At 45.4% G+C, this 126,573-nt stretch overlaps 1 protein-coding gene, 1 long non-coding RNA gene and 1 other non-coding gene across 5 annotated transcripts; 1 reads left to right on the forward strand and 2 right to left on the reverse strand.

The window, feature by feature from the left end:
• Positions 1-5,270: 5,270 nt before the first annotated feature.
• Positions 5,271-5,365, reverse strand: trnai-uau (transfer RNA isoleucine (anticodon UAU)). Its single transcript has 2 exons — positions 5,328-5,365; positions 5,271-5,306 (listed from the first exon to the last, which is right to left on the reverse strand). It is a non-coding gene; the product is annotated as a tRNA-Ile (tRNA).
• A 28,706-nt stretch (positions 5,366-34,071) lies between these two features.
• Positions 34,072-42,285, forward strand: LOC137313314 (probable G-protein coupled receptor 139). The gene is made up of 4 exons (XM_067979424.1): positions 34,072-34,213; positions 37,266-38,158; positions 41,430-41,511; positions 42,089-42,285. Exons 1-4 carry the CDS (start codon positions 34,072-34,074, stop codon positions 42,283-42,285), a joined length of 1,314 nt encoding a protein of 437 aa, XP_067835525.1.
• A 2,158-nt stretch (positions 42,286-44,443) lies between these two features.
• Positions 44,444-121,630, reverse strand: LOC137313312 (uncharacterized). 3 transcript variants are annotated; one of them, XR_010961024.1, is made up of 7 exons: positions 121,480-121,630; positions 118,063-118,232; positions 101,707-101,872; positions 86,288-86,453; positions 73,965-74,130; positions 63,062-63,227; positions 44,444-45,543 (listed from the first exon to the last, which is right to left on the reverse strand). It is a non-coding gene; the product is annotated as an uncharacterized lncRNA (long non-coding RNA). The 3 variants fall into 3 exon arrangements; XR_010961025.1 differs by lacking the exon at positions 121,480-121,630 and adding an exon at positions 119,113-119,192; XR_010961026.1 differs by lacking the exon at positions 44,444-45,543 and adding an exon at positions 48,218-50,823.
• Positions 121,631-126,573: the final 4,943 nt, after the last annotated feature.

A 126,573-nucleotide genomic window follows, 5' to 3' on the forward strand; every position in this document is an offset into this window, starting at 1 on the left:
CGCGGCGAACTTTGTGGGAAAAATTAGAAAAGAGCCATTTTTCGGCATCGGTCGCGTGATGCGCTGTTTCCCTTGCCCAATGACCCATGTGCAGGCAGGACGCAAGTTTCGGCTGGCCCGATGACTCACCGGCAATCAGCGTTCCATTCCGGGCCTTGCAAGTTGAATGGATGATATTCGCACTTCCCACCACCAGGGGGAGCTCAATCTCTTCAAGGGAGGATGTTTCTTCGAAATCTCTTCAAGGTAGCTAGGACCTGTTATTTGCTGAAAATAACAGTCTACTGTCTGCACGGAGTCTGAACGGAGATCAAACATCGCACACGTAAAACACAGACGCAGGTTCCATCCCTATGTTTGGACACTGATGAGTTATGTTGAAACATTGAATAAATGTTGCACGCAATTGAATCCCTCATCCTCCAATCTGCACGCCAAACCTCAGCAATCTGCCGATCTGAGTTGGTACCAGGCCTGGAGAGTGCATCCACCAATGTTCTCTGCTGATGCTGAGAGACCTTACTGCAAGAGGTGGACAGAAGGAGGGACATCCTATATCCGCAGAGTTTGGGTGAGGTGAGTGGGTGCCGGGCGCAAGAGACGGCATCAATCCAAAAGGCAGCGGGAGGCAGCCGGGGACGAAGTTAATGCCAGGGGAACAGCAACATGGACTTGGATGCAGTGCAGGAAGAATTTCAATGCTTTGAGAATGAGTCGTCAAGGTGAGTTCGGTCAACTCTCAAGTGACGTCTCCTACAACCTGCAACACGCCCGATACCATCCAATCCGCCACATGCGAACAAACTCTTCACATCAGTGCTCAACTCTTTTAACCAGGGACTTCCTCTCACCCTTACACATTACCACTGTTGCAAACCGCACACCCATAACTCGCAGGTCACACACACTGGCAGCTATTAAACCATGAGAGGCACATCACACAGGCACACAATCCGAAGATGGCGCAAAACAGGAGGCCGCAAGTGGAAGTGACATTTAGCCCGACAAGCCTGTTCCACCTTTCAGTGAGATCATGGTTGAGCTGTGACGTCACTCCATATACCCGTCTTTGACACATATCCACAAATAATCTTGGTTCACAGACATCTGTCAATCTCAGATTTAACATTCTCAAGTGAGCTAGCATCAACTGCCGACTGCAGAAGGGCGTTCCAAACGTCCCCCAAACTTTCCGTGTAGACATGATGTGGAGATGCCGGTGATGGACTGGGGTTGACAATTGTAAACAATTTTACAACACCAAGTTATAGTCCAGCAATTTTATTTTAAATTCACAAGCTTTCGGAGATTTTCTCCTTCCTCAGGCAAATGTTTTTTGCCTGAGGAAGGAGAAAATCTCCGAAAGCTTGTGAATTTAAAATAAAATTGCTGGACTATAACTTGGTGTTGTAAAATTGTTTACAATTTCCGTGTAGAAGCCGAGGTTTTGTGGATGCAACACACCTGGAGAAAAGAAAATGTCTCAAGGTGTTTAGCAGATTGAAGCTGAATATGAATTTATCCCAATTCACGCGATGTCATGAATGCAGAATGAAAATGCTCCTGCATTGGGCGGTAATCGAACCCCAACTTCCTGTGGGGCAGGTAAGAATTCGACCAATTTTACACCAAAGCCCAAGCAGCAGTTGGCTTCATGTGTTCACATAGAAATCTGTCTGAGAGAACATACAATCTTACAGGCCAAAAATGAGGCTGTTTGATGACAACATCACTACCCGGTGGCTCAAGTGGCGCAATCGGTTTGCGCGCGGTACTTAGAGAACGACATCAGGCTTAATCAATGCTGAGGTTATGAGCTCGAGCAGTTAAACCTTTTGCATCTGAATAATTCCACCGGAGTTCAAGGTACAGCTGGTTTGTTCCATGAACCATCTCCTTCTTCGTGTTCTTATGTGGGAACAAAAGGTGCTCTGGCCGGCCGTATTGCAACAGCAGCTGTGCGTTTAGTTGTTAATCGGCTGGAGAGTGGGCGATTGGCGACAGCATGAAATGGGAAAGGAGGCGCCACCAGATCTTTAAGTCTAAACAACCGAACACACAATTTTTCTTTTCGTGAAACAGGCATTCTTCTGTTTGAAGTGTCATATAGGAATATGGGGATCGGGCTGGAAATAGATTCGAGGTCTAAAATCAGCCATGGTCTTATTGAATGGCGGAGTAGGCTCGAGGGGCCGTAAGGCCTGCTCCTGCTTCTATTTCTTATCTTCTGATGGAACAGCTGACCCGCTCCTCGTGGCTTGGCTGTTTGTTTTGCAATATCCCGACCCGCCTATCCGCTTGACCCAATTTGTTGCTCCAACTTTCACATTCAACTTGTTTCACTTCCTGGTCATGTGATAAAAATAGCGGCGTGCAGAAGGTTCATAGCCCGCTGGAAGATCAACGGTGGAAGGAATGAAAGAAGCGAGTTTGCGTCGCCATCAATGAAGAAACGCTCACTTTTCCTTTATTTTTCGTTGTTCTCTCTTGGAGTGAACTTTGGGGAAAGTGCAGCGAACTTCGGTGACTGTAAAATCACCACGGGTTCTGGCTGCACAGGCTGAAATTGGCGACATCGGCATCTGAGAAGCTGAAATGGTGAACATTGTTCCCGAGTTTCGGTAAGAGGCAGCACGGATTGATTTGTAGCGCTGAATGTCTCTGCATTCTACCGCCCACGGAGATGATGCTGGAAGTGTCAGCAAGGAGTGGATGGCGGTTATAAGCTATCTAATTTATTCGAACAAAGAAATCAGATCAGCCCAACTAAACTCAGTGTTAACCATCCAATTGACAAGCTGCAGATAACTGCACTAATCCAAACATATCCAGGTAACTATGGAAAAGACTCAGTTTGAAGCAGTATAGACACTAAGCAATCTCTGTCCAAACAAGGGACGGGTGGTGGGAACGGGCAATCAGTGGTCTTTCTAACAGATCATCTACTGTCCAAATGTTTCTGGTAAAAATGGTGATCAGAGAAGATCAAAGTCCTTTTCTGAGAATGCTCACCAAAGGTCAACATATTGACAACACATCGCAGGCATCGGCTCTTCAGTAGTTGTTGCTCCAGTGGACTGGCAGAACTTGACAGCTGTTCTAAGATTGCTCGCATGAAAAGGGACTTTGAACGCTGGACACTCAAATCAATTCTTCACCTAAACGTCTGATGGTCTACCGACTGAGCTATCCAGGCGCGTGGTTATAGCTGTTTCCATCATTCAGATTCATAGAAATAGAATCAGAAATTTACGGCACAGAAGTAGGCTATTTGGCCCATCGTGTCTGTGCCGGCCGAAAAAGAGCTATCCATCCTATTCCCACTTTCCAACTCTTGGTCCGTAACCTTGTAGGTTACGGCACTTCAAGTGCATATCCAAGTGCTGTTTAAATGTGATGAGAGTTTCTGCCTCTACCACCCTTTCAGGCAGTGAGTTCCAAATCCCCACCACCCTCTGGGTGAAAAGAATTATCCTCAACTCCCCTCTAATTCTCCTACCAATTACATAAATCTATGCCCCCTGGTTATTGACTTCTCTGCGAAGGGACTTATGCCCTTCCTATACACTCTATCTCGGCTCCTCATAATTTTATACACCTCAATTAAATCTCCCTTCAGCCTCCTCTGCTCCAAAGAAAACTTGCCACTTTCCCTTGAATCCAATGGACTCTTACTTTTCTTACCAGTCTGCCATGTGGGACATTGTCAAAAGCCTTGCTAAAATCCATGTCGACTACATCAAACGCGCTACCTTCATTGACCCTCATGATTTTATATCATGTTCTTCAGTGCCAAGAAATCCACATAGATCATGTCCACCGGCTACGACCATGTACTGTATAGTTGGTCTGTTTTGTAAACGGATCAGAAGCCACCTAAAGCAGTTTCCTGCCAAATTTTCTTTTCAGCAGAGAACAAGATAAAACTTGTCAGTGACTGCAAGAGTTTCCAATCGGTTTAGTGGGACTCGATGCCAGCTACAGAATGTGAATCTTGAGGATGGCCATTGCCTGCTGTTGGCAGAATTCATATTCTTCAATGAAATTCAACCTGCAGTGGCTCTTCAAAGGAGCTCATCAACCATTGATTATTCTCCAACAGAAAAAGGCTGCTCACAATTAACACCATGGGACACTTTGGGGAGGGCAAGCACTTTACAGTTAAAAAGCTTCATCCGATATGAACATCCCTCTTTAAATTCATTCTTGACTTCTAATTTGTAATGTTTTTACTGTTTGGTCAGCTTTGAGATATGTTTGCATTGGTTTATAGATTTAATGTATCTGATTCAAAAGATACACTTCTGAAAAAAGGATTAAGAATTTCTTACCCAAGAGATATATAATATAGCTACTGGAACTTAATATTTTAGAATTCATTTCTATTATACTTTTAGATAAAGTTAAAAGTTCTCTCTACTAAGATCTGAATATTTTCAATTTAACTATTTTATGTACTCATTTTTAAAAAATTGTTATTGATCTGATAATATCAATTATATATCTGTTTCTTGGCACTGAAGAACATGATATAAAATCAAAATCAAATTTAGTGCAAATTATGATATTTAGTGCACAAAGAAATATGTTAAACCTTATAATAAATGAAGCTGCAAGCACATAATCAACTTGGAATACATACAGCTAAATTCATGGTCGGTCTCTGAATTATCCCTTGTGGCCGTCGACCTCGGGTGAGGATCCGATTTATAAAATTCTCAGTACCGTTTTGAGGAGAATCTGATGTAAGAAACATGGAGAGGAAATTCGTGAGTTTACAATTCTTCTTGTTTGTGCCAAATGTCCTGTCATTCGTTAGCAGCAATTAAAAACAATCACTTTACCCAGTGGCTCAAAAGCCAGACTTGTCCCACACGTGAGCTGGAAAAGGTCTCTCGACCTGTCAGCGGATCAACAACTGAAAGCGGAATAATTCCACCCATTACTCAGTGACTCCGGCAAACACATTTACCTTCCGAATTTTCCTACACGACATTTCAAACCGAAGAATGTCTGTTTCACGAAAAGAAAAATTGTGTGTTCAGTTCATTAGATTTAAAGATCTCGTACCGCCTGCTTTCCCATTTCATGCTGGAGCCAATCGCCCCCTCTCCCGCCTATTAACAAATAAACTCACACCTGCTATTGCAATAATGCTGGCCAGAGGACCCCAAATGCCCACATGAAAACACGAAGAATGAGATGCTTCATGGAACATTCTCGCTGCACCTTGAACTCGGGTGGAAATGTTCAGAAGCAAAAGGTTTAACTGCTCCAGGTGAGGCTCGAACTCACAACCTCGGCATTCCTCAAGCCTAATACTGTTATATAAGTACCGCGCGCTAACCGATTGCGCCACTGGAGCCGCACGTGTTTAAAGCGCCCAACCAACAACCGCATTTGCGGCCGGTGAGACTGTCTGTTCTTCCAGTTTATTTCCAAGTGGACACATGCAGCCAACTGCCGTTCGGCCATTGATATTTTCGTGGTCAAATTCTTGCCTGCCACACAGGAAGCGGGGGTTCGATTACCGCCAAATGCAGGAGCATTTTCATTCTGCTTTCATGACACCGCGTGAATTGGGATAAATTCATATACAGCTTCAATCTGCACAACATCTTGAGATATGTTCTTTTCTCCATTTGTGTTGCGTTGACGAAACCTCGGCATTCGGTCCTCCAGAGCTGAAACAGGTCTCGAATTAAGTCAATCCTGCCTTCTGCATCGCTGAAACGATGTGAGAAACAAATGAGTGAATTTTCAGCAAAAGTCGAGACAGAACACTGCTCGATTGGGATTTGAACCTGGGACGTGTCGCATATATAATCAGCAAAACCGTGAGAATTATTCCCCTCGACATACCAACCGCCACGAATAGGGCCGTGCAGCCAGTGCACAATTCGCAACCACCCACAGCCGACCACCCAGCCTTGCAGACCACTTCTGACCAGCCAATCGCGTTTTCTATTCCGATGTACAGCAATGTTCAAGTTGAGCACTAACTATTTCAAGTCACCAATATCCGGCTCTCTTTACCACATTCGTTTTGAATTTACCACTTGCATTATCAAGTAAAACTTTGCAGAATTTATTGCTCCAAAGCTACATTGTCATCTGTCTCGCCAATCGCAGGTTATACACTGTACCATAAGTATAATAAAAATGCTATTTTTTCACTGTGAGCGCGAAGAGCGATACGTTTGGAGACATTCGCTCCGAATTCATCAGCTGGGTTGAACCTTTGCTTTTCCAACCGTCTCAGTCTTTCTTTCTTTACCCTTCTCTGTTGGTTTTGCAGGTTCGATCAAACTTGGCCGTTCAAGGCAGCCTGAGACGTCCATCAGGGGAAAATACAAAGAGTCAAGAGACTGAGACAGGGAGAGATAGAGAGATTAAAGTACAGGAACAAAGAGTATAAATGTCAACTTGTGTGAATTAGCAGAATTTAAGATGGAGCTGGGAACAATTCCTTCATGTATTTTGAAATCTTGCAAGAGACCATCGGGCGCTCAATCCAAATTGTCCATGTCGCCGAGTATCTCTCCTCGAGTTGGAAAATTGATCATTTAGTTTGAACTCAAGCCGGTGCGAGGCAAGAAAAATGCGATAATCCCGAGGAAAACCCGATTAGATAACAAGTCCCACGGCTTAACCATTCAGCCATTGCTGTACGAGTGTACATTAGAATGCTGCGAATACAAACATTCAACCAGGAACATTCTGTCAATAGTGACACACACTCAGGGACATCATGTAAATAATGCGATCTGGCAAACTGTCAATTCTTTCAGACAGGTGTCCAAAGCGACATATGTAATTTGTTGCCGTTCATGGCATTGGTGGTTAAGCAGGAGAAATCTCGCTTCTTTTGCAAGTTAGTTGCATTCGATTCCCGGCCATTACAGAAACATTTTGCATTGTGCACCCATGAGATTTCCTGAATTCGGATCAATTCACATTCAGATTCAGTCTACACACCATTCTGAGACATTTTTTGTTCTGCCCGTATGTTGTGTCGACAAACCCTTTGCATTCTGTCTTTTGGTTCTCAAACATGCTCTCATTAAAAATCAATTCTGCCATCCTCAACGCTGAAACGATGTGAAAAACAACTGGTGATTATGGACTAAAATAGTGACACGCCTGGTATTTGAACCAAATGCTCCTCTGTCATTGGAGATTCTCGCATTTCAATCTCCATCTGCGGGCTGCATCTGAATAAATCCGTCAGCTTGTGATTCTTTGCGAGAGAGCGGGAGATGTTTAGAAATGTGCTGAAGATTTCCCTACATTCATTAATAGTGCACATTCTAACATACATTTGATAATGGACTTTCACACAGACTTTCAACCCTTTTTATTTATTGATCACATCCTGCTGGAGGGAGGAGCGCATTGGTACATCCGGGTTTATTGGATAGACTGTGCTTGTGCGGGGAGCAAAGGGCCAAATGGCCGAGGGGACCTGTTTGTTCCCCGAGTCTATCACAGCCTCAGACTGACGAAAGGAAGGGGAGTTACTCATAGAATCATAGAATCATAGAAGTTACAACATGGAAACAGGCCCTTCGGCCCAACATGTCCATGTCGCCCAGTTTATACCACTAAGCTAGTCCCAATTGCCTGCACTTGGCCCATATCCCTCGATACCCATCTTCCCCATGTAACTGTCCAAATGCTTTTTAAAAGACAAAATTGTACCCGCCTCTACTACTGCCTCTGGCAGCTCGTTCCAGACACTCACCACCCTTTGAGTGAAAAAAATGCCCCTCTGGATCCTTTTGTATCTCTCCCCTCTCACCTTAAATATGTGCCCCCTCGTTATAGACTCACCTACCTTTGGGAAAATATTTTGACTATCGACCTTATCTATGCCCCTCATTATTTTATAGACTTCTATAAGATCACCCCTTAACCTCCTACTCTCCAGGGAATAAAGTCCCAGTCTGTCTAACCTCTCCCTGTAAGTCAAACCATCAAGTCCCGGTAGCATCCTAGTAAATCTTTTCTGCACTCTTTCTAGTTTAATAATATCCTTTCTATAATAGGGTGACCAGAACTGTACACAGTACTCCAAGTGTGGCCTCACCAATGCCCTGTACAACTTCAACAAGACATCCCAACTCCTGCATTCAATGTTCTGACCAATGAAACCAAGCATGCTGAATGCCTTCTTCACCACCCTATCCACCTGTGACTCCACTTTCAAGGAGCTATGAATCTGTACTCCTAGATCTCTTTGTTCTATAACTCTCCCCAACGCCCTACCATTAACGGAGTAGGTCCTGGCCCGATTCGATCTACCAAAATGCATCACCTCACATTTATCTAAATTAAACTCCATCTGCCATTCATCGGCCCACTGGCCCAATTTATCAAGATCCCGTTGCAATCCTAGATAACCTTCTTCACTGTCCACAATGCCACCAATCTTGGTGTCATCTGCAAACTTACTAACCATGCCTCCTAAATTCTCATCCAAATCATTAATATAAATAACAAATAACAGCGGACCCAGCACCGATCCCTGAGGCACACCGCTGGACACAGGCATCCAGTTTGAAAAACAACCCTCGACAACCACCCTCTGTCTTCTGTCGTCAAGCCAATTTTGTATCCAATTGGCTACCTCACCTTGGATCCCATGAGATTTAACTTTATGTAACAACCTACCATGCGGTACCTTGTCAAATGCTTTGCTGAAGTCCATGTAGACCACGTCTACTGCACAGCCCTCATCTATCTTCTTGGTTACCCCTTCAAAAAACTCAATCAAATTCGTGAGACATGATTTTCCTCTCACAAAACCATGCTGACTGTTCCTAATTAGTCCCTGCCTCTCCAAATGCCTGTAGATTCTGTCCCTCAGAATACCCTCTAACAACTTACCCACTACAGATGTCAGGCTCACTGGTCTGTAGTTCCCAGGCTTTTCCCTGCCGCCCTTCTTAAACAAAGGCACAACATTTGCTACCCTCCAATCTTCAGGCACCTCACCTGTAGCGGTGGATGATTCAAATATCTCTGCTAGGGGACCCGCAATTTCCTCCCTAACCTCCCATAACGTCCTGGGATACATTTCATCAGGTCCCGGAGATTTATCTACCTTGATGCGCGTTAAGACTTCCAGCACCTCCCTCTCTGTAATATGTACACTCCTCAAGACATCACTATTTATTTCCCCAAGTTCCCTAACATCCATGCCTTTCTCAACCGTAAATACCGATGTGAAATATTCATTCAGGATCTCACCCATCTCTTGTGGTTCCGCACATAGATGACCTTGTTGATCCTTCAGAGGCCCTACTCTCTCCCTAGTTACCCTTTTGCCCTTTATGTATTTGTAGAAGCTCTTTGGATTCACCTTTGCCTGATCTGCCAAAGCAATCTCATATCCCCTTTTTGCCCTCCTGATTTCTCTCTTAACTCTACTCCGGCAATCTTTATACTCTTCAAGGGATCCACTTGATCCCAGCTGCCTATGCATGTCATATGCCTCCTTCTTATTTTTGACTAGTGCCTCAATCTCCCGAGTCATCCAAGGTTCCCTACTTCTACCAGCCTTGCCCTTCACTTTATAAGGAATGTGCTTACACTGAACCCTGGTTAACACACTTTTGAAAGCCTCCCACTTACCAGACGTCCCTTTGCCTGCCAACAGACTCTCCCAATCAACTTCTGAAAGTTCCTGTCTAATACCATCAAAATTGGCCTTTCCCCAATTTAGAATTTTAACTTTTGGGCCAGACCTATCCTTCTCCATAGCTATCTTAAAACTAATGGAATTATGATCACTGGTCCCAAAGTGATCCCTCACTAACACTTCTGTCACCTGCCCTTCCTTATTTCCCAAGAGGAGGTCAAGTTTTGCCCCCTCTCTAGTCGGGCCATCCACATACTGAATGAGAAATTCCTCCTGAATACACTCAACAAATTTCTCTCCATCCAAGCCCCTAATGCTATGGCTGTCCCAGTCAATGTTGGGAAAGTTAAAGTCCCCTACTATTACCACCCTATTTTTCTTGCAGCTGTCTGTAATCTCCTTACATATTTGCTCCTCAATTTCCCGTTGACTATTTGGGGGTCTGTAGTACAATCCTATCAAAGTGATCTCTCCCTTCTTATTTTTCAGTTCTACCCATATGGACTCAATGGGCGAACCCTCGGATATATCCCCTCTCACTACTGCCGTGATGTTCTCCCTAATCAAGAACGCAACTCCCCCTCCTCTCTTACCTCCTGCTCTATCTTTCCTATAGCATCTGTACCCTGGAACATTGAGCTGCCAGTCCTGCCCCTCCCTTAGCCATGTTTCAGTAATAGCTATAACATCCCAGTCCCATGTACCCATCCATGCCCTGAGTTCATCTGCCTTGCCCATCAGACTTCTTGCATTGAAATAAATGCAGTTTAATCTCGTCTTCCCTTGGTCTTTGCCCTGCTTTCTCAGACCATCTGTCCGGTCATGTTCTGTACACTCTCCCTTACTGCCTTTTGTTTCTGTCACCACTTTATTTCCCACTGACTTCCTGCATCGGTTCCCATCCCCCTGCCACATTAGTTTAAACCCTCCCCAACAGCACTAGCAAACACTCCCCCTAGGACATTGGTTCCAGTCCTGCCCAGATGCAGACCGTCCAATTTGTACTGGTCCCACCTCCCCCAGAACCGGTTCCAATGGCCCAGGAATTTGAATCCCTCCCTCTTGCACCATCTCTCAAGCCACGTATTCATCTTAGCTATCCTGTCATTCCTACTCTGACTAGCCCGTGGCACTGGTAGCAATCCTGAGATTACTACCTTTGAGGTCCTACTCTTTAGTTTAACTCCTAACTCCCTAAATTCAGCTTGTAGGACCTCATCCTGTTTTTTACCTATATCGTTGGTGCCTATATGCACCACGACAACTGGCTGTTCACCCTCTCCCTCCAGAATGTCCTGATGAAATGGGCGAAGAAGTAGTTATTGAGTAGATTTTGAAGGTAGGAGGGTCAGTTAGCAAGGTCACTTTTCCCCAGTTCTGCCACTTCCTTTGCTGTTTACAAGCCTAAATGACGATTATCTCTTCTCTCCACTTATATTGAATGGCCCGCCGTGAGTTTTTGTAATTTATGTTGTTTGTTTAAAGCTCGGTTTTACGATGAACCGATGGACGTCAAAACCTCCCGTGGATGGAGGACTGGTTGATTTTATGGAAGGGGCAAATCTCACTTGGCAGGAAAAGGGACCTTCAACCGAATGCACAGAAATAACTCCGTTAGTGAACCCTGGTCTACAGAAGCGATCGTAACACGAAACACTTCACCAGCCTGATCACAAGAGCCGACACTGGAGACTACCTTCCTGACTGAAATCTGCGTGTGGGATTTAGGCCTGAATCGGTCCTCTTCAGTGTGAAGCGGCCCGGCAGGCGGCTGGCAGACACAGCTCGGAATTGGACACGATTCACTCCTGCATCAATGGCTGGTTCAGAAACCGCTCTGGCTGCTGCTGCTCCCACACTCAGGGTGCTATTCTCTCTTCTGGATCCGGCTCCAACTCTTCACTGTTGACTGGAGCGCGTCAGAACCGTGTGCAAATCCAGACCCGAGTACATCGACTCGGGGACTGGCGATTAGTTTTATATTGGATCATTGTTTAAGGTATGGACTGTTCAAAATTTGTGTAATAGTAATTAACATAATTATTTCCAGCTCCTCCTGCTCACTGGCGCTCGGTCTTTCACCCTGTGATATACCCTCAGTCTCACTATATACATCCTCTCGAGAGGGTGCACCTGGGCTGGTGATGGAAACGGTGAATCAGGTACAGCAATGGACGCTTCGGAGTTACTAAGCTTACTGTCATATCCTTACTTCTTTAAATGGTGGGAGACCTTATAATTAACAACAACTTACATTTATATAGCGCATTTAACATACTAAAATGTCCCAAGACGCTACACAGGAGCGCAATTAGATAAAATTTCACACAGATCCACAAAAGGAGATATTCGGACAGGTGAACGAAAACTTAGTGAAAAAAGGGCGGTTGTAATCAGCATCATAATGGAGGAGAGAGAGGAGGAGGGGTTTAAGTCGGGTATTCCAGAGATTTGGGCCCAGGTAGCTGAAGCCAAGACCGCCAATGGTGGATCGATTAAAATCAGGAGTGCACAGGAGACCATAATTTGAGGAACGCAGTGATCTCGGAGGGTTGTGAGGCTGGGGGAGGTTACAGCCATAGGGAGAGGCGAGGCAAAGGAGGGATCTGAACATATGGATGAGATTTTTTAAATCGAGGCATTGGCGGAACGGGAGCCAAAGTCGGTGAGCGAGCACAGGGGTGATGGCCAGTTTCAAAGCTGAGCACCGTGTGCAGGATCGGAGGGACAGTGCGACTCGGGATAATTGGCCTGGGGCAGTGAGAACACATCTTGGGCATTAAGATATTCAATATCTGAAAGAGACAGGGAGATGAGATATTTATGTCAGTTATCCTGGCATCTGCAAAATCCATCGTCTCTCAGTGACCAACATCTTTCTTACCCTCTCCTTGCTTTCCTGGTAATGTGTTTTTTTCAGTCGTTTCATTTGCTTCCAACATCTAATTCCCCCGACATTTGGTGGAGCAGAGGATGCTGGAGCAAAATAACAGACAGAAGCAGACGGTGATGGCAGGTGAAACTGGCAGAAAATGTGAGCGTCACTTGCTTCAAATGAGGCCTGAGTGGCCGGCGTTGCCTTGCACCTTTCCGAGGAGATGCGTTGATCAGGTAGGTTTGTTTTGGAAATGGAAACAGTTACACCAGCAGCTTGTGATAGTATTTCCCGTCACTGTCCACTTCATGTTCATGCCTGCCCGCACTTGGTGCTTTCATTCTCTGAAGAAGTCTTTCGTGTTCTTCCAGTAAATTTCATTTTGTACGAGCAGCTTGTCTGGGGCCAAAGTGACCTGAATTTCAAGGGGACAAGTCGGAAAAGCAGCGTTGGTCGGCTTGCTTGCAGGAAAATTGCAGCTGGTTCCCTGGTGGTTAGGATTCGGATGCAGGTCAGGGTGGTTTTCTGGAAGGAGCAAATCAACTAGGCCTAAAAAACACCTCCAGCCCAAGGCAACAAAATTGTTCCGTCTTTGTAAAAGACTGAATGTCAGGACTGAGATTCAAACCCACGTCTCCACGCGAGCTGAACGCAGTGCCCGAGACTTCCGACTCGTGGGTGCAGTGGTACATTCTCTCATTTCCAGATTAAAAGCCAAAGACATTTTTACTCATTCTGGACTTCGTTAAATGTTTCAGGAGGTCTGAGTGACTGGGATACAATCTCCCCACTAATTCCTACCCATGTGCTCGGTGTATGGGGAGCTTTGATCGGGTCATGGTATCTTTTTTCCCCAGGGAGGAGCAGTAATGCGATGTCTGAGGCTGCATTCACTGCTTTCCACCGGCAGCGGGTGAATGGAAAAAGCGGGGCCAGACAGGCGGCCTCAATTTTGCTGCTTGTCGCGGCCTCACTTACTCTGGGAGCTGGGGTGCAGTGAAAAACTGATGGCTTTGTTGCCACGGCTGCAATGCGTTTACGACCTATTGTTATTAATGGTGGCAGCGCTGCAGGATCCTTCAATGATCTCTCACAAATCAACTGAAACCATTCGGAATGTGCAGCTTTGAGAGGGGCTTTCTGCATCGTCAGAGCAGGAAACGTGAGTGAGGGAGAGACACTGCCGTTATCTGTGTGCTGTTTGACCATGTGTAGAACTACAGAGAAAGAAAGAATACACCGGGGATGAGAGATATTGCATTATTTTTATTTTACCCTCAACATGAAATATTGTATTGTTTGTAATTATTCATGTTTAATGAAGAATGTCTTCAAAATGATTCCACCCGACATTGAAACGGGAGCTTTCTTTTTATGAGGCGAAATGTCATAACCGCTACGGAAACTCAGCTCTATGAACTGTTGTAGGAACAACTCAAAGAAGAGAATTGGGTTCTCTCAATGCTTGTAGTGCGGGAAATGCATTCGATTCCCAATCAGGGAATTAATCTTTACGAAACATTTTACCATGTTAATTACGCAAAACACGTTAAAATCTGTAAAAAAAAAAGATGAATAATTGTTCCAATCACCATCAATCAACCGATGACTTTCTGTTTCAGACTGAAGGAAATCCTAACATGGTTATCGAGACAGTCAAAACTTTAATACGTTTTTGTGTTTTGCCTGTGTTGAATTGTCTTCCGTGCTCATTTTACAAACGGCATTTTAGGACTGGGTTAAAAATGTTCCGTGCTTATGACACCAAGAATCTGGCGCAGTCTTTGTTAAATTTCCGACCTCACTAAAACACAACGGTAACTCTTGCCCCACTCTATGATACAACCGCAACTAGTGCCGCCTCATTTAAAGAACCTTAACTAGTGCCCCCCCCACTATTTAACAACCTCAAGTGTGTATATACAAAGTGTGAGTGTGTTTATTTGACTGTGATATTTATGTAATAGCAGCCTCCAATCCCTCCGTGTCTATGGAAAGTTTGATATGGAGATGCCGGTGATGGACTGGGGTTGACAATTGTAAACATTTATACAACACCAAGTTATATTCCAACAAATTTATTTTAAATTAAATTCCACAAGCTTTCGGAGGCTTCCTCCTTCGTCGGGTGGATGGTGGAAATGATATGTTCGAATCCTTCGCATTTGAAAAACATAGAACAATGCCTGGTGAGTACTGCCCGTTGCCATGGCAATCACAGTGAGCAGACAGAAAGGTGTCATCTGAAAGGCAACTGAATATACAAACCACCTCAAAAAGAGAGAGAGAGAGAGAGAGAAGGAAGACAGTCAATGACCCGTTATATTAAAAACAAATAACATTTGTTCGCTGCTGGGGTTACGTGCAGTGTGACATGAACCCAAGATCCCGGTTGAGGCCGTCCTCATGGGTGCGGAACTTGGCTATCAATTTCTGCTCGACGATTTTGCGTTGTCGTGTGTCTTGAAGGCCGCCTTGGAGTATGCTCACCCGAAGGTCGGTGGCTGAATGTCCATGACTGCTGAAGTGTTCCCCGACAGGGAGAGAACCCTCCAGTTTGGCGATTGTTGCGCGGTGTCCGTTCATCCGTTGTCGCAGCGTCTGCATGGTCTCGCCAATGTACCATGCTCTGGGGCATCCTTTCCTGCAACGTATGAGGTAGACAATGTTGGCCGAGTCACAGGTGTATGAACCGTGCACCTGGTGGGTGGTGTCCTCTCGTGTGATGGTCGTATCTGTGTCGATGATCTGGCATGTCTTGCAGAGGTTACCGTGGCAGTGTTGTGTGGTGTCATGGACGCTGTTCTCCTGAAAGCTGGGTAATTTGCTGCGAACAATGGTTTGTTTGAGGTTGGGTGGCTGTTTAAAGGCGAGTAGTGGAGGTGTGGGGATGGCCATAGCGTGGTGTTCGTCATAATTGATGACATGTTGAAGGTTGCGAAGAACATGGCGTAGTTTCTCCGCTCCGGGGAAGTACTCGACGACGAAGTGTACTCTGTTGGTTGCGTCCCGTGTTAGTCTTCTGAGGAGGTCTACGCGATTTTTCGCTGTGGCCCGTCGGAACCGTCGATCGATGAGTCGAGCATCATATCCTGTTCTTACTCGGGCGTCTTTCAGCGTCTGTAGGTGTCCATCGCGTTCCTCCTCGTCTGAGCAGACCCTGTGTATTCACAGGGCCTCTCCATAGGGGATGGCCTCTTTGACGTGGTTAGGGTGGAAGCTGGAAAAGTGCAGCATCGTGAGGTTGTCCGTGGGCTTGTGGTAGAGTGAGGTGCTGAGGTGCCCGTCTTTGATGGAGATTCGTGTGTCCAAGAAAGAAACTGATGCTGAGGAGTAGTCCATGGTGAGCTTGATGGTGGGATGGAACTTGTTGATTTTATCGTGTAGTCTCTTTAGTGATTCCTCACCGTGGGTCCATAGAAAGAAAATGTCGTCGATGTATCTGATGTACAGTGTTGGTTGGAGGTCCTGTGCAGTGAAGAAGTCGTGCTCGAACTTGTGCATGAAAATCTTGGCGTATTGGGGTGCGAATCTGTTCCCCATTGCTGTTCCGTGTGTTTGGGTAAAGAACTGGTTATTGAAGGTGAAGACAGTGTGATCCACGATGAAGCGGATGAGTTGTAGGATGGCGTCTGGAGATTGGCTGTTGTTGGTGTTGTGTATTGATGCTGTCGCAGCGATGCCGTCCTCGTGGGGGATACTGGTGTAGAGTGCCGAGATGTCCATCGTGGTGAGAAGTGTTCCTGGTTCAGCAGGTCCGTGGGTACTGAGTTTTTGTAGAAAGTCTGTAGTGTCGCGACAGAAGCTGGGGGTTCCCTGCACGATGGGTTTCAGGATGCCCTCGATGTATCCAGAAAGGTTCTCACACAGGGTTCCGTTGCCTGATACGATAGGACGTCCGGGTGTGTTGGCTTTGTGCATCTTTGGGAGTCAGTAGAAGTCTCCCACGCGGGGAGTACGTCGGATGAGAGTGCGTAGGATGCTTTGAAGGTCTGGATCGAAGGTCTTGATCAGTTTGTTGAGCTGATGGGTGTGTTCTTTGGTCGGGTCTGTGGATAACCGTCTGCAGTGTTCCTGGTTGTCCAGTTGTCGGTATGCTTCTTTGCAATAGTCCGTTCTGTTCTGTATGACAATGGCTCCTCCTTTGTCCGCTGGTTTGATGACGATGTTGCGGTTGGTCTTGAGAGCTTTGATGGCGTTGCGTTGTGCTCGGGTGACATTCTGGACTGTCATCCGACTGCGGCTGATGAATCTGGCATAGACGCATTTCCTGACAGCTTGAGCATACATGTCAAGCTGAGGGCAGCGACCCTCTGGAGGAGTCCAGTGTGACTCTTTCCTCTTCGGTTGCTGTACCGCGGAGCCCTCTGTCTGCTGTTCCGGATCGTTGATTGTCTCATTGGGTTCGCTGCTGAAATCTTGGGGTTTGTGTTAGAATTCCCGGAGCCTCATTCTCCTGATGAATTCCTCTGTGTCTGCCGCGAGACTAGTGGGGTCCATTTTGGTAGTGGGGTAGAAATTGAGCGCTCGGCTGAGAACTTCAATTTCGTCTGGTTGAAGGGTGTGGTCGGACAAATTGACGATAGACTTCCCTGTGGTTGCAACCGTGGTACCAGGGGAAGCTTGGTCGATGCTGGTGATGATGCTGAGTTTCTCAAGCTTCCTGCTCTTGGTTTTCATGTAGGCAGCGTAGTTCCGTTGCCTCGTCTGTTTGGCGGTATATCGTAGCTGGTCTGCTATGTCCTGAGTACAGTTTGAGAGTATGGACTCCATCTTAGTTTCGAGGTTGCAGCGTCTGCTGTGGAGTTGGTGTACGAGATGGTTGCGGAGTGTGCGAGAGGTACGACGGCAAAGTCTCTCAGCGTAATCCGAGTTGCATGTGGAATTGATTGGGTTCGTGATCTGTCGCCCTTTCGGGATCTTGTCTGCTTTCTTGCAGCTCTGTAAAAACTTGATATCTGTGTCTAAACGCGCGATCTTCTTGGATATCCTTTCCACTGTGAGCCGGCAGCTTGTGGTGTCGATGGAAGCCATGATGTGGAGATGCCGGTGATGGACTGGAGTTGACAATTGTAAACAATTTTACAACACCAATTTACAGTCCAACAAATTTATTTTAAATTCCACAAGCTTTCGGAGGCTTCCTCCTTCCTCAGGTGAGTGGTGTGGAAATGAAATTTTCGAATCCTTCGCATTTGAAAATCACAGAACAATGCCTGGTGATTACTGCCCGTTGCCAAGGCAATCACAGTGTGCATACAGAGAGGTGTCACCTAAAAGGCCACCGAATATACTAACCCCCCCCACAAAAAAAAAAGAGAGAGAGGGAGAAAGAAGACAGTCAATGACCCGTTATATTAAAAACTGTTTCAACCTATAATAATACATATCATAGACCCGGAGCATCTCTCATCTCTACAACAACGTGTAACATAGGCTTGAAACATTTCTAATCTCTAAAAGATTGTACAACATAGACTTGGAGCATCTCTAATCTCCACAACAATGTGTAACATAGGCCTGGAGCTTCTCAAATCGCTAAAACAATGTTTAACATAGGCCTGAAGCATTCCTAATCTCTAAAACAATGTGTAACATAGGTCTGGAGCTTCTCTAATCTCTCCCACAATGTTTAACCTAGCCCTGGAGCTTCTTTAATCTCTACAATAATGTGTAACGTGGGGCTGGTGCATCTATAATCTCTACAATAATGTGTCGCATGGACCTGTAGCATCTCTAATCTCTACAACAATGTGTGACATAGGCCTAAAACATTTGCAATCTGTACAACTTGTAACAACGTCCTGAAACCACTTTAATCATTAAAATAATGTGTAACACAGGTCTGAAACATCTCTATTCTCAACAACAAAGCCCTACAACATAGACAAGTTATAATCCCACGTTATACACTGTTAAAAAGATCACAGATGTTTCAGGCCTATGCTCCAGGTTGTTGCAGAGATTACAGATGTTCCAGACGTATGTTAAATATTTTTGTAGAGGTAAACGATGTTCCAGGCCTGTGTTACTTGTTGTTGCAAAGATTGCATTCTTTTCAAGCTTGTTTTATACATGGTTGCAACGATGACAGATGTTTCATGCCCACGTAGAATCGTATATTCACAGAATGGTTCCAGCTCAGAAGGAGGCCATTGAGCATGTGTCGGCTCTCTGGAAGCACAATCCAGTTAACCCCACTACCCGCCCTTTCCGCGTAGCCCTGCAGATGTTTCCCTTCAAGCACTTGTCCAATACCCTTTGCAAAGCCAAGATTGAATCTGCCTCCACCAACCTTTCAGGCATTGCATTTCAGATCATAACCGCTCGCTAAAAAAAATTCCTCATTTCGCCTTTAGTTCTTTTGCCAAACACCGAAAATCTGTGTCCATTGGTTCTCGACCCTTTCGCCATTGGGAAGAGTTTCTCTATATCCACTCTGCCTAACCCCCTCATGATTTTGTACACCTCGATCAAATCTCCTCTCAATCTTCTGTGCTCTAAGGAGAACAATCCCAGTTTCTTCAGTCTATCCACATAACTGAAGTCCCTCATCCCTGGAACAATTCCAGTAAATCGTTTCCACATCCTCTCTAAGAGGTTCACATCCTTCCTAATGTTCAGTGCCTGGAACGGGACACAATGCACCAGTAGTTGCTGAACCAGTGTTTCATAAAGGTTGGTCATAACCTCCTTGTTTTTGTACTCCATGCCCATATTTATAAAACCGAGGATCCCTTTCGTTTTTTCACCGCCTTCTCAGCCTGACCTGCCACCTTCAACGACCTGTGCACATAATCCCCCAGGTCTCTCCATTGCTGCACCCCATTTACAATTGTAACCTTTCGTTAATATTGCCTCTCCTCTTTCTTCCGACAGTGGTGCAAATTTTTGCAATTGATAGCAATATTTAAGGCCCATGTTACACATTGATTCAAAGATTAGCGATGTTTCAGACCTGCATTACACATTGATTCAAAGATTATAGAGGTTTCAGACCTGCGTTACACATTGATTCAAAGCTTACAGATGTTTCAAACCTATGTTACATATTGATGCAAAGATTACAAATATTTCAGACCTACCTTGCACATTGATTCAAAGATTAGAGAGGTTTAATACCTTTGTTACATATTGCTGCAAAGATTACAGATGATTCAGGCCTATGTTACAGATCGTTGTGGAGATCAAAGATGTTTCCAGCCGAAGTTATACATTGTTGTAGAGATTAGCGATGTTTCAGATTGATGTTACACATTGTTGCAGAGATTAGTGATGTTCCAGCCCTATGTTATGAACTGTTGCCGAGATTAGAGGTGTTTCGGGTCTATTTTATACATTGTTGCAGTATTTATTGGTGTTTCAGGACAATGTTGCACGTTGTTATGGTGATTGCAGATACCACAGGCCAATTCGTACACATTGTTGTCGAGATGACAGGTGTTTCAGGTCCATGTTATACATTATTGCAAAGATTGCCGATAATTCAGGCAAATGTTACAGTTTGTTGTACAGATTGGTGATGTTTCATCCCTAGGTTTTAAATTGTTGCAGAGATGAGCAAAGTTTTAGGCCTATGTTACAATTTGTTTTAGAGATTAGAGATGTTTCAGTCCTATGTTAGACATCGTTGGAGCAACTGCAGATGTTTCCGTCCCTTGTTAAACATTTATGTAGTCCTTACAGATGTTTCACGCCTATGTTGAACATTGTTGTAAAGATTATTGATGCTTCATAGGAACATAGGAACAGGTGTAGGCCATTCAGCCCCTCGTGCATGCTCCGCCATTTGATAAGATCATGACTGATCTGTGATCTAACTCCATATACCTGCCTTTGGCCCATATCCCTGAATACCTTTGGTTGCAAAAAGCTATCTATGCTGCACATTTTCGCAACAATTACAGATTTTTCAGGCTTATGTTACAAATTGTTCCAGGTAAGATATGTTTAAGGGCTATTTTATATATTGTGCAGATATTAGAGAAGTTTCCAGCCAATGTTGTACATTATTGTTGAGATTGGCCTTGTTGCACGGAATAAAGACTTTTCTGGCTTACGCAACACATTGTTATTGAGATTAGAGATGCTTTAGGCCTTTTTTATACATTGATGTGAAGATTAGGGATGTTCCCGGTCTATGTTACACATTTTTGTATTTATTAGAAATGTTTCAGTTCGATGTTACACGTTGTTTTATACATTAGAAATGATTCAGGCCTAAGTTACACATTTTTGTATACATTAGAGATGATTCAGGCCTATGTTACACATTGTTGTATATAATAGAGAGGATTCAGGCCCATTTTACACGTTGTTGTGTACATTAGAGATGATTCAGGCCTAAGTTACACCTTTTTGTATGCATTAGAGGTGATTCAGGCCCATGTTCCACATTGTTGTTTAAATTAGAGCTGATTCAGGCCAAAGTTACACATTTTTATATACATTAGAGATGATTCAGGCCCATTTTACACATTGTTGTTTACATTAGAGCTGCTTCAGGCCTATGTTACACAATGTTGTATACATTCGAGATGATTCAGGCCCAATTTACACATTATTGTTTACAATAGAGATTATTTAGGCGGATATTACACATTGTTTTATATATTAGAGATATTTCAGGCGTATGTTACACATTTTTGGATATTTTATAGATGATTCAGGCCTGTGTTACACATTGTTGTATGCATTATAGATGATTCAGGCCTCTGTTACACATTGTTGTATACATTAGAGATGATTCAGGCCTATGTTGCACATTGTTGTATACATTAGAGATGATTCAGGCCTATGTTACACATTGCTGTGTAATTAGAGATGTTTCAGGCCTATGTTACATATTGTTGTTAAAATAAGTGATTTTTCAGGCTACGTTATCCATTTTTGTTTACATTAGAGATGTTTCAGGCCTGTGTTATAACATTGTTGTATACATTAGAGATGTTTCAGACCTATGTAACCCATTGTTGAATATATTAGTGATAATTCAGGCCGATGTTACACATTGTTGTTTACATTAGAAATGTTTCAGGCCTATGTTACACATTTCTGCTTACATTAGAGATGTTTCAGCCCTACTTTACCGATTGTTGAATATATTAGAACATTTCCAGGCCGATGTTGCACATTGTTGCAGAGGTTAGAGCTGTTTCGTTCCAGTGCCAGCTCTGTGAAAGACCTATCCAATTAGTCCGATTCCCCTGCTCTTTCGCCATAGCCTTGTATTTTTCCCTTGAAGTGTTCCCTTTGTTGATCTTTGTATCTTTCTCATTCGCCAGGATCTGTGCCATTTTTTGTCTTTTTGTATGCCCTTTCCTTATGTCTTATACTTTCCCTTACCTCTTTAGTTGTCCATGGCTGTTTTTTTTTGCCAAGTAGAGTTCTTGCCCCTCAGCGGTATAAACCGATTCTGTATCACGTTAAATGTTTCTTTGAACATTTAACACTGATCATCAGTCGTTTTACCCATTAACAGATTTGCTCAGTTTACTGTGGACAGTCTCTGTCTCATCCCATTGAAGTCGGCCTTGCCCGAGTCTAGAATCTGAGCAGCTGATTCGCTTTTTTCCGTTTCAAACACTGCATTGAACTCGATCATGTTATGATCACTATTGGATAGATGTTCACGCACAGTTAAGCTGTTAACTAAATCTGGTTCATTACTCATTACCAAATCTAGTATGGCTTGCCCCCTTGTTGCCTCTAGGACATACTGCTGTAGAAAACTATCCCGGACACACTCAAGAAATTCACTACGTTTCTGACAGTTGCTAGTCTGCTTTTCCCAATCTATGTGAAGGTTGAAGTCCCCCATTAAGACCACAATGCCTTTCTTACAAGCTTGTCGAATCTCTGCATTTATACAATCTAGCACTTCAGAGCTGCTGCCAGGGCTCCTAAAAACAACTCCCACTCTAGTCTTAGATCCTTTCCTATTTCTCAATTCAACGCATAAGGTCTCTGTTGACTGCTTACCTCTCGTTATATCCTCCTTTATCATTGAAGTGATTTCATCTCTAATCATTAAGGCTACTCCTCCCCCTCTTCAATTTACCCTATCTCTCCTGTAGACCTGATAACCTTGTATAATTAGTTCCCATTCCTGGCCATCAATGCAGCCAAGTCTCAGTAATATCTACAATATCATACCCTCCAATTTGAATTTGAACCTGTAGTTCATTTAATTTATTCCTTATACTCCGTGCATTTGTATATAGAAATCTTAGTTGGGCCACACACCCTCGCCTGACCTTCATCTTTGATGCTGGGTTAATCGCCTTACGCCATCTAGTTTTTATTTTATCTGTCGTGCCGAAAGTACACTTTCTTTCCGCTGCTCTACGCTATTCTCTTTCACTTGTTCTTGAACAACTGTTTGTACTATTTGAATTGTAAATTTCCCCTGGGTCTTCCCCTCTCTTGCTGCTCTCAAATTTATACACTTCTGACTCCCCGCTCAGGTTCCCATCCCCCTGCCACTCTAATTTAATCCTTTCCCAACAGCACTAGCAAACACCCAGGCGGGGACATTGGTCCCGGTCCTGCTCGGGTGTAATCCGTCCAGTTTGTACAGGTCCCACCTTCCCCAGAACCGGTCCCAATGCCCCAGGAATCTAAATCCCTCCTTCCTACACCATCCCTGCAGCCCCGCATTCATCCTGTCTATTCTCCTGTTCCTATACTCACGAGCACGGGGCACTGGTAGTAATCCTGAGATCATTACCTTTGACGTCCTGCTTTTCAATTTATCTCCTAACTCATTAAATTCACCTTGCAGGACCTCATCGCTTTTTTACCTATGTCGTTGGTACAAATATGGAGCATGACTACTGGCTGTTCACCCTCCCCCTCCAGAATGCCCTGCATCCGCTCCGTGACATCCTTGACCCTAGCACCAGGGAGGCAACATACCATTTTGGAATCACGTTTGCGGCAGCAGAATCGCCTATCTGTTCCCCTTACAATTGAATCCCCGATCACTATAGCCCTGCCACTCTTCTTCCTCCCCTCCTGTGCAGCGGAGCTACCCGTGGTGCCCCGAACTTGGCTCTTGCTGCGTTCCCCTGATAAGCCATCTCCCCCAACAGTATCCAAAGCAGAATATCTATTTGAGAGGGAGATGGCCCGAGAGAACTCCTGCTCTACCTGCCTAGTCCTTTTACTCTGCCTGGCGGTCACCCATTTCCTTTCTGCCTGCGTAATCTTTACCTGCGTTGTGACCACCTCACTGAACGTGCTATCCACGATAGTCTCAGCATCGCGGATGCTCCACAGTGAATCCACCCGCAGCTCGAGCTCCGAAATACGGTTAGCCAGTAGTTGCAGCTGGACACACTTCCTGCACACATGGTCGCCAGAGACACTGGTCGTGTCCATGACTTCCCACATAGTGCAGGAGGAGCATATCACGTGTGCGAGCTATCCTGCCATGATTGCCTTAGACTCTCAGACTCTCCTCCCGCCCTAGTTTTCTCCTGTTATACTGTGCTCACCTCTCGGACTCTCCTGCCTCACCTGTGACGTCGCACAGTAGTTTTCTCTTGTTGCAGGTCTGCTGCTGCTTTTATTCCCCAATCTCAGTCTTCAACGCTCAGGTCCACTGCCGCTCTGTGGAAAACGTGAGGAAAAGCAAGGCAAAGCAGCACCTCCTTCCCCCACTTCACCGAACTCCCACACTTACCAAACTCTCAGCCGTTCACTGTGTTGTCCGCATACCGTTCTGTCGCACTGACAGGCCCATGTATTTCTACAGTTTGTGACTCAGATGAGTCAGGCCTGCCCCACCTTCAGGTACCAGTTTAATCCAGCTAACCAATTAATTTCCGACAGCAGCTCTCTCTGCTGAAGCCTGGCAAAAACTTAAAAATGTAAACTTTAAAATTGAACTTAAACCGTTGAAAGCAATATGCACTGGATTTTAAAGAGATTAACCCTTAAACTCCCACACATACCAAACTCTCAGCAGTTCAATATGTTGTCCGCACACCGTCCTGTCGCACTGATAGGCCCCAGTATTTCTACAGTTTGTGACTCAGATGAGTCAGGCCTGCCCCACCTTCAGGTACCAGTTTAACCGAGCTCACCAATTAACTTCCTACAGCAGCTCTCTCTGCTGAAGCCTGAAAGAAAGTAGAAAAATTTAACTTCAAAATTGAACTTAAACAGTTGATAGCAATTGAACTTAAACAGTTGAAAGCATTCTGCACTAGATTTTAACGAGATTTTCCCGAAAACTCCCACACTTACCAAACTCTCAGCAGTTCACTGTGTTTACCGCACACCGTCCTGTCGCACTGATTGACCTGATTGAATTTTTTGAAGAGGTGACTAAAGTAATGGACATGGGAATGTCAATGGATGTTATTTATATGGACTTCCAGAAGGCATTTGATAAGTTCCACGAAAGAGATTGTTTGCTAAGTTAGAAGCCCATGGAATCGAGGGAAAAGTACGGACATGGTGAGGAAATTGGCTGAGCGAAAGGCGACAGAGAGTAGGGATAATGGGAAGGCACTCTCATTAGCAGGATATGACTAGTGGAGTCCAGCAGGGATCTGTCCTGGGGCCTCAATTATTCACAATATTTATTAACGACTTAGATGAAGGCATAGAATGTCTCGTATCTGAGTTTGCAATGACACAAAGATTGGTGGCATTGTAAGCAGTGTAGATGAAAACATAAAATTACAAAGGGATATTGATAGATTAGGTGAATGGGCAAAACTGTGGCAAATGGAATTCAATGTAGACAAATGTGAGGTCATCCACTTTGGATCAAAAAAGGATAGAACAGGGTACTTTCTGAATGGTAAAAAGTTGAAAAATGTGAATATCCAAAGGGACTTAGTGGTTCAGGTTTTTAGATCATTGAAGTGTCATGAACGGGTGCAGAAAATAATCAAGAAGGCGAATGGAATGCTGGCCTTTAAATCTAGAGGACTAGAGTACAAGGAGGCAGAAGTTATGCTGCAGGTATACAATACCCTTGTTAGACCGCACCTGGCGTACGATGAGCAGTTCTTGGCACCGCACCTTCGGAAGGACATATTGGCCTTGGAGGGAGTGCAGCGTAGGTTTACGAGAATGATACCCGGACTTCAAGGGTTAAGTTAAGAGGAGAGATTACACAAATTGGGGTTGTATTCTCCAGAGTTTCGAAGGTTAAGGGGTGATCTGATCGAAGTTTATAAGATATTAAGGGGAACGGATAGGGTGGATAGAGACAAATTATTTCCGCTGGTTGGGGATTCTAGGAGTCGGGGGCACAGTCTAAAAAATAGAGCCAGACCTTTCAAGAGCGAGATTAGAAAAAAATTCTGCACACAAAGTGTGGTAGAAGTTTGGAACTCTCTTCCACAAACGGCAATTGATACTAGTTCAATTGCTGAATTCAAATGTGAGATAGATAGCTTTTTGGAAACCAAAGGTATGAAGGGATATGGGCCAAAGGCAGGTAAATGGAGCTAGATCACAGGTCAACCATGATCTTATCAAATGGCGGAGCAGGCACGAGGGGCTGAATGCCTACTCTTGTTCCGATGTTCCTATGTTCCTAATTAAGCGTCATGCTCGTCATCAGTTCAAGAGATCAGTGAAAGCTTCCTTAGAGTTGCACAAATCTATTTCAATGCAATGTCTGCACATAAACCAATTTATGTTGTTCTAACAAAGCTGTGTCGACGAATAGTTTTCAATGTTAATTTATCTCAACAAGCCCATCTGTTGTATAAATCTCTGTCTGGTACAAGAATTTTAGCCCAGAAACTACATTTGCTCATATAGTGAACAACTAATGAGAAAACACGGTCACAACAGAAATAAGAAGATACCGAGAGGAGTAATGAAAAGCTTGGTCAAAGAGTAGGTTTAAGGAGGATGTAAAAGGAAGAGTGGGAGACTTAGCTGACTGAAGGCATGGCCACCAATGGTGGGACGGAGAGAGTGGAGGTCGGTTAAATGTAACAAGAATAACTTGTAGCGCCTTTAACATTGATAAAGATCACTAGGTGCTTCACAGGAGTATATATCAGACAAAAATAGACCCCCAGCCAATGGAGGAGATATTCGGAGGCGTGTCAAAAGCTTGGAGCATGAGATTGGTTTCTTGCAAGGTCTGAAAGGGGGAGACGGAGATGAAAGGTAGCGGGGCTTAGGGCGGGTATTTTGGAGCGTGGATATGGCTTAAGCCGCGTCTGCCAAAATTAGGGCAAATGAACTGCAGATGCACAAGCGGCCAAAGTTTGAAGAGCAGTGGGAGGGGCTGTAGAGCTGGTGGAGATTATAGAGATTGGGAGGCGTGAGGCTCTTATGTATTTAAGGTCGAAGATAAGCCATGATATTATTGAATACGGAAGCAGGCTCGAGACGATGAAAGGCCTCTTCCTGCTCCTATTTCTTCTGTTCCCATAGACGAAAGAAAAATTAAACTGCAGGCTCAGGAGACAGGAAACCATTGCATCCAATGAGGACTTGGGTGATTGGTGACGGACATTGTGCGGGATAGGACACGGACAGCAGAGTTTTGGATTAGCTTCAGTTTGTGGAGAGGCCGGAGAGGAGATCAAAGACCAAAGACGTCACAAAGGCATGGCTGAGGGTTTTAGTAGCACATGAGCTCGACGGGTGGGATGTTATTACGGATGTAGAAGTAGGCTGTCTTTGGGATGGAGAGGATATGGAGTCAGAAGTTTCGCTTATGGTCGAATAGGACGCTGCAGTTATGAACAGTCAAGATCAGCCTTAGACTAAGGCCAGGCATGGGGTTGGAATCAATGACAACGATGTGGAGGTTGTGGGACCAAAGAGCATGATTCTCCAATTGTAACTGGAGGAAATCGTGGCTCATCTAAAACACGATGTCGGTCTGAAAAACACAAAGACATTGGAAGCGTCCAGAGAAGCCGATGTTTTATAAGCGTACATCTGAAAACCAGTTTGTGACTGCGGACTATGTCACCAAATGGCAGCCTGTAGATGAGGAAAAGAAGGGAGCCATGGATTCAAACTTTTGAAACATCAGAGATAATCCGTGATAGGTTGTGAAGAGGAGCTTCTCCTGGCTGTGATCAGATAGGTGAGTGGAACCAAGCGAGGGTAGTCCCAACAAAGGAGGACAGTGTCCATTCAATAAGGGGGTCAGGGGTAGGTTTGTTGTTGGTGTATGGGGAAATTTACAAGGCTCTGCGCTAAGTGTAGACAGCTCTTTCAAAGAGCCGGCATGAGGGATCGAATGGCCTTCTTCTCTGCTGTGGGCTATATGCTTCTTTGATATCATGTGTGGAGGAGGGGAGGGGGATAGGGAGTGGTGGGCCATGGAGGGATTTAACCCAACAATGAGAATTTTAAATTTAAGGCGATGGGGATCTCGGAACCAATGAAGATAATGTGAGAACAAGCAGGTCCTGGTGCGCGTCGGAAGCTAGAGTTATGGTGTCTACAGGAGGGCATTGGAGGAATGGAGTCTGGAGGGGACAGTGGCATGGATGGGGGTTTCTATGGCAATGGGTAGAAGAAGGAATGGAGGCTGATGAGGGCATCACGTGGCCTTTGTGATGGATGTCAAATCTGGTCATGAGCTCAGCTCGGTATTACACGGGGCCAATTTTCTTGCAGTTGTTAACCAATGAAGCATAAACACGTAAATCTGCACTAAAATAGCGGAGAGAGGGATGCCAATGGGGTACATTCAGTGTCTGTCCCCGAATATCACCCACAGTCATTTCTAGGCTGTAGTCCTCAACCTACCCTTTAATGACCTTGTGTCTGACATTCAAAGTTCATATTTTAACTGGGAAACTGCAGGAACAGGGTGAAACCGGTATTCTTGTGTCCCTGGATTCAGTTTACACTGCAGAGAAATCGGTAACATTTATAAATGAATCGCCAGGAGTGAACATGATCAATAAAATTTCAACGATAGAAAAACTGTAAATGAAGCCGCTCATTATTCTTGGATCAGTCCTGTATGAGTACAGTTTTTAACTTTATTCCTGAGAGAGGTCTGATTGAGATAATATCCTGGACTTTGAGATGTTTGTGTTCGATCCACCACATTATTCTTTTTTCTCCCTGATGAAGCTTAAGGATAAGTGAAACGTCGGAGAAAAAAAGATTCCAGGCCGGAGAACTTACTGAACTAAAGAGTTTTTGGATAGTTTTTGGTGTGCGGATATTACACAGTGTGCTGAGAGTTCGGTACGTGTGGGAGTTGAAGGGTTAATCTCTTTAATTCTAGTGCATATTGCTTCAACTGTTTAAGGTCAATTTAAAAGTTTAAATTTCAAAGTTTCTGTCAGGTGTGGGAGTTGAAGGGTTAATCTCTTTAAATCTAGTGCATATTGCTTCAACTGTTTAAGGTCAATTTAAAAGTTTAAATTTCTAAGTTTCTGTCAGGTGTGGGAGTTGAAGGGTTAATCTCTTTAAATCTAGTGCGTATTGCTTCAACTGTTTAAGGTCAATTTAAAAGTTTAAATTTCTAAGTTTCTGTCAGGTGTGGGAGTTGAAGGGTTAATCTCTTTAAATCTAGTGCATATTGCTTCAACTGTTTAAGGTCAATTTAAAAGTTTAAATTTCTAAGTTTCTGTCAGGCTTCAGCAGAGAGCTGCTGCAGCAAGTTAATTGGTTAGCTAGATTCAATTGGTCCCTGAAGGTGGGGCAGGCCTGACTCATCTGAGTCTCAACTGTAGAAATACAGGGGCCTGTCAGTGCGGACTGCACGGTGTGCGGATATTACACAGTGTGCTGAGAGTTCGGTACGTGTGGGAGTGAGGTGAAGTGGGGGAAGGAGGTGCTGCTTTGCCTTGCTTTTCCTGCAGAGCCGTAGTGGACCTGAGAGCGGTGAGCGGCGGGAGAGAGCGAGACCAGAGCGGAGATATAAACAGCGCGGAGAGAGTGAGACCAGAGCGGAGATATAAACAGCGCGGAGAGAGCGAGACCAGAGCTTACTCTGAGAGCGAGACTCTGAGACCAGCGGCAGTTCGGGGTGACGTCACCAGTCAGAAAGTGACGCGGCACAGGGGAGGCAGCTGATTGGTGAGTAGGTTCAGGTGAGTATTTCTACCATTTTACTGTAAGTAAAGTAATAAGAAAGGGAAGATCTGCAGGTTTTATAGCAGATAGTGTTTTTTTTAGTGAACCTAGGTCCCTAGTATAGTTAACATTTTCTAATTTCAACGTAATTTAAAAGGGGTAACTCAGCGAAGGCAAGTCATGGCAGCAGACCTCGCACCCGTGATATGCTCCTCCTGCAAGATGTGGGAAGTCATGGACACTACCAGTGTCCCTGCCGACCATGTGTGCGGGAAGTGTGTCCACCTGCAGCTACTGACCGATCGTATCTCGGAGCTGGAGCTGCGGGTGGACTCACTGTGGAGCATCCGCGATGCAGAGAAACTCGTGGATTGCACGTTCAGCGAGTTGGTCACACCGCAGGTAAAGGGTATACAGGCAGGAAGTGAATGGGTGACCACCAGGAAGAGTAAGAGATGCAGGCAGGTAGTGCAGGGGTCCCCTGTGTACATCCCCCTCTCAAACAGATATGCCACTTTGGATGCTGTTGGGGGGGATGACTTATCAGGGGAAGGCAGCAGCAGCCAACTTCCTGGCACCACGGGTAGCTCTGCTGCACAGGCTGGGAGGAAAAAGAGTGGCAGAGCTATAGTGATAGGGGACTCAATTGTAAGGGGAATAGACAGGAGTTTCTGCGGCCGCAACCGAGACTCCAGGATGGTGTGTTGCCTCCCTGGTGCAAGGATCAAGGATGTCTCGGAGCGGCTACAGAACATTTTGGAGGGGGAGGGCGAACAGCCAGCTGTCGTGGTGCACATAGGCACCAACGATATAGGTAAAAAAGGGGATGAGGTCCTAAAAGCAGAATATAGGGAGTTAGGAGGTAAATTAAAAAATAGGACCTCAAAGGTAGTAATCTCAGGATTGCTGCCAGTGCCACGTGCTAGTCAGAGTAGAAATAGGAGGATATTTCAAATGAATACGTGGCTAGAGGAATGGTGCAAGGGGGAGGGATTCAAATTCCTGGGACACTGGAAACGGTTCTGGGGGAGGTGGGACCAGTACAAACCGGACGGTCTGCACCTGGGCAGGGCCGGGACCGCTGTCCTAGGAGGAGTGTTTGCTAGTGCTGTTGGGGAGGGTTTAAACTAAAGTGGCAGGGGGTTGGGAACCTGAGCAGGGAGAGAGAGGAAAGCGTAACAGGAAGGGACAGAAGGTATGGAGTAATAGGTAAAGTGTTAAAAAAGGAAAAAGCAGGAACTAAGCGTCACAAAACAGATTTGAAAGTTCTTTATCTGAATGCACGTAGCATTCGTAATAAAATGGACGAGTTAACGGCACAAATAACTACGTATGGGTATGATCTTGTGGCCATTACAGAAACCTGGCTGCAGGATGACAACGACTGGGAATTAAATATGCCAGGGTATTTAACAATCAGGAAGGACAGGCAGGAAGGAAGGGGAGGTGGGGTGGCTATGTTAATAAAGGAAGGAATCACTGTAATACAGAGAAATGATATTGGGACAAAGCATCAAGATAATGAAACAGTTTGGGTGGAGATAAGGAATAATAAGGGAAAAAAAACATTAGTGGGCGTAGTATATAGGCCTCCTAATAGTTGCAACTCTGCTGGAAGAACTATTAATCAGGAGATAGTCGGGGCATGTAATAAGGGAACAGCCATAATTATGGGGGATTTTAATTATCATATTAACTGGACAAATCAAATTGGGCAGAGCAGCCTTGAGGACGAGTTCATTGAGTGCATCAGGGATGGATTTCTTGAGCAGTATGTAACTGATCCTACAAGGGGGCAGGCAACCTTGGACCTGGTCCTGTGTAATGAGTCAGGATTAATTAATAATGTCCTAGTTAAGGATCCCCTTGGAACGAGCGACCACAACATGGTTGAATTCCATATCCAATTAGAGGGTGAGAAGGTTGATTCTCAAACAAGCGTACTGAGCTTGAATAAAGGAGACTATGATGGTATGAGAGGGGAATTGATTAAAGTGGATTGGGAAAATAGATTAAAGGGTAAGACGGTACCTGAGCAGTGGTGTTCATTTAGGGAGTTATTTTACAACTTTCAAAATAAATATATTCCACTGTGGAAAAAAGGGTGTAAAAGAAATGACAGCCACCCGTGGCTAAGTAAAGAAATCAAGGATAGTATCCGACTAAAAACAAGGACATATAAGGTAGCCAAACTTAGTGGGAGGATAGAAGATTGGGAATTCTTCAAAAGACAGCAAAAAGTAACTAAAGGATTGATTAAGAAAGGGAAGTTAGATTATGAAAAGAAATTAGCAAAAAATATAAAAACAGATAGCAAGAGTTTCTATAGTTATATAAAAAGAAAAAGGGTGGCTAAGGCAAACATAGGTCCCTTAGAGGATGAGACCGGGAAATTAATGGTGGGAAACATGGAGATGGCAAAAATGCTGAACAAATATTTTGTTTCAGTCTTTACAGTAGAGGACACTAAGAATATCCCAACACTGGACAAACAGGGGACTCTCGGGGGGGAGGAGCTAAATACGATTAAAATCACTCAAGAGATGGTACTCAGTAAAATAATGGGACTCAAGGCGGATAAATCCCCTGGACCTGATGGCTTCCATCCTAGGGTCTTGAGGGAAGTGGCAGTAGGGATTGTGGATGCTTTGGTGATAGTTTTCCAAAATTCCCTGGACTCAGGAGAGGTCCCGGCAGATTGGAAAACTGCTAATGTAACACCGTTATTTAAAAAGGGTAGTAGGCAGAAGGCTGGAAATTATAGGCCAGTTAGCTTAACATCTGTGGTGGGTAAAATTTTGGAGTCTATTATTAAGGAGACAGTAACGGAACATTTAGATAAGCATAATTTAATAGGACAAAGTTAGCATGGCTTTATGAAGGGGAAGTCATGTCTGACAAATTTGCTTGAGTTCTTCGAGGATATAACGTATAGGGTGGATAAAGGGGAACCAGTGGACGTAGTGTATTTAGACTTCCAGAAGGCATTCGACAAGGTGCCACATAAAAGATTATTACTTAAGATAAAAAATCACGGGATTGGGGGTAATATTCTGGCATGGGTGGAGGATTGGTTATCAAACAGGAAGAAGAGAGTTGGGATAAATGGTTCATTTTCGGACTGGCAACCAGTAACCAGTGGTGTTCCACAGGGGTCGGTGCTGGGTCCCCAACTCTTTACAATCTATATTAACGATTTGGAGGAGGGGACCGAGTGCAACATATCAAAATTTGCAGATGATACAAAGATGGGAGGGAAAGTAGAGAGTGAGGAGGACATAAAAAACCTGCAAGGGGATATAGACAGGCTGGGTGAGTGGGCGGAGATTTGGCAGATGCAATATAATATTGGAAAATGTGAGGTTATGCACTTTGGCAGGAAAAATCAGAGAGCAAGTTATTTTCTTAATGGCGAGAGACTGGAAAGTACTGCAGTACAAAGGGATCTGGGGGTCCTAGTGCAAGAAAATCAAAAAGTTGGTATGCAGGTGCAGCAGGTGATCAAGAAAGCCAACGGAATGTTGGCTTTTATTGCTAGGGGGATAGAATATAAAAACAAGGAGGTATTGCTGCAGTTATATAAGGTATTGGTGAGACCGCACCTGGAATACTGCATACAGTTTTGGTCTCCATACTTAAGAAAATACATACTTGCTCTCGAGGCAGTACAAAGAAGGTTCACTCGGTTAATCCCGGGGATGAGGGGGCGGACATATGAGGAGAGGTTGAGTAGATTGGGACTCTACTCATTGGAGTTCAGAAGAATGAGAGGCGAACTTATTGAAACATATAAGATTGCGAAGGGTCTTGATCGGGTGGATGCGGTAAGGATGTTCCCAAAGATGGGTGAAACTAGAACTAGGGGGCATAATCTTAGAATAAGGGGCTGCTCTTTCAAAACTGAGATGAGGAGAAACTTCTTCACTCAGAGGGTGGTAGGTCTGTGGAATTTGCTGCCCCAGGAAGCTGTGGAAGCTACATCATTAGATAAATTTAAAACAGAAATAGACAGTTTCCTAGAAGTAAAGGCAATTAGGGGTTATGGGGAGCGGGCAGGAAATTGGACATGAAGCTGAGTTCGGATCGGTCAATGCCCTGTGGGTGGCGGAGAGGTCTCAGGGGCTATGTGGCCGGGTCCTGCTCCGACTTCTTGTGTTCTTTAGATTTGTGGTTGGGATCAGATCAGCCATGATCTTATTGAATGGCGGAGCAGGATCGAGGGGCCGATTGGCCTACTCCTGCTCCAATTTCTTATGTTCTTATGTTCTTATGTTCATCGGATTTGGGCGTCGCTGGCGAGGCCGGCATTTATTGCCCATCCCTAATTGCCCTTGAGAAGGTGCTGCTGATCTAATGTGTTTGATCAATTGACTGTAACTAATGGAAATTATCAGGAGTATAACCATGTCACTGGAGACTTATCCGCTGTATAAATCAGGGCTTTTTGGAACGGACCAGCTCAGAGTGCCTACCGGAGCGAAGGTTTCCAGGCCAACATAAGTCACCGCTTCTCGCAGAAATGCATTATCCAGTAATATATCAGGTACAGGACATTTACTATCCTGTTCTTGCAGCCGTTGGTGTTCCAGGTCAGCCGTTGTTGGTGTTAACTCTGCTGCTATATTTGGCAAATTATTTTTTCTCCCTGCATGTTTTACACAGTGGCCTGTTCTGCTCCACTGGCTGAATGATGGAATGTCTCAAGTCTCTGCTCTTTCTATCCTGTAGCAAATGCATTATAGCTGTAATTAAGTTTTTATGTCCAACCCTGGCCTTGCTTGCGGGATTATTCTCTGTACTTACTCTATGTTGAGTAATGGAATGTCCTTAAATTCTAAACGTTCTCAATTGTCAAGTTACATTATATCCGTGATTATATTTTTATATCCAGCCCCGGCATTGTTATTGGATTGTTCTCAGTACTTCATATATTGTCGAATGATGGTATGTCCTTAACACTGATATGTTCGATCATATAACAATTACCTGATATCTTTAAAGACCATTTTTATATCCTTGGATTATCACTGGATTAGTCTATGTCCTGAATGTATTGTTGGATAATGGGATGCCCTTAGCTTCTAACCGTTCGGTCTTGTAGAAGTTACATATATTGTGTATCGAAACCTAATATTGTTACTGGATTATTCTCTGTACTGAATGTACTAGAACCAGGTGTCTTTGTTATGAGCTGATATCAGACCACCAGGAGCTGTTAACCGTTTCATGACGGGTAACTACCCTGTCCTGGAATATTTTTTCATCAATCTGTTTTCGGTGATTGATAATGAGACAGCCCAGGGTCTCAGTGTTAACAAGGAGGCAGCGCAAAGTCCTCCTGCACCTAAAACATGCTTCGGTTTAACTAGCATTTCAATGTATTTAGAATCACTGTTATGTAATATTATTTCATCATGTGTGTATCTGATGCCACTTTAGATGTCTGGCAACTGAACTGAGTTTGCTTCTGATTCTTTCACCTCTCCTTCTCTGCTGCACTGTGGATGAATTTACTGACAGTCATTGTAAAATGCAATGTTTGTAGTTATGTTGTGTCAGTTTGCATTGTTAGAATCAGGAGTCCATTTTTCTGTGGATTATTAGTATCACGTTACCGTTTTGTTAATTGAACAATCGCGCCATCTATCGCTTTTCTTCATAATTGCAGGAGATGGAATCTAAATTATTTTGAGTCCTGTCTGGAAGAGGTGTTCGATTTTGCTTATTCTATGATTTGCAGATGAAGTAAACTGTTAGGTGAAATAAGCAGACGTTCCTGAAAGTATCAGCAGATCAGGCAGCATCTGTCGAGAAAGAGACAGAGTGAACCCTTCGGGTTGATGATCGTTCCTCGGAACGGGAAGTTTAAAATGGAACAGTTTTTAAGCAAGTACAGAGCCCGACAAAGTGGGGAGGAAGGCAGGTGGGGGTTGGGTGGGTTGGGGTGGGGGGGGGAAGAACAAAGGGGAAGATCTGTGATAGGGTGGAAGGTGAGAGTGATTAAATGTCAAAATGATGCAAGATAAGTAGGGTGGCAATGGGACAAATAAATAAATAAATAAAAGATTGGTCTATAGGAACTGTAAATGGCAAAAGCAGAACCATTACCAGCACCTACAGTCGGAGAAAGTGAGAGCAGTGTTTATGATCTGAAGTAATTGAAATCACTGTTGAGTCCGGAAGGTTGTAAAGTAACTAATGGAAAGATGAGCTGCTGTTAATCGAGCTTCCGCTGAGTTTCGTTGGAACAGTGTAAGGGTCCGAGGGCACAGGGGACAGATAGGCAGTGAGATAGAGAATTAAAATGGCAAGCGACCAGAAGGTGACGGTCAGGCAAAGCGGTTACCCAATCTGTGTGTAGTCTCCCCAATGTCGAGGTGCGAAGCCTTGGCAGTGTTGGTGAACAGGTGGAGAGGTGAATGATCTGTAGACACAGTGAACTGTGCCATGGCAGCTTTAGCATTTAAGAAACTGACACAGAGAATAGGATCGGTGGAACACGTGGATGATGAAATGAATGCTGGTGTACGATGATAGGATTTAATCGGGAACGAAAATGCACTTGAGAAAGAGATGAGATTGAATGCTAGAGAGGGTGACTGAGAGAGAAGGCGATAGGCTGTGGTGTGAATAATTCATCAGAATGAACTGCTGAACCTTCCAGTACAATTAATCATGGAAAATGTGACTTGAAGGTATTTTTACGATGTGGTCAGATTGAGTGAATTTTTATTGAGGGATTCGCTGCTCTTTTATATCCCCGTCAGGTCCTCAATCTGTTTTGTGAAATCTCCTTGTTTCCCAACTTAAATCTAAACAAAATTAAACCTTACTTAAATAGTAGAATCAGTAATTTCTCGATCATAATAAATTATTTGAATATTCTATCTTTAAAGCTCGGCTGAATTCAATAAAGAACGAGGCTGGTTTAACTGAAATTTTCAGTTTAATTTTTATTGAATGTACAAAGTAAATTTGATGATGAAATTTAATCCCCTGACATCAATAATCACAGAAAAGAACTGTTGAATTTATGAGTTATATTGTGTTAGTGGGACATATAGATTAGATTTCCTCTAACACTCTGCTCCAGTCTCTTTCCCTGTGAATCCCAGCCTCTCCTCCCACTGCATTGAATCATCTTTCTCCTCATTGATTGCTTCAGTTGATCCGCTTTCTCAAACTATCTGCTCCGGACTCCCCTTCAGCTCCTCATGTCCATTTCCTTATCTCCCTCCCAATGTCACTCACTGGCTCCGTCTCCACCTGATTTTCCCGTTTAGTGCCAGCCCCTGTCGACTCTCTTAACACTGGGCAACAAAACAACAGCATCTCCCCCTGTCCCCTCGCATTCCCGACCCTTCGCTCACTTTCCCCGTTCGTCAGGAGCCCAAATCCGGCTTTAATCCGCTGGATTCGAGCTCGGAAGCGCCCCGTCTCCTTTCCAAACCGGAACTGCGCCCTCACTCAGCCATTCCAATGGATCAGATGTTCATTTTACTCACTTTATCGATCTCATAATTCATTATTGATCATTGTGTTAAAAAAAAACAATTCTCTGCCCGAAAGCGCTGCCCAGGTCTATGAATCACTTTCCATTGTTAGATGCAGCAACAAAGCTGGATGGAAATTTCACCGCAGATCCTCTCAATCTGTTGCTTTGGCTCCAGGTCTGATCAGTAATTTCTCTGCTTCCTTTTCTCTCTCTTGTAGTTACCTTGGTGGCGATTGTGATCCTGTCCCGAGGAAAGTGCGGTCTCTCCAAATGTATCAGTCGCTACCTGGTGGGAATGGCAGTGGCCGATCTCCTGGTCGTTATCACTGATCCGATATTGAGATGGATTGGTCAGATTTATCTCCCATGGTCATTCCTGGACATTACTCCCGTGTGTAGTTTTTTCATCTTCTTGAGTTATGCAACCGCTGTGGTTTCAGTTTGGCTCACAGTCGCTTTCACCTTTGATCGATTTGTGGCCATTTGTTGCGAGGAGCTGAAAACTAAATATTGCACCGAGAAAACAGCGGCTGTGGTTCTGGGAACACTGAGTGTGCTGGGCTGTTTGGAAAGTCTCCCCTGGTACTTTACACTTAAACCTGACTATATGATTGATAATGTTGCCTGGTTTTGTGTGATAACAGGAAGCTTCCGTACATACCCCGCATGGTCCGCATTTGACTTGTTTCACCTCATTTTAACCCCTTGTGTCCCGTTCTGTCTGATTTTGCTGCTCAATGTTCTGACGGTCAGACGTATTTTAGTGGCCATTCGAGCCCGCAGTGGACTCCGGGGCCACAGCAATGGAGAGAATGACAAGGATGCAGAGATGGAGAACCGAAAGAAATCCATCATTGTACTCTTCAGCGTATCGGGCAGTTTTATATTGTTATGGGTAACACAGGTTATAGTTTACATTTTTGCGCGAATTATAAACATTCAGTCTTATAACTCTGCCACTGACCCTGTTTATATCGCAGAACACACAGCAAAGATGCTGCAGCTTTTCAGTTCCTGCACAAACACGTGCATTTATGTCCTGACCCAAAATAAATTCAGAGAGGAGCTGAAGAACGCGGTAAAATACACATTCCATCTAATTGTCAAATTAGTGAGATCATGGAAGGAGCTGATGGGTTTCAAGCATTGGAACCAATTCCGAATTTATAATCCACCCCCGACACTTCTCAGGGGACGAAAAGTGCATTTTATATCAGCAGCACAGAGCCATGACAGAGCCATGACATGATCTTAAATCGGATTCTGATATTATATTTTATTGACAATCTGATTTATTGAGGCGGGGCTTGCTTTACAGACAACACTTGAATGGTTGGTCAAAATGGCCGGACTAAAGATCTCAGCTGGACTTCAACTAAATGGCTGCCGCGCAAAATGGGCAAACCTGGCAATCAAAATAGCTCCCTTAGGCCTGATCAGAATGGGTGCAGTACACATAAATGGAGAGAGAGAGAGAGACAGACAGACAGGCAGAAGAAAAGACAGTTATAGAGAGAGACGGACATACAGACCAAGGGAGAGAGAGGTCGAGATTGATGGTCAGACAGAGGGAGAGAGAGAGAAAGAGACAGCGAGAGAGACACAGGCAGAGGGCGAGAGGGAGAGAGACAGAAAGATAGTTGGAGATAGAGATCAAGACAAAGAGAGACCACGTCAATGAAGTCCCTCCTCCCTTATTCCATTTTAGTAAATATCGTCTGCACCATCTCCAGGGCTTTGACATCCTTCCTGAAGTGTCGTGCCCAGAATTAGACGCAATACTCCAGCTGACACGTCATCACTGATTTACAACGGTTTGGCTTAAATTCCTTGCTTTTATGCATTATGACTCCATTTGTCAAGCCAATGAACCGGTATGCTTTTTGTGACACTTATCAATCTGTCCTGCCAAGTTCAAAGATTTGTGCACTTAAACCCGGAGTCCTTTCTGTTCCTGCATACCATTTAAAATTGTACTATTTAGTTTATGTTGCACCTCCTCACCCTTTCATCCAATCTGCATCACTTCACAATTCCCTGCGTTAAATTTCTCTGCCATGTGCCTGCCCATTACACCAGTCTGTCTATGTCTTGCTGAAATCTGCTACTATACTGTAACTACATTGTGCAGAACTATCCCTGTAAGATATTCAATGCTGCTTCCGGAGAGCGAGTGTTTGTCTGGTGTGTGTGCGTATGTGTGTGTTTGTGTTTGTGTGTTTGTGTGTGAGAGAGAGATAGAATATAGAAAGAGAGGGAGGTGTGGAAAGGATGAGGCACAGTTGCACAGGAAGATAAACATACTAATGAAGGCAAACAGAAATGGAGATTGAGAGAATGGCAGACTCAAACTCAGAAACAGATATAGAGTTAAAGACAGAAAGAGATCAGGGGAGAGAAAGATAGAAAGGAAACGGTAGGAAAGGGAAAATAATAAGACAGTGATTGAGGAGGAGAAAAGATAAAGATAAAGAAGAAAACACATGAGAGGCGATTAGAAAGACATGAAGACGGATAGAGATACAGTCGGAGAAATAAACAGAGATAGTCAAACAAAAGACAGAAAGGAAAATAAAGTAGGAAAGAGACAGGGAGAAGGCAAGAAATGGGCCAAAGGAAAGAAGTGATAAGGACAGGGACAAAAATAAAAATCGGAACTAGGACACGGATGGAGAATACAAGGACAAAAGAAACGTAATGATAAAAAAACACCGACAAAAATGAAGACAGGTTCACATAAAGGGGTGGGAGTGTGTGTGAGGGAGATATATAGAAATAAAGAGGGGCAGAGACATGGTTGGGCAGAGATGGAGATAAATAAATAGAGAGTTATTCGGACAGAAGGGAAAAATAAAGGGAGAAAGAAAGCAGGTAAATATATATATGTAGAAAGAGAGAGAGAGAGAATGCAAACATGGATGGAACGAGAGAGAGAGACACTGATAAAGAATTATAAAGTGATAGCAGCAGGGTGGTTAATAGACAGAAGAAGTCAAACCACATCTATTAAAGACTGAGGGATAGACAGAGTACGAGAGTTTCAGACATAATAAGACGGTAAGAGGAAGAGAAAAAGAGGAATGGAAAACAAGAATAATAGAAAACAGGAGAGAGGAGGAGAAATACAAAGATTAAAGCCGAGATAGAAAGAAATGGAAGAAAATACAGAAACAAATGCAAAGGAAAGAGTGAGAAACAAACAGATTGAAACAAAGACATGTGAAAATGGGAGCGGGAAGAAACAAATAGAGAGAAAGAAACAGTCAAAGTAGATACACAGAGAGAAATAAAGAGTGAGATAGACAGGGGCAAACAAAAAGGGACAGGAGGAAGCGGAGACAGAGGTGAAAGAGTAAATGACAGATGAAGTCAGAGAGAGAGAGACAACGAGCGAGAGGGACAGGGAGGCGGTCGTAAAAAAAAGACATAGGAGGCAGAGAGAGAAGACAGACAGCGTCGTACAGACACAGAGAGAGGCAAATAGCAAAAAAAAAAGCCAAGAGCATAGATAGGAAAAGATAGAGACAAAAACAGCGGCAGAGAATTAGAAATTAAAGTAGAAATAACAAGATAGGAAAACACACAGAAAATAAATGGAGATGAACGATATGCACAGAAAACAGACACAATGAAAGACGGACCAGTATATGAAATACAGGAGGTTCGAGTCAGGAGTGAGAATAAAACATAGAAAGCATTAAATATACAAACAAACTGTGTAATCAGCCTGGAGTGTGAGTGCTGACTCGCAGGACAGCAGCAGATGAAGCCAGTGAGACAATTAATGTTTCCTTTTTTCTGGGTTAAACTCTTTTCGATTTAATTTTGACAGTTCTAAAGATGATGCCTGGAGGCTGCACAATAACGTCACTCAGCCTTGTGTAACTTACCCGGCCCATTATTTATTGCTGGAGTTTCCCAGATGCGCTGTGCAGTAAAAAAAAAAAATCTGTTAAACGAAATCCTGATACTAAATCGGCTTCAGCATGTCTGGAGGAAAGGGTCTCTTAAAAGGTGGACGGGCTTTTAAAAGGATTGTTAATGGCCCATTGTAAAATACACACAGCAAAGGATAACAGCAAGAAGAACAATCCCAGGAGGGTTGGAGGTAGTTTGAACAACTGCCGACTGAACTTGGTTACATTGTGGACCCTCAGAGAAAACAAGTGAAGTGCCAATCAATCGTGACTCTATTAGTACGAACCTATTGTTGACAAATCACCGCCCCAGTGGTTTGACTCTGTGTTAAAAAGGTCTTTAAAAGCTGACCAGAAAGTGAGTGCGGAGAGGCACATATCCACCAAGACTGCCCCGACTTCACCTTTCGCTTCCTGCCCGCACCACCACAGCTGTACTATTCATGACTGTTCGCTACCACACAGCTTGGTGCCTCGATGCAGGTTCACAGATTGTCTGTGAAGCAGATGACCTGGCGACAAGAGAAAGACATGCGACTCTCCAACGGTATCCCTCAAAATACCCAGAATCTTCCCGGCAAGCTTGAGCCAACCATCAGGATATAACTTTCGTCCTGGGATTAATCGAAGATCGACATTTGATTTCCAAACGGTTATGCATTTTGGGAATTCAGAATGTGTCCATTTTATTTTTGTTGAAGCGATTCTCAATCAGGCATAAAACCCATGCAACATGCTGTTAACAGTCGAATGTCAATTTTCCCAATGTATTAATAATAAATTATTGTTTTCTTTGAAAGCCTTTGTTTGTGCCTGAAGCTCTTTCGGGGAAAAAGCCCATTAAATTAAAAATAAAAATAAACCACGTGGAGATAAAAAACCATTGCCCCAAATTAAAGTGCAAAATCACATTGCAGCTTTTTGCTCCTCCCTAGTTTTGGTGGAGAATGCGGTCATCCTAATTTTTCACATCATAATGTTTTTGATTCTTAACTAGAAATCTTAATTTTGATATCCTGAGATATCTTATTTTGTAATTAAGGATCAGGAGATGTAGAATACAATTTTCAGGCATTCTGTGATTTTTAGAAAAGCAATCGAACTGATTTGACTTCAAATGGCAGCTAAGACACTGCTAATTGAAGCTGGAAGTAAAGCTTTAATGTACAGATATGGCGACTTTAAAGAGGAATTTGAGACTTGGAAAGACTCTTCCCACAAATTGACAACAGAAGCGAAACATGGGCCCAACTCCAACGTAGAAAATGTTGAGGTTCCAGTTGAAATTTTGACTAACAAAAAAAAGGCTCTGGTCGAATGAATTGCTAAATGGGTAGCGCTTTGAGATTTTATGAAGCGGTTATTAATATCCCAGACAATAGACCACGAATCGTTACCAGATGAAAAGGAGAAATTGGAAAAGGGAAATTGCTGGTTTAACAGTAGAAGTGTTTTCTCCCCTACCATAGCAACACCTGCTGATCAGAGTAATAATGAATCTTTAACGTTCACTGTATTAAGAGTATTGGGACCTGTCTAGGAGATATAGACAAATCAAGAACATATTAGGTTCCAAATGAAAAGTTATATGAATCCAGGACAAAGGGCGAGAAACATTTGTCCGAGTGCTGCAAGTTGAATAATTAAATACAATAGTTAGAAATACGGTTATACTCTGAATCATTTATGGGGCAAACAGTCCGTATTTCAGAAGCAGAGAATAGTGACTCAGAGGAAAAAAGCGTTTGTTCTTCTGGAAGCTCCAGTGATAGATCTCTGCCCATATCTTCTTCTCGTTTCTGGGATCAGAAAATAAATGAGCGCACAGAATCAGTTGTGGTAATCCATGGGGTTAAGCATAGGAAGAGTGTAAGCACATTAACAGTAATGAATAAAATAATGGCACCAATAAGTGACAAGTCCCAGAGGACCAGGAGGTTGCCATCCCCGGGACTTAAAGGAAGTAGTTGAGAATATTGCAGATGCCTTAAATATAATCTTGCAAAGTTCTCTCGATTCAGGAACCGTTCCTTCAGATTGGAAAATTGTACATTGCACTCCGCTGTTTAAGAAAGGTGAGCGAGGGAAACCTGGGAATGATAGACCAGTTAGCCTAACATCTGTTGTCAGGAAATGACTAGATACTCTAATTAAGGATGGAGCTACTAAATATCTTTAAAATTTCCAGCTGATCCGAGAGAGACAGCAGAGATTTGTAAAGGATATGTCATGCCTGACGAACCTGATTGAATTTTTGAAATTGTGACTAAAGTGTTGAACAGGGGAATGTCGATGGATGGTGTTTATATAGTCTTCGAGAAGGCATTCGATAAGAGACTGTTGGCTAAAGTTAAAGCCCATGGAATTGAGGGCAAATTATTGACCTTGTTAGGGAATTGGCTGAGCGGCAGGAGACAGCGAGTAGGGATAACGGATAGTTTATAAAATTGGCAGGATGTGAGGAGTGGTTTCCCGCGGGGACCTTTGTTGGGACTTCAACTGCTCACTGTATTTATTAACGAATTAGATGATGGGATAGAGAGCCACATATCCAAGTTTGCTGATGACACAAAGCATTGTAAGCAACGTAAATGGAAGTATAAAGTAATAAAGATATTAGTAGATTAAATGAATGGGCAAAACTGTTGCAAATGGGTTTCAATGTACGCAAACGTCAGGTCATCCACTTTGGAACAAAACAGGATAGATCAGAATATTTTATAAATGATAAAAAGCTCGAAACAGTGGAGGTCCAAATATACTTCGGGATCCATGTACATCGATCATTAAAATGTCAGGGTCAGGTACAGAAAATAATCGAATAGGCGAATGAAATGTTGGCCTTTATATCTAGAGGACCAGAATACAAGGGGGTAGAAGTTATACTGCAGCTATACAAAGGCTTGGTTAGACCACACCTGGAGTTCTGTCTTCAGTCCTGGACACTGCACCTTAGGATGGATATATTGACGTTGGAGGAAGTTCAGTGTAGATTTTAAAAATGATAGCTGGACTACAAGGGTTAAATTGCGAGGAGAGATTACACAAACTAGAGTTCTTTCCCTGGAATTTAAAAGATTAAGTGGTGATTTGATCGTAGATTTCAAGACATCATGGGGAACTGATAGGGTATATAGAGAGAACCTATTTCTGATGGTTGTTGAGTCTGGGAATAGGGGACATAGCCTAAAAATAGAGAAAGAACTTTCAGGAGTGAAGTTCAGAAGCATTTCTACTCGCAAAGGGTGATAGAAGTTTGGAACTCTCTTCCACAAACTGCAGTTGATGCGAGCTCTGTTGTTCATTTTAAATCTGAGATTGGTAGATTTTTGTGAACCAAAGGTATTAAGGGATATTGGGCTAAGGGGGCTATTTGGATTTAGGTCACAGATCAGCCACGATCTCATTGAATGGCCATGATGTGGAGATGCCTGTGATGGACTGGGGTTGACAATTGTAAACAATTTTACAACAACAAGTTATAGACCAACAATTTTATTTGAAATTCACAAGCTTTCGGAGGCTTCCTCCTTCCTCAGCTGAATGTTGTGGAAATGAAATCCTCGAACCCTTCGCATTTATAAATCACAGAACAATACCTGGTGATTACAGACAGTCTTTCCAACTGCCCGTTGCCAAGGCAATCACAGTGTGCAGACAGAGAGGTGTTACCTACAAGGCCACCGAATATACAAACAACCAAAAAAAAACAGAGAGAGAAAGGCAGAAACATAGAGACATCTGGAAGGAAGAGAAAGACAGCAAATGTCCCGTCACATTAAAAACAGATAACATTTGTTCGCTGGTGGGGATCCGTGTCGCGTGACATTAACCCAAGATCCCGGTTGAGGCCGTCCTCATGGGTGCGGAACTCAGCTATCAATTTCTGCTCGACGATTTTGAGTTGTCGTGTGTCTCGAAGGCCGCCTTGGAGTATGCTTACCCGAAGGTCGGTTGCTGAATGTCCTTGACTGCTGAAGTGTTCCCCGACTTTGAATGTCGGAAGAGGCTCGAAGGTCCAATTGGCCCACTTCTTTCAATATGTTTCTATTGGCACTTTAACCAACTACACCACGCAGCGAAATGACGCTCTCACAATCTCGTTGAGCTGCAGTCTGTGATTCTCCACCTGTTGTTTATGAATGAATGAATTCGTAAGTTTGTGTTTCTTTTTTCGTGAGCGGGAGAATTTTCGAAATGTTTTGAAGATTTCCCAGTAAATCATTCACACAGACTTCTCCCCAACTTTGTACGAGTGCTAAAGTTTTAAAGGCGACTGTGTTTATTGTGAGGCGGTTCGATTTATCCAGACACACATTTGGTATAAAGGTAACGGTGACCCCGACGTAATTTTAACGTGCAGCCTCCAGATCTGAATGTGCTACCTTATTGCCTCGAGGTCGTTGATGGTCAGTTCGACCTTCCTTGCTATGGAGATATTTGAGGCACCGTTTCATAAATACTAGCTTTGTGATATATAAAGACTTTCAAATCTCCACCAGCTCCTGCAGGGTGTGATCCAGCCTTGGGAAGTAGAATTCTTTCTCAGCGCCCATATCGTGCTCGTTTCAGCCGCCTTCTGTTGTGAATAGGAGTAAAAGAATGCAATGGAAAAAATAACGAGACGAAAGACACACAAATCTCCATGTGGTTTCCAACCCAGGGTATTAAAAGAAATAAACTAGGAAATTATACTCTATTTGTCTACCACCTGTTATGGGGAAGTTAATTGAATCTGTTAGTAGAGACAGAGTGATTGAACATTTGGACGAACATGAACTGATCAGAGAGAGCAAGCATGACTTTTTAAAGGGTATGTCATGTTTAACGAATCTAGTTGAATCGTTTGAGTATGTAACCAACGTGGTAAATAAGGGAGTGTCTGTTGATGTTATTTATATGGCATTCCAGAAGGCATTCGTTAGAGTTCCTCAAAAGAGACTGTTAACAAAAATGAGAGTGCATGTAATTGGAAGGAAACTATTGACAGGGATAGCGAATTGGTTAAGATGTAGATGACATAGAGTAAGGATAATGAGTGTGCTTCAATTGGCAGGATGTGACTAGACGTGGTACCCACAGATTTGAGAGGGGGGCCGCAGCATTTCACTATATTTATAAATAACTTAGATGAAGGAATGGAGAGCTAGACATCCAAGTTTGCTGACGATGCCAAGTCAGGTGGTACAGTAAATAGTGTAGATAGGAGCAGAAATGTGCAAAAGGATATTGGTACATAATTACGTGGAAAAAACTGTTTTGGATGGAGTTCAACATGGAGAAGTATGAGGTCATCCACTTCGGAACTAAGATTGATAGATCGGAATATTATCTAAATGACGAGAAGCTAGGAACTGTGGATGAGCAGAGGGAATTGGGGGTCCGAGTACAGAAATCATTAAAACCTGGTGGACAGGTACAAAAGATAATAAAAAAGACGAATGGAATGTTGGCCTCTTTCTCAAGGGGGTTAAATATAAAGGGGTGTAAGTGATGTTAAAGTTATATAAAACTCTGGATAGACCACATCTCGAGTACTGTGTTCAGTTCTGGACACCGCAAATCACGAAGGACATACTGACCTTCGAAGGGGTGCAGAGCAGTTTCACCAAAATATTACTGGGGCTAATAGGGTTAAATTTTGAGGACAGAATCCACATACGATGCTTGCATTCCCTTAAATATTGTGGTGTTTAAGATGATTAAAGGAGTTGATCGTGTAGATAGAGAGAAAATATTTCCTCTGGTGGGAGAGTCAAGAACAAGGGGGCATAACCTTTAAATTAGAGCCAGGCAGTTCAGGGTTCATGTCAAGAAATAGTTCTTCACACAGAGAGGACTAGAAATCTGAAACACTCTGCCTCAAAAAGCTGTTGAGGCTGGGCCAATTGAAAATTTCACGACTGAGATTGAGAGATTTTTGTTTGGCAAGCGTACGACGGGTGAGGCAACCAAGGTTGTAGATTGAGTTAAGACACAGGCCAGCCATGATCCAATAAAATGATGGAACAGGCTCGAGGGGCTGAATCACCTACTTCTGCTCCTACGTTGCTATAAACATTAGAGTTAGGGTTAGCGTTAGGGTGACCCTAACCCATTCACACACACCCATTCTTCAATATAAACCTCACACTCATTCATACCTATACTTCATTTTTAAACGTCATACTCAAATGTATAGAATCATAGAATCATAGAAGTTACAACATGGAAACAGGCCCTTCGGCCCAACATGTCCATGTCGCCCAGTTTATAACACTAAGCTAGTCCCAATTGCCTGCACTTGGCCCATATCCCTCGATACCCATCTTCCCCATGTAACTGTCCAAATGCTTTTTAAAAGACAAAATTGTACCCGCCTCTACTACTGCCTCTGGCAGCTCGTTCCAGACACTCACCACCCTTTGAGTGAAAAAATTGCCCCTCTGGATCCTTTTGTATCTCTCCCCTCTCACCTTAAATCTGTGCCCCCTCGTTATAGACTCCCCTACTTTTGGGAAAAGATTTTGACTATCGACCTTATCTATGCCCCTCATTATTTTATAGACTTCTATAAGATCACCCCTTAACCTCCTACTCTCCAGGGAATAAAGTCCCAGTCTGTCTAACCTCTCCCTGTAAGTCAAACCATCAAGTCCCGGTAGCATCCTAGTAAATCTTTTCTGCACTCTTTCTAGTTTAATAATATCCTTTCTATAATAGGGTGACCAGAACTGTACACAGTACTCCAAGTGTGGCCTCACCAATGCCCTGTACAACTATTTTATAAAGCAAAAGCGCAGTCATATCCATATACACAGTTTAAAACTTCCGCGGGTCCTGTTTGGAGCTCTCACGAAAGTCTGCACACTGAACGGTTAACTGTTTTCCAGACGCTGTCCGCAATGCTTTGTTTTGGATTTGCTGCCTTCTGCTGACGGCAGGCGATTAATTCGAGCGCGATATCGCCCCTAGCGGCGAAAGCTGCTTCTGACGGATGTCTCCGTCTCCAGGAGCTGGTCGGGATTGGAAAGCTCTTGTGTCACACGAAGTGCCTGAAGAGCCCATAGAATCTTGAAGGTCATCAGTGCGCTGCCTGCAGCCTGAGGTTCAATAATAGCGTGTCTGGCATCAACTTAAAGGCGCTGTGTTCGAAATAGGTTGGGGGTCATACTTTGTTTTTTGGAGGAAACTGAACCGAAATCATTCAAGATGGCAGATTTTCTTTGCTGCATCATAATAAACAATATCTTGCTATAAATTTGTCTCATTAGTTCCCCAGTGTCAGAAGGAGAATACTCTGATTTCCTCATTTATTTCGTATAAGAAACAAACACAAACAGACGTCTTAAATCAGAATCAACTCACAAATTGACACAGATAAACAGAGCGAGAGACACTGGCAGTATCGGTAAACCTGCGGGAAATAGGCAAGAGAAGCGATGAGGATACTCCTCAAACCAACCTTCTCTGCTCTGCGGTAGCTGATCGATCTCAGTGATTTGGCGCCGTGGTTTATCTGGTCAAAGCACTTGTTTAATAAATGGGACATCCTGGGTTCGCTTTATCGCGGGGCCTTTTTTTACCGCAGTGATATTTACTCATTGTGAATTTAAGGAAAAAATATCCGAGGGCGCGATTTGTAACAGTTCGGGACCCAACAAGGTAAGGATTCTGGAATTACTGTGTGCAAGCGCCCCTTCATTGTACAACAGGCATCACATAGAATGCGTCCAGAACACATTTCACCGATACTGCTCTGAAGGGCTGATTTTACAAACTTCTTTCCTTACAACCAGCAACCCATCTCCTACTCAAGGGTGCGAAGCGAAACTGGTTTCAAAGTCGTTTTCGATGTTCAGCTTTTATCCGCAACGTGCAATTGGTAGAAACTCTTTTACAACACATCTTAGTATCAATGAGAATGTCAGTCACAGGACGTTAGGGATGGAACCGCCTCTTACAATAAATACAAAGGATAATCGCTTACAAAGTGAAAAAGCCAATCCAATCTCTCAGTCTCTCTCTCTAGGTCACGTTCTCTATGAGTGGACATAAACCAGCAGAAGATGACAGAACAGTTTAGTTCGTTTCATTTTCCTTCTGGTGAGTACAGTTGAAGAGAATGATCGCTGTGTTCTGCTGGACAAATAACCGGAATGAGCAGTGTATCTGGTTCCGACGGTACCCAGTGAACCATCCACGTGTATATCTGATATTTACACTGATAGCTTCCTCCCGCACTAATTACAGGAAACTTTTGTCTCACGGTTCAACCACACTTCAGAAGTCCAGAAACACAAAGAATGGTAAACGCCTCCTGATGATGTCAAATCGAGATGAAAGAAGTTTGCAGGTTTAGAGAATCATAGAATGATACGTTCTTACAGAACAGAACGAGGCCCTTCATCCAGTCGGGCCCGTGCCGGTTCTTTGAATGAACTGTCCAATTCAATCCCACTTCCCAGCTTTTTCCACATTGTCCTGCAAATTAGTCCTGTTCAAGTACATGTCCAATTGCCTTTTGAAAGGTCCTATCGAGCCTGATAGGCACTTTCAGGTAATGCGTTCCAGATCTTCATAACCCTCCGTGTGAAAAAATCTCTTCATTTCCCCTCTAGTTCGTTGGCCAATTATTTTAAATCTATTACCTCTGGTTACCGACCCACTTGCCAAAGTGAACACTTTCTCCCTACTTGCTCAATCAAAACCCCTCATTATTTTGAATACCTCTATAGGTATCCCAGAACCTTCTCTGCTCTAATGAGAACAATCCTAGCTTCTCCAAACTCTCCACATAACTGAAGTCCCTATTCGCTGGTATCATCCTGGAAAACCTCGACTGTGCCCCCTCAAAGACCTTGACATCCTTCCTAAAGAGTGGTGTCCAGAATTGTACGCAATACTCCAGCTGAGGCCTAACCGGTGTATAATAAATGTTTCGCAAAACTTTATTGCATTCATACTCTATGCCTCCATTAATAAAGCCCAGGATCCCATATGTTTTTTAAAGCCTTCTCAACTTGTCTTGCCACCTTCAAAGATGTGCACACATATACCCCCAGATCTTTCTGTTCCTGCTCGCCCTTTAAAATTGTACGATTTCATTTATATTGCCTCTCCTCATACTTCCAGCAAATGTATCACTGCACTTCTCTGCGTTAAATTACATCTGCCATGGGTCTACGCATTTTACTAGTCTCTCTGTATCCTCCTGAAGACTGTTACTATTCGCCACATTGTTTACCACGTTTCTGAGTTTCGTGTCTGCTGAAAACTTTAAATCATATACTGTTTACCTAAGTTCAGGTCAATAATATACACCAGTCCTAGATCATACTGTGTCACTGTCTGTTTAATCGTGGTGTCCTGTCGTTCCGGATCATTCTGTATATGTTGAAAATGGGTCTGCCGTCAGTGCCGGATCATTCTGTGTCTATGTCTGTTTAAAATGGGTCTGCCGTCAGTGCCGGATCATTCTGTGTCTATATCTGTTTAAATGGGATGTGCACTCAATCCCGCATCATTCTGTGTCGATGTCTCTTTAAAAGGAGTGTGCAGTCAATACCGGATCATTTTGTGTCGATGTCTTTTAAAAAGGTGCGTTCTCAGTCCCAGATCATTTTAAGTTTGTATCCATTTGAAAGGGATGTGCAGTCAGTCCCAAATCATTCTGTGCCTGTTTAACGGTGGAAGAGCGATCAGGCTGGAAAATACTCTAGGGCACAGGGAGCAAGCAGGAGCGAGGCATTAGATACAGGCTTCATGTGGGGAGAATACTGTAGTTGGATTTGATGGGTTAAATGCCCTGATCGTCTACTGGCACATCCTGTCAGCGGAACTCACATTTAAGTTGGGTCCAATTTCACAATCTTGTGATCTGAAAGATAAAGAACTGACAGCTTAGTCCACCTGTCAACTGATCAGCAGTCATACAGGACGGAAGCAACTTTTCCCAGTGTATTTTCAGAGACCGGTCAGTCCCCGTGTGTGTGATGATAAAATGCAGCAAACTCTTTGCCAAAACTGATGAAATCGCTGCTCTCGGTCCTTGGAGTCCTGGTGTTGAATTAGTTCATCACTGCTTGAAGTGGGCTCGGTGGAAGAGAGATCAATTTAAGTGGTATATTAAAGGGCACGAGGAGGGAACAGGAGAGAGGGGGCAGATTTAGAGCTCCTGTGGAAGCAATAGTGGGGGTGGAGTTAACCATTAAATGTCCTGCTTCTGTACCTGGCACAATCTGTCAGATGAGCTCATGTTTCAAACCCTGAAGTGGGGCCAAAAACACAACCTTGTGATCTGAACGATAGAGAACTGCCAACTGAGGCAAGCTGCCAACTGATTCACCGTCACACGGAAGGGAAAGTCCTGTTCCCAGGATATTTTCAGAAAGTCACTCCCCTTTTATGTGATTATAAATACAGCAAACTCTCTAAGTCCAGATACAAAAATTGTGAACTCCAGCCGTCTGATCCTGACTCTGAGGTACTCAGCGGAAGATGGCGAAAGTTCTAATTTTAGTATTTGTATTCCTGGTGCTGACTCAGTCCATCACTGCTCGAAATGTGTTCGGTGGAAGTATTGTAGCTGGCGGATTTTCTTCCTTTGCAAGAAGTAAGTTTCTTTGATCTCTCAACACCAATTTTTGTTTAAACTATTTTATTCTCTGACTGAAGCTCACGGCTTGATTGCTTAAATGAACATTATTGTAATATTGTAAGAATGAATGAAGAATTTAACCTGAACCAGTTCCACAGGAAAATCGTCCGATTGTTTAGTCGGTACCTGAGCGGGGAGTGGGAATGGTGGGTGTTGTGTGAGGATCCAAACAGACCAAGAATTAAAGCACAAATTACTGGCCAGTGCCGAGTTACCGGATCTCAGCCGGAGAATTGACCTGTTTGGGAAAGTCTGTAATTGGCTTCAGTACCCAGGAACTGTGGAGGGGGAAACTCACAGTTCCTGCTCCCGATCAGTGTTACCTGCTGTAAAATGTGAGTGTGCGGACGGGAGCTCCTTCAGTCCCTTTCCCCCACACTCGCTGCTCAGAGCCACAGACAAAGAATAGTTAATTTGAGTGATACTGGAGGCGTCTGAGGAACCGATCCCCAGAGATGAGTCAGATTTTCATAACATGAGGGGAGGGGATTGGATCAAAAGGGTTTCAAAATAGGTTTCTGAATTCTAATAATTCTGCAGCCTTCATAGAGATCAGGATATGAGGACACTAAATAAGTGGAGGAGCCAAGCGGTGAAACTATCAATTTTCAGGAGCCGGGTGTCAGTTTACCTCAGTTGGGAGTTGAGTGAACAAGTTAAGGGTTGATGTCCCACTCCGGTACATACAGCCCAGCACTGGCGGAGTGCAGCACTGTTGGAGGTGTCATCTTTTGAATGAATCGTTAAACGGAGACCTTGTCTACCTGTTCATGGGGCTGGAAACACTTGGTCGCATTATTTGAAGAGCTGGGAGTTCTCCTGGTTTCTTGGACCAACATCACTCTCTCAACTAACATCACCAGAAACTCCCCACACTGTCAAATCTAATTTGCTGTTTGTGAGACTTTGCTGTGAGCAATTTGGTTACAAAACAGTGTCGGTACTTCAGAAATAATCCTTTGTCTGTGAAACTCTTCGGGCCCTTCTGTTAACGGGAAAGTCTCCATATAAATGTTAGATCATTCTTTTCTTTGTCTCTAGTCTCAGAAAGCGCGAACGGTGGTCTCCATTCTGTGGGAAAACTATTGGGCTGCCCTTGAGAACAAAGAGTGAGTCTCTACCGGTCGGGGAGGGGTCAGGGTGAGGTTTAATGAAGTAGAAATGAGCTGAGGTTCATGTGTGGTCCAGAGTCAGTCCCAGTAACACGGACAGACTCAGCTTCATGTTTTCTAATTGTTCTCCCTCCCTCTATGTCCAGAACGGTCAATTAATTAACTCTTCATTTTGGACTTTAGATGCCAAGGACAGATGCAGCCCTCTTGTAGGAATGTGTCGTACAGGATCCTGTCACACAAACGAGGAGACTCTGCCGAAATTCTGCGGCGATGGGTTACAATGTTGTAGACCGAACGAGTGAAAGATCCAGTGATGGATTCTCACCAGCCCGAGCTCTCCAAGTTCTCACTGATTGAAACCTTCGTTCACGGGGAGCAGGCTCTGTTTGATTGTGTAGATCCCACAACCCCTGACCCTGTATTACTGCTGTCTGAATAATGGACTGTACTCAGAAATAAATCTCACTGCATTGATCACAGCTTCATATCCGTGTCTTGTTTCTCTTTTGGATCATTGTGTCCGAGGTGTTCAGGGGTCTTATGAGGCTGCGGGAAGATGTGGGAATTGTAGGTAATGGGAAGAGGAGACCACAGCAGGGAATCTCTGAAAGTGCCTAATTAGACATTCAGAAAGTTACTGAGATAAGACAGGTGTCCCAGAGTGTCAGCACTCTGACCGTTGAAGGTTCAAGATTGGAAGGAGACGCGCATTGCATCAGGCCCATCAGATTGTTTGATCGGACATTGAAGCGGGAGCTTTACTCTGAATCTAAACCGTGCTGTACCTGCCCTGGGAATGTTTGATGGGACAGTGTAGAGGGAGCTTTATTCTGTATCTAATCCGTGCTGTTCCTGCCCTGGGAGTATTTGATGGGGGCAGTGTAAATGGAGCTTTACACTCCTTCTAACCCTTGCTGTACCTGCCCTGGGAGAGTTTGATGTGTCAACGCAGAGGGCGATTGACAAGAGACCCATGTGTCGCTGGCAGTATAACTCGATGCTGCTGGATGAACCTGCTCTGACATCAGTAACTGTCTCAAAATCAATACTTATTGAGCAAAATTTTATGGGTTCAAAATCTGTGATTATAATCCAACAGCGCTCTTGTTATAGAAGAATAAAAAATATAAGAAATATTTAACTGTGTACGGAAGCAGGGACAAAATCTGTTCCACCTTCTGTCTCTCTCTCCCTGCCTCTGCCAAATCCCTCGGTCTCGTTTTATCTCATTCTTACCCTCTTTGACTTATTTTATTTCTCTCTATGCTTTTCTTTCTCTGCCTCTGATTTCTCTGCCTCTGTTTATTTATCACTCGCCCTGTCACTCCCTGCCTCGTTCTCCCTCTTTCATTCACCTTTACGGGGATTCTGTTTTCTTTCTCTCAATCCCTCTCTCTCTACCTCTCGCTTATTTCACTCTGCCTCGTCTCTCTTACACTTCCTGCCTTCCTCTCTTCTCTATCTCACGTTCCCTCTTCTTGCCTCGCACTAATTCCCCCTCACTCCATCTGTATCGTCCCTCTTTCTTCTCTCTGCCTCGTTGTTTCTCGCCACTTCTGTCGATTTCCTGTCTCTCTCTCCTCTTTCTATCTCTGTCTCATTCTCTTCCTTTCCATCTCTGCTGCTGTATCTTCCCTCCCTCCTTTCTATCTCTCTGCCTCATTCTCTCTCTCCTACCCTCTCTTCTCTCTCTCGCTCTCTCTAAGTCTCTCTCTCTCTTATTTCCACCTGACACTGTTTCCTAGCTGCCTTTCACTTACTCACTTTCTCTCTCTGTCCTTGTCTTCTTTCTAAGTTAAGAAGTTGCCTGAGAGGAGGTGAAACGAAGGTTCACAAGGTTAATTCCGGCTCCCTAGATTCATCTTTGTTTGTGGAAATACGCTTGGCAGAATAGCAGGTATTGCTTGCCAGCTATTCAAACATTTCAGATCAAATTAGAAAATGAACAAACAGATTCAGTTAGAGAGACGTACTGTCAAAAATGATGAAAAACAAGGTCCAGAAGATTTACAGAGAGAAGCAAATCAGAGGCATGTATAATTCCTGGATAAAGAAGAGGGTGTATATGTCACTTGAAGATGGAAGGTAATAAAATTAGTTCAGGAATCGAGGTTGGATGAGAAGTGGGGGCAGAGGTGCGGCACAACTTAGAACCAAAAGCAGGCTTCCCTCTCGAGCAATGGCAAAGTCTTCCAGGACCACAGGCCACTGGTGGGCCTTGCACATCCTGAGCAGCTCATTTGCGAACTAGGGGTGCAACAGTAATATCCAAACACAAACAATTTCACACTGATGCAACAGGACTATCCAAACACAAACAATTTCACACTGACCCCAGCCTGTACTCTGAACACATTGAATGAGCTGATCACAGCCTCTGCACCCCTAGTTCGCAAATGAGAGAGAGAAGGTGAGCACAAGAAGAGAAACAGAGACAGAGGGGAAGACAGAGAAAGACATTGGGGAGAGGGAGAGAAACTGACAGAGGGCCAGACAGACAGAGAAACAGAGAGAGAGAGAGAGAAACATGGGAGACAAACAGAGAGAGGGTGAGACGGCGACAAAACGAATGATAAAAACATGACAGAGAGAGAGAGTAGAATGAGAGAGAGAGAGAGTCCGAGAGAGAATAAGGATCAGAGCATCACAGGGAGGGGAAATCACCACATTACCGGAAAGGTGTGATTGCACAAGAGGGGAGGCAGGTGAAATTGACGAGGATATCGCCAGGGCTGGATAATTTTAGCTGTGGGACAGAATTGGTTTTCTTCGGAACAAAGGAGGCTGAGACGAGATTTAATTGAGGTACATGAAATTATGACGGGAGTAGATAGAGTGGATTGTGGTGACTGGATGATTGACAGCTGCAGACTGCAGACTGCAGTCTGTCTCCCTGGGCAAGACAGGGGATTGATTGACAGCTGCAGACTGCAGACTGCAGGCAGTCTCCCTGGGGAAATGTGGGTTGATTGACAGCTGCAGACTGCTTGTGGTTGGTTGCATGCAGGAAGTTCCCTCCAACGGTTTGTTTGATTGGCAGCTGCAGAGGATTTGTTTCCCGGGAACGCCATCAATGCAAAGTAAAATGAAAGCACAACAGCCATCGTTCGGCCATGGTCGATTAGCTCCGTTGTTTAAAGCGTGCTATTGATATTACAAAGATGGCGGGTTCGATACCTGTTAAGGTAGTGAACCTTCTTTTTATTAAGAGCGCAGTTTCTGCTCTTTGTTTTTGAGCGAATTATAAATGCAAAGTTTGGAAGGAAATTCACTCAGAACAGAGCATCGGAGAAGCATTTTCACGTTGGTGCTGTCAGTCCCGGATCATTCTGTCCCTGTTTAAAAGGGGTGTCCTGTCAGCCCGGGATCATTCCGTGCCTGTTTAAAAGGGGTGTGCTGTCAGTCCCAGATCATTCGGTATCTGTTTAAAAGGGATGTGCTGTAAGTCCCGGATCATTCTGAGTCTGTTTAAAAGGGGTGCGCTGTCAGTCCCGGATCAATCTGCCCCAGTTTAAAAGGGGTGTTCTGTCAGTCCCGGGTCATTCTTCGCCTGTTTAAAAAGAGTGTCCTGTCAGTCCTGGGTCGAAGACTCAATTTACTGTTCAGAGCCTAAACCCGTAGACGGCTCGTTCACACTGGAGATCACAACCCACTGAGTGGAACTGGGGCATGAAAAGCTTTCAATTAATGAAACAAATACTTCAAACAGGAAGTATTGACCCTACACAGAAATACGGAGATCAGAGGAGAGAACAAACTGGATGTCTTTTCTCTGGAAATGAGAAGACTGAGGAGTGACGTCCTAGAAGTCTTTAAGTTTAATGAAGGGTTTGATAGGGTAGACGGAGAGAAGATGATTCCACCCGCGGAAGGGAGCAGAACTAGGGGTTATAAATCTAAGATAGTCACTAATAAATCCAATATTAATTCAGGAGACACTCCTTTCCCCAGGGAGTGGAGAGAGTGAGCAACTGGCTACCACAAACGAGTTGAGGCGACGAGCAAAGATGCTTTTAAGGGGAAGCTACATAAATACACGAGGGAAAAGGGAATCGAAGGATATGTTGATTGGGTTCGATGAACAAGGGTGAAAGGAGAATCATGTGTAGCATAAACAACGGCATGGACTCTTTGGGACGAGTGGCTTGTTTCTGTGCTGTACAGTCTATGTCGTGGTAAGAGAAAGAGAGAGAGTAAAGGGAGAAACAGAGAGTAGAGGGAGAGAGAGAGAGAGCACGAGAGAGACAGACAGAGACAGACAGAGAAATAGATTGAGTTTTAGGAACAGAATATCGAGAAAGAGAAGAGGGATAAGTAAATAGAGGCAGAAGGAGATGTTTTGGAAATGCCTGTGGGCTGTTGGCAGCTGAACAACAGCCACTTGTTGCTGCTTCAATGGATTTGTTCCAGGAAGAATGTCGACAATAACAGCAAATTGTATCTTAACATCAATCGGACTGAAAGACTGGAGCAGAGCATCGATGGAAGGGAGAATGAGCGAGAATGGGGGAAGGTATTGATCTCAGGGAAAGGCACAGGCTCCATCCCGGTCTCCGTCAGTAGATATCACCCGGTGTGGGATAGAGACCCACACACAGAGCATGGGAGAGTGCAGAGGGACTTTTAACCTGTATCTCACCTGTGTTGTAACAGCCCTGGGAGTGTTTGATGGGACAGTGTGAAGGGAGCTTTACTCTGTATCTAACCTGTGTTGTACCTGCTCTTGGATTGTTTGATGGAACAGCGTAGAGGGTGCTTTACTCTATATATAACCCCTACTTCACCTGCGCTAGGACTGTTTGATGGGAGAGTGTGGAGGGAGCTTTACTCTGTTTCTAACCCTGTACCTGCCCTGGGAGTGTTTGACGGGACAGTGTAGAGGGAGCTTTACTCTATATCTAACCCCTACTTCACCTGCGCTGGGAGTGTTTGATGTGACAGTGACCCATTTATATCTGACCCATTTTATACCTGTCCTGGGAACAGTTTAAACGAAGGTGGTTGATATTTGCCATGCCTCATATTCCAAAGAAATGGGCAAGAGAAAGAGAGACATACGCAAAACGAGTGAGAAATGGGGTGTGGGAGGGAGAGAGAAAAATAAAGACATAGACAGATAGTTGGGGAGAGTGAACAAGAGAAACAGACAGCGGACAAAGAGAAAGAGAAACAGAGAGGAGAGAGCAAGAGAATGAGAGAAACTGGGGAGACAGAAACAGAGACAGACGGAGAGGGAGAGACGCGGGTAAAGGGGGAGATTGATGAGGGGAAGAGAGAGAGACAGAGAGAGAGACGCAGAGGGGGGGGGTGGGGAGAGAGCGATGGAGTGGGTGACAGAGAGATAGCATAGAGAGGCAGAGAATCAGAAGAGAGAGAGAGACAGAGAGAGAGACAGAATTATAGAGACAGAGAGATGGTGGGGGAGCAAGAATGAAAGACAGAAACAGAGGAACAAACAGACAGACAGAGAGGGCGGAGGGAGGAAGAGAGAAAGGGAGAGACGGGCATAGGTTGGAGAAGAAGAGTGGAGACGGAGAGTGGAGATGGAGAGTTGAGACGGAGAGTGGAGAATGAGAGACAGATTAGAGGGAGAGAGACCGGGAGACAGAAACAGAGAGAGGGAGAATGACGACATTGAGAGTGGCAGAGCGACAGGCAGATTGTAAGGGTAAGCATAATCGAGACAGAGAAATAGGACGGGTGAGGGAGAAGAAAGGGACAGACAGAGGGAGAAACAGACAGACAGAGAGAGAGAAACAGGGGAGGCAGAGAAAAAAGGAAGACAGAGAGTGAGAGACGGGGATGGATCAGAGAGTGTAGATTGAGGGAGACAGAGAGAGAGACAGCGATTAGAGACAGAGATAGAAGTGTAGACGCAGAGAGACTCGGACAGAAAGAGAGAGAGAAAGAGAGTGGAGGGTAAGTACCGGGAAAGAAAGAGAATCAGAGGGAAAGAGTTAGAGGGAGAGAGAAAGAGACAGAGTTAAAGAGTATAGGGAGAGAGACAGAGGGAGGGACAGATAGAGAGAGGATGAGACGGGGATGGTCAGAGGGTGAGAGATAGGGAGAAAGAGAGACAGAGAGATGGGGCTGGGTCAGAGACTGTATTCGCACAGAGTGTAGTCTCACAGAGTAAAGTGGCAGAGGCAACGAGAAAGAGTAAAGGGGAAGCGTGAAATTGAAGGTGAGATATAGAGAAAGGGAGAGAGTTCGTGATTGAGAGAGGTGGAGAGGGAGAGAGTTGGAGAGTAGATGGTGAGAGTGAGGGGAAAGAGTGAAGAACGAAAGATGGAGTCACAGTGGAGAGGCAGAGAGACACCGAGAGGGAATATGAGGATATGCGTGTGGGTGAGGGGGGGCGGGGGTTGTCAGCGAGAGAGGCGGACAGACTGTGAGAGTCTGAATAATACAGACAGAGAGATGGTGGTGGTGAGGGAGAAAGAAAGAGACAGACAGATAAAGAAACAGAGAGAAACAGGGGAGACAGAGAAACGGAAGACAAAGAGTAATGGATGGGGATGTGTCAAAGAGTGAACAGAGAGAGAGAGAGAGAGAGGAAGTGGGAGAGACATGGAGTAGAGGGTGAGAGCGAGTAGAGAGTGAGGAGAGTGCGACAGACAGAGAGAGAGAGAGGCCGAGAGAGAGAGAGGGTCGGGAGAGCGAGTAGAGAGAGAGCACGAGTAGAAAGCGAGAAGAGTGAGACACACAAATGGAGAGAGGGGTAGAGGGAGGGGGACAGGGAAAGTGGGAGAGAGTCCCACCTACGGATCTTCTCCTCATATCAGTCAACACAACAACCGAAACCTTCTCAAAATATCCCTCAAAAAAACTTACCACCTTCTGACCATATCCAGCAACCACACCGACCGAATTTCTCCCCATATCACTCAACCCCACCGACACACATTCACACAATATCCATCAATCCCCACTTAAACACATTCTCCACATTTCACTCAAACTCCACATAATCACTTTCTCCACATATACCCCACAAACGGCTACCAAAGTTCACCTCCATACCTCTCACTACCTCCGACTCACCTTCTACCAAGATCACTCAACCCCACCTAACCACCTTCTCACAATATCTCTCAATCACAACCTACCCACCTTATTAACATTTCCCACAATCACACTTACACAACTCCTCACCATATCCGTCGACCCCACCTACCCACCTTCTCCCCATTTCACTCAATTAGACCTACCCATCTTCATACAAAATCCCTCAATTCCAAACTACCCATCATCCCCCGTATCCCTCAATCGCCACCGACCGATCTTACCAACAAATACCTCAATCCCCACCTACCAACATTATCACCTTATTCCTCAATCCCACCGACACAACTTCCCACCATATCTCTCAATACCACCTAAACACCTCGCATAACCCTCAAACCAGAGCGACACAACTTCTCCCCATAACACTCAACCCTACCTACTCACATTCTCATAAGACCCCTCAATCCCAACCAACACACATTCCCACCATATCCCTCAATCCCAAACTAACCAGCTTCTCCTCATATCCCTCACTCACACCTACCTATCTTCTCCCCATATTCCTCAATCCACACCTACCATCTTCAGACCAGATTCCTCCGACACTCCTATCCACATCCCCAAAGACCACAATCCTCACCCACCCAACCTCTCGCCATATCCCTCAATCGCACATACCCACCTACACACCTTCTCTCCACATGCCTCAACCCCACCTACCCACCTTCTCACAATATCCCACAATCCCCACCACCCACCATCCCATCATTTCACTATTCCCTACTTAAGCACCTTCTACACATATCCCTCAACCCCACCTACTCACATTCTCATCTCATCCGTCAATCCACACCGACCCACCTTCCCCACTTATCCCTCAATCCCCAACTACCGACCTTCACAACAATTCCTTCAATCCCCACCAACCCATATTAGCTCCTTATACCTCAATCCCACTAATCAACTTCTCACCATATCCCTCAATCCACAACCACCCAACTACTCACCATATCCCTCAATCGGGCCGACACACCTACCCATATCCCTCAATTCACAGCTACACACCTTCTCCCAATAACACTCAACCCCACCTACCCACATTCTCAAAACATCTCTCAATCACCACCGAAACTTCTGTGCACCATAACGCTCAATCCCCACCTAACCGCCTTCTCAATAATGTCCCTCACTCATGCTTACCCATCTTCTCCAAATATTCCTCAAGCTACACATATCCATCGACTCACCAAATGACTAAACTCACCTACGCACCTTTTCAACAAATCTCTAAACCCCACCTTCCAAGCTTCGACCCATATCCCTCCTAACCACCTTCACGCAATATCATTCAATCCCCAACTACTCACGTTGTCCCAATCCCTCAAATCCATCTACCCAACTTCTCATCATGTCAGTCAATCCCAACTAACCACATCACAATATACCTCAATCAACACCTCCGCACCTTCGCCTCATATCTCTCAATCCCACCTCCGCAACTTCTCAGCATTGCCCACAATCCCCAGGTAACTACCTTCCCTCAGTATCCCACAAACTCATCGACGCACCATCTCCACAGATCACTCAAACACACCAAACCGCCTTCTCACTCTATCCAGTATTACCACTTACCCACCCTCTCACCATATCCGTCAACACCACCTACCAACATTATCCTCATATCCCTCAATCCCGACCTGTACAACTTCTCCCCGTATCACACAACCCCAACTACCCACATTAAAAAATAACCTCGATCCACAACTACCTCCCACATCCCTCAATCACCTATACACATCTTTCCGCCATATCCCTCAATCCCCACTTAATCATGGGTGACTTTCATCTGCATATATACTGGCCAAACCAAATTAGCAATAATACTGTGGAGCATTATTTCCTGGAGTGTGCACGAGATGGTTTTTCAAACCAATATGTTGAGAAGCCAATTCGGGAACAGGCTATTCTAGATTGGGTATGGTGCATTGAGAAGGGGTTAATTAATTAAATTGTTGTGCGGGGTCCTTTAGAGGAGAGTGACCGTAACATGATACAATTCTTCATTAAGATCGAAAGTGAAGGAGTGCAATCCGAAACTAGGGTACTAAATCGAAGCTATGAGGAGTGAGTTGGCTATGATAGATTTGAGACCTTCATTAAAAGGCATGACGGTGAATAGGCAATGTCTAACATTTGAGGAACGAATGCATGAATTGCAACAGTTATATGTTCCATTCTGGCACAAAAAGACAAAAGGACAAGAGGCCCAACCATGGCTAACAGAAGAAGTTATGGCTAGGATGCGATGCAAAGTGGAATCATAACATTTTGCCAGAAAATGCAGCAAGCCAGAGGATTGGGAACAGTTTAGAACGGAGCAAAAAAGGGTCAAGAGATTGATTAAGAGGGAAAATAGAGAATGAGAGTGAACTTGCAAGGAACATAAAAGCGGACTGTTAAATCTTCGACAAACGGGAATATTGTATTGAGATAGACGATCAGCCATGATCATATTGAATGGTGGAGCAGGCTCGAAGGGCCGAAAGGCTCACTCCTGCTCATCTTTTCTATGTTTCTATGACTCGGTGGACGAGATTTCCACCTTCAGCAGGTGGTGTCAGATCGACCGTCCATTACACACCCTGTCACATTTTCACTTCCATTTACTTCGATACCATTAAAAGTAATTGACAGAATATTATGGGCTGATTGCATGCAATTTCCTAAAGTGCTCTGCCGGGGAGTGACGCTCCACCGCAAGTTCCACTGCCCGGATTGTTTGTCAGCTGAAGGCAGAATTAACCCCCGGTGATGAATGGGGCAGAACAAAACCAGACACGGCCTCGGTTTCGCGCTCTCCACTATTTGTTTGATTAGTTTCCGTGTTCGGTCTTAGACATTTTAACCATTTTAATATTTTTGTTCTTGAAATGTCTCTCATTTACTCCGCAGAAATTTTTGTCATCTCTCAATTCCTCAATATCCTGAAATAGATTCCAGGTCAGTCAACGCATGAAATTTCCTCTAACTCCTGTTTGTCGCCTCCGTTCTATCCTTTTCCCAGCTCCACTAAATCTGTTTCACTTTGTTTTCAGTCCACACTAGAGTTATACCTGAACCGTCACCCTGTCCTTTGTCCAGATACTGACCGATCCGCTGGGTATTTTCACCTCTTTCTTTCATTGTTTCAGATTCACAATAATTGCAGTTTTACCCATTTTTTTCCAGTTTGGTCTGTTTCTCTTCTGTTACATTCTCTGATTCTAAGATCTGATTTCTTGTTGGTTTTGTGATGTTTAAATAATCCAAACTCATCCTGTTCCCCTCCCACTTACCCGATGTTCTTGTCCACTGAAATGCCTCTCGTATGTTGTCAACGAACTGACTCCGTCCACCCCTTCTTCAACTGCCGGTTCTAGTCTGTCCCGGTAGAATTTCGTCAACTGGATCAGTTGGTAACCGTCAGACTTTGTCCAGAACTCAGTGATCGCAGTGTTCGGTCTGTGAACAACAATGGAGAAAAATACACATTATCGACATTCCATCCGGGTGGCTATATTTGCTCTTACACCAAACGGCTGACGCCTCCTGTGAGCCACGTTATCAAATTCCTTCTGAAAACCCATATATGCCGCATGTGTTAGAATACATTGACCTATATAGTCACGTCTCGACAAGGCTGTCTCAAATTTGTCAAATACAATGTCAAATGTCTGCAGTTAATCCGTTCTCACCTTCGCCGGATTTGAAATGCTCAGCAATTACGTGTCTGTTTAAAAGGGATGTGCTTTCTGTCCCTGATCATTCTGTGTCTGTTTAAAAGGGCTGTGCTGTCAGTCCCGGATCATTCTGTGCCTGTTTGAAATGGGTGTGCTGTCAGTCCCGGATCATTCTGTGCCTGATTAAAATGGGTGTGCTGTCAGTCCCAGATCAGAGAATCAAGTTGCTGTGCAGAGCCTGAACCCATAGACGGCTCGATCACACTGGAGATCACAGCCAAATGAGATAAACTGGGGCATAAAAAGCTTTCAATTAATGAAAAAAGTACTTCAAACAGGAAGTATTGACCCAATACAGAAATACGGAGATCAGAGGAGCCCGTAGCTAAGGCAAAGTAGTTATGAACGGAGATTTTAATTTTCACATAGAATGGGACACGTAGGCAATACATTTCTAGAATGCATCTTGGACAGTTCTCTGAAACAATATCATGGAACTGAGAGGTTACACATGTCAGGAAAGAGAGAACAAGCTGAGGCTCTTTTCTCTCAAAAAGAGAAGACTGAGGAGTGACGTGACAGAGGTTTTTAAGATTAATGGTGTGTTTGTTCAGGTGGATCTGGAGAAGATGTTTCCACTTGAAGGGGAGACCAGAACCAAGGGCCATTATTATAAGATAGTCACTGATTAATCGAATTGAATCGAAAAATGAATTCAGTGAAAACGTCTTTACCCAGAGACTGGTGAGAATGTGAAACTCGCTACCACAAAGGGTAGTTGAGAAGAATCGCACAGATGCATTTAAGGGGAATATGGATAAACACATGAGAGAGAAAGAACATATGAACATAAAAAATGGGAGCAGGAGTAGGCCATCCGGTCCCTCGATCCTGGTCCACCATTCAATCAGATCATGCTTGATCTTCTACCTCAACTCCACTTTCCCGCCCGACCCACAAATCGCTTGATTCACCGAGAGCCCAACATTCTATCAATTCCAGCCTTGAATATACTCAACGACTGAGCATCCCCAGACCTCTGGGTGGAGAATTCCAAAGATTCACATCCCTCTGAGTGAATAAATTCCTCCTCATCTCAGTCTTACATGGCCCACACCTTATCTGAAGACAATTTCTTCTTTTTCTGGACTCGACAGCCAGGGGAACAATCTCTCCGGATCTATCCTGTCAAGCCCCCTCAGAATCTTATATTCTATTTTATATGTTTCAAAGAGATGTCAGAGGAATAGATGGACATGTTGATGGTGTTAGATGAAGATGGATAGGCGTGGGGTGTTTTATAGAATAAACACCGGCATGGACCTTGTGGGGTGAATGGCCTGTTTCTGAGCTGTGCAGTCCACATAATTCTGAAACCTTAGCCTATATTCGGCCCGTCATGCCCGCGCTAGCTTTTTGAAAGAACTGCCCAATTTAGTCCTACACCCCAGCGATTTCCCCATCACCCTGCAAATTATTCCTCTTCAATGACATGTCCAATTGCCTTTTGAAAGTGCATATGGAATGTGGTTTCACCGTTCTTTTAGGTATTGCACTCAACCTCATAATAAACCTCGGTGAAAAATGTTTCTTCATTTCACATCGAGATATATTGCCAATTATTTTTTATCTCACAGAGGAGCGGTGGGGAGAGAGAGAGAGAGAGTAGAGGGCGTGAGAAAGACAGAGTAGAAGGAGATAGAGAGGGTACAGACAGAGAGAGTAGGAAAAAGAGGAGAGTAAGTTGAGGAAGAGAGATAGAGAGAGGTTGGAAGGAGACAGAGAGAGTACAGAGAGATCACGAGAGACAGAGATAGAGAGAGAGTAGGGTGAGAAAGAGAGAAACAGAGAGAATAGAAGAAGACAGAGAGGGTAGAAGGGTAGAGAAGAAGAGAGGATGAGACAGAGACAAGCGGAAGATAAGGAGAACACAAAATGAGAAATAGAGTCAAAGGGGACGACAGTGAAAGACCACGGAGAGAGTGACAGAGAACGACAGAGGGACAGAGAGAGGGAGAGAAACAGACAGAAAGAGAAACAGGGAGAGACGGACGGAGAGAGGGAGAGACAGGGACAGAGCGAGTGATAGAGACTGGTCAGAGAGAGAGGGAGTCGAGTGTGAGAGCGAGAGAGAGAGAGAGACAACAAGGATCACAGCATCACAGGGCGTTGGAATCACTGAGAATGGGGGAAGACAGTGATCTCTGGAGAACGCCCAGGCTTCATCCCAGTCTCTGTTGGCAGATCTCACCCGGTGTGCGACTGACACCCACACAGAGAGAATGGGAGAGAGAAGAGGGAGCTTTACTCTGTATCTAAACTCTGTTGTTCCTGCCCTGAGAGTGTTTGATGGGATAGTGTAGAGGGAGCTTAACTCTCCATCTCACGCGTGCGGTACCTGTCTTGGGAGTGTTTAACGGGACACTCTGGTGGGGCTTTCACTCCATATCTAATCCGTGCTGTACCTATCCTGGGTGTGTTTAATGGGACAGTGTCGAGGGGGGGGGGGGGTTTCTCTGTATCTAACCTGTGCTGTACCTGCCCTGGGAGTGTTTGATGGGAGAGTGTGGAGTGGGTTATACTGTGTATCTAACTCGTGTTGTACCTGCCCTGGGAGTGTTTGATGAGACAGTGCAGTGGGGGATTTACTCTGTATCTAAACTGTGCTGAGCCTGCCATGGGAGTGTATGATGGGACAGTGTAGAGGGGATTATACTCTGAATCTAACTCGTGCTGTACCTGCCAGGGTAGTGTTTGATGGGAGAGTGTAAAGGGGGCTGCACTCGGTATCTAACCCGTTCTCTTTCTAACGAGTGAACAGTTCAGACTGAAGTGGTTGATATTCCTCATGCCTCACATTCCGAAGCATTAAACACTGTGACAGTGTTTTATTTTGCTCCGCCCTGTTATTATAAAACTCTCTCTGTTCACCTCAGAAGGTTCTGCCTCTCGCATGGATCCGTGTTCCACCGGCAGATGCCCCACGGGTCAGTGCTGAGTGTGGTTATTGTACCATGGGGTCTATCACTGCCAGTCAACATGATGTTCTCGCGAAAATGGCCCAACCCACCGACGCCAACACTCTCACTGGCGAACGTCTGGTGCAGAAACAGACCATTCACAACCCTCGACGTCTGATTTGAACCTGAGCTGAAACTCGGACCACATATTCTCTCCATCACCAAGTCCGCCTACTTCCATCTATGTATCTCTACCGTCTCCGCTCCCGCCTCTTCTCACCTATTGTTGACACCCTTGTCCGTGCCTTTGTTACCTCGAGACTGGACTATTCCTATGCTCTTCTGGCCAAACTCCCATCTTCCACCCTTCATTAACTTCAGCCCATCCAAAATTCAGCTGCCCGTAACCTAATTCGCACAAATTCCTGTTCAATCATCACCCCCTGTGTTCGCATTGGCTCCCGGTCCGGCAAAGCCTCGATTTTAAAATTCTCATCGTTGTGTTCAAATCCTTCCACGGCCATCTCTGTAACCTCCCCCAAGACTACAACCCCATCCTCCGCCACTGAGGTCTCTCCGTTCCTCCCATTCTGGCCTCTCGCGCATGCCCGAATTCCTGCAGTGCACCATTGGTGGCCGTGCCTTCAGCTGAATGGTCCCTAAACTCTGGAATTTCCTGCCTCTGATTCACTCTCCTCCTTTATGACGCTACTTAAAATGCACCTTCTCACGATATCCCTCAACCCACAACTGCCCACCTTCTCCCCATATCACTAAGCCCCACCTACCCGCCTCCCTCCATATCCCTTAATCCCCAACTGCAAACCTTCTCTCCCAATCGCTAATCCCGACCTACCACAGTCTCAACATATCCTTCAATCCCTACCTACCCACCTTCCCACCTTCCAACCATATCCCTCAATCCCCAACTAGCAAACCTTCTCCCACATCCCTAATTCCAACCTACCCACTTTCGACACATATTCCTTAATCTCACCAATCCATCTTCTCCCCATATTGCTCACTCTCACCTACCAACCTTCTCCTCTTATCCCTCATTCCCACCTACCCACCTTCTCAAGAGTTCAGAATATGCTCCTTTCATTAAGGTCAGTTTGGAGACTGAGAATCACTCCCAGGAGTATTCCAGTTTCTGAATGGGTATAAAGAGCTATTTTGTTCCTGATACTCAAACTTTCCTTCAAACTCTGAATCAACACCCACACTAACCTGGTTGACTTAACTGCCCTCTGAAATATGGCCTCGGTATCAGACAGGCGCACCGAGCCCAGACGGGCCTGCAAAGTCCTTCTGACTAACGACTGTGAACTTGTGCCAAAGTTGGGAGATCTGTCCCACAGACTCGTCAAGCAATAACCTGACATCGTCATTATGAGCCGGGGCTCAGGAGGTAGCGTCTGTCCTCAGAGTCAGAAGGTCGTTCTCTCGGACCCCACACACACCAGAGACTTGAGCATCTTAATCCAGGCCGACAATATCCTGTGCCAGTACTGTGGGAGCGCTGCACGCTCAGAGGGTCAGTACTGAGTTAATGCTGCATTGACAGAGGAGCAGTACTGAGGAAGCGCTGCACGGTCGGAGGGTCAGTATTGAGGGAGTGTTGCACTTTCGGAGGGTCAGTACTGAGAGAGCGCTGCACTGTCGGAGGCTCAGTACTGAGGGAGTGCTGCACTGTCGGATGGTCAGTACTGAGGGAGTGCTGCACTGTCGGAAGGTCACTACTGAGAGAGCGCTGCAGTTTTGGAAGGTCAGTACTGAGGGAGTGCTGAACTGTTTGAAGTGTCGTCATTTAGATGAGATGTTAAACCGAGTGCGCTCATCTCGGTCTGAAATGGCCGACCCCTTATCTGGGGAATGGGGAATGACTATTCCCCATTGTTCCAGATTCGCCAGTCAGTGCATCTATCCTGTCAAGTCCATCAATCCTGTCAAGTCCCTCAGGATACTATATGTTTCTATGAGATGAGAAAGGAATAGGATATGTTGATGGGGTTAGATGAAGAAGGGTGGTGGGAGGCTCGTGTGGAACATAAACCCCGGCATGTATCTATTGTGCCGAATGGCCTGTTTCTCAGCTGTACAGTCTAAGTATTTCTGGAATCTTAGCATACATTGGGCCCATCATGACTGTGCTGGTTCGTTGAAAGAACTCCCCAATTTAGTCCTGCAACCCAGATTTTGCCCCATAACCCTGCAAACTAGTCCTCTTCAATGATATGCCCACTTGCCTTTTGAAAGTTCCTGTGGAATGTGGTTCCACCGCTCTTTCAGGAAATGCATTCCAAATCATAACAAACGTCAGTGAAAAAATGTGTTCAAATTTCCCCGAGGTCTTTTGACAATTATTTTATTATCACAGAGAGGAGAAATAGAGAGTGAGACAATATTGGGCTGAAGAAAGATAGAGAGTGTAGACAGAGACAGAACGAGTATAGTGAGAGGGAGAGCAGGAGAGAGAGAGAGACATAGAGAGAATTAGGTGAGAAAGAGAGAGAGAGAGCAGTGAGGCAGAGGCAGATGACAGGATGAGACAGGGTAAGAGAGAGAGAAGGTGAGCACAAGAAGAGAAACAGAGACAGAGGGGAAGACAGAGAAAGATAAGGGTGATAAGGAGAGAGACCGACACAGGGCCAGAGAGAGAAAATAAAAGTCAGGGAGACATGAAATAAACAGGGGAGACAAACAGAGAGAGTGACATTTAGCTCAGGTGGTTCGAGCGTGATATTAATGCCAGAAAGGGCGCAGGTTTCATCCCTGCAAGGACCACGAACGTTCTTTTTATTGAGGGCGCAGTTTGCTCTCTTTATTTTAGACTTTGAGCGAATTATAAATGCAAAGTTTGGAAGGAAATTCACTGAGAACAGAGCATCGGAGAAGCATTTTCATGTTGGTGCTGTCAGTCCCGTATCATTCTGTGTCTGTTTAAAAGCGGTGTGCTGTCAGTCCCGGATCATTCTGTGTCTGTTTAGAAGCGGTGTGCTGTCAGTCCCGGATCATTCTGTGTCTGTTTAAAAGGGGTGTGCTGTAAGTCCTGGATCTTTCTGTGCCTGTTTAAAATGGGTATGCTCTCAATCCAGGATCATCCTGTGCCTGTTTTAAAGGGGTGTGCTGTCAGTCCCGGATCATTCTGTCTCTGTTTTTAAGTGGTGTGCTGTCAGTCCCGGATCATTCTGTGCCTGTTTTAAAGGGATGTGCTGTCAGTCCAGGATCATCCTGTGTCTGTTTTAAAGGGGTGTGCTGTCTGTCCTGGATCACAGACTCAAGTTACTGTTCATAGCCTGAAACCGCAGACGGCTCGATCACACTGGAGATCACAACCCACTGAGGGGAACTGGGGCATGAAAAGCTTTCAATTAATGAAACAAATACTTCAAACAGGATAAATTGAGCCCCCACAGAAATACGGAGATCAGAGGAGCCTGTAGCTAAGGCAAAGCAGTTATGAACGGAGATTTCAATTATCCCATTGTCTGCGTTATAGTGCACCTCGGACAGTTCACTGAAACAATATCACAGAACGGGGAGGATATAACTATCACGAAAGAGAGAACAAGCTTGAAAAGAAAAGACTGAGGAGTGACCTGATAGAAGTCTTTAAGTTTAATGACAGGTTTGATAGGGTAGACGGAGAGAAGATGATTTCACCCGCGAGTGAGAGCAGACCTCGGGGTTATAAATCGAAGCTGGTCACTGATAAATCCAATATTAATTCAGGAGAATCTCCTTTATACAGGGAGTGGTTAGTGTGAGCGACTCGCTACCACAAGTGAGTTGAGGCGACGAGCAAAGATGCTGTTAAGATGAAGCTAGATAAACACACGAGGGAAAAGGGAATAGAAGGATATGTTGATTGGGTTCGATGAACAAGCGTGAAAGGAGGATCATCTGCAGCATAAGCAAAGGCATGGACTCATCGGGACGAATGGCTTGTTTCTGTGCTGTACAGTGTATGCAGGGGGTAAGAGAAAGAGAGAGAGTAAAGGGAGAAAGAGAGAGTAGAGGGAGAGAGAGAGGGTCTGGAGAGCGAGTAGAGGGAGAGCACGAGTGGAGAGCGAGAAGAGTGAGACACAGAGATGGAGAGAGGGTTAGAGGGAGGGGGACAGGGAAAGTGGGAGGGACTCCCACCTACCGATCTGCTCCTCATATCACTCAACACAACCACCCAAACCTTCTCACAATATCCCTCAACTAAACTTACCACCTTCTCACCATATCCATCAACCCCACCGACCGAATTACTCCCCACATCACTCAACCCCACCTAACCACCATCTCACAATATCTCTCAATCATAACCTACCCGCCTTATTAACATTTCCCACAATCACACTTACCCAACTCCTCACCATATCGGTCGACCGCACCGTCACACCTTCTCCCCATTTCACTCAACTACACCTACCCATCTTCATACAAAATCCCTCAACTCCAAACTACCCATCATCCCCCGTGTCCCTCAATCCCCACCTACCTATCTTACCCCCAAATACCTCAATCCCCACCTACCAACATTATGACCTTATTCCTCAATCCCACGGCCACAATATCCCACCTTATCTCTCAATACCACGTAAACACCTCCCATATCCCTCAAACCAGAGCTACACACCTTCTCCCCATAACACTCAACCCCAGTTACCCACATTCTCATAAGACCCCTCAATCCCGACCAACACACATTCCCACCTTATCCTTCAATCCCAAACTAACCACATTCTCCTCATATCCCTCACTCACACCTACCTATCTTCTCCCCATATTCCTCAATCCACAACTGCCATCTTCAGACCAGATTCCTCCGACACTCCTATCCACATCCCCAAAGACCACAATCCTCACCCATCCAACATCTCGCCATATCCCTCAATCGCACATACCCACCTACACACCTTCTCTCCACATGCCTCAACCCCACCTACCCACCTTCTCACAATATCCCACAATCCCCACTTACCCACCATCCCTTCATTTCACTAAATCCCCACTTAAGCACCTTCTACACATATCCCTCAACCCCACCTACTCACATTCTCATATCATCCGTCAATCCCCACATACCCACCTTCCCCACTTATCCCTCAATCCCCACCTACCGACCTTCACAACAATTCCTTCAATCCCCACCAACCCATATTAGCTCCTTATACCTCAATCCCACCTAATCAACTTCTCACCATATCCCTCAATCCACAACCACCCAACTTCTCACCATATCCCTCAATCGGGCCGACACACCTACCCATATCCCTCAATTCACATCTACACACCTTCTCCCCATAACACTCAAACCCACCTACCCGCATTCTCACAACATCTCTCAATCACCACCTACACTTCTTCGCACCATATCCCTCAATCCCCACATAACCGCTTTCTCTTCATGTCCCTCACTCATACTTTCCCATCTTCTCCAAATATTCCTCAATCTGCACATGTCCATCGACTCACCAAATGCCTAAACACACCTAAGCAGTTTTTCAACAAATCTCTAAACCCCACCTTCCAACCTTCGACCATATCCCTCATAACCACCTTCACGCCATATCATTCAATCCCCAACTACTCACGTTGTCCCAATCCCTCAAACTCATCTACCCAACTTCTCACCATGTCAGTCAATCCCAACGAACCACATCCCCATATACCTCAATCAACACATACGCACCTTAGCCTCCTATCCCTCAATCCCACCTCCGCAAACTTCTCAGCAATGCCCTCAATCCCCACCAAACTACCTTCCCTCCGTATCCCACAAATTCACCGACGCACCATCTCCACAGATCACTCAAACACACCCAACCACCTTCTCACTCTATCCAGTATTACCACTTACCCACCCTCTCACCATATCCGTCAACACCACCTACCCACATTATCTTCATATACCTCAATCACGACCTATACACCTTTTCCCCATATCACTCAACCCCAACTACCCACATTAAAAAAAAATCCTCTATCCACAACTACCTCCCATATCCCTCAATCACCTGTACAAATCTTTCCGCCATATCCCTCAATCCCCACTTAATCATGGTTGACTTTCATCTGCATATATACTGGCCAAACCAAATTAGCAATAATACTGTGGAGCATTATTTCCTGGAGTGTGCAGGAGATGGTTTTTCAAACCAATATGTTGAGCAGCCAATTCGGGAACAGCCTATCCTCGATTGGGTATGGTGCATCGAGAAGCGGTTAATTCATTAAATTGTTGTGCGGGGTCCTTTCGAGGAGAGTGACCGGAACATGATATAATTCTTCATTAAGATAGAAAGTGAAGGAGTGCAATCCGAAACTAGGGTACTAAATCGAAGGTATGAGGAGTGAGTTGGCTGTGATAGATTTGAGAACTTCATTAAAAGGCATGACGGTGAATAGGCAATGTCTCACATTTGAGGAGCGAATGCATGAATTGCAACAGTTTTACGTTCCATTCTGGCACAAAAAGACAAAAGGACAAAAGGCCCAACCATGGCTAACAGAAGAAGTTAAGGCTAGGATGCGATGCAAAGTGGAATCATAACATTTTGCCAGAAAATGCAGCAAGCCAGAGGATTGGGAACAGTTTCGAACGGAGCAAAAAATGGTCAAGAGATTGATTAAGAGGGAAAATAGAGAATGAGAGTGAACTGGCGAGGAACATAAAAGCGGACTGTAAAAACTTCGACAAACGGGAATATTGTATTGAGATAGACGATCAGCCATGATCATATTGAATGGTGGAGCAGGCTCGAAGGGCCGAATGGCTTACTCCTGCTCATCTTTTCTATGTTTCGATGACTCGGAGGCCTAGATTTCCACCTTCAGCAGGTGGTGTCCGATCGACCGTCCATGACACACCCTGTCACATTTTCACTTCCATTTACTTCGATACCATTAAAAGTAATTGGCAGAATATTATGGGCTGATTGCATGCAATTTCCTAAAGTGCTCTCCCGGGGAGTGACGCTCCACCGCAAGTTCCACTGCCCGGGATTGTGAGTCCGCTGAAGGCAGAATTAACCCCCGGTGATGAATGGGGGAGAACAAAACCAGGCACGGCCTCGGTTTCGCGCTCCCCACTGTTTGTTTGATTAGTTTCCGTGTTCGGTCTTAGGCATTTTAACCATTTTAACATTTTGGTTCTTGAAATGTCTCTCATTTACTCCGCAGAAATTTTTGTCATCTCTCAATTCCTCAATATCCTGAAATAGATTCCAGGTCAGTCAACGCATGAAATTTCCTCTAACTCCTGTTTGTCGCCTCCGTTCTATCCTTTTCCCAGTTCCACTAAAACTGTTTCACTTTGTTTTCAGTCCACACTAGAGTTATACCTGAACCGTCACCCTGTCCTTTGTCCAGATACTGACCGATCAGCTGGGTATTTTCACCTCTTCCTTTCATTGTTTGAGATTCACAATAATTGCAGTTTGACCCATTTTTTTCCAGTTTGGTCTTTTTCTCTTCTGTTACCTTCTCTGATTCTAAGATCAGATTTCTTGTTAGTTTTGTGATGTTTAAATAATCCAAACTCATCCTGTTCCCCTCCCACTTACCTGATGTTCTTGTCCACTGAAATGACTCTCGTATGTTTTCAACGATCTGTCTCCGTCCACCCCTTCTTCAACTGCCGGTTCTAGTCTGTCCCGGTAGAATTTCGTCAACTGGATCAGTTGGTAACAGTGAGACTTTGTCCAGAACTCAGTGATCGCAGTGTTCGGTCTGTGAACAACAATGGAGAACAATACACATTATCGACCTTCCATCCGGGTGGCTATATTTGCTCTTACACCAAACGGCTGACGCCTCCTGTGAGCCACGTTATCAAATTCCTTCTGAAAACCCATATATGCCTCATGTGTTACAATACATTGACCGAAATAGTCACGTCTCAACAAGGCTGTATCAAATTTTTCAAATACAATGTCAAATGTCTACAGTTAATCCGTTCTCACCTTCGCCGAATTTGAAATGCTCACTAATTCCGTGTCTGTTTAAAAGGGATGTGCTTTCTGTCCCTGATCATTCTGTGTCTGTTTGAAATGGGTTTGCTGTCAGTCCCGGATCATTCTGTGTCTGTTTAAAAGGGCTGTGCTGTCAGTCTCGGATCACTCTGTGCCTGTTTGAAATGGGTGTGCTGTCAGTCCCGGATCATTCTGTGCCTGATTAAAATGGGTGTGCTGTCAGTCCCAGATCAGAGAATCAAGTTGCTGTGCAGAGCCTGAACCCATAGACGGCTCGATCACACTGGAGATCGCAACCAACTGAGATAAACTGGGGCATAAAACGCTTTCAATTAATGAAAAAAATACTTCAAACAGGAAGTATTGACCCAATACAGAAATACGGAGATCAGAGGAGCCCGTAGCGAAGGCAAAGCAGTTATGAAGGGAGATTTTACTTTTCACACAGACTGGGACACGTTGGCAATACATTTCTAGAATGCATCTTGGACAGTTTTCTGAAACAATATCATGAAACTGAGAGGTTACACATGTCAGGAAAGAGAGAACAAGCTGGGGCTCTTTTCTCTCGAAAAGAGAAGACTGAGGAGTGACGTGATAGAGGTTTTTAAGATTAATGATGTGTTTGTTGGGGTAGATCTGGAGAAGATGTTTCCACTTGAAGGGGAGACCAGAACCAAGGGTCATTATTATAAGATAGTCACTGATTAATCGAATTGAATCGAATAATGAATTCAGTGAAAACGTCTTTACCCAGAGACTGGTGAGAATGTGAAACTCGCTACCACAAAGGGTAGTTGAGAAGAATCGCACAGATGCATTTAAGGGGAATATGGATAAACACATGAGAGAGAAAGAACATATGAACATTATAAATGGGAGAAGGTGCAGGCCATCCGGTCCCTCGATGCTGCTCCACCATTCAATCAGATCATGCTTGATCTTCTACCTCAACTCCACTTTCACGCCCGACCCACAAATCCCTTGATTCCGCGAAGCCCAAAATTCTATCAATTCCAGCCTTGAATATACTCAACGACTGAGCATCCACAAACCTCTGAGTGGAGAATTCCAAAGATTCACATCCCTCTGAGTGAATAAATTCCTCCTCATCTCAGTCTTACATGGCCGACCCCTTATCTGAAGACAATTTCTTCTTGTTCTAGACTCGACAGCCAGGGGAACAATCTCTCCGGATCTATCCTGTCAAACCCCCTCAGAATCTTATATTCTATTTTATATGTTTCAAAGAGATGGCAGCGGAACAGATGGACATGTTGATTGTGTGAGATGAAGATGGATAGGCGTGGGGTGTTTTATAGCATGAGCACCGGCATGGACCTTGTGGTGTGAATGGCCTGTTTCTGAGCAGTGCAGTCCACATAATTCTGGAACCTTAGCCTATATTCGGCCCGTCATGCCCGCGCTAGCTTTTTGAAAGAACTGCCCAATTTAGACCTACACCCCAGCGATTTCCCCATCACCCTGCAAATTATTCCTCTTCAATGACATGTCCAATTGCCTTTTGAAAGTGCATATGGAATGTGGTTTCACCGTTCTTTTAGGTATTGCACTCAATCCCATAACAAACCTCGGTGAAAAAATGTTTCTCCATTTCCCATCGAGATGTATTGCCAATTATTTTTTATCTCACAGAGGAGCGGTGGGGAGAGAGAGAGAGTAGAGGGCGTGAGAAAGACAGAGTAGAAGGAGATACAGAGGGTACAGACAGAGAAAGTAGGAGAAAGAGGAGAGTAAGGTGAGGAAGAGAGATAGAGAGAGATTGGAAGGTGACAGAGAGAGTACAGAGAGAGCACGAGAGACAGAGATAGAGAGAGAGTAGGGTGAGAAAGAGAGAAACATAGAGAATAGAAGAAGACAGAGAGGGTAGAAGGGTAGAGAAGAAGAGAGGATGAGACAGAGACAAGAGGAAGATAAGGAAAACACAAAAAGTGAAAAAGAGTCAAAGGGGACGACAGTGAAAGACCACGGAGAGAGTGACAGAGAACGACAGAGGGACAGAGAGAGGGAGAGAAACAGACAGAAAGAGAAACAGGGAGAGACGGACGGAGAGAGGGAGAGACAGGGACAGAGCGAGTGATTGAGACTGGTCAGAGAGAGAGGGAGTCGAGTGTGAGAGCGAGAGAGAGAGAGAGAGAACAAGGATCACAGCATCACAGGGCGTTGGAATCAGTGAGAATGGGGGAAGGCAGTGATCTCTGGAGAAGGCCCAGGCTTCATCCGAGTCTCTGTTGGCAGATCTCACCCGGTGTGCGACTGACACCCACACACAGAGAATGGGAGAGAGAAGAGGGAGCTTTACTCTGTATCTAAACTCTGTTGTTCCTGCCCTGAGAGTGTTTGAAGGGATAGTGTAGAGCGAGCTTAACTCTCCATCTCACGCGTGCGGTACCTGTCTTGGGAGTGTTTAACGGGACACTCTGGAGCGGCTTTCACTCCATATCTAACCCGTGCTGTACCTGTCCTGCGAGTTTTTGATGGGAAAGTGTCTTGGGGCCTTTACTCTGTATCTAACCTGCGCTGTACCTGCCCTGGGAGTGTTTGATGGGACAGTGTTGAGGGGCTTATACACTGTATCTAACTCGTGTTGTACCTGCCCTGGGAGTGTTTGATGAGACAGTGCAGTGGGGGATTTACTCTGTATCTAAACTGTGCTGAGCCTGCCATGGGAGTGTTTGATGGGACAGTGTAGAGGGGATTATACTCTGTATCTAACTCGTGCTGTACCTGCCCTGGGAGCGTTTGATGGGACAGTGTGGTAGGGGATTTACTATGTATCTAACCTGTGCTGTGCCTGCCAGGGGAGTGTTTGATGGGAGAGTGTAGAGGGGGCTGCACTCTGTATCTAACCCGTGCTCTTTCTAACGTGTGAACAGTTCAGACTGAAGTGGTTGATATTCCTCATGCCTCACATTCCGAAGCAATAAACACTGTGACAGTGTTTTATTTTGCTCCGCCCTGTTATTATAAAACTCTCTCTGTTCACCTCAGAAGGTTCTGCCTCTCGCATGGATCCGTGTTCCACCGGCAGATGCCCCACGGGTCAGTGCTGAGTGTGGTTATTGTACCATGGGGTCTATCACTGCCAGTCAACATCATGTGCTCGCTAAAAGGCCCAACCCACCGACTCCATCCCTCTCCCTGGCGAACGTCTGGTGCAGAAACAGACCATTCACAAACCTCGACGTCTGATTTGAACCTGAGCTGAAACTCGGACCACATATTCTTTCCATCACCAAGTCCGCCTACTTCCATCTTTGTATCTCGACCGTTTCCGCTCCCGCCTCTTCTCACCTATTGCTGACACCCTTGTCCGTGCCTTTGTTATCTCGAGACTGGACTATTCCTATGCTCTTCTGGCCAAACTCCCATCTTCCACCATTCATTAACTTCAGCTCATCCAAAATTCAGCTGCCCGTAACCTAATTCGCACAAATTCCTGTTCAATCATCACCCCCTGTGTTCGCATTGGCTCCCGGTCCGGCAAAGCCTCGATTTTAAAATTCTTATCGTTGTATTCAAATCCTTCCACGGCCATCTCTGTATCCTCCCCCAAGACTACAAACCCATCCTCCCCCACCGAGGTCTCTACGCTCCTCCCATTCTGGCCTGTCGCGCATACCCGAATTCCTGCAGTGCACCATTGGTGGCAGTGCCTTCAGCTGAATGGTCCCTAAACTCTGGAATTTCCTGCCTCTGATTCACTCTCCTCCTTTATGACGCTACTTAAAATGCACCTTCTCACGATATCCCTCAATCCACAACTGCCAACCTTCTCCCCATATCACTAAGCCCCACCTACCCGCCACCCCCCCATATCCCTTAATCCCCAACTGCAAACCTTCACTCCCAATCGCTAATCCCGACCTACCACCGTCTCAACATATCCTTCAATCCCTACCTACCCACCTTCCCACTTTCCCACCATATCCCTCAATCCCCAACTAGCAAACCTTCTCCCCACATCCCTAATTCCAACCGACCCACTTTCGACACATATTCCTTAATCTCACCAATCCATCTTCTCCCCATATTGCTCACTCTCACCTACCAAACTTCTCCTCTTATCCCTCATTCCCACCTACCCACCCTCTCAAGAGTTCAGAATATACTCCTTTCATTAAGGTGAGTTTGGAGATTGAGAATCACTCCTAGGAGTATTCCAGTTTCTGAAGGGGTACAAAGAGCTATTTTGTTCCTGATACTCAAACATTCCTTCAAACTCTGAATCAACTCCCACACTAACCTGGTTGACTTAACTGCCCTCTGAAATATGGCCTCGGTATCAGACAGGCGCACCGAGCCCAGACGGGCCTGCAAAGTCCTTCTCACTAACGACTGTGAACTTGTTCCAAAGTTGGGAGATCTGTCCCACAGACTCGTCAAGCAATAACCTGACATCGTCATTATGAGCCGGGGCTCAGGAGGTAGCGTCTGTCCTCAGAGTCAGAAGGTCGTTCTCTCGGACCCCACACACACCAGAGACTTGAGCATCTTAATCCAGGCCGACAATTTCCTGTGCGAGTACTGTGGGAGCGCTGCACGCTCAGAGGGTCGGTACTGAGTTAATGCTGCATTGTCAGAGGAGCAGTACTGAGGAAGCGCCGCACGGTCGGAGGGTCAGTATTGAGGGAGTGTTGCACTTTCGGAGGGTCAGTACTGAGAGAGCGCTGCACTGTCGGAAGGTCACTACTGAGAGAGCGCTGCAGTTTTGGAAGGTCAGTACTGAGGGAGGGCTGAACTGTTTGAAGTGTCGTCATTTCGATGAGATGTCAAACCGAGTGCGCTCATCTCGGTCTGAAATGGCCGACCCCTTATCTGGGGAATGGGGAATGACTATTCCCCATTGTTCCAGATTCGCCAGTCAGTGCATCTATCCTGACAAGTCCATCAATCCTGTCAAGTCCCCTCAGAATACTATATGTTTCTATGAGATGAGAAAGGAATAGGATATGTTGATGGGGTTAGATGAAGAAGGGTGGTGGGAGGCTCGTGTGGAACATAAACCCCGGCATGTATCTATTGTGCCGAATGGCCTGTTTCTCAGCTGTGCAGTCTAAGTATTTCTGGAATCTTAGCATATATTGGGCCCATCATGACTGTGCTGGTTCTTTGAAAGAACTCCCCAATTTAGTCCTACACCCCAGATTTTGCCCCATAACCCTGCAAACTAGTCCTGTTCAATGATATGCCCACTTGCCTTTTGAAAGTGCCTGTGGAATGTGGTTCCACCGCTCTTTCAGGAAATGCATTCCAAATCATAACAAACGTCAGTGAAAAAATGTGTTCAAATTTCCCCGAGGTCTTTTGACAATTATTTTATTATCACAGAGAGGAGAAATAGAGAGTGAGACAATATTGGGCTGAAGAAAGAGAGAGAGTGTAGACAGAGACAGAACGAGTATCGTGAGAGAGAGAGCAGGAGAGAGAGAGAGACATAGAGAGAATTAGGTGAGAAAGAGAGAGAGAGAGCAGTGAGGCAGAGGCAGAGGAGAGGATGAGACAGGGTAAGAGAGAGAGAAGGTGAGCACAAGAAGAGAAACAGAGACAGAGGGGAAGACAGAGAAAGATAAGGGTGATAAGGAGAGAGACCGACACAGGGCCAGAGAGAGAAAATAAAAGTCAGGGAGACAGCAAAAAAACAGGGGAGACAAACAGAGAGATTGACATTTAGCTCAGGTGTTTCGAGCGTGATATTAATGCCACAAAGGGCGCAGGTTTCATCCCAGCAAGGACCACGAACGTTCTTTTTATTGAGGGCGCAGTTTGCTCTCTTTATTTTAGACTGTGAGCGAATTATAAATGCAAAGTTTGGAAGGAAATTCACTGAGAACAGAGCATCGGAGAAGCATTTTCATGTTGGTGCTGTCAGTCCCGGATCATTCTGTGTCTGTTTAAAAGCGGTGTGCTGTCAGTCCCGGATCATTCTGTGTCTGTTTAAAAGCGGTGTGCTGTCAGTGCAGGATCATTCTGTGTCTGTTTAAAAGGGGTGTGCTGTAAGTCCTGGATCATTCCGTGCCTGTTTAAAAGGGGTGTGCTGTCAATCCAGGATCATCCTGTGCCTGTTTATAAGGGGTGTGCTGTCAGTCCTGAATCATTCTGTGCCTGTTTTAAAGGGATGTCCTGCCAGTCCAGGATTATCCTGTGTCTGTTTTAAAGGGGTGTGCTGTCTGTCCTGGATCACAGACTCAAGTTACTGTTCAGAGCCTGAAACCGTAGACGGCTCGATCACACTGGAGATCACAACCCACTGAGGGGAACTGGGGCATGAAAAGCTTTCAATTAATGAAACAAATACTTCAAACAGGAAGAATTGAGACCCCACAGAAATACGGAGATCAGAGGAGCCTGCAGCTAAGGCAAAGCAGTTATGAACGGAGATTTCAATTTTCCCATTGTCTGCGTTACAGTGCACCTCGGACAGTTCACTGAAACAATATCACAGAACGGGGAGGATATAACTATCACGAAAGAGAGAACAAGCTTGAAAAGTAAAGACTGAGGAGTGACCTGATAGAAGTCTTTAAGTTTAATGACAGGTTTGATAGGGTAGACGGAGAGAAGATGATTTCACCCGCGAGTGAGAGCAGACCTCGGGGTTATAAATCGAAGCTGGTCACTGATAAATCCAATATTAATTCAGGAGAAACTCCTTTACCCAGGGAGTGGTGAGAGTGAGCAACTCGCTACCACAAGTGAGTTGAGGCGACGAGCAAAAATGCTGTTAAGATTAAGCGAGATAAACACACGAGGGAAAAGGGAATAGAAGGATATGTTGATTGGGTTCGATGAACAAGCGTGAAAGGAGGATCATCTGCAGCATAAGCAAAGGCATGGACTGTTCGGGACGAATGGCTTGTTTCTGTGCTGTACAGTGTATGCAGGGCGTAAGAGAAAGAGAGAGAGTAAAGGGAGAAATAGAGAGTAGAGGGAGAGAGAGAGAACACGAGAGAGACAGGCAGAGACAGACAGAGAAAGAGATAGAGTTAGAGGAACAGTATATCGAGAAAGAGAGGAGCGATAAGTAAATAGAGACAGAAGGAGATGTTTTGGAAATGCCTGTGAGCTGTTGGCAGCTGAACAATAGCCACTTGTTGCTGCTTCAATGGATTTGAGACGGAAAGTGGAGAAGGAGAGACAGATTAGAGGGAGAGAGACCGGGAGACAGAAACAGAGAGAGGGAGAATGACGACTTTGAGAGTGGCAGAGAGACAGGCAGATTGTAAGTGTAAGCATAATCGAGACAGATAAATTGTACGGGTGAGGGAGAAGAAAGGGACAGACAGGGGGAGAAACAGACAGACAGAGAGAGAGAAACAGGGGAGGCAGAGAAACAAGATAGACATAGAGTGAGAGACGGGGATGGATCAGAGAGTGCAGATTGAGGGAGACAGAGAGAGAGGGAGCGATGAGAGACAGAGATAGAAGTGTAGATGCAGATATACTCGGACAGAAAGGGAGAGAGAAAGGGAGTGGAGGGTAAGTGACCGGAAAAGAGAGAGAACCAGAGGGAAAGAGTCAGAGGGAGAGAGAAAGGGACAGATTAGAGAGTATAGGGAGAGAGACAGAGGGAGGGACAGATAGAGAGAGGATGAGACGGGGATGGTCAGAGGGCGAGAGATAGGGAGAAAGAGAGACAGAGAGATGGGGCTGGGTCATAGTTTGTAGTCTCACAGAGTGAAGTCGCACAGAGTAAAGTGGCAGAGGCAAAGAGGAAGAGTAAAGGGGAAGCTTGAAATTGAAGGTGAGATATAGAGAAAGGGAGAGAGTTCGTGATTGAGAGAGGTGGAGAGGAGACGTGGAGAGGGAGAGAGTTGGAGAGTAGGGGGAGAGAGTGAGGGGAAAGAGTGAAGAACGAAAGATGGAGACACAGTGGAGAGGCAGAGAGACACCGAGAGGGAATATGAGGATGTGTGTGGGGGGGGGGGGGATTGACAGAGAGAGAGGCGGACAGACTGTGAGAGTCTGAATAATACAGAGAGAGAGAGATGGTGGTGGTGAGGGAGAAAGAAAGAGACAGACAGACAAAGAAAGAGAGAGAAACAGGGGAGACAGAGAAGCGGAAGACAAAGAGTAATAGATGGGGATGAGACAAGGAGCGTAGAGAGAGAGGCAGAGAGAGAGAGAGAGAGGAAGTGGGAGAGACATGGAGTCGAGCGTGAGAGCGTGCAGAGAGTGAGGAGAGTGTGACAGACAGAGAGAGAGAGGCCGAGAGAGAGAGAGGGAGAGAGAGAGGGTCTGGAGAGCGAGTAGAGGGAGAGCACGAGTAGAGAGCGAGAAGAGTGAGACACAGAGATGGAGAGAGGGGTAGAGGGTGGGGGACAGGGAAAGTGGGAGGGACTCCCACCGACCGATCTGCTCCTCATATCACTCAACTCAACCACCCAAACCTTCTCACAATATCCCTCAACTAAACTTACCACCTTCTCACCAAATCCATCAACCCCACCGACCGAATTACTCCCCATATCACTCAACCCCTCCTACACACATTCACACAATATCCATCAATCCCCACTGAAACACATTCTCCACATATACCCCACAAACGGCTAACCAACTTCTCCTCCTTATCTCTCACTAACTCCTACCCACCTTCTCCCAAGATCACTCAACCCCACGTAACCACCATCTCACAATATCTCTCAATCATAACCTACCCGCCTTATTAACATTTCCCTTCAATCACACTTACCCAACTCCTCACCATATCGGTCGACCGCACCGACACACCTTCTCCCCATTTCACTCAACTACACCTACCCATCTTCATACAAAATCCCTCAACTCCAAACTACCCATTATCCCCCGTGTCCCTCAATCCCCACCTACCTATCTTACCCCCAAATACCTCAATCCCCACCTACCAACATTATGACCTTATTCCTCAATCCCACGGACACAACATCCCACCTTATCTCTCAATACCACGTAAACACCTCCCACATCCCTCAAACCAGAGCTGCACACCTTCTCCCCATAACACTCAACCCCAGCTACCCACATTCTCATAAGACCCCTCAATCCCGACCAACACACATTCCCACCATATCCTTCAATCCCAAACTAACCACCTTCTCCTCATATCCCTCACTCACACCTACCTATCTTCTCCCCATATTCCTCAATCCACACCTGCCATCTTCAGACCAGATTCCTCCGACACTCCTATCCACATCCCCAAAGACCACAATCCTCACCCACCCAACCTCTCGCCATATCCCTCAATCGCACATACCCACCTACACACCTTCTCTCCACATGCCTCAACCCCACCTACCCACCTTCTCACAATATCCCACAATCCCCACTTACCCACCATCCCTTCATTTCACGAAATCCCCACTGAAGCACCTTCTACACAAAACCCTCAACCCCACCTACTCACATTCTCATCTCATCCGTCAATGCCCACATACCCACCTTCCCCACTTATCCCTCAATCCCCACCTACCGACCTTCACAACAATTCCTTCAATCCCCACCAACCCATATTAGCTCCTTATACCTCAATTCCACCTCATCAACTTCTCACCATATCCCTCAATCCACAACCACCCAACTTCTCACCATATCCCTCAATCGGGCCGACACACCTACCCATATCCCTCAATTCACATCTACACACCTTCTCCCCATAACACTCAAACCCACCTACCCGCATTCTCAAAACATCTCTCAATCACCACCTACACTTCTTCGCACCATATCCCTCAATCCCCACCTAACTGCTATCTCTTCATGTCCCTCACTCATACTTACCCATCTTCTCCAAATATTCCTCAATCTGCACATACCCATCGACTCACCAAATGCCTAAACTCACCTACGCAGTTTTTCAACAAATCTCTCAACCCCACCTTCCAACCTTCGACCATATCCCTCATAACCACCTTCACGCCATATCATTCAATCCCCAACTACTCACGTTGTCCAAATCCCTCAAACCCATCTACCCAACTTCTCACCATATCAGTCAATCCCAACGAACCACATCCCCATATATCTCAATCAACACATACGCACCTTAGCCTCCTATCCCTCAATCCCACCTCCGCAAACTTCTCAGCAATGCCCTCAATCCCCACAAAACTACCTTCCCTCCGTATCCCACAAATTCACCGACGCACCATCTCCACAGATCACTCAAACACACCCAACCACCTTCTCACTCTATCCAGTATTACCACTTACCCACCCTCTCACCATATCCGTCAACACCACCTACCCACATTATCTTCATATCCCTCAATCCCGACCTATACACCTTTTCCCCGTATCACTCAACCCCAACTTCCCACATTAAAAAAAAATCCTCTATCCACAACTACCTCCCATATCCCTCAATCACCTGAAGACATCTTTCCGCCATATCCCTCAATCCCCACTTAATCATGGGTGACTTTCATCTGCATATATACTGGCCAAACCAAATTAGCAATAATACTGTGGAGCATTATTACCTGGAGTGTGCAGGAGATGGTTTTTCAAACCAATATGTTGAGCAGCCAATTCGGGAACAGGCGATCCGAGATTGGGCATGGTGCATCGAGAAGCGGTTAATTCATTAAATTGTTCTGCGGGGTCCTTTAGAGGAGAGTGACCGGAACATGATATAATTCTTCATTAAGATAGAAAGTGAAGGAGTGCAATCCGAAACTAGGGTACTAAATCGAAGGTGTGAGGAGTGAGTTGGCTATGATAGATTTGAGACCTTCATTAAAAGGCATGACGGTGGATAGGCAATGTCTAACATTTGAGGAACGAATGCATGAATTGCAACAGTTATACGTTCCATTCTGGCACAAAAAGACAAAAGGACAAAAGGCCCAACCATGGCTAACAGAAGAAGTTAAGGCTAGGATGCGATGCAAAGTGGAATCATAACATTTTGCCAGAAAATGCAGCAAGTCAGAGGATTGGGAACAGTTTGGAACGGAGAAAAAAATGGTCAAGAGATTGATTAAGAGGGAAAATAGAGAATGAGAGTGAACTAGCTAGGAACATAAAAGCGGACTGTAAAAACTTAGAAAAACGGGAATATTGTATTGAGATAGACGATCAGCCATGATCATATTGAATGGTGGAGCAGGCTCGAATGGCCGAATGGCTTACTCCTGCTCATCTTTTCTATGTTTCTATGACTCGGAGGCCTAGATTTCCACCTTCAGCAGGTGGTGTCAGATCGACCGTCCATTACACACCCTGTCACATTTTCATTCCATTTACTTCGATACCATTGAAAGTAATTGACAGAATATTATGGGCTGATTGCATGCAATTTCCTAAAGTGCTCTCCCGGGGAGTTACGCTCCACCGTAGGTTCCACTGCCCGGATTGTGAGTCCGCTGAAGGCAGAATTAACCCCCGGTGATGAATGGGGGAGAACAAAACCAGGCACGGCCTCGGTTTCGCGCTCCCCACTGTTTGTTTGATTAGTTTCCGTGTTCGGTCTTAGACATTTTAACCATTTTAACATTTTTGTCTTGAAATGTCTCTCATTTACTCCGCAGAAATTTTTGTCATCTCTCAATTCCTCAATATCCTGAAATAGATTCCAGGTCAGTGAAAGCATGAAATTCCCTCTAACTCCTGTTTGTCGCCTCCATTCTGTCCTTTTCCCAGTTCCACTAAAACTGTTTCACTTTGTTTTCAGTCCACACTAGAGTTATACCTGAACCGTCAACCTGTCCTTTGTCCAGATACTGACCGATCCTCTGGGTGTTTCACCTCTTCCTTTCATTGTTTCAGATTCACAATAACTGCAGTTTGACCCATTTGTTTCCAGTTTGGTCTGTTTCTCTTCTGTTGCCTTCTCTGATTCTAAGATCTGATATCTTGTTAGTTTTGTGATGTTTAAATAATCCAAACTCATCCTGTCCCCTCCCACTTACCCGATGTTCTTGTCCACTGAAATGCCTCTCGTATGTTGTCAACGAACTGACTCCGTCCACCCCTTCGTCAACTTCCTGTTCTAGTCTGTCCCGGTAGAATTTCTTAAACTGGATCAGTTGGTAACCGTCAGACTTTGTCCAGAACTCAGTGATCGCAGTGTTCGGTCTGTGAACAACAATGGAGAAAAATACACATTATCGACCTTCCATCCGCGCGGCTACATTTGCCCTTAAACGAAACGACTGACGCCTCCTGTGAGCCACGTTATCAAATACCTTCTGAAAAACCATACATGCCGCATGTGTTACAACACATTGACCTATATAGTCACGCCTCAACAAGGCTGTCTCAAATTTGTCAAATACAATGTCAAATGTCTACAGTTAATCCGTTCTCACCTTCTCCGAATTTGAAATGCTCACTAATTACGTGTCTGTTTCAAAGGGATGTGCTTTCATTCCCTGATCATTCTGTGTTTGTTTGAAAGGGGTCTGCTGTCAGTCCCGGATCTTTCTGTGTCTGTTTAAAAGGGCTGTGCTGTCAGTCTCGGATCACTCTGTGCCTGTTTGAAATGGGTGTGCTGTCAGTCCCGGATCATTCTGTGCCTGATTAAAATGGGTGTGCTGTGAGTCCCAGATCAGAGAATCAAGTTGTTGTGCAGAGCCTGAACCCATAGACGTCTCGATCACACTGGAGATCACAACCAACTGAGATGAACTGGGGCATAAAAAGGTTTCAATTAATGAAAAAAATACTTCAAACAGGAAGTATTGACCCTACACAGAAATACGGAGATCAGAGGAGCCTGTAGCTAAGGCAAAGCAGTTATGAAGGGAGATTTTAATTTTCATATAGACTGGGACACGGAGGCAATACATTTCTAGAATGCATCTTGGACAGTTTTCTGAAACAATGTCATGGAACTGAGAGGTTACACATGTCAGGAAAGAGAGAACAAGCTGAGGCTCTTTTCTCTCGAAAAGAGAAGACTGAGGAGTGACGTGATGGAGGTTTTTAAGATTAATGGTGTGTTTGTTAGGGTAGATCTGAAGAAGATGTTTCCACTTGAAGGGGAGACCAGAACCAAGGGCCATTATTATAAGATAGTCACTGATAAATCGAATTGAATCGAATAATGAATTCAGTGAAAACGTCTTTACCCAGAGACTGGTGAGAATGTGAAACTCGCTACCACAAAGCGTAGTTGAGAAGAATCGCACAGATGCATTTAAGGGGAATCTGGATAAACACATGAGAGAGAAAGAACAGAAGAACATAAAAAAATGGGAGCAGGAGGAGGCCATCCGGCCCCTCGATCCGGCTCCAGCATTCAATCAGATCTTGGCTGACCTTCTACCTCAACTCCACATTCCCGCCCGACCCACAGATCCCTTGATTCCCCTAAGCCCAAAAATCTATCAATTCCAGCCTTGAATATGCTCAACGACTGAGCATCCACAGACCTCTGGATGGAGAATTCCAAAGATTCACATCCCTCTGAGTGAATAAATTCCTCCTCATCTCAGTCTTACATGGCCCACTCCTTATCTGAAGACTATTTCCTCTTGTTCTAGACTCGACAGCCAGGGTAAACAATCTCTCCGGATCTATCCTGTCAAGTCCCCTCAGAATCTTATATTCTGTTTTATATGTTTCAATGAGATGGCAGAGGAATAGAAGGACATGTTGATGGTGTTGGAGGAAGATGGATAGGCGTGGGGTGTTTTATAGAATAAGCACCGGCATGGACCTTGTGGTGTGAATGGCCTGTTTCTGAGCTGTGCAGTCCACGGAATTCTGGAACCTTAGCCTACATTCGGCCCGTCATGCCTGTGCTAGCTTTTTGAAAGAACTGCCCAATTTAGTCCTACATCCCAGCGATTTCCTCATCACCCTGCAAATTATTCCTCTTCAATGACATGTCCAATTGCCTTTTGAAAGTGCATATGGAATGTGGTTTCACCGTTCTTTTAGGTATTGCACTCAATCTCATAATAAACCTCGGTGAAAAAATGTTTCTTCATTTCCCATCGAGATATGTTGCCAATTATTTTTTATCTCACAGAGGAGCGGTAGGGAGAGAGAGAGAGAGAGAGAGTAGAGGGCGTGAGAAAGACAGAGGAGAAGGAGACAGAGAGGGTACAGACAGAGAAAGTAGGAGAAAGAGGAGAGTAACTTGAGGAAGAGAGATCGAGCGAGAGTGGAAGGAGACAGAGAGAGTACAGAGAGAGCACGAGAGACAGAGATAGAGAGAGAGGAGAGTAGGGTGAGAAAGAGAGAAACAGAGAGAATAGAAGAAGACAGAGAGGGTAGAGGGGTAGAGAGGAAGAGAGGATGAGACAGAGACAAGAGGAAGATAACGAGAACACAAAAAGAGAAATAGAGTCAAAGGGGAAGACAGTGAATGACCACGGAGAGAGTGAGAGAGAACGACAGAGGGACAGAGAGAGGGAGAGAAACATACAGAAAGAGAAACAGGGTAGAGACGGACGGAGAGAGGGAGAGACAGGGACAGAGCGAGTGATAGAGACTGGTCAGAGAGAGAGAGAGTCGAGTGTGTGTGTGTGTGTGTGAGAGAGAGAGAGAGAGAACAAGGATCACAGCATCACAGGGCGTTGGAATCACTGAGAATGGGGGAAGGCAGTGATCTCTGGAGAAGGCACAGGCTTCATCCCAGTCTCTGTTGGTAGATCTCACCCGGTGTGCGACTGACACCCACACACAGAGAATGGGAGAGAGAAGAGGGAGCTTTACTCTGTATCTAAACTCTGTTGTTCCTGCACTGAGAGTGTTTGATGGGATAGTGTAGAGGGAGCTTAACTCTCCATCTCACGCGTGCGGTACCTGGCTTGGGAGTGTTTAACGGGACACTCTGGAGGGGCTTTCACTCCCTATCTAATCCGTGCTTTACCTGTCCTGCGAGTTTTTGATGGGACAGTGTCTTGGGGCCTTGACTCTGTATGTAACCTTTGCTGCACCTCCACTGGGAGTAGTTGATGGGACACTCTGGAAGGGTTTTCACTCCGTATCTAATCCGTGCTGTACCTGTGCTGGGCGTGTTTAATGGGACAGTGTAGAGAGGGAATTTCTCTGTATCTAAACTGTGCTGTGCCTGCCATGGGAGTGTTTGATGGGTCAGTGCAGAGGGGATTATACTCTGTATCTAACTCGAGCTGTACCTGCCCTGGGAGTGTTTGATGGGACAGTGTAGAGGGGATTATACTCTGTATCTAACTCGAGCTGTACCTGCCCTGGGAGTGTTTGATGGGACAGTGTGGTGGGGGATTTACTCTGTATCTAACCTGTGCTGTGCCTGCCAGGGGAGTGTTTGATGGGAGAATGTAGAGCGGGTTGCACTCTGTATCTAACCCGTGCTCTTTCTAACTTGTGAATAGTTCAGACTGAAGTGGTTGATATTCCTCATGCCTCTCATTCCGAAGAATTAAACACTGTGACAGTGTTTTATTTTGCTCCGCCCTGTTATTATAAAACTCTCTCTGTTCACCTCAGAAGGTTCTGCCTCTCGCATGGATCCGTGTTCCACCGGCAGATGCCCCACGGGTCAGCGCTGAGTGTGGTTATTGTACCATGGGGTGTATCACTGCCAGTCCACATCATGTGCTCATAATGTGGACTGGCAGTGATACACCCAACGACTCCATCCCTCTCCCTGGCGAACGTCTGGTGCAGAAACAGACCATTCACAACCCTCGACTTACGATTTGACCCAGAGCTGAAATTCCGACCACATATTCTATCCATCACCAAGTCCGCCTACTTCCATCTCTGTATCTCGACCGTCTCGCTCACGTCTCTTCTCACCTATTGCTGAAACCCTTGTCCGTGCCTTTGTTACCTCGAGACTGGACTATTCCAATGCTCTTCTGGCCAAACTCCCATCTTCCACCCTTCAGTAACATCAGCTCATCCAAAATTCAGCTGCCCGTATCCAAATTCGCACAAAGTCCTGTTCAATCATCACCCCCTGTGTTCGCATTGGCTCCCGGTCCGGCAACGCCTCGATTTTAAAATTCTCATCGTTGTGTTCAAATCCTTCCACGGCCACCGATCCCCCTATCTCTGTAATCTCCCCCAAGACTACAACCCCATCCTCCCCCACTGAGGTTTCTGCACTCCTCCCATTCTGGCCTCTCGCGCATTCCCGAATTCCTGCACTGCACCATTGGTGGCTGTTACTTCAGCTGCCTGGTCCATAAGCTCTGGAATTTCCTGCCTCTGATTCACTCTCCTCCTTTGTGACGCTACTTAAATGCAGCTTCTCACGATATCCCTCAATCCACAACTGCCAACCTACTCCCCATATCACTAAACCCCACCTACTCGCATTCTCCCCATTACCTTAATCCCCATCTGCGAACCTTCTCTCCCAATCGCTGAACCCGACCTACCCACCGTCTCAACATATCCCTCAATCCCTACCGACCCAGCTTCCCACCTTCCAACCATATCCCTCAATCCCCAACTAGCAACCTTCTCCCTACATTTCCTAATTCCAACCTACCCACTTTCTGCCCATATTCCTTAATCTCACCGATCCATCTTCTCCCCATATTGCTCACTCTCACCTACCAACCTTCTCACCTTATCCCTCATTCCCACCTACACACCTTCTCAAGAGTTCAGAACATACTCCTTTCATTAAGGTGAGTTTGGAGACTGAGAATCACTCCCAGGAGTATTCCAGTTTCTGAAGGGGTATAAAGAGCTAATTTGTTCATGATACTCAAACTTTCATTCAAACTTTGAATCAACTCCCACACTCACCTGGTTGACTTAAATGCGCTCTGAAATATGGCCTCGGTATCAGACAGGCGCACCCAGCCCAGACGGGCCTGCAAAGTACTTCTCACTAACGTCTGTGAACTGGTGCCAAAGTTGGGAGATCTGCCCCACAGACTCGTCAAGCAGTAACCTGACATAATCATTATGAGCCGAGGCTCAGTCGGTAGCATCTCTCCTCAGAGTCAGAAGGTCGTGCGCTCGGACCCCACACACACCAGAGACTTGTGCATCTTAATCCAGGCCGACAATTTCCAGTGCCAGTACTGTGGGAGCGCTGCACGCTCAGAGGGTAAGTACTGAGGGAATGATGCACTGTCAGTGGAGCAGTACTGAAGAAGCGCCGCAAGGTCGGTGGGTCAGCATTGAGGGAGTGTTGCACTTTCGGAGGGTCAGTACTGAGAGCGCGCTGCACTGTCGGAAGGTCACAAGTGAGAGAGCGCTGCAGTTTTGGAAGGTCAGTACTGAGGGAGGGCTGAACTCTTTGAAGTTTCGTCATTTGGATGAGATGTTAAACCGAGTGCGCTCATCTCAGTCTTAAATGGCCGACCCCTTATCTGGGGAATGGGGAATGCCTATTCCCCATTGGACTAGATTCGCCAGTCAGTGGAGTCACCATCTATCCTGTCAAGTCCCTCAGAATACTATATGTTTCTATGAGATGAGAAAGGAATAGGATATGTTGATGGGGTTAGATGAAGAAGGGTAGTGGGAGGCTCGTGTGGAACATAAACCCCGGCATGTATCTATTGTGCCGAATGGCCCGTTTCTCAGCTGTACAGTCTAAGTATTTCTGGAATCTTAGCATACATTGGGCCCGTCTTTCCTGTGCTGGTTCTTTGAAAGAACTGTCCAATTTAGTCCTACACCCCAGATTTTGCCCCATAACCCTGCAAATTAGTCCTCTTCAATGATATGCCCACTTTCCTTTTGAAAGTGTCTATGGAATGTGGTTCCACCGCTCTTTCAGGAAATGCATTCCAAATCATAACAAACCTCAGTGAAAAAAATGTGTCCAAATTTCCCCGAGATCTTTTGCCAATTATGTTATTATCACAGAGGAGAAATAGAGAGAGAGAATATTGGGCTGGAGAAAGAGAGAATGCAGAGAGTGACAGAACGAGTATAGTGAGAGAGAAAGCAGGAGAGAGAGAGAGAGAGAGAGATAGAGAAAATAAGGTGAGAAAGAGAGAGAGAGAGTAGAGAGGCAGAGGCAGAGGACAGCATGAGACAGGGTAAGAGAGAGAGAAGGTGAGCACAAGAAGAGAAACTGAGACAGAGGGGAAGACAGAGAACGATAAGGGGGATAAGGAGAGAGACCGACACTGGGCCAGAGAGATAAAAAAAAAGTCAGAGAGAGTGAAAAAAAACAGGGGAGACAAACAGAGAGAGTGAAAATTAGCTCAGTTGGTTAGATATTAATACAACAAAGGGCGCAGGTTTGATCCATGTAAGGGCCACGAACGTTTTTATATTGAGGCGCAGTATCTTCTCTTTATTTTAGACTGTGAGCGAATTATAAATGCAAAGTTCGGCAGGAAATTCACTCAGAACAGAGCATCGGAGAAGCATTTTCATGTTGGTGCTGTCAGTCCTGGATCATTCCGTGCCTGTTTAAAATGAGTATGCTCTCAATCCAGGATCATCCTGTGTCTGTTTATAAGGGGTGTGCTGTCAGTCCCGGATCATTCTGCGTCTGTTTAAAAGGGATGTGCTGTCAGTCCAGGATCATCCTGTGCCAGTTTTAAAGGGGTGTGCTGTCAGTCCCGGATCATTCTGTGTATGTTTTAAAGGGGTGTGCTGTCAGTCCTGGATCATTCTGTGTATGTTTTAAAGGGGTGTGCTGTCAGTCCTGGATCATTCTGCGTCTGTTTATAAGGGGTGTGCTGTCAGTCCCGGATCATTCTGCGTCTGTTTTAAAGGGGTGTGCTGTCAGTCCTGGATCATTCTGTGTCTGTTTTAAAGGGGTGTTCTGTCTGTCCTGGATCATAGACTCAAGTTACTGTTCAGAGAATGAAATCGTAGACGGCTCGATCATACTGGAGATCACAACCCACTGAGGGGAACTGAGGCATGAAAATCTTTCAATTAATGAAACAAATACTTCAAACAGGAAGAATTGAGCCCCCACAGAAATACGGAGATCAGAGGAGACTGTAGCTAAGGCAAAGCAGTTATGAACGGAGATTTGAATTTTCCCATTGTCTGCGTTATAGTGCATCTCGGACAGTTTACTGAAACAATATCATAGAACGGGGAGCATATAACTATCACGAAAGAGAGAACAAGCTTGAAAAGAAAAGACTGAGGAGTGACCTGATAGAAGTCTTTAAGTGTAATGACAGGTTTGATAGGGCAGACGGAGAGAAGATGAATTCACCAGCGAGTGAGAGCAGACCTCGGGGTTATAAAACGAAGCTAGTCACTGATAAATCCAATATTAATTCAGGAGAAACTCCTTTACCCAGGGAGTGGTGAGAGTGAGAAACTGGCTACCACAAGTGAGCTGAGGCGACGAGCAAAGATGCTGTTAAGATTAAGCTTGATAAACACACGAGGGAAAAGGGAATAGAAGGATATGTTGATTGGGTTCGATGAAGAAGGATGAAAGGAGGATCATCTGCAGCATAAGCAAAGGCATGGACTCTTTGGGACGAATGGCTTGTTTCTGTGCTCTACAGTGTATGTAGGGGGTAAGAGAAAGAGAGAGAGTAAAGGGAGAAAGAGAGAGTAGAGGGAGAGAGAGAGAACACGAGAGAGACAGGCAGAGACAGACAGAGAAAGAGATAGAGTTTGAGGAACAGAATATCGAGAAAGAGAGGAGGGATAAGTAAATAGAGACAGAAGAAGATGTTTTGGAAATGCCTGTGAGCTCTTGGCAGCTGAACAATAGCCACTTGTTGCTGCTTCAATGGATTTGCTCCAAGAAGAATTTCGACAAAAACAGCAATTTGTATCTTAACATCAATCGGACTGAGAGACTGGAACAGACATCGAAGGAATGGAGAATGAGCGAGAATGGGTGAAGCCATTGATCTCTGGGAGAGACCCAGCCTCCATCCCGGTCTCCGTTCGTTGATATCACCCGGTGTGGGATTGGGACCCACACACAGAGCATGGGAGAGTGCATTGGGACTTTTACTCTGTATCTAACCTGTGTTGTAACTGCCCCGGGAGTGTTTGATGGTACAGTGTAAAGGGAGCTTTACTCTGTATCTAACCGTTGTTGGACCTGGCCTGGGACGGTTTGATGGAAAAGTGCAGAGGGAGATTGAATCTGTTACTAACCCCAACTTCACCTGCCCTTGGGGTGCTTGATGTGACATTGCAGATGGAGCTTTACTCTATATCTGACCCATTTTATACCTGTCCTGGGAACACTTTAAACTAAGGTGGTTGGCATTTCCCATGCCTCATTTTCCAAAGCATTAATTCCGTGACAGTGTCTCTGTTGGTGAGCCCTGTTATTACAAAAATCCTTCTGATCACACCGGAAGGTTCTGTCTCTCACTGGTGTTCGGTTACTCGAGCAGTTCCTTCACAGGTCAGTGCTGAGTGTGGCAATTGGATCATGGTGGGGGGCATCATTCCCATGGCCCACTATTTGCAGACACAGAGAAAGTAGATCGTAGTCCAGACACTGAGAATGCAGATCAGAACAGATATTGAAAGAGGGGATCATAGCCCAGACACTGAGAGAGGCGATCACTGTCCAGACAGTGAGAGAGGACATCACAGTCCAGACAGTGAGAGGGGATCACAGTCCAGACAGTGAGAGGCGATCACAGTCCAGAAACTAAGAGAGGCGATCAGAGTCCAGACACTGAGAGAGGTGATCACCGTCCAAATACTGCGAGGGTATTACAGTCCAGACACTGAGAGAGATCAAAGTCCCGACACTGAGAGAGTGGATCACAGTCCAGCCATGAGAGAAGAGATCACAGTACAGACACTGAGAATATCAGGAGCAATTTTTTTTTTAAAAATGCACTCAAGGGTTATAATCTCTGGATTATTACCTGAGCCAGGTGCAAATAGTCGGAGGGATAAGCAGATTTGGGAGGAGAACACATCGATGAAGGAGAGGTTCCATTTCGTGGGACACTGGCACCTGTACTAAGACAGGATGGAACTGTACCGTTGGGAGCGGCACCACCTGACCCGGGCGGGGACCAGGATCCCAGCGCCAAGGATAACTCGGGCGTTAAACGAGTAAATGGGGGTTAGGGCTCAGTTGGAAATAATATAAATAACAATTCTAGAACAAAAGGGAAGAGACTATCGTCAGAAATTATGCTTTAGGCACTGCAGGTAAAGGAAAAATTGAAAGATGAAAAGTAATGAAATCGGGAGGGAGAAACAAGGAAAGTGTGAGAAATAAAATATTACAATATGGGTAGGGTGTGCGGCCCAAATAAGCGTTCATTATAGAAACGCTTGGAGTATAAGCAACAAATTGAATGAAATGCGGGCACAAATTCAACCGACAGGGTACGAAATGATAGCCATTACTGAGGCATGGCTGCACAACAGTCAGGAATGGGAACTGAATATACCAAGTTGTAATATCTATAGGAAGGATAGGAGAACTGGTAGAGGGGGAGGGGTATCCTGAGTGGTTAAGTATGAATTTACTTCATTGATAAGAGAGGATGTAACGAGAGGTAAGCAGGCAGTGGAAACTTTATTGGATGAATTAGGAAATAGAAAATGAATTAAGACCAAAGTGGGTGTTGTGTATGGACCTTCCTGTAGCAGCTGTGAAGCGGGAGAATGTATAAATGCGGAGATTAGACAAGCAGTGTGTTTGCAAAGGGGATAGATTTTAACTTTCTTATAGATTGGGATAAACAGATGAGCTCATGTCAGAAAGGTAACGAATTTCTGGAGTAAGTTCAGGAAAGATTTCTGCAACAATATATCCTAGGACCAACATGGGGGCAGGCCATACTGGAATTATCAATGAGTAATGGGGCAGATTAGTTAATAGCCTAAAGGTGCATGAACATTTATCTGAATTGGAAAACTGCACATGTCACTCCACTGTTTAAGAAAGGTGACAGAAGGAAACCAGGGAATTATGGACCAGTTCGCCAAACATCTGTTTCGAGAAATTACTCGAGTCTCTAATTAAGGATAGTGACTGAACACCTTGAACATTTTCAGCTGATCGAAAGAGCCAGCATGGATTTTGTTTTGAAGAGGTGACTAAAGTAGTGGACAGGGGAATGCCTATGGAGTTTGTTTCAATGGACTTCCAAAAGTAATTCGATAAAATGCCTCAGAAGAGACTGTTAGCTAAAGTTGAAGCTGGTCGAATTGAGGGGAAATGATTGACCTGGATAGGAAATTGGCAGAGCGGCAGGAGACATTGGGACAGAAATCGCTACGAGCGGCGAGGCAACGCTCACTGCAGCTCTTGCGAATTAAATTAACAAAACTACTGACTGTAGGCTCTGTGGCGATCAATTGCTGGAATTCGAACTTCACAAAAATTGTGCACGATCAACCCAGCCTCTGAGCAGCGTGATTTGCTGCGCAGCTGGAAAGGTGTGTGAGGAGAAGACACGACCACAAAATCGGTAAGGACGAGTAGTCCCGCCAACAGAATCAGGCTGCATTGCTGAAACAATCAAGCAGACTTCATTCCTTTCAAGTTAGCATTCTGTGTGGCATTGTAAATTTTAAAAAAATCAAAAAACAAAGAAATAATCGAATTAAATTAAAGAGACAGAAGGGAAAAGTTTTTAAAAATAATATTGTAGTTTTAATTGTTCTTCAATAACCAAAAACTAATAAAATAAAGAGTAACATGAGAGTCCTCGTTTTTAAAAGTTAATCTTCACTTGTTTCGCAGTCATTAAAACTTACCGAGCTGTTAAAACTCAGTTTGGACATTGTATTTACCAGAATGATACCTGGACTTCAAGGGTGAGACAATGAAGTGGGATTACACAAACTAGGTTTGCATTCTCTGGAATTTAGAAGATTAAGGGGAGATTTGTTCGAAGTTTTCAAGACATTAAGGGGAACTGATAGGGTAGATAGAGATAAACTATGTCCGCTGGTTGGGGAGTCCAGCACTCGTGGTCTCAGCCTGAAAATTAGAGCCAGAACTTTCAGGAGTGAAGTTATGAAACACTTCTACACGCAAAGGGTGGGAGATGTTTGGAACTCTCTTCTGCAAACGGAAGTCGATGTTCGCTCAATTGTTAATTTTAAATCTGAGGTTGTTAGATTTTTGTTAACTCTGTTAATATTGTGTTTAAGGCGGGCGAATGACGTTCAGTCAGACATCCGCCATGATGCCAATGAATGGCGTAACAGGTTCGAGGGATCAAATGACCGACTCCTGTTCCGACGTACCTGGTCAATGTCATCACCCACCACAATCTTCAACAGTCGGCGCTGCTGACCAGCAGTGACAGAGCAATGAGAGACAGAGAAAGCGGCAAGAGAAAGAGAGACATTAGCAAAACGGTTGATAAATGGGGAGAGTGAGGGAGAGAGAAAAATGAAGACATCGACATATAGTTCGGAAGAGTGAACGAGAGATACAGACAGGTGACAAAGAGAGATAGAAACAGAGAGCAGAGAGCAAAAGATAGAGAGAAATAGGAGAGCCCGAAAGAGAGACAGACAGAGAGGTAGCGACGAGGATAGAGGGAGAGACGAGGACAGAGGGAGAGATAGCTGAGGGAAAGAGAGAGAGAGACGCAGAGGGAGACGGAGAGAGAGAGAGAGAGACGAATGGCGGGGGGAGAGCGATGGAGAGGGAGACAGAGAGATAGTGATAGAAAGGCAGAGAATCAGCAGAGAGAGAGAGAGACATAGAGAGAGAGACAGAATTATAGAGACAGAGAGATGGTGGGGGAGAAAGAATGAAAGATACAAACAGAGGGAGAAACGGTCAGAGAGAGAGGGCGGAGGGAGGAAGAAAGAGAGGGAGAGACGGAGATGGATCAATGAGTGTAGATGGAGGGAGACAGAGAGAGAGAGAGAGAGTAGAGACAGAGAGAGGACGGTGCTTGTAGAGAGACGGGGAATGAAAGAAAGTGGAGGCTGAGTGACTGGGAAAGAGAGAACCTGAGGGAAAGAGTCAGAGGGATGGGGATGGGATAGAGGGTGCAGTGGCAGAAAGTGTAGTGGCACAGACTGTAGTGCACAGAGTGTAGTGGCACAGAGTGTAGTGGCACAGAGTGTCGTGGCAGAGACAAAGACAACGAGTAAAAGAGAAGGTTGAAATTGAAGGTGAGATATATAGAAAGGGAGAGAGTTAGTGACTGAGAGAGGTGGAGACTAGAGGTGGAGAGGGAGAGAGATGGAGAGTAGAGGCAGAGAGTGGGGGGAGTGTGAATAACGAAAGAGGATGACACAGTGCAGAGGCAGAGAGACACCGAGAGAGACAATGAGGAGGTGGCGGAGTCACAGAGAGACAGGCAGACAGACTGTGAGAATCTGAATAATACAGACATAGAGATAGTGGGGGCGAGGGAGAAAGAAAGAGACAGGCAGATGGAGAAACAGACAGGAAGAGAAAGAAAACGTGGAGACAGAGAAACGGAAGGGAAATAGTGAGAGATGGGGATGAGTCAGAGACAGAGAGAGTGAGTGAGAGAGACAGAGAGAGAGAGAGAGGAATGGGGAGAGACATGGAGTAGAGGGTGAGAGCGAGTACAGAGCGAGGAGAGTGCGACATACAGAGAGAGAGAGGCCGAGAGAGAGAGAGGGAGAGAGGAAGGGGTGAGATAGCGAGCAGAGGGAGAGTATGAGCAGAGAGCGAGGAGGGTGAGACACAGAGAGAGAGTGAGGGGTCTAGGGAGAGGGACAGGGAAAGAGAGAGAGACTCCCACCGACCGATCTTCTCCCCATTTCACTCAACACAACCACCCAAACCTTCTCACAATATCCCTCAACAAAACGTATCACCTTCTCACCATATCCATCAACCCCACCGACCGAATTTCTGCCCACATCACTCAAACCGACCAACACACATTCACACAATATCCATCAATACCCACCAACTCACATTCTGCACATTTCCCTCAAACTCCACCTAATCACCTTCTCCACATATACCTGACACACGGCTACCCAACTTCTCTCCATATCTCGCATTCTTTCCTGCATCCTTCTCCCAAGATCACTGTAAACCACCTAACCAGTTTCTCACAATATCTCTCAATCATAACCTACCCCCTTTATTCATATTTCCCACAATCACACTTAAACATCTCCTCACCATATCCGTCCACCACACCGACCACTTTCTCCCCATATTTCTCAATCCCCACCTACACACCTTCTGCACATATCACTCAACCACACCGAACCACCGTAATACAAAATCTCACAATTCCCAACGACCAATCTTCCCCCCATATCCCTCATTGCCCACCGACCTATCTTACTCCCATATCCCTAAATCCCAACCTACCCACATTCTCTCCTTATTCCTCAATCCCACCTACACACCTTCTCACCCTATCCCTCAAATCCCAGATACCCAAATACTCACCATATCCCTCAGGACAACCTAACCAACTCCCAATAACACTCAAATCACAGCTACACAACTCTCCCCGTAACACTCAACCCCAACTGCCCACATTCTCACAACATCACTCAATCCCCACCAACACACCATCCCAACATATCCCTCAATCCCATCTACACAACTTCTCACCATGTCATTCAATCCCAACTAACCACATTCCGAGATGCCTCAATCAACATCCATGCACCTTAACCCCATAACCCTCAATCCCACCAATCCAACTTCTCAGCAGAGTCCTCAATCCCCACCTAACCACCTTCCTTCCGTATCCCACAAACGCACCATCTCAGCAGATCATTCAAACACACCCAACCACCTTCTCACCATATCCATTAATTACCACTTAACCACCCTCTCACCATATCCGTCAACCGCACCTCCAAACATTCTACCCATATCCCTCAATCCCAACCTGCACATCTTCTCCCCATATCACTGAATCCCACCGACCCGCATTCACAAAAATCCCTCAATCCACAACTACCTCTCTTATCCATGAACCCCCCATTGACGTATTTCCGCCATATCCTTCAATTCCCACTTCATCATGGGTGACTTTAATTTACAGATATACTGGCCAAACCAAATTAGCAATATTACTTTGGAGCATTAAATTATGGAGTGTGTACGAGATGATATTTTAGACCAGTATGTTGACGAGCTAATTTGGGAACAGGCTATCCAAGATTGGGTGTTGTGCATTGAGAAGCGATTAATTAATAACCTTGTAGTGCGGGATGCTTACGGGAAGAGTGACCGTAACATGATAAAATTATTCATTAAGATCGAAAGTGAAGTCGTGCAATCCGAAACTTGGGTACTAAATCTAAACAAAGGAAACTAGGAAGTTATGAGGAGTGAGTTGGCTATGATAGATTGCGAACCTTCATTAAAAGGTATGACGGTGAATAGGCAATGGCTGACATTTAAAGAACGAATGCATGAATTGCAACAGTTATACATTCCAATCTGGCACAAAAAGACAAAAGGAAACGAGGTCCAAACACGGCAAACAAAAGAAATTATGGATAGGATGAAACCCAAAGAGGAGTCATAAAAATTTGCCAGAAAATGTAGCAAGCCTGAGGATTGGGAGCTGTTTAGAATTGAGCAAAAACGAGCCAAGAGATTGATTAAGAGGGAAAAATAGAGTATGAGTGTGAACTTGGAAGGAACATAAAAGCGGGTTGTAAGAACTTCACAAGAGGGAACATGATATTGAGATAGAGGATCAGCTATGATCATATTGAATGGTGGAGCAGGCTCGAAGGGCCGAATGGCCTACTCCTGCTCCGATTATCTATGATTCGGTGACTCGGTTGCCTCGATTTCCACCTTCAGCAGGTGGTGTCAGATCGACCGTCCATGACACACCCTGCCACATTTTCACTTCGATTCCATTGAAAATAATTGACAGAATATTATGGGCTGATTGCCTGCAATTTCCTAAAGTGCTCTCCCGGGGAGTGACGCTCCACCGCAAGTTCCACTGCCGGATTGTGAGTCCGCTGAAGGTCGAATTAACCCCCGGTGATTAATGGGGGAGAACAAAACCCTGCACGGCCTCGGTTTCGCGCTCTCCACAGTTTGTTTGATTCGTTTCCCTGTTCGGGTCTTACACATTTTGACCATTTTAAAATTTTTGTTCTTGAAATGTCTCTCATTTACTCCGCAGATATTTTTGTCATCTCTCAATTTCTTAATATCCTGAAGTAGATTCCAGGTCAGTCAACTCATGAAATTCCATCTAACTCCCGTTTGTCGCCTCCGTTCTGTCCTTTTCCCAGTTCCACTAAAACTGTTTCACTTTGTTTTCAATCCACACTCGAGTTATACCTGAACCGTTACCCTGTCCTTTGTCCAGATACTGACCGATCCGCTGGGTATTTTCACCTCTTCCTTTCATTGTTTCAGATTCACAATAATTGCAGTTTGAACCATTTCTTTCCAGTTTGGTCTGCTTCTCTTCTGTTACCTTCTATGATCCTAAGATCTGATACCCTGTTAATTTTGTGATGTTTAAATAATCCAAACTCATCCTGTTCCCCTCCCACTTACCTGATGTTCTTGTCCACTGAAATGCCTCTCGTATGTTGACAACAAGCTGACTCCGTCCACCCCTTCTTCAACTTCCTGTTCCAATCTGTCCCGGTAGAATTTCGTGAACTGGACCAGTTGGTAACCGTCAGACTTGATCAAGAACTCAGTGATCGCAGTGTTCGGTCTGTGAACAACAATGGAGAAAACTCAACACATGATCGACCTTCCATCCAGGCGGCTGCAATTCCTCTGACACCAAACGGCTGAAGCCTCCTGTGAGCCACGTTATCAAATAACTTCTGAAAACCCATATATGCCGCATGTGTCAAAATCCATTGACCGATATAGTCACGTCTCAACAAAAGCTGAGTCAAATTTGTCAAATACAATGTCAAATGTCTACAGTTAATCCGTTCTAACCTTCCCCGAATCTGAAATGCTAACGAATTACGTGTCTTTTTAAAAGGGGTGTGCTGTCAGTCCCGGATCATTAAGTGTCTGTTTAAAAGGGGTGTACTGTCAGTCCCGGATCATTCTGTGTCTGTTTGAAAGGCGTGTACTGTCAGTCCCGGATCATTCTGTGTCGTTTTTAAAGGGTTGTGCTGTCAGTCCCGGATCATTCTGTGCCGGTTTGAAATGGGTGTGCTGTCAGTCCCGGATCAGAGAATCAAGTTGCTGTTCAGAGCTGAACCCAGAGACGGCTCGATCACACTGGAGATCACAACCAACTGAAACGAACTGGGGCATGAAAAGCTTTCAATTAATGAAAAATTTCTTCAAACAGGAAGTATTGACCCGACACAGAAATACGGAGATCAGAGGAGCATGTTTCCAAGGCAAAGCAGTTATGATGGGAGATTTCAATTTTCACATGGACTGAGACACAAAGGCAATACATTTCTAGAATGCATCCAGGACAGTATTCTGAAACAATACCATAGAACTGAGAGGTTACACATGTCAGGAAAGAGAGAAAAAGCTGGGGCTCTTTTCTCTGGAAAAGAGAAGACTGAGGAGTGACGTGATAGAGGTTTTAAGATCAATGATCTGTTTGATAGGTTAGACCTGGAGAAGATGTTTCCACTTGAAGGGGAGACCAGAACCAAGGGCCATTATTATAAGTTAATCACTAATAAATCGAATTGAATCGAATAATGAATTCAGTAAAAACTTCTTAACCCAGTGACTGGTGAGAATGTAAAACTCGCTTCCGCGAAGTGCAGTTGAGAAGGATCGCAAAGATGCGTTTAAGGGGAATCTGGATAAACAGATGAGAGAGAAAGAACATAAGAACATAAAAAGTGGGAGCAGGTGTACGCCATCCAGCCCCTCGATCCTGCTCCACCATTCAATCAGATCATGCTTGATCTTCAACCTCAACTCCAATTTCCCGCACGATCCCCAAATCCCTTGAATCCCCTGGAGCCCAAAAATCTATCAATTCCAGCCTTGAATATATTCAATGACTCAGAATCCTCTGTCCTCTGGGTAGAGAATTCCAATGATTCACATCCCTCTGAGTGAATAAATTCCTCCTCATCTCAGTCTTACATGGCCGACCCCGAATCTGAAGTCTATTTCCCCTTGTTCTCGACTCGACAGCCAAGGGAAACAATCTCTCCGGATCTATCCTGTCAAGCCCCCTCAGAATCTTATGTTCTATTTTCGATTTTTCAATGAGACGGCAGAGGAACAGATGGACATATTGATGGGGTTAGATGGAGAAGGATAGGCCTGGTGTCGTTGAGAGCTTCAGCACCGGCATGGACCTATTGGGCTGTATGGCCTGTTTCTGAGCTGTGCAGTCCACTCAATTCTGGAATCTTAGCCTACATTCGGCCCGTCATGCCTGTGCTAACTTTTTGAAAGAAGTGCCCAATTTAGTCCTACACCCCAGCGATTTCACCATCACCCTGCAAATTATTCCTCTTCAATGACATGTTCAATTGCCTTTTGAAAGTGCCTATGGAATGTGGTTCCACCGCTCTTTTAGGTATTGCATTCCATATCATATCAAATCACGCTGAAAAAATGTTTCTTCATTTCCCATCGAGATATATTGCCAATTAATTTTATCTCACAGAGGCGCGGGAGAGAGAGAGAGAGAGAGAGAGAGAGAGGATTGCGTGAGAAAGACAGAGTAGAAGGAGACAGAGAGGGTACAGACAGAGAGAGTGGGAGATACAGGAGAGTAAGGTGTGGAAGAGAGATCGAGAGAGAGAGAGTAGAAGGAGACAGAGACAGTACAGACAGAGAGTGTACGAGAGACAGAGATAGAGAGAGGAGAGTGGGATGAGAAAGAGAGAAAAATAGAGAATAGAAGAAGACAGAGAGGGTAGAGGGATAGAGGGGAAGAGAGGATGAGACAGAGACAAGAGGAAGATCAGGAGAACACAAGAAGATAAAAGAGACAATGGGAAAGGCAGAGAACGACCACAGGAGAGTGAGAGAGACCGACAGAGGGACAGAGAGAGGGTGAGAAACAGACAGAGAGTGAAACAGGGGAGAGACGGACGGAGAGTGTGAGAGACAGGGACAGAGCGAGTGACAGAGACTGGTCAGGGAGAGAGAGAGTAGAGAGAGAGAGATCGAGAGAGAGAGAGCAAAAATCAGGATCACAGCATCACAGGCCGTTGGAATCACCGAAAATGGGGGAAGACAATGATCCATGGGGAAGGCCCAGGCTTCATCCCAGTCTCTGTTGGTAGATCTCACCCAGTGTGCGGCTCACACCCACACACAGAGAATGGGAGAGTGTAGAGGGAGCTTTACTCTGTATCCAAACTCTATTATTCATGCCCTGAGAGTGTTTGAAGGGATAGTGTAGATGGAGCGTAACTCTCTGTCGAACTTGTGCTCTACCGGCCCTGGGAGTATTTGACGGGACACTCTGGAGGGGTTTTCACTCCTTATCTAATCCGTTCTGTACCTGTCTTGTGAGTTTTTGATGGGACAGTGTCGAGGGGGAGTTAATCTGTATCTAACCGGTGCTGCACCTATCCTGGAAGTAGTTGACGGGACACTCTGGTGGGGTTTTCACTCTGTATCTAACCCGTGCTGTACCTGCCCTGGGAGTGTTTGATGGGACAGTGTAGAGGGAGTTTTACTCTGTATCTAACTCGTGCTGGACCTGCCCTGGGAGTGTTTGATGGGACATTGTAGTGGGGGTTTTACTCTGTATCTAACCTGTGCTGTACCTGCCAGGGGAGTGTTTGATGGGACAGTGTAGAGGGGCTGTACTCTGTATCTAACCCGTGCTGTTTCCAACGTTTGAACAGTTTAGACTGAGGTGGTTGATATTCATCATGCCTCACATTCCTAAGCATTAAACACCGTGACAGTGTTTTATTTTGCTCCGCCCTGTTATTGTAAAACTCTCTATGATCACCTCAGAATCTTCTGCCTCCCGCATGGATCCGTGTTCCACCGGCAGATGCCCCACAGGTCAGTGCTGTGTCTGGTTATTGTACCATGGGGTTTATCACTGCCAGTCCACGTCATGTCCTCCCGAAACAGGCCGAACCCACCGACTCCATCCCTCTCCCTAATGCTGAAACAGACCATTCACAATCCTTGACGTCCGATTTGACCCTGAGCTGAGATTCCGACCACATATTCTCTCCATCACCAAGTCCGCTGACTTCCATCTCTGTAATTCGCCCGTCTCCGCTCCTGCCTCTTCTCATCTATTGATGAAACCCTTATCCGTGCCTTAGTTACTTCGAGACTGGACTATTCCAATGCTCTTCTGCCAACCTCCATCATCCACCCTTTATTAACTTCAGCTGATCCAAAACTCAGCTGCCCGTATCCTAATTCGCACAAATTGTGGTTCAATCATCACCCCCTGTGTTCGCATTGGCTCACGGTCCGGCAACGCCTCGATTTGAAAATTCACATCGTTGTGTTCAAAACCTTCCACGGCCATCGCTCCCCCCTATCTCTGTAACCTCCAACAAGACTACAACCCCATCGTCCCCCACTGAGGTCTCTGCGCTCCTCCCATTCTGGTACACCGTGCATCCCCGATTTCCTGCACTGCACCATTGGCAGCCGTGTCTTCAGCTGCCTGGTCCCTAAGCTCTGGAATTTCCTTCCTCTGATTCACTCTCCTCCTTTATGACGCTACTTAAAATTCACCTTCTCACGATATCCCTCAATCCACAACTGCCCACCTTCTCCTCACATCACTAAACACCACCTACCTGCCTTCTCCTCATATCCCTTAATCGCCAACTGCAAACCTTATCTCCCAATCGCTAAACCCGACCTACCCACCGTCTCAAAATAACCCTCAATCCCACCTTCCAACCATATCCCTCAATCCCCAACGAGCAACCTTATCCCCATATCACTAATTACAACCTACCCACTTTCTACCCAATTTCCCTAATCTCACCTATCCATCGTCTGCCCATATTCCTCCCTCTCACCTACCAACCTTGTCCCCTTATCCCTCAGTCCCACCTACCCACCTTCTCAAGAGTTCAGAACGTACTCCCCTAATTAAGGTGAGTTTGGAGACTCAGAATCACTCCCAGGAGTATTCCAGTTTCTGAAGGTGTAAAACGAGTTATTTTGTTCCTGATACTCAAACTTTCCCTCAAACTCTGAATCAGCTCCTACATTAACCTGGTTGACGTAACTGCCCTCTGAAATATTGCCTCGGTATCAGACAGGTGCACCGAGCCCAGACGAGCCTGCAAAGTCCTTCTCACTCACGACTGGGAACTGGTGCCAAAGTTGGGAGATCTGTCCAACAGACTCGTCAAGCAATAACCTGACATAGTCATTATGAGCCGAGGCTCAGTGGGCAGCATCTGGCCTCATAGTAAGAAGGCCCTGCGCTCGGGCCCCACACACACCAGAGACTTAAGCATCTTAATCCAGGTCGACAATTTCCTGTGCCAGTACTGTGGGAGCGCCGCACGCTCAGAGGGTCAGTACTGAGGGAATGCTGCACTGTCTGAGGAGCAATACTGAGGAAGCGCCGCACGGTCGGAGAATCAGTAATGAGGGAGTGTTGCACTTTCGGAGGGTCAGTAAAGTGGGAGTGCTGCACTGTCGGAGGGTCAGTACTGAGGGAGTGCTGCACTGTCGGAAGGTCAGTAATGAGGGAGTGTTGCACTGTCGGAAGGTCAGTACTGAGAGAGCGCTGCAGTGTTGGAAGGTCAGTACTGAGGGAGGGCTGTACTCTTTGACCTTTCGTCATTTGGATGAGATGTTAAACCGAGTGCGCTCATCTCAGTCTTCAATGGCCGACCCCTTATCTGGGGAATGGGGAATGAATATTCCCCAATGTTCTAGATTCGCCAGTCAGTGGAGACACCATCTATCCTGTCAAGTCCCCTCAGAATACGATATGTTTCAATGAGATGAGAAAGGAATAGGATATGTTGATGGGGTGAGATGAAGAAGGGTGGTGGGAGGCTCGTGTGGAACATAAACCCCGGCATGTATCTATCGTGCCGAATGGCCTGTTTCTCAGCTGTACAGTCTAAGTTTTTCTGGAAACTTAGCATATATTGGGCCCGTCATGCCTGTGCTCGTTCTTTGAAAGAACTCCCCAATTTAGTCCAACACACCAGATTTTGCCCCATAACCCTGCAAACTAGTCCTCTTCAATGATATGCCCACTTGCCTTCAAAAAGAGCCTGTGGAATGTGGTTCCACCGCTCTTTCAGGAAATGCATTCCAAATCATGATAAACCTCAGTGAAAAAATGTTTTCAAATTCACCCGAGATCTTTGGCCAATTATTTTGTTATCACAGAGAGGAGAGCTGAAGAAAGAATATAGAGCTGAAGAAAGAGGGAGAGTGTATAGAGAGACAGAACGAGTATAGTCAGAGAGAGAGCAGGAGAGAGAGAGAAACATCCGGAGAATCAGGTGAGAAAGAGAGAGAGAGTGAGAGGGGATGAGACGGGGTAAGAGAGAGGGAAGGTGAGCACAAGAAGAGAAGCAGAGACAGAGGGGAAGACAGAGAAAGATAAGGGGGATAAGGAGAGAGACCGAGACAGGGCCAGAGAGAGAAAAAATAAATCAGAGAGAGAAAAAAAAACAGGCGAAGACAAACAGAGAGAGTGACGATGAGCTCAGGTGGTGAGAGCGTGATATTAATGCCACAATGGGCGCAGGTTTGATCCCTGTAAGGACCATGAACGTTCTTTTTATGAAGAGCGCAGTTTCCACTCTTTATTTTAGACTGCGAGCGAATTATAAATGCAAAGTTTGGAAGGAAATTCACTCAGTACAGAGCATCGCAGAAGCATTTTCATGTTGGTGCTGTCAGTCCCGTATCATTCTGTGTCTGTTTAAAAGGGGTGAGCTGTCAGTCCAGGATCATCCTGTGTCTGTTTAAAAGGGGTGTGCTGTCACTCCCGGATCATTCTGCGTCTGTTTTAAAGGGATGTGCTGTCATTCCCGCATCATTATGTGACTGTTTATGAGGGGTGTGCTGTCAGTCCAGGATCATACTGTGTCCGTTTTAAAGGGGTGTGCTGTCAGTGCTGGATCACAGACTCAAGTTACTGTTCAGAGCCTGAAAGCTTCGACGGCTCGATCATACTGGAGATCACAACCGACTGAGCGGAACTGGAGCATGAAAAGCTTTCAATTAATGAAACAAATACTTCAAACAGGAAGAATTGAGCCCCCATAGAAATACTGAGATCAGAGGAGCCTGTCGCTAAGGCAAAGCAGTTATGAACGGATATTTCAATTTTCCCATTGTCTGCGACATAGTGCATTTCGGACAGTTTACTGAAACAATATCATCGAACGGGGAGGATATAACTGTCACGAAACGGAGAACAAGCTTGAAAAGAAAAGACTGAGGAGTGACCTGATAGAAATCTTTAAGTTTAATGACAGGTTAGATTGGGTCGTCGGAGAGAAAATTATTTCACCGGCGAGTGAGAGCAGAACAAGGGGTTACAAATCGAAGCTGGTCACTGATAAATCCAATATTAATTCAGGAGAAACTCCTTTACCCAGGGAGTGGTGAGAGTGAGCAACTCGCTACCACAAGTGAGTTGAGGCGACGAGCAAAGATGCTGCTAAGATTAAGCGAGATAAACACACGGGGGAAAAGGGAATAGAAGGATATGTTGATTGGGTTCGATGAAGAAGGATGAAAGGAGGATCATCTGCAGCATAAGCAACGGCATGGACTCTTTGGGACGAATGGCTTGTTTCAGTGCTCTACAGTGTATGCAGGGTGTAAGAGAAAGAGAGAGAGTAAAGGGAGAAAGAGAGAGTAGAGGGAGGGAGAGAGAACACGAGAGAGACAGGCAGAGACAGACAGAGAAAGAGATGGAGTTTGAGGAACAGTATATGGAGAAAGAGAGGAGGGATAAGTAAATAGAGACAGAAGAAGATGTTTTGGAAATGCCTGTGAGCTGTTGGCAGCTGAACAATAGCCACTTGTTGCTGCTTCAATGGATTTGTTCCAGGAAGAATTTCGACAAAAACAGCAATTTGTATCTTAACATCAATCGGACTGAGAGAGTGGAGCAGACAGAGAAGGAAGGGAGAATGACCGAGAATGGGGGAACGCATTGATCTCTGGGAAAGTCCCAGGCTCCATCCCGGTGTCCGTTCGATGATATCACCCGGTGTGGGATTGAGACCCACACACAGAGCATGGGAGAGTGCAGAGGGACTTTTACTCTGTATCTAACCTGTGTTGTAACTGCCCCTGGAGTGTTTGATGGGACAGTGTAAAGGGAGCTTTACTCTGTTTCTTACCGTTGTTGGACCTGCCCTGGGACGGTTTGATGGAAGAGTGCAGAGGGAGCTTTAATCTGTTACGAACCGCAACTTCACCTCCCCTCGGAGTGATTGATGTGACATTGTAGATGGTGCTTTACTCTATATCTGACCCATTTTATACCTGTCCTGGGAACACTTTAAAATAAGTTGGTTGGTATTTCCCATGCCTCATATTAGAAAGCATTAATTCCGTGACAGTGTCTCTGTTGGTGAGCCCTGTTATTACAAAAATCTTTCTGTTCACACCGGAAGGTTCTGTCTCTCACTGGTATTCTGTTACTCGAGCAGTTCCTTCACAGGTCAGTGCTGTGTGGCAATTGTATCATGGTGGGGGAGGGGGGGCATCATTCCCAGGGCCCACCATCGTGCAGACACGGAGAGAGTAGATCGTTGTCCATTCAATGAGAGATCAAAACACAGTCCAGACTCTGAGAGAGGAGATCAGTCCAGATATTGAGAGAGGAGATCACAGTCCAGACACTGAGAGTGGTGATCACAGTCCAGACACTGAGAGTGGAGATCACAGTCCAGACACTGAGAGAGGAGATCACAGTCCAGACACTGAGAGAGGAGATCACAGCCCAGACACTGAGAGAGGTGATCACAGTCCAGACACTGAGAGAGGAGATCACAGTCCAGACACTGAGAGAGGTGATCACAGTCCAGACACTGAGAAAGGAGATCACAGTCCAGACACTGAGAGAGGATATCACAGTCCAGACACTGAGAGTGGTGATCACAGTCCAGACACTGAGAGTGGTGATCACAGCCCAGACACTGAGAGAGGAGATCAGAGTCTAGACACTGAGAGAGGAGATCACAGCCCGGACACTGAGAAAGCAGATCAGACCAGACAGGGAGAGAGGAGATCACAGTCCAGACAGTGAGAGGGCATCACATTCCAGACACTGAGAGAGGAGATCAGAGTCCAGACAGTGAGAGGTGATCACAGTCCAGACACTGAGAGATGCGATCACAGTCCAGACACTGAGAGAGGCGATCACAGTCCAAATACTGCGAGGGTATTACAGTCCAGACACTGAGAGAGATTTAAGTCCAGACACTGAGAGAGTGGATCACAGTCCAGCCATGAGAGAGGAGATCACAGTTCAGACACTGAGAATATCACGAGCAATTTTTTTTAAAAAATGCACTCAAGGGTTATAATCTCTGGATTATTACCTGAGCCACGTGCAAAGAGTCGGAGGGATAAGCAGATTTGGGAGGAGAACACATGGATGAAGGAGTGGTTCCATTTCGTGGGACACATTCACCTGCCCGAGGACAGGATGGAACTGTACCGTTGGGAGCGGCACCACCTGACCCGGGCGGGGGCCAGGATCCCAGCGCTCAGGTTAAATCGGGCTTTAAACGAGTAAATGGGGGGTAGGGCTCAGTTGGAATGTAATATAAATAACAATTCTAGAACAAAAGGGAAGAGACTATCGTCAGAAATTATGGTTTAGGCACTGCAGGTAAAGGAAAAATTGAAAGATGTAAAGTAATTAAATCGGGAGGGAGAAACAAGGAAATTGTGAGAAATACAATAATACAATATGGGTAGGGTGTGTGGCCCAAATAAGCGTTCATTATAGAAACGCATGGAGTATTAGCAACAAATTGAATGAAATGCGGGCACAAATTCAACCTGCAGGGTACGAAATGGTAGCCATTACTGAGGCATGGCTGCACAACAGTCAGGAATGGGAACTGTCGGAAGGATAGGAGAACTGGTGGAGGGGGAGGAGTATCCTGAGTGATTAAGTATGAATTTACTTCAGTGAGAAGAGAGGATGTAACGAGAGGGAAGCAGGCAGTGGATCTTTATTGGATGAATTAGGAAATAGAAAAGGAATTAAGACCAAAGTGGGAGTTGTGTATGGACCCACCTGTCGCAGCTGTGAAGCGGCAGAATGTATAAATGCGGAGATTAGACAAGCAGTGTGTTTGTCAAGGGGATAGATTTTTACTTTCATGCAGATAGGGATAAACAGACGAGCTCATGTCAGAAAGGTAACGAATTTCTGGAGTAAGTTCAGGAAAGATTTCTGCAACAATATATCCGAGGACCAACAAGGGGGCAGGCCATACTGGAATTATCAATGAGTAATGGGGCAGATTAGTTAATAGCCTAAAGGTGCATGAACGTTTATCTAAATTGGAAAACTGCACATGTCACTCCACTATTTAAGAAAGGTGACAGAAGAAAACCAGGGAATTATGGACCAGTTCTCCAAACATCTGTTTCGAGAAATTACTCGAGTCTCTAATTAAGGATAGTGACTGAACACCTTGAACATTTTCAGCTGATCGAAAGAGCCAGCATGGATTTTGTTTTGAAGAGGTCACTGCAGTAGTGGACAGGGGAATGCCTCTCGAGTTTGTTTCAATGGCATTCGATAAAGTCCCTCAGAAGAGACTGTTCGCTAAAGTTGAAGCTGGTGGAAGTGAGGGGAAATGATTGACCTGGATTGGAAATTGGCAGGAGACATTGGGACAGAAATCGCTACGAGCGGCGAGGCAACGCTCACTGCAGCTGCTGCGAATTAAATTAACAAAACTACTGACTGTAGGCTCTGTGGCGATCAATTGCTGGAATTCGAACTTCACAAAAATTGTGCACGATCAACCCAGCCTCTGAGCAGCGTGATTTGCTGCGCAGCTGGAAAGGTGTGTGAGGAGAAGACACGACCACAAAAATCGGTAAGGACGAGTAGTCCCGCCCACAGAATCAGGCTGCATTGCTGAAACAATCAAGCAGACCTCATTCCTTTGAAGTTAGCATTCTGTGTGGCATTGTAAATTTAAATAAAATCAAAAACCAAAGAAATAATCGAATTAAATTAAAGAGACAGAAGGGAAAAGTTTAAACAATTATTTTGGAGTTTTAATTGTTCTTCAATAACCAAAAACTAATAAAATAAAGAGTAACATGAGAGTCCTCGTTTTTAAAAGTTAATCTTCACTTGTTTCGCAGTCATTAAAACTTACCGAGCTGTTAAAACTCAGTTTGGACATTGTATTTAGTATAATGATACCTGGACTTCAAGGGTGAGACAATGAAGTGAGATTACACAAACTAGGTTTGCATTCTCTGGAATTTAGAAGATTAAGGGGTGATTTGTTCGAAGTTTTCAAGACATTAAGGGGAACTGATAGGGTCGACAGAGAGAAACTATGTCCGCTGGTTGGGGAGTCCAGCAATAGTGGTGTCAGCCTGAAAATTAGAGCCAGAACTTTCAGGAGTGAAGTTATGAAACACTTCTACACGCAAAGGGTGGGAGATGTTTGGATCTCTCTTCTGCAAACGGAAGTTGATGTTCGCTCAATTGTTAATTTTAAATCTGAGGATGTTAGATTTTTGTTAACTCTGTTAATATTGGGTTTCAGGCGGGTGAATGAAGTTCAGTCAGACATTCGCCATGATGCCATTGAATGGCGTAACAGGCTCGAGGGATCAAATGACCGAATCCTGTTCCGACGTTCCTGGTCAATGTCATCAACCACCCCAATCGTCAACAGTCGGCGCTGCTGACCAGCAGTGACAGAGCAAAGAGAGACAGAGAAAGGGGCAAGAGAAAGAGAGACATAAGCAAAACGGTTGATAAATGGGGAGAGGGAGGGAGAGAGAAAAATGAAGATATCGACAGATAGTTCGGGAGAGTGAACGAGAGATACAGACAGGTTACAAAGAGAGATAGAAAGAGAGAGGAGAGAGCAAGAGATAGAGAGAAATAGGAGAGCCCGAAAGAGAGACAGACAGAGAGGTAGCGACGAGGATAGAGGGAGAGACGAGGACAGAGGGAGAGAGAGCTGAGGGAAAGAGAGAGAGAGACGCAGAGGGAGATGGAGAGAGAGAGAGAGACGAATGGCGGGGGGAGAGCGATGGAGAGGGAGACAGAGAGATAGTGATAGAAAGGCAGAGAATCAGCAGAGAGAGAGAGAGACATAGAGAGAGAGACAGAATTATAGAGACAGAGAGATGGTGGGGGAGAAAGAATGAAAGATACAAACAGAGGGAGAAACAGACAGAGAGAGTGGGCGGAGGGAGGAAGAAAGAGAGGGAGAGACGGAGATTGATCAGTGAGTGTCGATGGAGGGAGACAGAGAGAGAGAGAGAGAGTAGCGACAGAGAGAGGACGGTGCTTGTAGAGAGACGGGGAAAGAAAGAGAGAGAGAAAGAAAGTGAAGGGTGAGTGACTGGGAAAGAGAGAACCTGAGGGAAAGAGTCAGAGGGATGTGGACGGGATAGAGGGTGCAGTGGCAGAGAGTGTGGTGGCACAGACTGTAGTGCACAGAGTGTAGTGGCACAGAGTGTCTTGGCAGAGACAAAGAGAACGAGTAAATGGGAAGCTTGAAATTGAAGGTGAGATATATAGAAAGGGAGAGAGTTAGTGACTGAGAGAGGTGGAGACGAGAGGTGGAGAGGGAGAGAGATGGAGAGTAGAGGCAGAGAGTGAGGGGAGAGAGTGAAGAACGAAAGAGGATGACACAGTGCAGAGGCATAGAGACACCGAGAGAGACAATGAGGAGGCGGCGGAGTGACAGAGAGACAGGCAGACAGACTGTGAGAATCTGAATAATACGGACAGAGAGATAGTGGGGGCGAGGGAGAAAGAAAGAGACAGACAGATGGAGAAACAGACAGAAACAGACAGAAAGAGAAAGAAAAAGTGGAGACAGAGAAACGGAAGAGAAATAGTGAGAGATGGGGAAGAGTCAGAGACTGAGAGAGTGAGAGAGAGAGAGAGAGAGAGAGAGAGAGAGAGAGAGATAGAAATGTGGAGAGACATGGAGTGGGTGAGAGGGTGAGAGAGAGAGAGAGAGGAATGGGGAGAGACATGGAGTGGGTGAGAGGGTGAGAGAGAGAGAGAGAGGAATGGGGAGAGACATGGAGTGGGTGAGAGGGTGAGAGAGAGAGAGAGATGAATGGGGAGAGACATGGAGTGGGTGAGAGGGTGAGAGAGAGAGAGAGAGGAATGGGGAGAGACATGGAGTGGGTGAGAGGGTGAGAGAGAGAGAGAGAGGAATGGGGAGAGACATGGAGTGGGTGAGAGGGTGAGAGAGAGAGAGAGGAATGGGGAGAGACATGGAGTGGGTGAGAGGGTGAGAGAGAGAGAGGGAGGAATGTGGAGAGACATGGAGTGGGTGAGAGGGTGAGAGAGAGAGAGAGATGAATGGGGAGAGACATGGAGTGGGTGAGAGGGTGAGAGAGAGAGAGAGAGGAATGGGGAGAGACATGGAATGGGTGAGAGGGTGAGAGGGTGAGAGAGAGAGAGAGAGGAATGTGGAGAGACATGGAGTGGGTGAGAGGGTGAGAGAGAGAGAGAGAGGAATGGGGAGAGACATGGAGTGGGTGAGAGGGTGAGAGAGAGAGAGAGAGGAATGTGGAGAGACATGGAGTGGGTGAGAGGGTGAGAGAGAGAGAGAGAGGAATGGGGAGAGACATGGAGTGGGTGAGAGGGTGAGAGAGAGAGATGAATGGGGAGAGACATGGAGTGGGTGAGAGGGTGAGAGAGAGAGAGATGAATGGGGAGAGACATGGAGTGGGTGAGAGGGTGAGAGAGAGAGAGAGAGGAATGGGGAGAGACATGGAGTGGGTGAGAGGGTGAGAGAGAGAGAGAGGAATGGGGAGAGACATGGAGTGGGTGAGAGGGTGAGAGAGAGAGAGAGAGGAATGGGGAGAGGCATGGAGTGGGTGAGAGGGTGAGAGCGATTACGGAGCGAGGAGAGTGCGACATACAGAGAGAGAGAGAGGCCGAGAGAGAGAGAGGGAGAGAGGAAGGGGTGAGAAAGCGAGCAGAGTGAGAATACGAGCAAAGAGCGAGGAGGGAGAGACACAGAGAGAGAGTGAGGGGTCTAGGGAGAGGGACAGGGAAAGAGAGAGAGACTCCCACCGACCGATCTTCTCCCCATTTCACTCAACACAACCACCCAAACCTTCTCACAATATCCCTCAACAAAACGTATCACCTTCTCACCATATCCATCAACCCCACCTACCGAATTTCTGCCCACATCACTCAACCCCACCAACACACATTCACACAATATCCATCAATACCCACCAACCCACATTCTCCACATTTCCCTCAAACTCCACCTAATCACCTTCTCCACAAATACCTGACACACGGCGACCCAACTTCTCTCCATATCCCGCATTCCTTCCGACCATCCTTCTCCCAAGATCACTCTAACCCACCTAACCTGTTTCTCACAATATCTCTCAATCATAACCTACCCCCTTTATTCATATTTCCCACAATCACACTTAACCATCTCCTCACCATATCCGTCCACCACACCGACCAATTTCTCCCCATATTTCTCAATCCCCACCTACACACCTTCTCCAAATATCACTCAACCACACCGACCCACCGTCATACAAAATCCCACAATTCCCAACTACCAATCTTCCCCCCATAACCCTCATTGCCCACCGACCTATCTTACTCCCATATCCCCCAATCCCAACCTACCCACATTCTCTCCTTATTCCTCAATCCCACCTACACACCTTCTCACCCTATCCCTCAAACCCCAGATACCCAAATTCTCACCATATCCCTCAGTACAACCTAACCAACTCCCAATAACACTCAAATCACAGCTACACAACACTCCCCGTAACACTCAACCCCAACTGCCCACATTCTCACAACATCACTCAATCCCCACCAACACACCATCCCAACATATCCCTCAATCCCATCTACCCAACTTCTCAACATGTCAGTCAATCCCAACTAACCACATTCCGAGATCCCTCAATCAACATCCATGCACCTTAACCCCATATCCCTCAATCCCACCAAACCAACTTCTCAGCATAGTCCTCAATCCCCACCTAACCATCTTCCTTCCGTATCCCACAAACGCACCATCTCAGCAGATCATTGAAACACACCCAACCACCTTCTCACAATATCCATTAATTACCACTTTACCATCCTCTCACCATATTCGTCAACCGCAAATACAAACATTCTACCCATATCCCTCAATCCGCACCGACACACCTACTCCCCATATCACTGAATCCCACCGACACGCATTCACAAAAATCCCTCAATCCACAACTACATCTCTTGTCCCTCAACCCCCTATTGACGTATTTCCGCCATATCCTTCAATTCCCACTTCATCATGGGTGACTTTAATTCACATATATACTGGCCAAACCAAATTAGCAACATTACTTTGGAGCATTAAATTATAGAGTGTGTACGAGATGATATTTTAGACCAGTATGTTGAGGAGCTAATTTGGGACAGGCTATCCAAGATTGGGTGTTGTGCATTGAGAAGTGGTTAATTAATAACCTTGTTGTGCTGGGTGCTTTCGGGAAGAGTGACCGCAACATGATAAAATTATTCATTCAGATACAAAGTGAAGTCGTGCAATCCGAAACTAGGGTACTAAATCTAAACAAAGGAATCTTAGAAGTTATGAGGAGTGAGTTGGCTATGATAGATTGGGAACCTTCATTAAAATGTATGACGGTGGATAGGCAATGGCTGACATTTAAAGAACGAATGCATGAATTGCAACAGTTATACATTCCAATCTGGCACAAAAAAGACAAAAGGAAACGAGGTCCAAACACGGCAAACAAAATAAATTATGGATAGGATGAGACCCAAAGAGGAGTCATATAAATTTGCCAGAAAATGTAGCAAGCCTGAGGATTGGGAGCTGTTCAGAATTGAGCAAAAACGAGCCAAGAGATTAATTAAGAGGGAAAAATAGAGTATGAGTGTGAACTTGCAAGGAACATAAAAGCGGGTTGTCAGAACTTCACAAGAATGGTGGAGCAGGCCTTCTCCTGCTCCGATTATCTATGATTCGATGACTCGGTTGTCCAGATTTCCACCTTCAGCAGGTGGTGTCAGATCGGCCGTCCATTACACACCCTGCCACATTTTCACTTCGATTCAATTGAAAATAATTGACAGAATATTATGGGCTGATTGCCTGCAATTTCCCAAAGTGCTCTCCCGGGGAGTGACGCTCCACCGCAAGTTCCACTGCCCGGATTGTGAGTCCGCTGAAGGTTGAATTCACCCCCAGTGATTCATGGGGGAGAACAAAACCCTGCACGGCCTCGGTTTCGCGCTCTCCACAGTTTGTTTGATTAGTTTCCCTGTTCGGGTCTTACACATTTTGAACATTTTAAAATTTTTGTTCTTGAAATGTCTCTCATTTACTCCGCAGATATTTTTGTCATCTCTCAATTTCTTAATATCCTGAAGTAGATTCCAGGTCAGTCAAATCATGAAATTCCCTCTAACTCCTGTTTGTCGCCTCCGTTCTGTCCTTTTCCCAGTTCCACTAAAACTGTTTCACTTTTTTTCAGTCCACACTAGAGTTAGACCTGAACCGTTACCCTGTCCTTTGTCCAGACACTGACCGATCCGCTGGGTATTTTCACCTCTTCCTTTCATTGTTTCAGATTCACAATAATTGCAGTTTGAACCATTTCTTTCCAGTTTGGTCTGCTTCTCTTCTGTTAACTTCTATGATCCTAAGATCTGATATCCTGTTAGTTTTGTGATGTTTAAATAATCCAAACTCATCCTGTTCCCCTCCCACTTACCCGATGTTCTTGTCCACTGAAATGCCTCTCGTATGTTGACAACAAGCTGACTCCGTCCACCCATTCTTCAACTTCCTGTTCCAGTCTGTCCCGGTTGAATTTCGTTGACTGACTTGATCAGTTGGTAACCGTCAGACTTTGTCAAGAACTCAGTGATCGCGGTGTTCGGTCTGTGAACAACAATGGAGAAAACTAAACACATTATCGACCTTCCATCCAGGCGGCGACAATGCCTCTGACACCAAACGGCTGAAGCCTCCTGTGAGCCACGTTATCAAATAACTTCTGAAAACCCATATATGCCGCATGTGTTAAAATTCATTGACCGATATAGTCACGTCTCAACAAAAGCTGTGTCAAATTTGTCAAATACAAAGTCAAATGTCCACATTTAATCCGTTCTAAACTTCCCCGAATCTGAAATGTTCACTAATTACGTGTCTGTTCAAAAGGGGTGTGCTGTCAGTCCCTGATCATTATGTGTCTGTTTGAAAGGCGTGCACTGTCAGTCCCGGATCATTCTGTGTCGTTTTTAAAGGGTTGTGCTATCAGTCCCAGATCATTAAGTGTCTGTTTAAAAGGGGTGTACTGTCTGTCCCGGATCATTCTGTGTCGTTTTTAAAGGGTTGTGCTATCAGTCCCGGATCATTCTGTGCCGGTTTGAAATGGGTGTGCTGTCAGTCCCGGATCAGAGAATCAATTTGCTGTTCAGAGCTGAACCCAGAGACGGCTCGATCACAATGGAGATCACAACCAACTGAAACGAACTGGGGCATGAAAAGCTTTCACTTAATGAAAAAGTTCTTCAAACAGGAAGTATTGACCCGACACAGAAATAGGGAGATCGGAGGAGCATGTAGCTGAGGCAAAGCAGTTATGATTGGAGATTTCAATTTTCACATAGACTGAGACACAAAGGCAATACATTTCAAGAATGCATCCCTGACATTTTTCTGAAACAATATCATAGAACTGAGAGGTTACACATTTCAGGAAAGAGAGAAAAAGCTGGGGCTCTTTTCTCTGGAAAAGAGAAGACTGAGGACTTACGTGATAGAGTTTTTTAAGATTAATGATCTGTTTGATAGTTTAGACCTGGAGAAGATGTTTCCACTTGAAGGGGAGACCAGAACCAAGGTCCATTATTATAAGTTAGTCACTAATAAATCGAATTGAATCGAATAATGAATTCAGTAAAAACTTCTTAACCCAGTGACTGGTGAGAATGGAAAACTCGCTCCCACGAAGTGCAGTTGAGAAGGATCGCAAAGATGCATTTAAGGGGAATCTGGATAAACAGATGAGAGAGAAAGAACATAAGAACATATAAAGTGGGAGCAGGTGTACGCCATCCAGCGCCTCGATCCTGCTCCACCATTCAATCAGATCATGCTTGATCTTCTACCTCAACTCCAATTTCCCGCCCGATCCCCAAATCCCTTGAATCCCCTAGAGCCCAAAATTCTATCAATTCCAGCCTTGAATATATTCAATGACTCAGAATCCTCTGTCCTCTGGGTCGAGAATTCCAATGATTCACATCCCTCTGAGTGAATAAATTCCTCCTCATCTCAGTCTTACATGGCCGACCCCTTATCTGAAGACTATTTCCCCTTGTCCTCGACTCGACAGTCAAGGGAAACAATCTCTCCGGATCTATCCTGTCAAGTCCCCTCAGAATCTTATGTTCTATTTTCGATTTTTCAATGAGATGGCAGAGGAACAGATGGACATGTTGATGGGGTTAGATGGAGAAGGAGAGGCGTGGGGTCGTTGAGAGCTTCAGCACCGGCATGGACCTATTGGGCTGTGTGGCCTGTTTCTGAGCTGTGCAGTCCACGTAGTTCTGGAATCTTAGCCTACATTCGGCCCGTCATGCCTATGCCAGCTTTTTGAAAGAACTGCCCAATTTCGTCCTACAACCCAGCGATTTCCCCATCACCCTGCAAATTATTCCTCTTCAATGACATGTTCAATTGCCTTTTGAAAGTGCCTATGGAATGTGGTTCCACCGCTCTTTTAGGTATTGCATTCCATATCATATCAAATCACGCTGAAAAAAATGTTTCTTCATTTCCCATCGAGATATATTGCAAATTAATTTTATCTCACAGAGGCGCGGGAGAGAGAGAGAGAGAGAGAGAGAGTAGATTGCGTGAGAAAGACAGAGTAGAAGGAGACAGAGAGGGTACAGACAGAGAGAGTGGGAGATACAGGAGAGTAAGGTGTGGAAGAGAGATCGAGAGAGAGAGAGTAGAAGGAGACAGAGACAGTACAGACAGAGAGTGTACGAGAGACAGAGATAGAGAGAGGAGAGTGGGGTGAGAAAGAGAGAAAAAGAGAGAATAGAAGAAGACAGAGTGGGTAGAGGGATAGAGGGGAAGAGAGGATGAGACAGAGACAAGAGGAAGATCAGGAGAACACAAGAAGATAAAAGAGACAATGGGGAAGGCAGAGAACGACCACAGGAGAGTGAGAGAGACCGACAGAGGGACAGAGAGAGGGTGAGAAACAGACAGAGAGTGAAACAGGGCAGAGACGGACGGAGAGTGTGAGAGACAGGGACAGAGCGAGTGACAGAGACTGGTCAGGGAGAGAGAGAGTAGAGAGAGAGAGATCGAGAGAGAGAGAGAAACAATCAGGATCACATCATCACAGGGCGTTGGAATCACCGAAAATGGGGGAAGACAATGATATGTGGGGAAGGCCCAGGCTTCATCCCAGTCTCTGTTGGTAGATCTCACCCAGTGTGCGGCTCACACACACACACAGAGTATGGGAGAGTGTAGAGGGAGCTTTACTCTGTATCCAAACTCTGTTATTCATGCCCTGAGAGTGTTTGAAGGGATAGTGTAGATGGAGCGTAACTCTCTGTCTAACTTGTGCTCTACCTGCCCTGGGAGTATTTGACGGGACACTCTGGAGGGGTTTTCACCCCTTATCTAATCCGTTCTGTACCTGTCTTGTGAGTTTTTGATGGGACAGTGTCTGGGGGGAGTTAATCTGTATCGAACCGGTGCTGCACCTATCCTGGAAGTAGTTGACGGGACACTCTGGAGGGGTTTTCACTCTGTATCTAACCCGTGCTGTACCTGCCCTGGGAGTGTTTGATGGGACAGTTTAGAGGGAGTTTTACTCTGTATCTAACTCGTGCTGGACCTGGCCTGGGAGTGTTTGATGGGACAATGTAGTGGGGGTTTTACTCTGTATCTAACCTGTGCTGGACCTGCCAGGGGAGTGTTTGATGGGACAGTGTAGAGGGGCTGTACTCTGTATCTAACCCGTGCTGTTTCCAACGTTTGAACAGTTTAGGCTGAGGTGGTTGATATTCCTCATGCCTCACATTCCTAAGCATTAAACACCGTGACAGTGTTTTATTTTGCTCCGCCCTGTTATTGTAAAACTCTCTCTGATCACCTCAGAATGTTCTGCCTCCCGCATGGATCCGTGTTCCACCGGCAGATGCCCCACAGGTCAGTGCTGTGTCTGGTTATTGTACCATGGGGTTTATCACTGCCAGTCCACGTCATGTCCTCCCGAAACAGGCCGAACCCACCGACTCCATCACTCTCCCTGATGCTGAAAGAGACCATTCACAATCTTTGACGTCCAATTTGACCCTGAGCTGAGATTCCGACCACATATTCTCTCCATCACCAAGTCCGCTGACTTCCATCTCTGTAATTCGCCCGTCTCCGCTCCTGCCTCTTCTCATCTATTGCTGAAACCCTTATCCGTGCCTTCGTTACTTCGAGACTGGACTATTCCAATGCTCTTCTGCCAACCTCCATCATCCACCCTTCATTAACTTTAGCTCATCCAAAACTCAGCTGCCCGTATCCTAATTCGCACAAAGTTTGGTTCAATCATCACCCCCTGTGTTCGCATTGGCTCACCGTCCGGCAACGCCTCGATTTGAAAATTCTCATCGTTGTGTTCAAAACCTTCCACGGCCATCGCTCCCCCCTATCTCTGTAACCTCCAACAAGACTACAACCCCATCGTCCCCCACTGAGGTCTCTGCGCTCCTCCCATTCTGGTCCACCGCGCATCCCTGATTTCCTGCACTGCACCATTGGCAGCCGTGTCTTCAGCTGCCTGGTCCCTATACTCTGGAATTTCCTGCCTCTGATTCACTCTCCTCCTTTATGACGCTACTTAAAATTCACCTTCTCACGATATCCCTCAATCCACACCTGCCCACCTTCTCCTCATATCACTAAACACCACCTACCTGCCTTCTCCTCATATCACTTAATCGCCAACTGCAAACCTTCTCTCCCAATCGCTAAACCCGACCTACCCACCGTCTCTAAATAACCCTCAATCCCACCTTCCAACCATATCCCTCAATCCCCAACTAGCAACCTTATCCCCATATCACTAATTCCAACCTACCCACTTTCTACCCAATTTCCTTAATCTCACCTATCCATCGTGTGCCCATATTCCTCCCTCTCACCTACCAACCTTCTCCCCTTATCCCTCAGTCCCACCGACACACCTTCTCAAGAGTTCAGAACGTACTCCCCTAATTAAGGTGAGTTTGGAGACTCAGAATCACTCCCAGGAGTATTCCAGTTTCTGAAGGGGTAAAAAGAGCTATGTTGTTCCTGATACTCAAACTTTCCCTCAAACTCTGAATCAGCTCCCACACTAACCTGGTTGACGTAACTGCCCTCTGAAATATGGCCTCGGTATCAGACAGGTGCACCGAGCCCAGACGGGCCTGCAAAGTCCTTCTCACTCACGACTGGGAACTGGTGCCAAAGTTGGGAGATCTGTCCAACCGACTCGTCAAGCAATAACCTGACATCGTCTTCATGAGCCGAGGCTCAGTAGGCAGCATCTGGCCTCATAGTAAGAAGGCCCTGCGCTCGGACCCCACACACACCAGAGACTTAAGCATCTTAATCCAGGTCGACAATTTCCTATGCCAGTACTGTGGGAGCGCCGCACGCTCAGAGGGTCAGTACTGAGGGAATGCTGCACTGTCAGAGGAGCAATACTGAGGAAGCGCCGCACGGACGGAGAATCAGTAATGAGGGAGTGTTGCACTTTCGGAGGGTCAGTAAAGTGGGAGTGCTGCACTGTCGGAGGGTCAGTACTGAGGGAGTGCTGCACTGTCGGAAGGTCAGTAATGAGGGAGTGTTGCACTGTCGGAAGGTCAGTACTGAGAGAGCGCTGCAGTGTTGGAAGGTCAGTACTGAGGGAGGGCTGTACTCTTTGAAGTTTCGTCATTTGGATGAGATGTTAAACCGAGTGCGCTCATCTCAGTCATAAATGGCCGACCCCTTATCTGGGGAATGGGGAATGAATATTCCCCAATGTTCTAGATTCGCCAGTCAGTGGTGTCACCATCTATCCTGTCAAGTCCCCTGAGAATACTATATGTTTCAATGAGATGAGAAAGGAATAGGATATGTTGATGGGGTGAGATGAAGAAGGGTGGTGGGAGGCTCGTGTGGAACATAAACCCCGGCATGTATCTATTGTGCCGAATGGCCTGTTTCTCAGCTGTACAGTCTAAGTTTTTCTGGAAACTTAGCATATATTGGGCCGTCATGCCTGTGCTCGTTCTTTGAAAGAACTCCCCAATTTAGTCCTACACCCCAGATTTTGCCCCATAACCCTGCAAACAAGTCCTTTTCAATGATATGCCCACTTGCCTTCAAAAAGAGCCTGTGGAATGTGGTTCCACCGCTCTTTCAGGAAATGCATTCCAAATCATGATAAACCTCAGTGAAAAAATGTTTTCAAATTTACCCGAGATCTTTGGCCAATTATTTTGTTATCACAGAGAGGAGAGCTGAAGAAAGAATATAGAGCTGAAAAAAGAGGGAGAGTGTATAGAGAGACAGAACGAGTATAGTCAGAGAGAGAGCTGGAGAGAGAGAGAAACATCCGGAGAATCAGGTGAGAAAGAGAGAGAGAGTGAGAGGGGATGAGACAGGGTACGAGAGAGAGAAGGTGAGCACAAGCAGAGGAGCAGAGACAGAGGGGAAGACAGAGAAAGATAAGGGGGATAAGGAGAGAGACCGAGACAGGGCCAGAGAGAGAAAAAATAAATCAGAGAGAGAAAAAAAACTGGGAAGACAAACAGAGAGAGTGACGATGAGCTCAGGTGGTGAGAGCGTGATATTAATGCCACAATGAGCGCAGGTTTGATCCCTGTAAGGACCATGAACGTTGTTTTTATGAAGAGCGCAGTTTCCACTCTTAATTTTAGACTGCGAGCGAATTATAAATGCAAAGTTTGGAAGGAAATTCACTCAGAACAGAGCATCGGAGAAGCATTTTCATGTTGGTGCTGTCAGTCCCGTATCATTCTGTGTCTGTTTAAAAGGGGTGAGCTGTCAGTCCAGGATCATCCTGTGTCTGTTTTAAAGGGGTGTGCTGTCACTCCCGGATCATTCTGCGTCTGCTTTAAAGGGATGTGCTGTCAGTCCCGCATCATTATGTGACTGTTTATGAGGGGCGTGCTGTCAGTCCAGGATCATACTGTGTCTGTTTTAAAGGGGTGTGCTGTCAATCCTGGATCACAGACTCAAGTTACTGTTCAGAGCCTGAAACCGTCGACGGCTCGATCACACTGGAGATCACAACCCCCTGTGAAAAGCTTTCAATTAATGAAACAAATACTTCAAACAGGAAGAATTGAGCCCCCATAGAAATACGGAGATCAGAGGAGCCTGTCGCTAAGGCAAAGCAGTTATGAACGGAGATTTCAATTTTCCCATTGTCTGCGTTATAGTGTATTTCGGACAGTTTACTGAAACAATATCATAGAACGGGGAGGATATAACTATCACGAAACGGAGAACAAGCTTGAAAAGAAAAGACTGAGGAGTGACCTGATAGAAATCTTTAAGTTTAATGACAGGTTCGATAGGGTCGACGGAGAGAAAATTATTTCACCGGCGAGTGAGAGCAGAACAAGGGGTTACAAATCGAAGCTGGTCACTGATAAATCCAATATTAATTCAGGAGAAACTCCTTTACCCAGGGAGTGGTGAGAGTGAGCAACTCGCTACCACAAGTGAGTTGAGGCGACGAGCAAAGATGCTGCTAAGATTAAGCGAGATAAACACACGGGGGAAAATGGAATAGAAGGATATGTTGATTGGGTTCGATGAAGAAGGATGAAAGGAGGATCATCTGCAGCATAAGCAACGGCATGGACTCTTTGGGACGAATGGCTTGTTTCAGTGCTCTACAGTGTATGCAGGGGGTAAGAGAAAGAGAGAGAGCAAAGGGAGAAAGAGAGAGTAGAGGGAGAGAGAGAGAACACGAGAGAGACAGGCAGAGACAGACAGAGAAAGAGATGGAGTTTGAGGAACAGTATATGGAGAAAGAGAGGAGGGATAAGTAAATAGAGACAGAAGAAGATGTTTTGGAAATGCCTGTGAGCTGTTGGCAGCTGAACAATAGCCACTTGTTGCTGCTTCAATGGATTTGTTCCAGGAAGAATTTCGACAAAAACAGCAATTTGTATCTTAACATCAATCGGACTGAGAGAGTGGAGCAGACAGAGAAGGAAGGGAGAATGACCGAGAATGGGGGAACGCATTGATCTCTGGGAAAGTCCCAGGCTCCATCCCGGTGTCCGTTCGAAGATATCACCCGGTGTGGGATTGAGACCCACACACAGAGCATGGGAGAGTGCAGAGGGACTTTTACTCTGTATCTAACCTGTGTTCTAACTGCCCCTGGAGTGTTTGATGGGACAGTGTAAAGGGAGCTTTACTCTGTTTCTTACCGTTGTTGGACCTGCCCTGGGACGGTTTGATGGAAGAGTGCAGAGGGAGCTTTAATCTGTTACGAACCGCAACTTCACCTCCCCTCGGAGTGATTGATGTGACATTGTAGATGGTGCTTTACTCTATATCTGACCCATTTTATACCTGTCCTGGGAACACTTTAAAATAAGTTGGTTGGTATTTCCCATGCCTCATATTAGAAAGCATTAATTCCGTGACAGTGTCTCTGTTGGTGAGCCTTGTTATTACAAGAATCTTTCTGTTCACACCGGAAGGTTCTGTCTCTCACTGGTATGCTGTTACTCGAGCAGTTCCTTCACAGGTCAGTGCTGTGTGGCAATTGTATCATGGTGGGGGAGGGGGGTGGGGGCATCATTCCCAGGGCCCACCATCGTGCAGACACAGAGAGAGTAGATCGTTGTCCATTCAATGAGAGATCAAAACACAGTCCAGACTCTGAGAGAGGAGATCAGTCCAGATATTGAGAGAGGAGATCACAGTCCAGACATTGAGAGAGGAGATCACAGTCCAGACACTGAGAGAGGAGATCACAGTCCAGACACTGAGAGAGGAGATCACAGTCCAGACACTGAGAGTGGTGATCACAGTCCAGACACTGAGAGTGGAGATCACAGTCCAGACACTGAGAGAGGAGATCACAGTCCAGACACTGAGAGAGGAGATCACAGCCCAGACACTGAGAGAGGTGATCACAGTCCAGACACTGAGAGAGGAGATCACAGTCCAGACA

Source organism: Heptranchias perlo, unplaced genomic scaffold (assembly GCF_035084215.1).
Source record: "Heptranchias perlo isolate sHepPer1 unplaced genomic scaffold, sHepPer1.hap1 HAP1_SCAFFOLD_466, whole genome shotgun sequence".
NCBI lineage: Eukaryota > Metazoa > Chordata > Chondrichthyes > Hexanchiformes > Hexanchidae > Heptranchias > Heptranchias perlo.

Excerpts from the sequence above, each read along its gene's own strand:
- LOC137313314 (XM_067979424.1), top strand. The coding sequence starts at position 34,072 with ATGCATTATCCAGTAATATATCAGGTACAGGACATTTACTATCCTGTT. Across the intron at positions 38,159-41,429 it reads TCCATCTAATTGTCAAATTA|CTTGGTGCCTCGATGCAGGT; the intron begins GTGAGATCATGG and ends GCTACCACACAG. Across the intron at positions 41,512-42,088 it reads AGACATGCGACTCTCCAACG|CTAAGACACTGCTAATTGAA; the intron begins GTATCCCTCAAA and ends TTCAAATGGCAG.